Source organism: Phaenicophaeus curvirostris, chromosome 5 (assembly GCF_032191515.1).
Source record: "Phaenicophaeus curvirostris isolate KB17595 chromosome 5, BPBGC_Pcur_1.0, whole genome shotgun sequence".
Classification (NCBI taxonomy): Eukaryota; Metazoa; Chordata; class Aves; order Cuculiformes; family Cuculidae; genus Phaenicophaeus; species Phaenicophaeus curvirostris.
The window spans coordinates 26,288,701-26,432,879 of record NC_091396.1 but is presented as its reverse complement, the minus strand read 5'-3'; the positions used below and the strand labels follow the sequence as shown (position 1 = coordinate 26,432,879).

Below are 144,179 nucleotides of genomic sequence, written 5' to 3'. Positions count from 1 at the left end.
GCCACTGGATTTCTTCCAGCATACTCCTGAGTATTCACATAATAGCTTCAGGGTTAGAGTGTCCTGTGTCAACCAACAGTTGGCCTGTCCAAAGCCTGCAGGTCAAAGAAGAATGTTGCACACTCATGTAACAGTTTATTCTGGCAAGATCACTCCATCTGTCCCTAGAACCAACATTCAATTGTATTACAGGAATTGCTGCCCATCAGAGTTCACATGTGATGTTTTGCTTATCAAATACCAATGTCCTCGGGTCACCATTTGCATTGTGTATCTTCCTTTCTTGGGCTGACAGTGTTGCAGTATGAAAACACTGAGGCTAATTGTTCTGCTATTACAAAGGCCTCTTGAAACAAAGCACATTTGGAAGATAATTCAGAACAGGTGCTCAGTACACAAGAAGTTCAGTTGTCTGAATAACAGAAACCACACAAGGTTACAGGCTCTGGTGTTGGTTATGTTAGTCTCTAGACATTTCAAACCTTCATAAATAGAGAGGGAGCTTATTCAAGATTCATGAATATCTTCTATATCTAATGCTAAGAGCAGATAATTAATTTCTGTTTTTCCTGCCTATTCATGGTTTATTGGAAAGGGAGCCTGCTTTTATTCTACTGTTTTAAAAGTAGTATATTTAGAGACATAGAATCAAAACTGTGTTAATGTACTATGTCAACAAAATGAAGGGAGGAAATCCTACAAAGTCCAGCAGAAGTCTTTTCAAGTCATACATAAATACTTTTGGTTTTGTATGATGTTGTGATACATGCTATTGAATTTTTAAAGAATAATATTGCTGTAGCAGAGCTTCATAAATATTTAAAGTTTTTACAGAAAGTTTAGCCATGCAATACTACAGAATTTCCAGGAGGAAAATCAGGATATATGCCTTTAATATGAGTATTTATCCCCAGGCTGCAGTAAGAGAAACAAAAATAGTGAAAGGAGAGAAAGCTGAACATCCCATAGCAAAATCTTTTTACTTTTAGCTGCAAATGTTAATTAGAAGTGGAGAAGAGTAAGCAGGACTGCAGTGGAATCAGAGATTTTGTGCCACTGCATTACCTAATGTAACTTCTATGTTCATATGAAATAGAGGATTTTTAAATATAATCTTTGACTTGTTCTAGGAAACTTGGCAGTTGCAATCAAAATGGATCAAATCTAGGAATGTCAGAAATATTAATACATGAAATAGTAATGATAGAAATATTATTCATGAAATAGTTAAGCAAAACAAGATGGAAAATAAGAGTAGAAATCATTTTAAAGGAAGTTTAGAGAGGGTGTATTTACTTACATACACTAAAAATATCTTTTTCTTCTTCAATAAAATGTTAGTAATATAGGACAAAGGAAAACCTAACTACTATGTAGCAATTTCAAAACAGATCCTGCAGAAGTTGCACCATGAGCTTATCCTAGAAGAAAAGACGGAATATCTGTGTCTACAACAGTTCTGGAAATTTAATATCTGATTAAGATGAAAATTCCAGGAAAATTACTTCCATGCAATACCTGAATAGTTCACCTACAAATGCACTGGCAGTACCCAGTTAGAGCATTCGATAGTCAAGCAACACCATTTTGTGATAATAGCCTTTGATAGCAATCCCTTTGTGTTTGTTTTATGTTTACTTTAAAGCAGTAAAAAATATATAATAAATAAAAAATGCTTATAATCATATGCCTTTTTATATTTATATATATACCTGGGGGTGTTGGTTGACAGCCGACCGAACATGAGCCAGCAGTGTGCCCAGGTGGCCAAGAAGGCCAATGGCATCTTGGCTTGTATCAGAAATGGCGTGGCCAGCAGGTCCAGGGAGGTTATTCTCCCTCTGTACTCAGCACTGGTGAGACCGCTCCTCGAATACTGTGTTCAATTCTGGGCCCCTCACCCCAAGTAGGATGTTGAGGCTCTGGAACGAGTCCAGAGAAGAGCAACAAAGCTGGTGAAGGGGCTGGAGAACAGGCCTTATGAGGAACGGCTGAGAGAGCTGGGGTTGTTTAGCCTGGAGAAGAGGAGGCTGAGGGGAGACCTCATTGCTCTCTACAACTACGTGAAAGGAGGTCGTAGAGAGGAGGGTGCTGGCCTCTTCTCCCAAGTGACAGGGGACAGGACAAGAGGAAATGGCCTCAAGCTCCACCAGGGGAGGTTTAGGCTGGACATTAGGAAAAAGTTTTTCACAGAAAGGGTCACTGGGCACTGGAACAGGCTGCCCAGGGAGGTGGTTGAGTCACCTTCCCTGGAGGTGTTTAAGGCACGGGTGGACGAGGTGCTGAGGGGCATGGTTTAGTGTTTGATAGGAATGGTTGGACTCGATGATCCAGTGGGTCTCTTCCAACCTGGTTATTCTACGATTCTATGATTCTATATATTTACATGTTGTACCTACAATGCAAAAAACCTCATCCCAACAAACCATGAGAAATACAACAGTATGTGTTGGGGAATTTCTAAAAAAAGAGGAAAAGATTTAACAAAAGCCTCAAATCACTCTTCCTGCTGTGATGCCTACACAAATAAACAAAAATTATATTTAGCTTTTTTTTGTTAAAAGAGTGTTCTGCTAAATTACATATGTTTGATTCATTACTGAAATGTGAGCTTAAATTAAGGATTTCCTAGGTGTTGTGCAATGACCTGGTAATTCCTAGTGTTGTAGTGACTCTCACATTAACACCACCCCCCCGCCCCCCATATATACGCTGGCAGTACAGTAGCTAACTGATGGAGTAAACGAGCTACAATTACTGCATGTGAAGAGTTAATGAAGACTTGCCAATACACTCTACAGTCATAATTTAGTGTACTGCTCAATAATGTACCTTCAAAGAGCAGCTTGCAGCGTGCTCAGAGGATAATTTTGTGGATCATTTATTTTTTAAAGGCTTGCTCATTTAGCATTCCTTAGTTGATAGAGTTGATCTCCATAAAAATACATGGCAAGAATTTGGTAGAAATGACAACTAATTGCATAATGCTTTTGGAAGATGCATTTATGTTGCATACATTGGTGCCTATTTTCTGTCTGCCAGTTAAGCAATATATGTGTGTGTGTGTATACATAAGCATTATGCGAATGGATGTATTTATTCACATTTTTATGAAAGTTTTATAAAGGAATTCAAATATTTATGCTAATTTTAGAAGCAGTATAAAATTAGGTTTCTTAATAAGTAGCTTGTTTTCTTTCTGGAGGTTATGACCACATTTTATGTTTCTAACTGCCTAGACGTAGTTCATGAATAATCAGTCATGCAAAGCTGTCACACTCTGTTAAATAGCTCAGTCCTGGGCTTACTGCTTCAGTCCTTTATATCTTTAATTCCCTGTATCTAGCTGATATAAATCATCCTAGAACACTTGCAACCTAAGCAGCCCTATTTCTGCATGTTTTCTGCAAAGTACTGATTGCACTGCTGGCTGGATTGCAAAACACAACAATTGCATCTCTTTTACTTTGGCATGGAAATGTTTTCCATACTTCTTATTCCTTTCACTAAGAAAGAACTTTCTTTTCCTCCGGCTCTTTCTTAGAAATATTTCACTGCATTGATATTCTTGCTTAGCTGCCTTCTCACATAGGTAAGAATATGTCATCTTTTCCAGCATATTCCCTACTGGTACAAACCGGAACAAACTTCCTTGGATACAAAGCCCAAAAAGCATTAATGAATTCTTCTCCCCTGTTTGCAATTGGATCTGCACTCCTCTTTGCCTGAAGAGCTTTGACTCCAGAACTGTCCCACACAGATGGTTTCTAGCTGACAGGAATATACTCTATATCGAAGAAAGCACTTCACTCAAAAGGGATTTGATAACTTCAGACATAAACAACATTACTGTCATAATAAATGCCTGGAAAAGTTACTCGGCAAACTAACCTACTCAATTGGATAATTGTAATGAAAGAGTGATGACAGATTAAAGTCAGGGTAACTGGAAAAGCCAATTGATTGCTGCCAGAACCACTCTCAGGCTAATGCAAATGCCACTTTCCATGTATTTTCTCATAATCTATCACAGTGGACAGACAAATTTGCTATAATGGCTAGTGTCTGCAGATTAAATGTGATTAGTTCTCCAAAATGAAAGGAATGCTTCTTCATGTAAAAAGTTAATTAAGCTCTAAAAATTGTCTTGCAAACCTCCAAAGGAAAGACAGACAAAACCCTAAAGAAGATAAACTAGCCAGATTATTTAAGGATGATAGTCAGATCTATTATTTCAAATTTTCTCTTCTTTTTTTGAATATGTTTTAACTTCTGTTCAAGGACTACAGATGATTTTATACATGAATATAAACAAATGACTGTAGCTGAGAAGATGAAGTCAGGTTTCCTATATTTCAGATTCTGTAACAGGCTTGTGACCAAGGACAAGTTGTTTCACATTTCTGTGTTTTGTACTAAGTATGTGTGAGGATCCAGACAAGTTTTCTCTCTCACTTCTTCCCTGTCCCCTCAAGAGTTCATCTTGTTTTCCAAATTTTCCCTTGAAATTTCCAGCTTGTGAGTAATACGGCAACATCTATAAAAACAATACCTACTATGAAAATATCTGCTAAGGCATAGCTGCATCATTTCAAACATATCAACAAGTCGTTAGCACCCTAAGCTTCTGATACACCATCTGACACCTGACATCATCAGTAATGTCTGCAACCAGACTGGCAGAGGCTGCTGTTCTGGCTGGTCTTGCTTTCTGAAATTCCTCTTTGCATGTTCACTGCCAGCTTTACATCACTGAAACAACTTTTTGATGAAACAAAGGAAAGACTATTGGACAAGCTACTGATAATATGTTGTTATTTGCATATCTAAATGCTGGCTTGTGAGCAGGGGCTGTAGGCCTGTGAATGGGTGGGTTTCTGTTAAGAGTGACTCAGACTGTACAGGAGCTGCAGTGAATAATACTAGAGTATCCTCCCATTGTGTGTACACAGAAAGGTGGGAGCCACTCTTTCCAGTCCAGTGAAACCTTTGCTACTCAGTATATATAGGAAAAAGCAAGCTTTTGTTCTGAAATGATTTCTTCTTTGTGTTCCATGAAAACATTGGCAAATTTCATCACAGAAAGTTCCATGAAATTTTCACAAAAGTTTTTGACCAAGTTTGGAGTTGCTGATACTCAAAATTTTAAAGACTTATGTCTGCTTAAGTCACTTAAGTCTGCTTCTTTGATTTTCTAATGCAAACATAACAACTTTTCCAGGCCTCAGACAAGGCAACTAACAAGATCATTTGTGTCCCAATCTGAATACATTACCACGTTAATTGGTAACTAGTTCCAACATTTCCCCCTTCTTTCACTTCTCTGACTAACTACTTTCCGCGCATGCCTTTTATAGCATTGCTTCACTACCCTTTAATTTGTAGATAACAACGTCCTCTGTAGCTCCCCCCTTCCAGTTCCCATTTTGCTTCCAATATTCGAGCAATTTCCTAAAAAGTTGATAAAGCTGCTGTCTGCTGTCATGCACATTACACTTTTACTGTGCTAATAGTGCATGGCAGGAATGCTAATACACCTACTGCTTATTTATTCCCTCCAAACTAAAGCACACACTTGGGAGTCAGGCTGGATAGAGCAGCTCAAGGTACCCATCTTTTGAAGGGTAAACCTGTAGAGTCGGACTGTGTGTGTCTCTTTGCCTTAAACATTTTGTCTGGGGACCACCCATTCATGGCACCAGGTTGTCTGTAGTGTTGGGGTCAGCAGAAAGGCAGTGCAGGAGCAGGCACGGCTCTCCCTCGCTTTGCTGAAGATTGGGACCCAGAGCTGACTTTGGGTTTTGATGAAACAAAGGAAAGACTATTGGACAAGCTACTGATAATATGTTGTTATTTGCATATCTAAATGCTGGCTTGTGAGTAGGGGCTGTAGGCCTGTGGATGGGTGGGTTGCTGTTAAGAGTGACTCAGACTGTACAGGAGCTGCAGTGAATAATACTAGAGAATTATACTCTCGACCCGCCAGACGGCCCAGGCCGGGCCCGCCAAAATAGACACGTGCAGGTGGGGCTCGGACAGGCTTTATAAAAGGACTTTCAAGGAACCAGGCGGAGTGCAGTCTCACTCACACACTTTGATCAGATCTGCCTGGACCACACGGCCTGGAAGAAGCTGCTGCTGTCACCACGTGTTCCCGAGAACTGCTGCTGCCGTTGATGTGGTGATTTCTTTCCTTCCCTCTCTCTCTCTTTTTCTTTGTGCCCCCCTGGAGCTTGAAGCACCATCACCTGCACCAAGACTGAGCCAACTGCACATCGCTGTATTCGTGGTGGTGGTAATTAGCTGTGCCTCTACTGTTTTCTTACTTAGGGATTCTGACTTTTCTTTCCTTTTCTCTCTGTCCTATTGCTGTTATCAATTGTTCTAGAAAATAAAGCTCACAAGATTGTACGGCATCTGACCTCTTTTGTGTCTTACTCTCGCTCTTGGGATTGTTTAAGAACCCTCCCCGATATTGGATTGGGACAAAAGCCCAGGTAAAAATCAGTGTCACAAACTTCGTGAACTGTAGACCTGTTCCTTGTTAAACATGTGTTTCTGTCACCAGAATGTCATTTGCTTTTTGCTCTGCTACAGGTTTTGGAGATGGTCCAAAGCTACTCTTGGAAGACCCTGGTGAGAAAGGGGTGTACTTGTCATGCAATGAGCCATTATGTCACTTGTCCACTGTCTCTCTGAACTCTATAATTTCCTGAAAATAGAGGTGCTTCCTGCCAAGTCCTCTGATGAATGAAGACTTTTCTCAAGATATTACTGCTCTCTGCCCACAGAAGAAATTAATTTGGAAAACGTAGGCAGCGAGGCATGAAAGAAAATTCTCCTGCCCTGACCTGAGGAGCAGGTGCTCCCTGTGCTGTGCCTGGGCACAGGCAGGGGAACACAAACCCCATGGCCCCATCACAACCACACTGCTCCTGGGTGGAGTGGGAGTCCCTGCTTGTGTGACTGGAACATGGTGGTGATATGTAGGGGATAGCATGTACCTGGGTTTCACCCTAGTGAGAATTTGTATGTGTGTAGGAGTGTCTATAATCCAATCTGAGGGCTCAGAAGCCCCCTGACTCTCAACCATACGTGCATGCTTTACCTTCAGTACAGCTGTCCAAGTAACGATGTTATTAAGGAACCGTGAGACTGTGGGAGTTGTGTTCATGGTTTAGAATTCTAAGCCATGGAGATGAGTTTGAAGAGGAAGAAGCAAGGGAGAAAAGGATAAATAAAGAATTGGGGTAAAGAAGCTGTATGCAAATACAATACTCAAGTCAGCAGCTGGACCCTCTCCTCTATGTTTGTAGTTAACACAACACCCAGCCCTTTCCACTGGCATGCTTGCTGTAAGAGTGCTAGTGTGAAAGTGGGACCTGGGTTGTTGTATGATTGTTGCATAGTAGACATATTTATGATGAATCTGTGGCAGATGAATCTTACCCTCAGTCTAACAAAAATAATCATCTTCTCACACTCTACTCAGTGCTTTGTCTTCCCAAATTACCCTGGCGATTTGGAAAAGTCACTATGTGAGCACTTTTACAGATAACCCTATAAAGAAGTGAGAGGATTAGGCAGTTGATGGACATCTCTGTTTAGCATTGACATTTTTAAGAGGCAGCTGTTGCGCAGAGCTGGTTGCAAAGCAGATGATAGCTCTGACCAGGAGGTGAATGCTTCATGTTCCTCTGGTGTGCGTGTTGAATGCTAAACAGTGCTGAAAGCCAAGTGCTCCTGAATTCTCTCTGCTGTGATCCGAAGTAGGCCATTTTCATGTGCCTTGCAGGTCCCCCTTTGCTAGCACAATGGGATCAACTGGAAAACTGAGTTTTCAGAGTTCTACAGAGCACAATCCTACAAGCAGCCGTGTAGGTGTAGCCATCCTGTTCCCTGGTAAGCTTCTTGGGGAGTAGGGTGTAAACGCTCTGACCTGGTCTGCAGACAAAATTGAGTAGGTGATTATGCCCTCTAGTGACTTTGCATAGACAAAATAGGCGCAGCTTACAAGGGAATGCTTTTTTTTGGAGGTATAAGACTTTGATAATAAGGAATTTAGGTCCTCAGTCTTCATCTTTTCTGTCCAACTGAACACTATTATTGTATTTATTGCCAGCACCGCGTTAAATAATTCCAACATAACAAGAACTTTGTGATATATTTGGCTTGGTGCAGTTTTGAGCTTTATCTCTAAACCCTTTTTGTTAAGAATTCTTCTCTACAGGAGTAGGGCTTGCATGAAAGGAAATACACAGCTATACTAGCCTTCTTTAAATAAAGTAAGAGCTTTTTATAATACAAGGACTACGTTTTCATACAAACCTGCTGAATCATGCTACAACTGTTTCCTTACTATGGGAATATGAGAAATTCAGCTTAAAATATATAGCTACCAGATTTATTCCCTGCACTCACTTAGTGGACCTTGCTTAAGTCCTCAGGTTGCCTTCACAATTTCTTTGTTTATTCCAGTTGAGTTAGGTGGAATTTGAATCAGACATTTTATGATAATGGTGGTAGTTACACAGGCAGTGTTTTATGAATGGAGATGAGTCACTTGTGAGGACTACAGGAATGATGGATATAAAAGTTTGACAGTCACCAGATTTTCATTCAAATGAGCTCTGATCCACTCAACCCCTCCCCTTGCTATGCCCTTATCTTTTTATGAACCCATCCATCCTGTTTGGTCCCACACTCCTGTGTCTGTCCAGCTTTCCTCGTTTCCCCCATAAATGAACAGTGTAATTTTTAAGGCACTGTTTCCATGCATATTCTGCCTCTAAAAGAGTGTCTTCTGTAAGGCTTATCACACATACACATATTAGTTAGCTATCTTTCTTGGATTACAATCAGAGTTTTGCTGTTTAGCATCCCTTCTCTTAGGCAGACAGCACTTTAGCAGAAGAGCATTTTTTCTTTTTCTGTGTGTGTGTGTTCTTATTACTGAAAATATTTCATGTTCTAGTAGTTTCTCTGGTTGTTAAACCATGGTCACTCATGGCTTTGCTTCAGCCTCAGTCTGAGGCAAAGGAGTAAAATGATGAGGGGTAGATACATCCCCCTTGTAGCAAATGAGCCATCACCCTACCTCTTCAATGCCTCTTAATTGTTCCCAGAACACATGGAAATGGACAAACATATAGTAAATGAAAATATTTAAATTTGTACAGATCTCCATCCTTCTTTCTTGCTTCACTACTTGTGTCTTGAATTACTTAGTCTGCAAGATCTCTAGGTGAGGACTGTTCTCTTGCTCTGTGGGTTATACCCAGCCCGGTGTGGCTGTAGCCTCTAGATCGCACAAAACCTGTAGGAGGTGAACAGGTTTTTGAGGGCTGTGTTTAATATTGAGGAGCAGGTAGTATTGGACATGGGAGAGGTGAGAAGTGATGCAAAAGGGAAAGGGATACAGAGAAGAACAGAGGCAATATAAATTAAATTGAAAACCATAGGGAAAAGAGAGAGAGCAAGAGGGGAACAAGAAGTAAGGAGTTATCTCCCTAAGGGGGGAGATAATGGAGGAGAGAAACAGAACTAAGACAAATTCGTTGGAAATAGAGCAGACAAAAACCAGGTACATGTCACGAGATACACTAGCATTTTATCTTTGCTATCCCTTGCCAAGTCACCATCTGAAATAATAATAATAAATAATTAATTAGATTAGCAACAGAATTCAGTGGGTGGAAAAGTAGGACAAGCTGCTTTATATTATGCATATCAGCACATACGACTTCCATGCTAATTCAAGGCATCAGTTTTGCCAGTCATTGATGTTCTTTCAAGCCGAGAGAAAAGTGGTCTAGGCAGAAATAATTGTACTTAATTAAGACCAACACCAATCTGTATTTTCCTATTTAAAGTTCTCAATTGGAAAAAGGCTAAAAAAGTGCTAGACCCCATACTAATAGGTTTATTAAGAACAAGTTACCATGCCTGCAGAGCTGCTCCTCTGTGAGGATGAAATGAGGAATGAAACACAGGGTGGTGTCTCTACTTATTTGGTGTTTCGTTTCTCAAGTAAGACTGTCAATTATCAAAGTTAGTCTTACACTTTGATGATATTTTTTTCTGGTGTAGGGGTTGTCTCTTTGTTATGTACACAAACCCTTTAAAAAATTAAGGCGCTACCTTGTTGGTACTACTATAATTCTTTTTTATCAGTAGTAGCTTTTTGCACACAGGTTATTTTTATATAAAGATAATGTTTTTGAACATTGGATTGAGTTCATGCAGTACTGGAGGAGGAGAAAGTAAACCTCTGCTGATGAGTTTGAACAAGCAGGTCTCTTTAGGACATGCATTGTACAAACTTAGGACTTTATTATATGGTCTTACTGGCCTTTCTTTCTACATATCACTTCAGCAATCACTCTGCCCTCCCCGCTATGGAAGAGTATTCTTCAAGGATGTGCCTTAATATCAACAGAGGGCTGTTTCAATATATTCAGTGTTTTTCCACATACACAGTTATTACAGATGGTACAGGTGCAGGACCTTACACTTGTATGCTCTCATGGCATGAGAAAGAAGAAGAAATAGTTTTTCTTATCAGATAAGGTGATGTAGAAGCAGAAAGTCTTTCCTAGATATAGGGTGAATATTGATCAGAGATTGGTAACAGAACTGGAAAATGCCTCATTGCTATGTTCTTTTTGTCAAGCAGGAAAGAAATGATTGAATGAATATTAATTTACTTCTATTAGGATTTCTTAACAGAAGTGTCATTTTTTTAATTTATCCAGGTATAAGAGTTTGCTGTGGACCTGGAAAAATTTTTTTCTGCATGCTCACAGTCCTTGTGTCTTGATGTGGTGGGGGGGTTGTTTATTTGGGCTTTTTTAGTATCAAGTTGTTATATCTGAAAATCAAGTATTTAAAGTTTCTCAGTGCCTGTACTCAAATCACAGAGCTTCCAAGTAACCTGATTTTCCTTGGTCTGTTTTGGTTCCTGAATGTTGTAGCTCGATAGATCAAAATCAACCCTCAGGTTTTCTTAAAGACCATTATACACTGCCTCAGTTAAGTTTCAACCAAAACTGCTGTTCGTTGCAGTTCTAGTGATCAGCAAGAATCACTCACAGACCTCAGTTAGGAATTACTGTTTTAAAACATCCAACAAAAAAATACTGTAAACATACAAGATACTGCAGAACAGAACTATAGCCTCTGCTGTTCTTGTCATTGGGCTTATCCATAGTTCAGTCCCTGAGTTACCAGCACAGAATTGGGTCAGCTTCTTTTAATAAGGAGCTTTTGTTTTTATTTTTCCCTCCCTTTGTTCCTTTGAATGTCAGGAAAGTAAATATTTTTACATTATAGTGAGTATTTAATTACTAGTTCTTCACAATTTTGTATTTTCCACTATTTTCTATGTAGTGAGCATTTTGACTTGCTTACTTTTTGAGTCTTGTTACTTCCTACACAGGGTAGCTTTGATATAATTATTATTTAACCTTTAGCATTTTATGCTTTTGTTCGTTGAAGTTCCCTTGGTTATATCAGCCAAGAGCTACACTCTGCCAAGGTAAAATAATATACAAAATAAATAAACTCAAAATTTTGGAAGCTAAGAAAAATCTAGCTATAATACTCTACTTCTTCAGGAGGTACTTCACATACCAACTAGTCTTCCAAATCCTTTTGATCTTAAAAAAAAAAAAGTTATTTCTTACTATTCTTGCTCTGGCTATAACAATGGAGTAATACAGAATGATACAGCAGATCTTGAACTACAAAACATATATACAAAGCCTGAGATAAGAAATGTCAGCTGATCACGAAAAAAGAATATCACAATATTCCAGCAATGTAAACATTATTTTCTTCAGTAGGCATTGCAGCTAAGGAAGATAAACGAAGCTTTTGTGAACAAATCCTTTTCTTTTTGTTTTTTATTCATGCTGTATCTGAAAAAGCAGAGTAGATAAGAGGGATTTATCACCTTTCCAAGGAAATCAACGCTCAGGAATGGATGGCTTCTACATTTAAGCAAGCTGTTCTTTGCCCATTGTTGATATATCATAGAAAGATTGAAAGGAATAGGTCTGTGCAGGTAGAACTGGGGGCAGAGATTGGCTGCAAAGCCTTGAAACTGCTGAGGGTGCACAGAGGGGCAAAGACATGTGTTGTATTTGCATAACCGACAGTTGAAAAAATAAGACTTTCAATTATAAACTGAAAAGTGCACAAGAAACACTGAGATAGCAATTCCTTTAATCCTACATGTTCAGTCACATGATGGGACAGGAACATACTTTGAGGCAATTTGGTTTTCTTCCCATAGATTTAGGATTCTGCTGCAATTCCCTAATTGCCATGGAATGTTGGTAATAACAAGCAAGGCATTATCACTCCATCTGGGTTGTACAGTGCTAGAATAGTTTGCATTTCTTTAGTATCATTTACCCCAGGGAATTTACATGTAACCTGACTGGTGAACCTACATGACTAATACTCCCTTTCTAGGCGTGCAGAAATTGAGATAAATGGTCTGGTATATTTTTTTCCTCCATGCTGTACAGACTGGGAAAGACTGAGATTGGAACAGGGTCTTCAAATCCTTAAAGAGTTAACTGCTTTAACCTCTAAACCATATGTACAGGTTGCAGAAATATCTTCATTCTCACCTTCTGTGTCTTTGGTGAACTCTGAAGAAATTCATAGTATAAACCTCTTGGTGTATAAGAGAACAATTTTTCTCAGGCTTTCAAAATACATTGCATTTTTAAGAAATATGTAAGAATATGTATGAATACTGAGAACACACAAACTTTCTTATTCCTGAGACCTGCTTTATGAATACTGTTATGGCTAGTATGGTTATTTGTGTGGTCAGTTCATTGTTCTACCTTCCCTTCTAGGGTCTACTTCTGTAACAGAATTCGCATGCTGCTTAGCTGATAGTTTTGACAAAACTGTAAGACACCCTGGAGGTGCCTATATTTTGTATCTCACTCTCCCCTCCTTGTTATTCTGAAGTATATGTACTGAAATAACCAGCTCGTTTTCCACAGTCTATCAGCCATCTGATGACTGCTACTGACCTTGACTAGACTGAAGTGATTATTTAGCCACTCACCTGTGGGAGATAACTTTAATCCAAGTTCATCAGCTATACTTCATCAGTTTCCAGGCTAGTCATATAGGCATGATGAAGCTATCACAGCTGTGGTTTAATAGGTGTCAAAAATTAAGTAGTTATAAATCAATGAGCTCTGTAACTCTGATATTACAATAACTACATTTTAAAAGGCACTACTTAGTTACAACTCAGGGATTATTTACAGGCAATAATTAAGGTCAAATTGACTTCCTCCTGTTACACAGTATTTGTATGAGTAGTAGGTCAAACAATAATTAATTTAAGGAAAACATAATTGCCTAGTGTACTGAAGTGTGTCATCAGACTAGAGAATATGCTGTTGTGTCTACCACTATTTATATTTCAAAGAGAAAAGATGTCTTTTTAAAAAAAATGTAAATTGTCTTAATATATTAATTTTCAGTTAGAATAGTATCATTTTCTTCAGGTTGTTTTTAGTAAGACCGCAGGAAAGATAATAAAGAAACAGCAAAAAAAGAGTATGGCACATTCCATGTGTCCTATGAAGAAAGAATAGATGGGAAAAATAGTGCGATCATTTTACAGGATTATTCCCCACAATGTATTTCCCAGTGCTTTGTCTGGTCTAGTTTGCAAAAATGCAAATGTTGTAGTTTTTATTGCTTCCCTTAGGGGAGATTATTTCAGCCTAATAACACTCACTGTGAATAAATATTACTGATGTTCAAACTGTTTTTCTTAACCTGACTTTACCCCATTGCTCCTGGTCATAAACTCCTGCAGGCAATTAGGAGTAATCCCTCTCCTTCCTGGGTGTTCTAAGCTAAGCAATATGCAAGTTATTTCTTTTAATCTTTCATTGAAGTCTATATAAATCATAGATGTTTGGGCCATTTGAACACAGCCTCTGATCACTGCCCTATGTACACATATGTGTCAGTACATGGATACATTCATTTGCAGAGATGTGTACTCACAAAATGATTGAGGCAAAGTGAATGCATAGTGTCAACGCAGAGTCATAAAGGTGGCAAGGAACACCAAGAGGTCTCTGATCTGACTCCCATTGCAAAGAAGGATGAACGATGAACACAGAACACGTTATACAGGAGTTTGCCCAGTTGGGCTTCAAAAGCCCTCGAGGGCAAAGGTTATCTAGCCTGTAAAGTCATCTGTTGTCATCTGTAAAGTCATTTGTAAGTTACCTGTTCAAACAGTTCCTTTTCTCATTGAAATATTTTTTTCTTTATACCCAGTCAGAAAATAATCTTGTACTTGATAATCTTCTGGAATTCATTTTATAATTGATGTGCACTTTTTAGCAGAAACAGCAGCTGAGAAAGGTGGCAGCACAAAACGTTTCTCATGAACTTTGAAAGGCAGCACAGACTTCTCCAGTTTTGGGGCAGATAAACATCAAGTTACATTTCCTCTTTGGGTTTTGCTTTCCTGTCCACTGTTAATTTGTTGAAATGATAAAGCTGAAAGCCATAGTCTCTGGAGTAACCTCTTGAGAAGGCATGCTTTAAATGGGCTTGTGTTAAAATATTTTAGAATTTAGTTGTGTTATGAGAGCAATTTCATAGAATGTTGAAAAGCTTCTGCTGTTTGATGAAATATCTAACATTACATGGCCATTGGTAGTAACAGTGTGCAATCTTTCTGCTTTATCTGTATGAAAAGCGGAATCTTCCACTGGAAATACCTTTCCTACTGGGCATGGTCATTATATCACCTCAGTGACATCTTCTAAGGGGAATCACTTTCAGACGCTGGTGGCACAACTAACTCTATCTCTTTGACCCTATGCTTCGTTACTACTCAGTGATTCTCTGTTTTCTCTGCACTCCTACTGCTGAATAGGCACCAAGCTTTCCCCAGATCCATCTCCCTAGCACACTCCCTCTTTTTCTTCTCTGTTGATATAGCCAGTCACTTTGCTGAAATTTATCAAGAGTTCTGGAAGATTGGTTATCACTTTGGAATTGCACTCCTTCCAGCCAGAGGTGTCACTGAAAGAGATAGTACCTATCGGTTTTGCAACAGTAAGGGTAGTAAACATTTATTATATTTTATTTTATTTTTAGATAACAAGCTCTAGTTCTTGCAGTCTTTTGAAAACCCCAACCCCTTCTTCCAGAAGCCATATTTGTTGAAGTCCAGTTTCCAGTCCTACGCTCAGTATTCCAGCTAAAGTCTTACTAACATTGAAATGATATTTTGTGTGTGTCTGTCAGGCACAATTTACACATCCAAGGGTGATATTAGCCTCCCTTATTTTTCTATTATGGCAGTATAATGTTTACTCAAGAACAGCCTCTGCTCAGATATATCCCCTGCCTCAATTTACTCAAAACTATTTTCTGGAAAATGGTTCTACATTCTGGTTTTCTACTGTTCAACATACCCGTGTAAGTGTAGTAACTTCCACTTGACCTTGTAATTAAATGCATGCTATTTTTTTGTCCAGTTTATTGAATATTCTTTTTAATACAACAGTCAGCACTGTTTTATGAGGCCATTCTCTGTATTATATTCTATATAAGGGTTTAGTAAAAAATGTAGTTGCAGTTTTCCAAATACCAACAGAACTAATTAATTACCACAACATATATAATTCTGTTTTGTAAATGTCACAGAGACAGGGAACCTGTGAAGAGTATAGGGATGCTACCTGGTTGTGTAGGGGTGGCTTCAGGAAGGCCAAGGAGCAGCTGGAGCTGAACTTCACAAAGCAAATGAAGACTAACAAGAAGGGCTCCTACAGGTATGACAATCAGAAAAGAAAGGTTAAAGAGAGTGTGCCTCCACTGATGGATGAAAATCATGACCTTCTAGTAACAGATGAGGAGAAGGCTGAGGTACTCAACAACTATTTTTGCCTCAGTCTCCATTGACAGCTGCCCTCCTTGCCCCTCATAAGTCAGTGGACCACAGTATGGGGACCTTGGCGGTAAAGCACCTCCCAGTATAGGGGAGGATCAGGTTCGTGACCACCTGAGGAACCTGAACATGTATAAGTCTATGAGACCTAATGAGATGCATCGCAGAGTCCTGAGGGAATTGCCAGGTGTGGTTGCCAAGCCACTCTCCATGGTATTTGAAAAGTTGTGGCAGTCAGATGAAGTCCTCAGTGACTGGAAGAAGGATAACATTGTCCCCATTTTTAGAAAAGGAACTATGGGCCTGTCAGCCTTGCCTCTGTGCCTGAGAAGATCATGGATGCACATGGGGGAGAGGAGATGATTAGTGGCAGCCAACATGGCTTCACCAAGGGTAAGTCCTGTATGACCAACCCAGTGGCTTTCTTTGATAGGGTAATCACAGCAGTGGACTCTAGAAACCAACAGATCTGGGCTTCTGTAAAGCCTTTGACATGGTTCCCCACAACATCTTTCACTCTAAATTGGAGAGATACAGATTTGATGGGGGAACTGTTTGGCAGATAAGAAACTGGTTGGATGGTCGCATTCAGAGAGTAGTGGTCAATGGCTCAGTTTCAAGATGGAGATCCATGACAAGTGGTGGCCCTCAGGGGTCCATACTGGGACTAGTGCTGCTTAATATCTTCATCAATGATATTGACAGCAAGATTGAGTGCACCCTCAGAAAATCTGTAGATAACACCAAGCTGAGTCATGTAGTTGCCACACCAGAAAGATGTCATCCAGAGGGAACAGGACAGGTTGGAGAAGTGGGCCTGTGTGAATCTCATGAGGATCAACAAGGCCAAGTGCAAGGCCCTGCACCCGAGTTGGGGCAATCTGAGGTTTCAATACATAATAGTGGACCATGTGATTGAGAGCAGCCCTGCAGAGAAGGACTTGGGGGTGCTAGTTGGGGAGAAGCTTGACATGAGCCAGCAGTGCATGCTTGCAGCCCAGAAGGCCAACCATATCCTGGGCTGCATCAAAAGAAGCATGGCTAGCAGGTCGAGGGAGGGGATTCTGCCCCTCTATCCCTCTCTTGTTAGACCTCGTCTGGAGTATTGTGTCCAGTTCTGGAGGCCTCAACATAAAAAGGATATGGAGCTGTTGGAACTGGTCCAGAGGAGGGCTACAAGGACAATCAGAGAGCACCTCCCATATGAGGACAGGCTGAGAGAATTGGGCTTGTTTAGCCTGGAGAAGAGAAGGCTCAGAGGAGACCTTATACCAACTTCCAGTAGCTGAAGGGGGCCTACAAGAAAGCTGGGGAGGGACTGTTCACAAAGGCTTGTAGTGATAGGACAAGGGGGAATGGGTATAAACTGGAGAGGGGCAGATTTAGGCTAGACATAAGGAAGAATTTCTTCACCATGAGAGTAGTGAGGCACTGAAACAGGTTGCCTTGAACACCCCCTCCCTGGAGGTGTTCAAGGCCAGGTTGGATAGGGCCTTGAACAGCCTGGTCTAGTGGGAGATGTCCCTGCCCGTGGCAGGGGTGTTGGAATTAGATGATCTTTAAGGTCCCTTGCAACTCAAACCATTCTGTGGTTCTATGATTCTATTTGCAGTGGGAAAAAAAAAGGCATTAGTTTAGGAAGAGATATGTATGAAAACAGAACAAAATAGAATGCTTGCTTTGTAAATAGATGGAATAAAAAAGTGGCACGTCCTTATGATATAAAGTTTCAGAAAAACAACCATGAAGTATTTAATACAATGGCTGCCTAGGAACCCATTTCAAAAATAACAAAATGCAAGACTTATGTTCCAAAGTGACTGTGTTTGTTTTTCATTTAAAAAAAAAATCTGGTTTAGAATAAGATTGTTTTGTAGAGATTTACAGATATGTGTAGAACCCAGAACAAAAACCTGAATGATACTGTAGTATCCCTTAGCAGAAATGTTTCAAAGGGGACAGGCTTTTCAAAACTCCTGGCTTCTTTTTAAGAACCTAAAAAACTAGCAGCATTTTCAGAGGCTGTTAGCATGCATAGCTTCAACCACTTCTGAAAATTTGCCTGTAGTGGTGGATGCTGAGCACTTAAAAAAATTATCCTGGAGCTGTTTGGAAAATATGGTTACATTTTAGACAAACGCTTGTTCTATGATCTCTTACCCTTTAATATATAAAAGCTTCACGTTGATATTTGATGAACTGCTTGTTGACCGATAATCATCAGTTTCAGCTGATAATTCAAGGGAATCTTGCATTTCGTAGTGCTGCAACTAAGCTTTATATTTAGAGGGTAAGTCAAACAGTCAGCTGAGCAATCAATCAAATCTCTCAGTACCTTGAAAGGACATGGAGCATACAGTCCAGGTGTAGGCCTGGAGAATTTCTCACACTTCTATCCTTAGTTACATAAAAGCTTCATGGTTTTACTAATATTTTAATAATAACTTATGTTTCCATCACCAAATGGGAAGAAAATCCAGCAACTTTTTATGCTTAGAAAGATTAGTCAGTTTGGAAATTACATTACAGTTAAGTACCATCACTAATCCCCCTGCAGAATAAATTGTTATTAATAAAAGAAATAATAATATGCATATTTGGATGAATCCAATATTTAACAAGGAGCGGATTTTTAAATATCACAGGCGGTTTAGTGCAGTATTGATTTACCAAGGTTTCTGGATTACATTAATGTTTTTCAGATATACAATACATCACTCCTGTTTTCAATTCTGCTAGTGCTAATGTTAACTGGGGAGTTCTTTTCAAGTCTCCAGCCTTCTGAAGAGCATCTAAAGCGAATATACAGAATACGAGTTCCTGGAAAACTTGTGTATTTAACAGACAATTAAAATCTTGTCATGGCTTTCTTGCATTTCCGAACTTATAACAGCCAAACCACAACCTGATGCAAATCTAGATTAGATCAGCAGGAATTTTTTGAGTGGCCTGTAAGTATCCTAGGTGAAACTGTAAGGCCATCTGTTGAATTACACTCCAAGTTGTTACATAGGCTATAGCCAGTGCCTGAAAATGGACCCTTTTTTAAAAATATATACCTCTCTTGGATGTTAGATTTCCGAGAGCAGTAATTATCTATAGTACTAGTTGGTTAACTTGCTCTTGTATCAACTACCAGTCCTATCCTGAGTAATCAGTTTTTAATTCAGCATTCCACATCTCTACTGACCTTTAAAAATTTTTGTCGCTGCCTCTCAGAAAACTGTGTAAAGTAGACATTATTTTAGATCTTATTGGGATGACAATATCTTTGTTTTTCCACTTGGTGGGAAGGGTAGACTTGTTCAAGGTATTTCTCAAAATTACATGAAAATAGTTGCTAGGCAATGGAAGTGGCAGAACTATGTCATGGGTGCAGTAATCTCAGCTTCATGACAGAAGAAGACATATGCCTTTTTTTGGAAGTTATTTTGGTTTTTAATTCCACATAGCCTCTTTCCAATGATTCTACAAGATACGATTAGCTATAGCAACAAGGTAAAGATATGATTATGTAATAGGTATGGTTTAGGATGAGCTTTAAAGCCTACTGAATCTTCTCACTAAATAGTTAATGATGTGTGGCTGATGGAAGAGATACGGAAGAGAAAGAGCAGCTGGTATTTTGACTGATTCAGTGATCCTGTGATTATGCTCATAAACCTGCGCCAGGTGCTTTAACAACTCCAGCTAGGTTTTATTTTATGTGGATGTAAATAAATACAGATTGTGGTTAATTTTCCTGTTGCTTTATGGGTATCAGTGAAAACAATGTAACTGAGGCTTAGAAAAAAATAGGAATCTTAATTATTGGAACTGTGCCACTGAAGAAATGGGGTGCTTGGAAGGTGGACTGAGTAGCTAAGGAGGAGGTAATTTAGCAGGATTTTTATAGTCCATCAGAGGATCTGCATTTGCCTTATATTAAGACCATGTAAGCCAGGAAAAGACCAAATATAGTCTTCAAACACTTGTAGTATGAGCACATGGTGCAGACAATGACTGGAGCTACCGCAGGTGCCTGTTGTATGGGTAAGTCAGCCAATGGAAAAATGTTATACAGGTTAATGACAGACACTAAGCAGTAGGAAACATATGGCAAAATGTAAAAGGAACAGATTAGATGTAAATAAAGGAGGTAGGATGAAGAGACTTGCACACAAATTTTATCCTCAGCTTCTTGAAAGCTTGACCATCATCATGCTTCATTACTTACTGTGCTACATCAGTAAAGGGAACTTGAGCAACAAATCTGGTCTTGATTTAAATAGGTGGTTAAATGTGGGTCTCTTGACTGGTGGGAGATGGAGGCTCCTGACACACATATGGAGCTACTTGGGTGAACAGTCATACCTGAAAGAAGTAGTGGGAGTGGGACATGGAGAGGGAAAAAGGATTTGCAACTGACAATGGCACACATATCAATTTTAGGAGAGATTAATTATTGTATTCTTAAGAGTTTAACTTAATTTAAATCTAGCTGTTTATTTTAGTGCAATATAAATCAGATAATATTAATAATAATATGGGATTGCTGGCTCCCAAATAACTATATTTAACACAGACTGCAATTGCCTCCACTGCAATCATAAAAGTAAGTGGGAAAGAAACAATCTTGTTCAGTTGACAACAGAAAATATTTGAGATTTTTGTGAAATGCAGTTATATTTTCTATTTCACAAAACATTTTTTGTATATCTTGCTTTAAAATGTCCTGTAAAGCTGTGTTTTTCCTTTAAGTCTATTGTGCAATTTGCATTTCGACATACAGTTATGCTTTCTGGACTCTGGCCTTACTGGAGCACAATCAACTTCAGGATAAATAACAAGGAGAGGCTATAATTATATGTACTCAAACAAGATGAAAATTAAAACTGTTTTCCTGTTTATAGATGTTAAATGGTCTTGAGTCAATCACAAAAATCATCTTTCATCACAAGTTATAGCATTTAACTTATTAAAATGAGGAGTGAACACCTAGTACAATTTTTAAGCAGTTGTGCCTCTTTCAGTGATAGGCAGAAATCTTAAATCTTTTTTCTTCTGTGGTGGAATGTGGTCCTTGCCAAAATCCATAAAGCTGATCCCTTATCCTCCTCTAAGTCTCTCTTCAGAACCTTTTTCTGCTGTGATGTTTGTGAACCACTCCCATTGGTTAGGCAAGTAGTGAGCTGTAGTGAAGTCTGTTTGCTTTACAATTATTCAGTCTTTCCAATCCACTCCCAGCTTGTGGTTTATCTGTTCCTTCCATCTCTTTTATTCTGGCCAATAAGAACACTGTTAGATCTCCAATGCAGGAAATCTTATTATTGTTCGCAAAACACCTAATTAAATGAAATATTTTCATTTGGGATTTCTAGGTGCAACTATAATATAAATAGTAAACAATAACTTTGTAAGATTAACATTATCTCTAACCCCATAATCTGAAAAATAAGACTTCAGTAATAGTGATCTACAGTGCACTGGGAGGAACTGAGCAGCAGAGAGGGTACTAGGGTGCCACAACAGAATCTTATCACCAGACAAATCCTGCCAGTAGTATGGAGGAGCATTAATGGATCTAGGGAACTGTACATGTGTAAATATACATGGCTTACTTTCAAAACACCATCCAGATGAGGAAGTTACAATGAAAAGAATTTCTGTTGTAACATATTTTTTAGTAAATAGCAAGTTAATTTTTTCCTGTTTAAGTTCTGACTAACATCTGGACGACTACCACAAAAAGCTTCTCACATTAATGGAGCTTAGGAATAAAATGTAACCTGGGTGACCTCATGTTTGAACCACAGTAACAGATCTTGTCCTGTAGAGAAAAGTATTTCATCACAGAAGTGAAGAGATCCCCAGTTAAACCTTACCGGAGAGGTTACAGGTGAAAGTCTTCGGTCATAACCTTAGTGTTACTTGGCTTTTAACATGCTACCTTGGTTGTAATGTGGACAACTGGGTCAACACCAGCAATAAAAATGAATACACAGTAGATCAGTAAGCCAGGAAGAGAACATTATGTCTTTTGAGACCTCTCTGTAACTGGTCATACCTGTTCTCAAATGAATACATTCTTTGAGAAACATTAAAGGAAACTTACCTTACTGTAGTGCCTAATCATAATAAATGACAGGCTAGTTTAATTATTACTTGGTAATGCTGTATTTAAACTTTGTACTAAGATTCATTTGCAGTATATACTTTCATGCAAAACATAAAGACGTAATTGTGTGCAGAGTGGGTGTGGTCTTTCCCTAGATCAAGTAAGAAATAATTTTTTATATACTTGCCGTGTTTGAAAAAAAAAGCCATGCATGCTGTACGTGAACTGTTTACAGCACTGTTTCCATTAGTTTGTTTCCATTAGTTGATTGAGGACAGTCACTTTCTTAATACTTGGAGGTCACTTTTATTCCTATTCTCTACTTCTTGTAGAGAAGTAACTTCATAAAACTTTCCAGACTCAGTCTAGAGTCTAGAGTCTAGTCCTGCCCCACTCCATACATCAGTATTTCCAAATTAGTTGGCCTGATCACTCCATCTTGCAGTCTTCTAGGACTTTTTCAAAAGTCATGGCCCTGACTTTGCTTTTCAGGTTATGCTCAGGGATAAAACAAAGTAATTTGTCCTAAAACTTATTTTAGTCAGCTGACTGAAGCTGGAGTTCTGCCTTGAAGAAATCTGCTATAGAGAGTAAATCACTGGATCACTTTTTTGAACCAAAACATATGTGTATGGGGTTTTATTTTTGTATGTGCTTCACATGTATAGTTCTTGCACCAGGGAGTTTCTGTGAATAAACAGAGGCAAGGGACATGGAATGAGGCATAGGCAGATAATGTAGAAGTCACTTATCAAAACTTCAATATAATTCAATATAATTATTCAATATAATTGAGTAATTCAATATAATTGAATAATTCAATATAATTATTCAATATAATTATTTTTACAAAATAATGCAGTATCCTGAAAAAGACTGAATATTAACTAATCCCCAAGGATTTTCCTTGTTTTTTTGACAAAATAGGGGTTTTTTTAAATTTAATCATAACCTCTCAAAACCAAGAAAAACGCCAATCAAACAAAAACCAAAACCACCAAAACTCTCCTACCCCCTGAAAAATGCCAACACCCTTTGAAAAGGTTCTGAACCTGGCTTCCTTGGGTTGCTGTCAGGTTTCTATCAAAACCAGGATTCTGTTGAAATAACAATTGTTCTGTTGCTCTGAGATAACTCAGTGTCAAAATTACAGCTAATTCCCAGCCAGGCACGAAAGACTTCTTCCAACAGATTGCTTGTCACAGCTGCTGCCCTGTCTCTCCAAAGCTGTTCTGTCTTCCTACAGCTCTCATGGGTTTTTGATCTGGAAGCACTTGGCCAGTTCCTCAAGAACTGATGACAAACTGGTACCATTTCCCTGTGCTTATTTTGGATTTTTTAGAATAGCATTAAGCTCACAGTGCAGGAGGAAGGATGAATAAATGATGAGTCAACACTAACACAAGGATTAAGAATGAAGTCAGAACCAATCAGTTCAGTCATTGCTGATTGATGTTTGTAATATCTGTGCCAGTTCAGGTGAATAACGGAAGACCAACAAAAGCCTACACCCCATTGAACTAGTAACTTCAGAACTTTCAATAGAGAGAAAAAAGGAAGAAAAGTAATTAAGTTTGCTTTGGGGATCAGGAATAATGTGCCAGCTGCATCACCTACCCTAAAACTGTAAAATTAATCTCTAACTATGCAGTGAAAAACTGAAACCACTCTTTTCAAAACTGCTAATCAGCCACCTTAATTAGTGGTAAACTTACTAGCCCTCAAGGCAACTTCCTTTATTAGTAGCAGTTCTCTGCAACTACTTTCAGTTCACAGGCACTTATTCTGCATTTTGGGGATTTCTGCACTGTGAAGCTCTCATTACCTTGGAAGGATCCAGGATGTTTGGTTATTTCACAGGGAAATGCAAGTAATTACAGAGGAAATAAACTTGTTCTTCCAGCATGGGAAAAATGAATGGTCTTCCACAGAGTACTCATTGTTTCATAACATAGCCACTGTATCTTCCTGTTATCAGCCTTATTTTAAAAGTCAGTATTTTTCTAAGCTCTTCTATTTTTCTACCCTTTAGATACACTTAAATCTTGTAGTCCTTCATCCCATATTATTTTCTGCTTTCTTTTTTTTTGTATATGTCTTAATGTCTCCTTGATATTGTTAGGTCTTTATCATGCTTGACTTTTTCAACAGGCTTTCTTTGTCCTTTTTAATTTCCTTTATTCTTTAATTTTCTCCCTCTTTTCCCCAGTGTTACCATAACATAATAGAATTACGGGATGATTTTAGTTGGAAGGGACATCTAGTTCCAACCTCTCTGCCATAGGTAGGGTTGCCTTTCACTAGATCAGGTTGCTCAAAGACTCATCCAGCTTGGCCTTGAACTCCTCCAGGGATGAGGCTTCCATGGTTTCTCTGGACAGCCTGTACCACCCTCACAGTAAAACATTTTTTCCTAATATCTAATCTAACTACCCTCTTTCAGCTTAAAACCATTACACCTCATCCTATCACTACACTCTGACAGGGAGTCCCTCCCAGCTTTTCTGTTAGCCCCCCTTTAAGTACTGAAAATTGAGTACTGGAAAATAAACTATATTTTTTTATTGACTGCACTTAAGCAGTCTCAATTGAGCATGAGGTCTTATTATGTTGGTTGTTATCTACAAATCATAGCAGAAAGGATTTTTATCCTCCATTCAGACATAATAAAAACATGGCTCTGGCCAGTCAGTGTCTTGACCATTTAAGGAAGACAGGTGCTTTCAGACTTGAACCCCAGGATGTGGTTTGACCTCTTGGCTGCCAGAGCACTCTGCTGAGTTATATTGAACCTGCTGTCCCTGGATCTGTTCCTGCAGGGCTAATCTCCAGCCATTCTTCTTCCAATTTATACTTGTGCCCGCAGTTACTCTGCCCCAGATGCAGAATCCATCATTTGGACTTGTTAAACTTAATGCCATTAATCCTTGTCCAGTGCTTCAATCTATCTAGAACCCTCCACAAGGCTTCCTGTCCCTTGAGAGAGTCAATAGCATCAAGACCATTGATAAATATATTGAACAGAACTGGTCCTAGAAATCAAACCTGAGGAACACTGATGGTGACCAGCTGCCAGCCAGATGTAACCACTTTTACCTCAATACTTTGAGACCTGTCATTCAGCCAGTTCTTTACCCAATGCACCATGAAGGTACTCACCTCACAGTTGGACAATTGGTCTAGAAGGATGCTATGAGGGATAGCATAGCCTTTCTAAAAATCCTGGAAAACTGGAGTTTTCACAACTGATACAAGTCTTTTTTTCTTTAAACATACCTTTTCCCGCTGTGTGCTTTCTCTTTTTTTCACTTTTCTCATCTCTCTTTTCTCTTCTCTTTTTACTTTTGCTCTTATCCAGAGAGAACAATTTATTCTTTATGGTTACAAATCCTTGGCTACTTTGCTGAGTGGATATCTTTCCACCCAAATCAGTGGCAATGACCTCAGGTTACAGGATGTTTCATCAGCTCCAGAACACCTGTATTGCGTAACTCAAGTAAGTTGAACAGTACACCCATCTCGAAATAACACTAGGCACACAAGTTAATTGCACAATTTCTGAGAACCACCCCCCCAGATTAATTATTTGGTAACAACTGTTCAGCGACTCTATCAGCAATAGCAGAAACTTGCCTGTTCAACTTAAGATAACACTTTCAGTGCTTGCTGTTTTCCAGTAATCATGTAATTGCCTGGTGTGCAAACAAAATAACATTTTTGGAAAATATTTGCACATAGAATCCCAAGCTAACAAAACAAGAAAACGTTACTCCTACTACTTCCATAAACATCACTAACAACAGTTATCATTGCTTATTGAAAAATAAATGGCAAAAAATAGACTAGATGCCTTCACTGAATTCCATCAATGTTCTGCTGCAGAGCAGCAGAAAGATGCATGACAGGGGGAGAAAGAGGAGGAAAAGAGGTACTTGACTGACAGGTATGAATGAAGATCAAATATTCTTTTTGGTTTTGTTGTCCTTCTGTGTGGTAAATTTTTTGAGTTAGGGAAGGTTATTTGATTTACATGATGAAACGTATTCTAAGCTCTATCTCATTAATAAAGCAAAAGGACTAACGTCCTGTCACTTTGAGTTATTACTACCTCTAACTCTCCAAACCTAAACTTCTAACTCTGGGAGCAAGATAGAATAAGCTTCCATTAGTAGGACTGGAAATTAAATAATCAATGTATCTAATCATTAGATTCTAAGATTTTAACCTGGAAAAGACTATTTGGTCAATGAAAGAGAAAACTGACCTTTAGACTTTCTAAAAATTAAAGAAAGAACCATTTTTTGATCAATTTTCTTGAAAGCAGTTTTGAATTAATAGGTTTCCCCAATGGGAATCAACATCAAACTGAAGTGAGGCATTAATAGGAGGTTGTTTATTCAAGTCCTAAAGTGGATAGTCACTTCAGGATAAAAACTTATCAGTGTTAAGTCATTTTTTAGACTAGAAGGCTCCACCAATTACAATGATAGTTACCTGGGTACAACAAACTCCCTTCCTCTGATATGACATGCTCAAAGGGTTTTTTTCTGCTTTTATTTGAATACAATCCCTTTCTCATCAGAGCAATGTAGTATTTATCACACAAACATTCCTATAGTCACAAGGGCACAATATGCCCATGTTACTGTATTGTCCTGAAATGGCATTGACTGACTTGGACATGTCAACATTTGAATTAGGCCTGTTATAAGTTTTCCTGGTTGTCTGGAAGATTGGGATACAGTGTCTTAAGTGCTATTGTAATACAGTGATCTTGCAGAAATACTAGAAGTTCACAGCAGCTGTGGTTCTGTCTGTATTTTGTTAAGCTGCTTTATTATTAATGGAAATTCTAAGAGAGTTGATATCCCATACTAAAGCATAACAAGAGATTTCAATCATAAGTCATAATACTACTGACATAGTGGTTTTTTGATAGTAACTGGTTGGAGAGCAACCTTTGGACATGTTCCTGCAGCAACACCCACTCTTCTAGGGAAAAGGATTATCAATGCAAATTACAAGCTATGTTTATTAAAGGCTACTAATTTGAAAAATGAAAAATTTGCCGAGATGAATGGCTAGTAAAAACATCTGTCATACATTTCAGGACCAAAAGAAGATTATAACAATCATGGAAAGCAAAACAGGATTTTGTTAAAAGGAAGGCCTGGAAGCTGTAATTAATGATTTCTTTAAATTTATTCTAAAGTGCCTATTCAAATCTACATTTTGACCATCAATGACTACTCTCAAGCTCTTTGTTAGAGGTGTCTAATCCATAGTTCTTTCCCTTGTCATCTAAATTCCTTCTAGAATTTTGTACAGTAACTAAGCACCTACATCAAACCTAAGATTTTTCAGGAACCAGTCTTAATACGTCTTTGGAGAGTGTGAGCACATCTGGGTCAGGCTCTGTATAAAGTATTTCTCACAACTGAGTGACTCATAAAAGTAGATTTTTATACCCAATGTTATATAAATGACACTCATCCAAAAATCTCCAATAGACTTTAATTCCCTCTTCTGCTGTACGGTCATCATATCTGCATCTCCCATGACAAAAGCTTTGCTGAGTGGCAGTACTCTAACTTCCTCCTGTGGACTTATCTTTCTCTAGTTCAAGCTAAAAAAAGTGGGACAGAGATTACAGTACCTAAACACAGATTAGAATTCAAGACTCCCCTTCACCATGTAAATGAGATATTGGTTGCTTGAGGGTTCATAGATGCTCACTGCTACCTCTTTCCTAGCCAGTGAATAGTTTCACAGTATTTTCAGCAAGAAGGCAGGAGTAGTCCCTCCAAATTCAGAATAACTGAAGTTTTAGCACTCTTCATGGAGATGAGAGAAACTTTGTCGCACATTCTTATTACATAAAAGGTACCAAGTTTTCATCATTCTGAATGAGACCATTAACTGGGTACAATTTGAAGGACCCGTTACTTCCGTCTCCTCAAGAATAAAATAATAATCCCCAGTTACACTTTTTTTAGAAAGACAGTGCTTAGGCTTCCACCTATAGGAATGGATTCTAGTCTGAGATTTCTCAGATGGGAGGAGGCTTCTCTGCTGCATTCAGTCTAACACCTAGGTAAGTTTAAAGACCTACTGTTGTTCATGGTGTTCACTCCTGGTTGCTTATTCTATTTCACGTATAGCTTATATTTTAAAAATTTATATCTTCTTACAACTTTGAATACAAGTAAATAAAAGTATTCCTTTTAACAAGGAAGTCCATTAGAAGTATCAGAAACCTACCTCTTTTTTTTTTTTTTGGATAGCACTTCCACTCTATAAGTGGTTCAAAGATGCTGTTCTAGCCTTGTCTAAGTAGCTTCATTTTCTGAAAGTAAACTACATGTTTTTCAGGCAGTGTCTGTCTATAGAATTGATAACTTTAAAATTTATGATTATCACCAAAGAAATAGGACATTGGTATGCAGGCCTTTGCTTACATTTATCCTCATATAAATCAAGTCCATCCTTGAGTTGGTGGAATGCCTTAAGTCAAAGGGGTGAAAAAGGGTAGCACGTGCAGGGAGAAGCAGATAGGATAGGTCACCCAAAACCGACCAACAGAGTATTCTGTTCCATATATGTCATAGTCAGTATAAAACAGGAATCACAAGGGTCAAGCCCTCTTCTTCGATGGCCAGCATCTAGTAAGGGTCTTGTCCTTCCTTCTGCCCCCTGATCCTGAATCTATGTGTTCCTGAATCCCATTCCTGAAAACAGCTCCCATCTGCTGCTGAGTCCAGCCTGGGAACTTTCCCCGTACCTGCTCTGCAGCATCAGTGGTGGCATATAGTCATTGGCAAGGTGTTCAGTTTTACTCTATATTTGTATATATTTTATTATTTTCTTGTTAATATTATTTTCCTTTTCATTATTATTGTTTTATTAAGGCTGTTTCAGTTTTCATTTCTAACCCACAAGTCTCTCTCTATTCCCTTTCACTGGGGAAAGAGTTGGGGGAGGGAAGGATTGGGAGAACAACTGTTCACATTTAGCTGCCAACCAGGCTGGAAGTGGGGCTAAACTGTGACAGATACATAAGGAAGTACAAAACTTTTACAAAGCTTAGCTAGATTATGGATAAGTCAAAGACCTGATATTACTTCTCTGAACAAGAATTTATTTTCACTCAGCTGGGAAATCCCACCTTTATCCTCTGAGAACTCAAGCATGGAAGTCATAGTTTAGGGGAGGATGTGATTTTATACTGCTGTTGTGCTCACTTGAAGCTGAAATGACCAAATAAGATATAGTAGATAGGCCCAAGAGACTGTTTAGGTTACAGAAGCTATTTCCCAAGGACATCTACAAATCCTTAGGAAGTGCTGTACTCTCTCTGTTCCTGAAATCACTGCTATGCTCAGCCTGTAATGGAGAGCTTGCAAAAGTTCTGCAAGGAAGGCTTCAGTTTTTTACATTATTCTGCATCCTGATGAGATCATCTCTGGCCTGATCTTAGGCTTTTTGACATTTTAAGTCTTCCTACCCATGTAAGCATCATAGAAGACAGTGAGAATTTCGTCTATACACATTAGTAATACCAAAAAAATTCAAATTTCAGTGCACAGTGACAATGTATGAACATACAACTCATGAAAACATCCTGAGTTTAACATCTTGTGGCTAACAGCAGATCAGTGATCCCTGCTGCACTTCAGCAGTCTGTCTTTTGTTTATTTCTTTGAAAACAAATGTCTTCTCTTATTTGCAGAATTTAAGCTCTGTCATTTCCACTGGACTGATATTTCAGGAGGAACCAGGAGGAAAACTTTCTCTAACAAAAATACAGGAAAATAAACTGTCTCAGTCAACTGTAATTCAAAACAGTAGCTTAAGATTTCTAACAAAATACACAAATGAGAAATATCCTGAATGAATTTTTAATATCTTTTTTAAAATGATAGGACAATTACAACTGTAAGTAGGTTGATGTTTGTGGGATGAACCATGAAGTTCTTGATCTCTCTATTAGCTTCTGAGCACATTACATTTGTGTCTACGTCTTGGGGCTTATTGTGTGATAAACGTAATCCTGTAGTGGCAAATCTTTTGACCTAGCTGACGTCTGTAGCACAACACTAATCCTGGCCACTTAACTATTTAACTTTGTCAACTTCAAGACACTTTTCCTGAGATCTCTGTGGCTGCTTTTGTCTAACTTGTGTTATTTTAATGTTACTTTCCTTACTGTGTTACTTTGAATTTCTGGGATTTTAACACCCATTCCCTATGGTTTTCAGCTTTTCCGTTCCTGTTCATCTGCGCCATATCTCCCTGTTCAGGAATCCTGTGCTCATTCCTAGTGCTCACAATGGAAACTTGTTACTGCATATGAATATTCCAGGACTTCAACCACCCTGGCATATGCTGGAAAAGTAGCACAGCAAGCTGTAGGCAATCCAGGAGACTCCTGGAGTGCATTAAAGATAATTTCTTAGTCCTGCTGATAGAGACTTCCACCTGAGGGCATGCAATACTGGACCTGATGGTCACTAAAACAAGTGAACTCATCAGTGACATTAGGATTGGAGGCAGCCTGGGCTGCAGTGATCACACACTGGTGGAGTTCAAGGTCCAGAGGGATATGGGACAGGCGAAGAGTATAGTCAGGATCCTAAATTATAGGAAAGCGGACTTCCAGCTCTTCAAGGAGTTACTCAGTAGGATCCCGTGGGACATGGTCCTCAGGGCCAAGGGACCAGAACAGAGCTGGCAAATATTTGAGGATGCTTTCCATAAAAAGCAAGAGCACTCAGTCCTCATATGTAGAAAATCAGGCAGGAAAGGGAAGAGACCAGTCGAGGGAAGAAGCTCGGTTGAGGCCTACTGGTCAAACTAAAGAAGAAGAGGGAACTGCACAGGCAGTGCAAGCAAGGACAGGGAACCTGGGAAGCGTACAGGGACGATGCCCGATTGTGTAGTGATGAAGTCAGGAAGGCCAAGGTGTAGCTGGAGAAGCTTGACATGAGCCAGCAATGCATGCTTGCAGCCCAGAAGGCCAACTATATCCTGGGCTGCATTGAAAGAAGCATGGCCAGCAGGTTGAGGGAGGGGATTCTGCCCCTCTATCCCTCCTTGTTAGACCTCGTCTGGAGTATCGTGTCCAGTTCTGGAGGCCTCAACATAAAAAGGATATGGAGCTGTTGGAACTGGTCCAGAGGAGGGCTACAAGGACAATCAGAGAGCACCTCCCATATGAGGACAGGCTGAGAGAGTTGGGCTTGTTTAGCCTGGAGAAGAGAAGACTCAGAGGAGACCTTATACCAACTTCCAGTAGCTGAAGGGGGTGTACAAGAAAGCTGGGGAGGGACTTTTTACAAAGGCTTGTAGTGATAGGATGAGGGGGAATGGGTATAAACTGGAGAGGGGCAGATTTAGGCTAGACATAAGGAAGAATTTCTTCACCATGAGAGTGGTGAGGCACTGAAACATGTTGCTCAGGAAAGTTGTGGATGCCCCATCCCTGGAGGTGCTCCAAGGCCAGTTTGGATGGGGTCTTGGGCATCCTGGTCTAGTGGGAGGTGTCCCTGACCATGGCAGGGGTGTTGGAATTAGATGATCTTTAAGGTCCCTTCCAATCCAAACTATTCTATGATTCTATGATTCTGTATTCCTTCTTTTAGCCTGAACAAGTTCTCATATATGGACATTTCTTCTATGAAGAAATCTTTGTAAAACTATCCCCTGTGCAGTTAGGACCAATTTTTAATATGGTATGAGTTAAAAAAAAATCAGATGCCAGTAAATATAGGCAAGGCAGACAGGAATGTTGCAGAGATTTAGAGCTTCAGAGGATTTCTGGAGGTGAAGCTGTGAATAGCTTATCATTAATAATGAAGGAAGTAAGCAAAATAGTTTCGGGTAATATATTATTTTTCCCAGAGGTTAAGCCTACTGATAAATTTCTTCATGTAGATTTCTGCATAGATTTCCACATACATAGAAACATGATTAGAAAAGCTCATGACTTGCACAATGCTCTTATATGGCATAATGCCACCACCCTGGTCCCAGTGATGCAGCCTGGGAACCTTTATCATGTTAAACATAGACTACATATTACGGAGAGACGTTAAACTTAAATATAGCTGGGATGACTGTCTCCCATCCTCTATCTTCCTATAGAAACAGGTTGCAATATATTTTCATTTCATTTTATTTGGTAATAATTTTGTGCAATATGAGTTTCAGGTTACTCTAAGTTATCAAATATTGTCTACTTGATTGGCCGTTGTTCTTTTGTGATCTAATTAAAATGAGTTCCTCTTGTTCAGTGTGATAGTTTTGGTTTTAACATTTCCAGAATTTAGGAGACCCATCTTGCCTTTACTACAACTAGATAATTTTTTATCATAATGTTTGCCCTTCCATCACTTGAAACATTATTTGCCTCTTATGTTACGGCTTGAAGCTTGATGGACTGAGCTGTCACCAAAATACTTTTGAATGGGTTCCCTCTATTGCTTTTCAGAAACAGCAGCTGCCTTCTTCCTACTCCTACACCTCTTTGTATCCTCATTCATTTTAATCACAGCAAACAAGCATGACTGTAGCCTTGGAGTTTTGTTGGTTTGGGTTTTTTTTCTGGCAACTGGCCTTCAGGTTCAAATAACTTGCTCATTCAAGTTGAGTAAAAAATAAATGACCTTTCAAACACCTCTACAGCACCTCAGCACCCCACCCCATCTCTAAGCATGTTTACATGGGGGAAGTATCTGGTGACAAGCGTGACAAATTCTTTACTTTGGCAATGGGATTCTCCAAATAAAATAAAAATGTAAAGAATGCAGCGGGATTTAAAATGTAAGTCAGGGACCACCAACCCTGACTAAGTACTAATCTGCTCAGAAACATTTAAATGCCTTCATTTTTAATTGCTAATATACTTTCTCTTGAGGGCCTTTGGCTAAACTCCTGTGTGGACATTCTTTTCTTTATCTTATGTATTTATATACAAGTTGAAAAAACTACCTTCATCATGAAATCTCACTGGTTTTGGCTGTTTTTCATATGTGTAGTCCCAAACCCTTGTTTTTGTGGTGCATGTAATACTTCAGAGGTTATCATAACCAGTGATGTGAGGGCATTGAAGATGACCCAAGAGGATGTGTTAGCTTGGTTTTGAACATATGACACAGGTCATGAAAGGTGGAATTTTTTTTTTTATGAATTAAATTGCAGGGACTGTTAAGTTAAACTTAAAATAACCCTTTTAAAAGTTGTTGAGGATAATGAATTAGCCAGAAGGAATTACAGTCTGCTGCTGCAAACTGAAGTGCTTGGGGACTTGAGATAGAAGTGAATGATAAGAAGCAGCTTTCATGCATTCAAATAAATTACATGTTGGGCTTGGCTTAATCCTGGCATCAGAATGATGTCTGGGGTTTCCCCTACATTATCTCAGTCTATGATTATGCAAATATCCTTTTAATGTAGCGACTCCTTAACAGGAAATTAGTCTCATACTTGCTCATATGCTCTTGCAACGACAGATACGTGCTTGCAAAATCCTACTGTCTGAGGTACAAAAGGCACATTAACGCTTTAAGTACCAAAGTTTTACAAACATGCAAATAATAGGACATGCTTGGATATGTCAAGGATGTAGCAGATGAATCAGGAAAGAGCTAAGTTTCCTAACATAAAAATCTTCCTGGGTTTGAAAGTTCAACCAGAATGAAAATGGTATTAAATTTACATTTGGTTTCAAAGACACAAAAACAGGGGAGGGAAAAGAATGTTACAGAAAAGCAGTATTAAAACCAATAAAACATGGAAATGAGACAAACCATAAAGACAAAAGAAATGTAATCATTAGTGTTAAATGCACAGCAACCTGCCGAGCCCAGGTAGTCTGCAATCAACATTCACGCATATAGAAGTACTTAAATTCATTGCAGTGATGTTGTTTTCAAGAACTGCAACAAATTGCGGACTGGGAGGGTAACCTGCATTCTCTGGAGAACAGGAAATTAAGAATGGGGATCAGATTGTTCATCTGGATAGACAGATGTCTGGTATTCTTTGGAAGGGGCATGATCGAAGTCACAAAAATTGTGTTGTACTACTTGTGTTAGTATTAATGTGCATATCTGAGTAAGCAGGAAAGCTCAGTTTTTTATTTCTTAGTTTTGTACATCTCTGTTAGGTGAAACCTTTTTCTTAAACTAAGAGTTTCTAGCCTAAGAGGTTATCTTTCTTTTTAGGAAAAAAAATAAGCATTTTATGTCAGTCTGGCATACATATAATAGGTTGGCAGCTAATACTCAAGGTGCCCCTCACCCCCTTTTTCTTTTTTTATCCCCATTTGAAACACAAACAGGTAGATCCTTGGAGTTACAGGGAAGCCTAACGAAATTAAGCACCTAACTTTCCAAAGGGATTTAAGGGTAGTATCTGATCCATTCATGCTCTTTTGAAACTCCCATCAAAGTGAACGGTTCAAGGCATGATCTTAAGGTAACAACTCAACCAGCCACAAAAGCTATACTACCTCTTTGCTTTAAATGTAAAACTTATTATTTTTCTATATCTATTCTGTTTGTAATTAGCAGAAATTATGATTAGAGAAGTTGGAGCTAATCTGAGGCTCATTAAGGAGCAAGAATTTGTTCTTCACTATTCAAATAAATTCTTGTTGATCTGGTTTCTGGAGATTAAAGGCTGTAATTTTATCCATTACAGATGGGAGAAAATTTCTAGTACAATAGCACAGTATCTTAAAGTACAAAAACTCAATACACATATGAAAGTACAAACAGAGTGTGTTTGCAAATGCTCTTTGGGCAACATGAACTTCCATAATTCCCCATCAAATCCAATCTAGTTGAACATGCTTAGTCTATTTAGGTATTGTACATTAGCCAGTCACTAGTTTTTACTGACTTTTCTAAGTGAAATCTAGCAGATGCCAGATTAAGTCTAGACACATAGAAAAATTTTTTAAAAAGTATGGTTTGGAATTGACTCTGTTTTCAATAGATTAAAACCATAAGAAGCAGCTAACTGTTATGGTTTCACTACGTTTCACCTCCAACATAATTTTGCAATGGGGCACTCAATATGCTGAACCACTAGCACTGACATTTACCAGAAACAGGTCCCTGTGCAAATAATATCAACCGAAAAATAGTGAGGTTTATGTATTAAACCTTGAGGCAATACCAAGATAAATATCTGAGAGCTCTTTTTCAGACTCAGAGACTTAAAAAATCCACTTTTTAAAAAATCACGTCAGGTAGCATTCTTCCAGAGTAACACTAAACACTAAACTTTTAAAATTAAGTTGACTTAAAATTAAACCAAATGCAGATTCACTGACTTCTATGAAAGATTTGATTAGCTGATAGCATAGTACAGTCACAGCCACCTCTCTATTCTCTGTTACAAAACTCTCCCTCAGCTCAGAGAGCTGTCCTTGGACACAACGCTGGTCTGTAACACATAACTTTTATTTCACTTAACATGCAGGGAAAAAAAACAAACAAAAAAAAGCCTGCAAGGGTTCACCTTCGCTTATATATATATATATGTAAGAAACTACAAATCCAAAATGGCGTAAAAAAGAAAGCATTTTCCTAATTTCTTTATTGCTTAGGAATCTGTAGAGCATGGCAGATAACTAACTGCCTTCAGAAGGGGTATCTTCTATCAGCACAGAGATTTGGAAGCAAGAAGCATTAATACCAAACTATATGTTTCCTTCTGTTCCTTGATATAGCAGCCATCTGAAATGCTCCAGGTTTGGGTTTTTTTTTTTATTTTGCCAATTTGCCAGCTTCTCTAAAACAGCAAAAAAAATGTTACAGATATTTTTGCCGAAAAGTTTGAAAAAAAAAAGAATTTACAGGAAGGCAACTCACTTAACTGTATTGTTCTACTAGCCAGTTGGCTTTTTTAGATGTTCATTGTTAAATGACAATGACAATTTCAGAGTTAAAGGAAATAAGATGCCAGTTGTTCAGGCATTACAGCATTCACTACAGGACCAATATTTGCATCATAGCTGTTTACTGTGAGTTACTCTTAACCCCTTAATGTAATGTTTCAAGATGCTGTATTCTGCAGTTCTGTTTCCTTCCTGGAAAACAAGTAGGATGTTTGCTAAGAAATTACTCTTATTGGGAAACACTAGAACTTAATTAGTGTCTTGGATGACCCACTTGAGATGGGAATTGTGTCATTTTTTACGTAAGCCTATCTGGTAATACTAAACCTAGCTAATCGGCTTCAATGGAGATCAAGTCTTTACGGCAAATGTATAAAAATATCTAGCTGACTTATTAGCCCACAATTCACATCAGAAAATGATCTAGAATGATGTGAGTTCAGAAGCTTTAAATCATATGAGAAATTTTCATATTTTTGTTGTGTATAATTGGAGCTGAACTCTAAGAGCTTTCTGAACACTTTGGGAAACAGTAACCATTTCAGAAGTTTATAAAGCCATCAAAGTAGTTGATTTCTTTATTGAGAGTTCATATGCAAACAGATGTGAGAAGTGCATATTTAGCTAATTTCCATTCAACCGAATGGGTCTCCAAGCATCTCAGAATCCTATATGAAAGAATTCAACTATTATTATACAAATTTGATATTTCTAACAGATTTAAAAAGGCTACGGGGTGGCACATTGTGGCTGGATGAGGAAGTGAATATTTGTAATTAACATGAACCCACAGGAGTACATTTGGCAAACAGTACTTTTCTTTGTGAGTGTTCTTCTGTAGTTTGTCATTATACATGCAGAATAAAACACCATCAAGGGTAAAATCACCTTTATCCTTACAAAACTTCAGTATTAAGGAATGATACAGTTATGTCTTATTCTGATAGCATCATCAGAATACTACAGGAATTTACTTTTTTTAAGAAATCTAGCATTTTAAATAAAGAATTAATGGTCATAATCAAGAGATGGACACTAGATTTCAAGACTAAGAGACTGTCAAAACAAGAAGTATTTTTGTTAGCGTGGCCATAGGGAAGACAACCTAAGGGAAATACAGTCTGCTTTCCCTTCATGTCAGTTGCACTAACAAACTCTTGAAAATACTTAAGAGACATGTTTTGTGTTTAAGTGGAGTAGGAGTAGGCAGCCTGTCCAAAATCACTCTTTGATCTAAAAACTAACGTTTTTCACCCAAGTTCTTACTGCAATGTGCAGTAACTTAGTGATAACCCTTGTTTCACAATAATTAACTCCATACTCCCTAAGGTTTAAAGGTTGCACACTGCATGTACAGCACTATGTCCAGCAGGAAGGACAAACATGCATAATGGTCACAAAGCACTGATCTTGATGCCAGTCTGTCTGCATAGCACCACTACTTTACAAATGTTAACTATCAGACAGCACAGATATTTGGGAAGGGAGTTCAGAAATAAAGTCAGTGGCATAAACCACAAAACAGCCAATGTTATTCTCATGTTCCTAAAGTGTGTAAGGAAACATAGAAAATAACTAAATATGGTTATTCCTTTAATGTAAGAATAGAATGGCAAAGATTTTGTTCAATTAAACTCACTGTAATCAATGCTGGCAAGTCTTGCATTCGACTCACTAGGGGGAAAAAAGAGGCCTAACTGAACTATGTAGCGGTTCCTTTAAGAACGCTTCAGTTGATATCTGACTGACAGTGACAGGAAAACGTGAGAGCAAAGGTTCAGTGTTTTCAGTTGAGAAAAGTTAAAGCATCCCAGACAGGTGGGGGTATGTTATCTTGACAGATGAGTACTCAGTAAGTTTCTGATAGCAGATCATTCTAAAACGCATCATTCCTGTAGAGTGGTAACTTCACCAGTTGAGATCTGGATGTCATCCTTGACAGCTGCTGTTGGAATGGTAGACGCAGATGCTGAACATACTCTTGCATAGCATAGAAAGCCAGGCTGTAGCTGCTGTGCAGATACGGAGGATCTGGTTGCTGACAACTGGCAGCATAGCACGACCAACTCTAGTGTCTTGGCACAGGTGACCACATCTTACCACACAGAAACAGCTGGTGCCCAGTAGGCTAGATCAGGTTAGCAGCTGCTTGGCTTATGCCACGCTGCTTTGCTGCAAATGAGTTTTGTCAGAAGCCAGTGGTAGATTGTTACATGGGGACATGAATAACAACCAAGCCTAAGCAAGAAGGCTTTTGTGCAAGTTCAGCACAATGTAATTACCTGTAACTACAGAGACTAACAGCATATGCTGTGCTGTAATCAGTAGTCTGACATACATAGCTAAAAATTCAATGCTTATTAATGGCTGAAAAATATCAGAAGTTTCTTCCTGACTTCGTGGTTTAGCAGAATATTTTTCACAGATTTCAGTTCTTTCTGAACTATTCAGAACATCCACAGTGAAAGCCTGTCCACAAGTAGCTGAGTAAGTCTGAATGAAAAGAAATCAATTCACCCATGAAATGGGGGAAGCGTTGTCTGCCATCTCTGCCTTCAGCCATCTCCACTTCTGGCCCTGCTCCGGTTCTCTTTGGATACACTTCTGAGTTGATTCAATGTTTTACCAGTCAACTCTTATTAGGAAACATTATAATTTTCTTCCCCCACCTCCTGCAGTAGTTTTCTCTTAGACTGAAGACTTCAATCGCCTCACAGAAGCTCAAAAAAGCACCAGAAATGATGCAAGGGGAAGTGATGGGAATGCATGGGTCCTAGCACAAAACAAGGCAAATCAGCACTTACCCTGTCTCAATTCACCCTTGGGACTAGAGCCTCAATACCCAATCAGAAAACTGGTCAATCAAGGCTTAGACTGATGCCACTGGGGGCCCTGCCAGGAGATTCTGAAAGAAGACACTAAGATACAAAAATATGGGAGACTATATTTTAATGAGCAGTTTGATTAAATCTACCTTAGCATGACTACTTATAGGTTATAAAAAGCTGTTTTAAAAGTTGTAATAAAATCTTATCAAAAGTGAGTGAACTGAAAGAGGTGAAAAGTAGACAAGACCCAGCGCAATCTCTCAGTAACAACTTCCAAATGCACACCATATGTTTCCTATTCATTATAATAACAGCTAAGAGAATTGAAAAATACATATGCTAGAGACTTATTTAAAAAAAAAAAACTATTGACAAAGTATGAAAGAATTAACAGTTCAAACAATGCTTTAAACTTTATACCTAACTTCTAATTAAAGGGTTGCCTTCACTTTCATTCCCAAGAAAATACTATGAGCTTCAGAAATGGAGACCTAGAACAAGTTAAATGATGCAGCAGTAGAGCAGGATCAACAAATGCATATTGTTGAAATATGAATTCTTAAAAAGCACAAACAAAAGATTTTTCAAAATCTTTTTTTGGCATCTGAATTTTCTTACTGTAACATTTGATAAGATTTATAAATAATAATGTCAGTTCACTATTGTTTTTGTTTTAACCCTCCTTTTCTTCTTGGATGTGTTTAACAGTCAAAATTAACATCTGCCAATCAATGAGTATAATAGCACCCCCTTCTGGTTTTAACACGGTGAGGTGGAATCTGGAACTCGCATTGTCATGTAAGAAACCTGTATAGGAGAAACAAGATAAAAGTTAAAATATTCTAAACCTAGGTATTTAGTCATAAGAAATAGGCAAAGGAACATTAACACCACTAAGTTAGCCTAAGCTACCTAATTGCAGGGACTGAGGAGCAATTTTAGAACGGTTTTCATGGGACATGAGGTAGCTCTGTGCAGGTGAGGTAGCCAACACGTCTTCATCACTGTATACAGCGGCAGCACTTCAAATAACTGTTCACACGGAGACTCACTTACCAGCAAGCCTCCTATCCCACTGCTTCCTCATCTGGTATGGGCATAAAAGTTAACGATCCAAGCACCTGTCTGTTCCGGTCTCATGCTGGGTCAGCAGCCATTCGTCATCTCTTCCGATGCAAATGTGGTGAGTGGAGAGGATTATCTGATGGGCCAACTCTGTGCAACAAGTTTGCCTATCCTGTTTAATTAGACCACCACTTTGGCCTAGCAGCTCCTTTATAATCTCAGCTGTGGTATCTTTAAACTTCCTTAGATCTTCAGGAAGAAGCGTCCCAGACTCTGAAAAGTTCTGCTACCATTGGTTTTGCCATAACATGCTGCACACTGTTTATGTGAGAATTTTTTCAAGGATCCTTTATGTAAATTACTGCCTGATCATATGACTTTAAAATGTTTGTTACGAACATTTTCAAAACATTGATCATTTCTACACTAGAAAAACAAAAGTCATGGTAATTTGCTATATGAGGTAAATGGGTGACCTTAATCAATGAAACTTAATCAAATTGTAACCAGCAATTTCTGCTGAAAGAAAAAAACCAATCCACCATGCAAGTAATATCACTGAGATGGATTGGAATCAAGCCTGATCTTGCAAGCTGAAGAACAAAAGAAGGTGTTCAGGCATTTCTGTATAAATTAGCTTATGAGTCTGGGGTCTTTCTTCTCCATCGGCTTTTTCTGGTAATACTTGATACAATTTAGTTTTGAAAAAAGCAATTACACTCCATGCTGTACCTCAGTGCTCAAATAAACAAAGGACATACTGAACTACTAATACATTTCTTTTTTTCTGCATTATGTGGTAAAGAAGAATTACTTTAGGCTTAGCTATAATTGCAGTGGTAATGGAGTAGAGTGATTCCCTGAGTGGGAAAGCAGAATGAAGTAATAGTGTCATCTGTAGTCTCTCTCTTTCCAAACAGATTCTCTCTACAGATAAATACACACCTGAATATAAATGTTGTTGTCATTTATGAGATCCCATTTTCTCCTGCTGGATATTTTGAAGGATCTAGCCCATGCTGCTTCATCTGCACTGCGATATCAAACAAGTAATCATAACATTCACACCTAAAATTAAAGAGAAAAAAGTGAAATGTAAGTTGAGGCTCAAGTCTTACCATGTTTTACGAAAATTAATAATTTCCTTCCTTGAGTTTTAGATCACAATGTGATGGTCTGCCTGGACATCTCTCTTAGGACAGCTCTATTATTATTTATTTCCACTACTGTGGCAGGGAAAGTACTCTGCATTTTTCCTACATGATCCTGATTTGCTGCATTTCCATCAGCAAATGAAGAAGTAAATTCCAAAAATGAGAGAAGGGAAGACTACACAAGCAGTATTAGGAGATGTCACATAAAGCAGAGATTGCCTGCAGGTTTCATAAGAGGAGGAACTTGTCCATATAAAAGTAAAATGTAGGCAACCCTATCAGCCAGCATTGATATGAAAGGAAAATGAAGCTGTGGAATGATGGACAAACCCGTTGCCAAAGGCTCCCTATGCATTCAGTGAAGCCAAAAATTAATGTTCTGAATCATTGTCCATGGGTTGGAAATACACATTAAGGTTAATAAGATTAACACATTAAGGTTAATAAGATTTTCAAGTATAATGGCAAAAGATACCATATTCCTGAATTGTACTTACATCGTTTTGGCTTTTTCCCATGTTTCTCCCCATACATAAACTCCATGACGCCTGACCAATACAGCACAAGAGTCTGGGTATTCTTCCATTGCACATGCCATTCTTTCCTTAAGATCCTTCTCTTCTGGTGTATTCTCAATAATGGGAACCACTAGTGTATCATCATACCTAAAAGAAAAGACAATGTTCATGTATTTTAAAAAATGCTGTGCTTGGATGTATGAAGCTTTTCCCTAAGAAAGATAGTCCCCTCTGACTGTGTAAAGACATTAACAATTTCTCAACAGTAGTGATTTTACACTAATGAGTCATGCTATAACGTAAGAGCTCTCAGGAACATCTCTCACTCCCAAACACATGCTATGCTTGCAATACCAGAGCTACACCTGAGGCACACAAAAAAACCCCCAACACTTTAATGTATTAGGTGTAGCTGTTTGTTCACGTATCACTTTGTAGTTGGGTCCCTTTATAATTTTTTCAGACTCTCTTCATCCTGTATTTGCATTACCTGTAAGCTTTATGTCAGCTTAAATTATTTAAAAGAATCACATCATGAGGAAGGAAGTGAAGCTGTCTGCTGAGGAGCAGAAGAAAATATTTTAGGTAATCCAAAAAGCCCCTGGAAATAAGGTTGTCCTGCTAAGGCATTTAAATAGAAAGCAGAGTCAACACATGAAAAATAAATTCTATGTGATAAAATCATTGGTGGGCTACATGTGATCTTAAGAGAGCCTGAGAACCCCAGCTTCAAAAATAAGATGATACATGTTACTCAGTGGAACTTGCCTAAGAGTTTCTTTCAAAGGAGTACTACGATATCTGGCATTGTTTGAGCCTTAATTATCACTAGCAGAAACTTGTTTAAATAGTAAGTCTCCAGTTCAGGTTCAGATTCATCATTGAGATCACACAGATATTTCACGAGTGAATGCTAGTAGTATCTACTTTTATAAAACACAGGGAGAAAAGCAATGGTAAAAATAATAGAGCTTGTACTTCAAATCAGATGCTCTGAAACTTAAAGTCTCGTCCCTTACAGTCTTCAATATTGATGCTTTCCCAGGGAAATCTACACAAATAGCGAATCAAGAAAATTAAGTGGGTTTTGCAGGTTCACTTTGACTCTTACATATTCCTCTCATTAAAATTAGATTTGGAGTGTTTGCTACTAGTGAGGCCAAATGAATGAAGGGATTGATTACCTTTCTTCTGCTTTCTACTTGGACATGAGTTTGGAAGCAGGTATAAATACCAAAACTGATGCCTAATCAAGAACTAACTAAAGGGCAAGAAGCCCAGACTAAAGGGCAAGAAGGAAATGCACAGGCACTGGAAGCAGGGACAGGTATCCTGGGAAGAGTATAGAGACGCTGCCCAGTTGTGTAGGATCAGGAAGGTGAAGGCACAGCTGGAGATGAACTTGGCAAGGGATGCAAAGAATAGCAAGAAGGGCTTCTACAGGTATGTAAACCAGAAAAGAAAGATCAAAGAGAGTGCACCTGCCCTGATAAGTGAGACTGCAAAGCTGGCAACAACAGATGAGGAGAAGGCTGACACACTCAACAACCTTTTTGCCTCAGTTTTCACTTGCAACCTACTTCCCACACCTCTTGAGAGGATGGGCTGCAAGACTTGGAAAGCAAAGTCCCTCACGCTGTAAGAGAAGATCATGTTCATGACCACCTGAGGAACCTGGATGTACGTAAGTCCAAGGGACTAGATAAGATGCACCCAAGAGTTCTGAGGGAATTGGCTGATGTAGTTGCCAAGCCATTTTTCATATTTGAAAACTCAGAGCAGTCAGGTGAAGCCCCTGGTGACTGGAAAAAGTGTAATATTGCACCCATTTTTAAAAAGAGTAGAAAGGAGGACTCTGGGAACTACTGACCTGCAAGCCTCACCTTTGTGCCTGGGACGATCATGGAACAGATTCTCCTGGAAGCTACACTAAGGCACAGAGGACAGGTAGGTGATTCCACACAGCCAGTACAGCTTCACCAAGGGGAAGTCCTGCCTCACCAACCTAGTGGCCTTCTATGATGGAATGACTACATCAGTGGACAAAGGAAGACCCATGGATGTAATCTATTTGGACTTCTCTAACACCTTTGATGTGGTCAACGACATCCTTCTCTCAAAATTGGATAGATACAGATTTGATAGATGGACTATTTGGTGGATAAGAAATTGGTTAGATAGTCGCACACAGAGGGCAGTGATCAATGGCTCAATATCCAGATAGAGACTGGTGTCGTTTAAGATCTTCATCAATGACATAAACGATGGGATTGAGTACACTCTCAGCAAGTTTGTGGATAACACCAAGCTGAGTAGTGAGGCTGACAGCCCTGAGGGACAGGATGCCATCCAGAGGGACCTTGACAAGTTTGAGAAGTGGGCTTATGAAAACCTCATCAGGTTAAACAACGCCAAATGCAAGGTCCTGCACCTGGGCTGGTGCATCCCTCAGTATCAACACAGGCTGGAAGATGAAGAGATTGAGTGCAGCCCTCCGGAGAAGGGCCTTGGGGGGCCATGGTGGGTGAGAAGTTGGACATGAATCGGCAACGTGCCCTCGCAGACCAGAAGGACAACCATGTCCTGGGCTGTATCAAAAGATGCATGGGCAGCAGGTCGAGGTAGGTGATTCTGCGCCTCTACTCTGTTCTGCTGAGACCACACCTGGGGAAAAACTCTGTGGGTGAAGCCCTCAAAACAAGCCATCATACATAATTTGGAATAACTTAGCACTTTCCTTCAGAGGTCATCCTTGAAAAGTAATAACATTATCTTTAATGAGCTGTTGATACTGATTTTTCTTGTGAAGTCTGTGAAGTAAAATCTGAAATCTTCCACTCACTTAACATGCCCTATCTAGCACGGGCAGTAACATGTGAAGTCAAATGTAGTTTGTACATTTTTCAAACCAACCTAATGTTGGTTGGCTCCAGTTTGAGTTAAACATTATGTTAAACTGATTGTGTTAACATCTCTGTTCTTGAGATATTTGTCAGGACAAAGCTCTTTATTTGGTTTGTCTTTGTAGCTTAGCAGAACACAGTAGCCTTGACATTACAAGATTTTATCTCAGATCTCTTCCATATGCTCAAGACCTTCCTGGGGAAAGCCAATGACTGATTTATTCCAGAGGTCTTTTTACTTCTTATTCCTAGTACTTTATATTACACACTACAATGCACATAGCTCAAGTCAGCAGTCATCTATTTATATTGCTAAAAACAAATGAGCATGCCTCTTTTCTTAAATACAGAGAAGTACCGGTAATAGCCTCCTGAAGTACACTTCTGGATTCCTTTTATCATCTCCTGATGTGTAATGCTGAACTCTCTCCCTGGGTAAAGAAGGGTAGCCATAACAGCAGCCTTGGAATGAGTATGGATCACTGCACCTGCCCCTAAGAACAGAAAAAGAAGAAAAGAAAAAAATTAATAATTAATTTTAGAATGTATATATTAAGAAAATTTTATTCATATACTTAATTCCTTTCTTTTGGCTAGGCATCTTAGCAAATGGTGACCTACTGTATTAGAGGAAAAAGTATACGGCAACCTAAATGAAGGCATGAGATAATTACTCACCTATAAAGGATAATTACGGGCTGTCTGAGGACACTGCTGTTAACTTTTAGTTAGTGACAATTTCCAGGACAGAAACTACTTACATAAATTCAAGGAAATCACTACTTGTACATTTATTTACATGCTGCAATGAATGAAATTACTATTAATTTTATCAGAGTTCTGAAGATTCTGAAGAATTCCCGAAATTATTAGGAAGATGAAAGTTTGAATACTTTTACTTTCTTTTTATGCTAGTACTCTTCTTTGATTATCCATTGATTCTCTGAAAAGATATTTACTGTTATCTTATTGTGTCATGATGGAAAGACAGGTAGACAATAATTACAATTTGCTTATGAAGTTCCAATGACGCCAAAAGTACGAAATGAGTTTTCCTCAGGTACGCATGTAATCTTCTTGTGCAGGAAGATCAGAAAAGACTCTCTAAAACCTTTCTAAAGTAACAGATGTAAATCTCACACAACAGCAAAAGCTCTCTATTACTGCTTATATGCAAAAGTTTCATACTTTTTACACCTATTTGCAATTTTGAACCTTTGATCACTGTTGTTATAAAAGGATCTAAAACATGGCTGAGAAGATGAAAAGGCAAACAACACTCACAGGATGTTACCACAGATTACCTTCCATTGCCACACATTCCTTTGCAAATCAATTTATTTTATAGTTTCATGTTTATGTTACTCTAACTTCCAGGTATAAAGAATATGGTATTGAATTTAAATTTTGTGGATGTGTATATACAGTGTTTCAGTCATCACTGAAATAAAAGCATTTGCTACACACCTTTCATAGTGTAGGCTTTCATAAAAAGAGGTGTGCACTGGCTTTTCTTTAGTTTCTTGTATGGTGGAGGACCACTGATGTCCTGTTCATTTATGTCACAAACAAACATATCTTCTGGCTGTAAGAAAGAAGAAATTGTCTTGATCTGTGATGACCCGAATAGTTTTGTTTTCCTTCCAGGGAGACAAATACATACACCATATAGAATGTGATTTTAACTTTGTAAAAATGCTGTAACATACTGGATTTATTCTAGCTTCTAGGACTATTTACTGACATTGTATGATGTGAATTAATATTTGGTACTGTTTTTATTCAGACAGCTGCCAGGCAGGTATCTGTAGAACTAACATTTTCTCAGAAAGGAGATTGCGTGTACCTAAATAGCAGACAATACATCAAAGGGAAAAGTAGTAACTGAGTCAAAAAAAGAAATACAGATCTACTTTTTCTCCCCCCCGTTAAAAAACGAACAAAAGGACATGAATTAAACATACATGTAATATATGCAACTTACAGAACTATTTTTTAAAACCTTGCTTTTAGTAGCTTTAAGTGAATGTCACCCTTGCATCAATTGGCTACCCATAGTAGTACAAGGATCTGTTCACAGCAGCAATAGAATTTTATTCTTTAGCGTTATTTTAAAAATCAGTAGGAAACAGAGTTGCAAGACATTTCCTAACTCACTGCACTCAATCCACTGTCACTGCCAGCAAAGAAAAGATCATTATGGTCTTGCCATGTTATGCTTTTGTCTGCCTTACTTGCTAACAACCCTAGCGAGCACCACTGCAAAACCGCGAGTTTCTATTGGCGAAGAGTTTTCTTTCATATCTCATTGTGTTTACACACAGATCTATAAAGAAACAGCCTCTTTCCACATATTATTCTATTATGTCCTGCTGTCATAAAATAGTTATCATTTACCATTGTCCCTTCCACTTACATTCTGGAGGTTTTTTGAAAGGAAACAGAGAAGATCACCTTTTCATGGGGAGAGCCCACCTATTTACTAAGAATATCAAGACACACATTTTTTATCACTCAAATGAAAATACATAGAGATGTGGCATTAATGCTTAAATACCTATGCGCCACAGTAATTTGGAACTGTAGCCAGACAGCTATAAAACTATTAGAGCTTGACAAATTAAGCTGGACTTGAATAATGTTCAAATCTCACACTCTTCTTGTATTAATTTAAAGCACTAATCTGCACTGGCCACTGAAACAGACATTGGTTTACTATGCTACTGGAGTACTGGGTGAAATCCTCAGTTGTTCCAATAAAGCAGTCAAGAGTATAACAAGTTGCTAATTCTACACAAGTTAAAATGAGACTCTAAACAAAGGAACTTTCATCCATCTCAAGATAAGTTCTGAGGTAAAAAAACAGTTCAACATACCTGCATTCTTTCCTTTTGAACTCCTGAAGGAGCGATGTAAATTTCATTTCTAAGAAAAGTTACAGACAGAGAAAAAACAATACACACAGGGTTGTAAACTGCACGGGCATTAGAATTCTTGATCAACTGCAAATGAAATAGCATGTCTAGACCCTCGTAACTTAATAACTTTCTTGCTCCTTCCACAGACTGACATGTCGATGGTTCTCAAAATAGAACCAAATCATACAAGGGCATATGAAATCTCTAATTTGCAGGGGTACAAAACCATGCTTTCAACTTGACAAGAAACATGTAAGAAAAGCAGCCTTATCTTTCCTGCAAGAAAAAATACACAGCCTCCCTGTGAAACAATTCCAAACTCAAATCCCCAGAATTCAGAATAAAACTGGAACAGAAATCGTAAGCAGATACTGATTTATGACAAAACAAGTGACAAAACTATTACTTAAAAATCCAGACTACCTATAAATAATGTTAAAAATCTGCAGTACTCTACGATGTAAATACTTTTGGGGTTTGTTATAACTGTGGAGTTTAGGTTTTTAATGCATTTATATGTTTATTTCTATTGATAAAATAACACTAACTCAATAAAATTAAATTACTGAAATTCAAGTAGAAGGTCATCACTTCTTGCAAGGTTTACATGATCAAATACTATAAAAATTGATTTAAATTAATGATTTTAAGACGGTATCTGAAAATTTTCAATAATAGTAAAAAAATCAGAGTATCTCTGCCAATTGTAATCACCGCTAATTTTCAACAGTAATATACTGAATTTAGGAGCACAGAGACACCTAGTGAATCATTAGTCGAGCTACAGATACATTTCCTAAGGAATATGAGAGGTTTGTATTTCTGGACAAGAGCATTTAGAAGAGCAACGAAGCTGGTACAGTGTAGTGAACAAGTCCTGTGAGGATCACCTGAGGGAACTGGGGCTGTTTATCTGGGTAAAGGAAGCTGAGGGAATACCTTGTCACTCCCTACAACTGCCTGAAAGGAGGCTGTAGTAAGGCGGGTGTTGGTTTCTCCTTTGAAGTAGCAAGTGATAGGATGAGAGGACATAGCCTCAAATTGTGACAGTGGAGGTTTAGACTGGACATTAGGAAACATCCATTCACTGAAAGGGTTATCGAGCACTGGAACAGGCTGCTCAGAGAAGCTGTTGAGTCACCATCCCTGGAGATATTTAAAAGATGCTTAGGCATGGTGTGTAGGAACAGTTTAGTGGCGAATTTGTCAGTGTTAGTTTTATGGTTGGTCTCATTGATCTTAAGGATCTTTTACAACCTAAAAGATTCTATGATGCTATGATTATAACTCTTCAAAAAATCGAACTCTTAAGATGAGGTACTCTTCATAGTGGTAAAATGGCTGCGAAGTACATCAAAACATGGCTTTATCATATTTGTAATTTTTAACATTCCTGAATTAACACTGCCAACATTGCAGTGTTAATTTGGTCTTAATTCTTTTGCATGAGCAAGATGACCGAGAACACAAAATATCAAGAAATCAAGTGGTAATTTGGTTACTAATGAAAAACGTGAATTTTTTCTTATTTTTTTTCTTTTTTAGAAATTAATCGCAAACAGGAAATCTGAAGATGAAATACGGTTTTGAAATACAGGACACCTGACAAAGAATTCTAGACCCATTTTTAATATGCTATTCCACATTCAAATTGGCAATTTTTTTCTGAGTAGTTGATATGAATTGCACAGTAAGTAATGCTGATTAAGATTAGCTGGCAAGACCAGTTGTTACAATTTTAATTTCAACTTTTCTTTCACTGTTTCCTATGTAACAATTCCACAGTTGTCTGATCTCTGCCTCATCGTCATTAATTTTGAGACATAGCTACTGTTACCTTAGGTACAAAACAGTACAGCCATGTAGATTACTATTCCTACATCATGTACAATATTGGTACCAACTCAAATACGTATTTTGGTATAGTCTGAGAAATCAAGTTATAATATTTCTGAGGAAAACAGTACTACTATGTAGTAGTCCGTATTACTATTTAGTCTCTGTTCACACCATTTTTCTTGCCACAACCAACATGAATAGGTCTGAAATGATGAAGAAAATACGCTACATTTAGCTACTAGAAAGATCTTTCCGTAAATGAAGAACTTTAAAAACAAGAATTAACCCTCTTACCACTCCTCTATTATTATTGCTGTTGCATTGCTCGCAAAATCAAACAGGGAAGTGAAATGATCTACACAAAGCCATTAGGACAGCACAAATGTTAGCATTTATACCCTTACTTCATATATATCTCACATATTTGAAGAGCATTAGCTGTTTGTGTCTGCATGCAAGTGTATGTCTGAAAAATGAGAGGTCAGACACTTGCAAGTTAGTTTGTTGTAACACCCTGTGACTGGGGACAGAAATGCAGGCCCTGTGCAAGGTGTTTTGCAGAATGAGGACATCTTTTTTTTCCAGTGACCACTGAGTGGAGCTCTGTCACCATTAAAACGTTGGAAAGGCAGGATGAGCAAACTGAAAAGCAAAGTGGTGCTCCTTAGTAGTGCTTACACATCAAAAATTGTTTTGCCCTTACCTGTCCTGCTTTAATTACATGTTAAGAACATCTCCTTCGAAATTACCTCATTAGAACAGTAGTGGGATTCTCTCATCTAGACAGAGGCATTTGAAAGCCATTTGCCCATTGTAAGCCACTGTAAAAGTCAGTCAATGGAATGAAAATGAGGGAATGCATTGTTTCCTACAGAGAATTTATCTACCTTAAAGAAAGTTAGGAAAAGGACATAAAAAAAAAGTCACTCTCCATTGAAGGGACTGCAGTGATTAATCTAGACTGGCCATCTCCCTTCTAGATGGTTAAATCTGTCATATTGTTCACTTCCCCTCTACTTACTTGCTCACTCAACTTTCATATGTTCTTCATGGAACTGAAATGTTCTCACCAACTACTAAACACAGCCACCCTCTCTCTCTGTAACCATCACATTCTTTCTTCTCCATCTTTACTCACCCATGTTTCAAGCTGATTCCTCCACCAGTTCCTGTTACCCAGCCTAAACCATAAAAAAGTCTACAAAGCTCTGGGATAAGATTTCTTGGATGTAACTTCTCCTAAAAAGAAATGAAAGAAAGAAATTAAAAAACCATCAGAAAGATCACAACCCTAAGAATTTCAGTTCTGAAAATGAGATTAAAGGGTTAGAACTTTGATTCTGCAGTACAACAGTCAGATTTATGTTTAAGAACTTCAGTTACAAAATGACCATGTTTGCACAATTCCCTTTACACTCTGTAGGAGCCATTCATGCCTCAAAATGAACAAACCTCCCAAATAAAATGCATGCCTGATTATGTTTCACAGGAAAGGTCTAACCTCAAATCTATTCCAGAGCACTGGCCCACCAGTGACATTAAGTCATAGACCGCTGCCATAAAAAAAGATAAGTCAATGCATCTAACATTATACCTTTTGAAGATTTCAACAAATAACTTTTCCCGTTGGATCAGTTTTCTCTAGGTTCACTCTGCTTGACTTACAGATTTCAGTAGAACAGACTTTGTTAGTTCTGTTATATAATAGTTCTATATAGCAGTCAAAAATACTGGAGAAATCATAGGCAAATTATGGGATGAACTTCACATTCCTACAATTTTACAATATGATGTTACCTCACATGCAATGTAGTCAGAAAGCAAATTGCATTATTTTAATATTTCTTTCAGAATGGAAAAAGTTGTTATATTTTTCAGTATTCCATTGTTTATTATACCTATATCTATCTATAAATAAAAAGTGACAGCAATTCTTTCACAGTCAATCTAAACCAGAACTAATCATGTACAGTACAAGCCAAAACTACTTATTTGAAATACTACATATTACTTTGCACTGAACATACGCATCTAAGAAAGCTGCATGTAACAGGTAGTAGTCTTTGATAAGTGAGTAGTACATCTCAAAATTAAACATATTGACTATTGGAATCATTTACACGAAAAATACAGTCAGTATACACAGACAAAACTGTGAGATACTACTTTAATTCATTCTGTGTGCTTGAAGTTATGCATTTGTATGTTGTCTTGAGTACTTCTTTTATCTTATCGGAGAGGATAAGAAGCCAAAGTCTTTCCTTTTTTACCCATGTAAAAATAAAAATCGTAAGTCTTCTCAAAAGATCCTGATACAACGGAAACAAGAGAGTAAGGAATTAAACAGTAGTGAAACAGAACAATAATTTTATTTATGTCACTTTGTCTTCCTAGGTTGTGGTAAGATTTCCACCTACACTACCACAGTAATATAGCTGGTTCTGTTTCATATCTGCATTTATATACACATATTATTTCTTATACACGTATATTTTGTTTCTTATATGAGACAGAAATCAGCAATTAAGCACAAGAGATGAGCTCCTTGCCTTGTTTTCAACAGAAAAAAATGGGTTAGTTTTAGGAAGACTAAACCCTTAGGTCACCAAACACAGTTCCCTGCTACTGTAGGCAACTCTTACATAATTCTTTTAATACAAGCATTAAGCCTGATCAGTACTTGAAACTTCAACTTAATAGTGTAGCATCATACTCTAAGAAATACAGAATCATAAATGGTTTGGGTTGAAATGGGCCATAAAGATCATCCAGTTCCAATCCTACTACCGTGGGCAGAGACACCCTCCACTGTATCACACTGCTCAAAGCCCCATCCAACCTGGTCCTGAACACCTCCATGATTTTTTCAGGAAACCTGTTCCAGGCCTCACCACTCTCACAAGAAAAAAATCTCTTAGAATCATAGAATCACTAGGTGATCACAATCATCACTACGTTTGAAAAGACCTTTGAGACCATCAAGCCCAGCTGTACCTGTCCACTGCTAAATCATATCCCTAAGCACTTCATCTACCTGTCTTTTAAATACATCCAGGGATGGTGATTCAACAAACTCCCTAGGCAGCCTGTTCCCGTGCTTGATAACACTTTTGGTGAAGAAATATTTCTGAATGTCCAATATGAATCTCCCCTGGTGCAACTTGAGGCCATTCCCTCTCCTCCTATTACCTAACACTTGGGAGAAGAGATGAACGCCCACCTTGCTAGAACCTCCTTTCAGGTAGTTGTAGACAGTGATAAGGTCTCCCCTCAGCCTTCTCTCCTCTAGGCTTAACAACCCCAGATCCCTAAGCAACTCCTCGTAAGAATTGTTCCTCAGTCCCTTCACCAGCTCCACTGCCCTTCTCTGGACATGCTCTAGCACCTGAATGTCTTCTTTATAGTGAGGGGCCCCAAACTGAACACAGTATTTGAGGTGCAGTCTCACCAGTGCTGAGGGGCAGAATCACTTCCCTGGTCCTGCTGGCCATGCTGTTTCTGATACAGGCCAAGATGCTATTGGCCTTCTTCTGTTCAGATCCCTTTGTAGAGCCTCCCTACCCTCAAGCAGATCAACACTCCCTCCCAGCTTAGTGTCATCTGAAAACTTACTAAGGATACAGTCAATCTGTTCAACCAGATTATTGATAAAGATATTGAACAGAACAGGACCCAGCACTGAGGCCTGGGGAACACCACTTGTGACCGGCCTCCAACTGGATTTAGCTCCATTTATGACAACACTTTTGGTCCAGCCATCCAGCCATTTTTTTTACCCATCAGAGGGTATACATGTCCCCGCCAGTGGTAGCCAGTTTCTCAAAAACAATACCTTGGGAAATGGTGTTGAAGGCTTTACTTCAGGTACATTATATCCACAGCCTTTTTCTCATCCATTAAGTGAGTAACCTTGTCATAGAAGGAGATCAGGTTACTTTGGCAGGACCTGCCATAAACCCATTCTGACTGGTTGACTCCTGTGTGCTGTGTGCTAGCACTCAAGATGACCTGCTCCATGACCTTCCCCAGCACCAAGGTCAGACTGACAGGCCTGTTGTTCCTGGATCCTCCCTCCTGCCCTACTTGCAAATGGGTGTAACATTTGTCAGCCTCCAGTCAAGTAGAACTCCCCAGTCAGCCAGGACTGCTGGTAGATGATGGAAAAGGGTTTGGTGAGCACCTCCACCAGCTCCCTTAATACCCTTGGGTGGATCCCATCTGGCCACATAGACTTGTGAATGTCTAACTGGCCAAGCAGGTCTCTAACCATTTCTTCTTGGATCACCGCACCTTTGTTCCGCTCTCTTTCTCTGTCTTCTGGCTCAGGAAGCTGAGTACTCAGGGAACATCTGATCTTACTATTAAAGACTGAGGCAAAGAAAGCATTAAGTACGTCAGCCTTAGCCTCATCCTTTGTCACATTCCCCATGTCCAGAAAAGGATGGAGATTTTCCTTAGCCCTGCTTTCGTTGTTGATATATTTGTAGAAACATTTTTTATTATCTTTCACAGAATTAGCCGATTTAAGTTCTAATCTTCTGATTTTCTCTCTGCATGATCTCACTTCATCCTTGTAGTTCTTCTGAGATGCTTTCCCTTCTTCCAAAGCTCATAGACTTTCCCATTTTTCCCGAAATCCACACAGATCTCTCTGAGAATTCTATCATCTTGCGATCACTATGCTCCAGCTGTCCTCCAACAGTCACATCTTCCACAAGGTCTTTTCTGTTCACAAGCAACAGGTCCATTTGGGCACCTTCCCTAGTCGGCTCACTCACCAGATGTCAGGAAGCTGTCTTCCACACACTCTAGGAACCTCCTAGACTGTTTCCTATCTGCTGTATTACACTTCCAGCAGATGTCTGGCAGGTTGAGGTCTCTCACAAGGACCAGGGCTAGCAATTGTAAGACTTCTCTCAGTTGCTTGTAGAGTAACTCACCAGCTTCTTCTTCCTGGCTGGGTGATCTAAAGCAGACTCCTATCATGATATCTACTTTGTTAGGTGCTCTGCTAATTTTTACCCAGAAGCACTCACCCCTATCATCACCATCATTAAGCTCAAGGCTATCTAAACACTTTCTAATATAGAGGGCTACACCATCACCTCTCTTTCCTTGTATATCCCACCTGAAGTGTTTATAGCCAATCTTGGCAGCTCTCCATTTATGGAAGTCATCCCACCACATTCCATGATGACAATTACATGATAGTCTTCTTGCCTTAAAATTAGTTCTAGTTCCTCTTGTTTATTGTCCATGCTCCATGCATTGGTGTAGATGCATTTCAGCTGAGTGGTTGAGCCTGCTACACTCTTGAGGAGAGTAGTCTTAATTCCTAAGTGACGACTTGCTGAATTTTCTAACTCATCCATAATCTCTACCTCTGTTGCTGCTACTTGAAGTACCATCTCCCACTTCCTCTGAGATGACAGACCAAAGGTCTTCACCAGTAAACCATTTCCCACTCACTGGAGTGCCATTCCCAGGTTTTTTTCTATTAAGCCTGGGTTTGTCCCCCTCCCCCTTCACATCTGGTTTAAAGCTCTGTTAATGAGTCCTGCTAGCTTCTTGGTAATTATCCTTTTGCCTCTAGGGTACAAGTGCACAAGTGTCCATCCTTGGACAGCAAGCCTGGTGCTGTGTAGGCCAACTCATGGTCAAAGAAAGCAAAGTTTTGCTCCTCACACTGGGTTCAGAGCCAGGTATATATTTCTTGTCTCTAATCCTTCCCTCATCTTTCCCTCTAGTAGGAATGATAGAGAAGAACACTATCTGTGCATCCGACCCCTTCACCACTCATCCCAAGCTCCTGAAGATCCTCTGAACTGCCCTCAGATTCCTTATTGGGCTTTCCTTACTGCCTGCTTAGAAAATCAGTAGAGGATAATGATCCATGGGCCTGACCAGAACACGAAGTTTTCTTTCTACATCTCTAATCGAGGCCCCAGTTAGGCAGGGGCCTTCCCTATGTAATGGGTCCAGTATGTATTTTGAGTCTTCTGTTCCCTTCAGAAGGGAGTCCCCTATGAGAATGACCCATCTTTTCTTCTTAACAGAGGCCTTTTTGATGAAGGGTTTAGGGTGTCTTATCCTAGGGAATGTTTCTAGGCTGTGAGACCCATCATCCTCATTGAGGTTTGGTTCCATTTGCAGAGCTTCATATGTGTTGTGCAAGGGAATCTGCAAGACTGAGGCTGACACAGGAGAGACACACCTGCTGTGCTGGGCAGGAACCTGCTGCCATCTCCTAAATTTCTCTCTTCAGATGAATGGAGAGCGGAAGGGGAATCTGTCACATGAGGCATACCTGCCTGTTGGGTCTGAGACAAGGAGCATAAGGTGTTCCAGTGGCCAATTTCCCTTTCATGCTCCCTGATGGTCCTCAGCCTGCTCACCTCCTCCCTGAGTTCTGTCACCAAGTGAAGGAGTTTCTCCACCCAAGCACAACTCCCACAGGTGAATTCACCACTGCTGTATGATATCAGTGCAAAAGGTGGGGACACCCTGCAGCCCAGCATCTGCATGGCAGCATGCACCCACTGGGCTCTGTCTAGGAGGCTGCATCTGTAACAGCTAGCGCAGAGCTTGGAGAAGCCTTAATTTCGTGCTGAGTGGACACCATAGTTCCTTGGTACTTCTGGACAAGGTTCGGCACCTTCCCAGTGCCCTCCATTCTTGCCCTGCCTGTGAGAACTGCCTATACAAACTGCTGAAACATGCTTTTTTGACAGATCAGATGCCTGTTTGCCCACTCTTGATCTTCCTAACATCTAATCTAAATTTACCTTCTTTCAGCTTAAAACCATTACCCCTCATCCTATCACTATATTTCCTGATAAAGAGTCCCTCCCCAGCTTTCCTCTGGGTTCCCTTTACGTACTAGAAGGCTGCTATAAGGTCTCCCCTGTGCCTTCTATTCTCCAGACTGAACAAACTCAACTCCCTCAGCCTGTCCTCTTATGGGAGGTGCTCCAGCACTCTGGTGATCTCCATAGCCCTCCTCTGGATTTGTTCTAGCAGATCCATGTCCTTCCTGTGCTGAGGACTCCAGAACTGAATGCAGGACTCCAGGTGAGGTCTCATAAGAGCAGAGAAAAGGGGCAGAATCACCTCCCTCAACCTGCTTCGTCACACATTTTCAGACGCAGCCCAGGATGCAGTTGACTTTCTGGGCTGCAAGTGCACATTGCTTGGTTATGTTGAGCATCCACCTGCACCCCCAAGTCCTTCTCTTCAGGGCTGCTTTCAAATCCATTCTCTGCCCAGCCTGTAAATGTGCTTGTGATTACTCCAGCCCAGGTGCAAGACCTTGCACTTGAACATGTTGAACTTCATGAGGTTCACACAGGCCCACCTCTCAAGTCTGTCAAGGTCCTTCTGGATAGCATTCCTTCCCTCCAACAAGACAACTGTGCCACACAGCTTGGTGTCATCCACAAACTTGTTGTAGGTATACTCAATCCCACTGCCCATGTCTCTGACAAAAACAACACCGGTCCCAATACTGAACCCTCAGGAATGCCACTTGTCACTGGTCTTCACTTGGAGGACATTGAGCCATTGACCCACAATTCTTTGAGTGCATCCAGCCAATTCCTTATCAACCAAGTGGTCCATGCATCAAATCCATGCCCCTCTAATTCAGAGACAAGAATGTCACACAGGACAGCACTGAATGCTCTGCACAAGTCCATGATGATGATGTCAGTTCCTCTTCCCTTATCCACCAAAGCTGTAGCCCCATCATAGAAGGCCATTAAATTGGTCAGGTGCAGTTTGCCCTTAATGAAGCCATGTTGGTTGTCAGCAATCACCTCCTTATTTTCCACGTGCCTCAGCAGTTTCCATGAGGATCTGCTCCATGATCTTGCCGGACACAGAGGTGAGAGTGACTGGCCTGTAGCTCCCCAAGTCTTCCTTTATTTCTTTTTTAAAAATGGGAGTTAGGTTTCCCCTTTTCCAGTCAGTGGAAACTTCACTGAACTGCCATGGCTTCTTAAATAAGATAGTTAGCGGCTTAGCAACTTCACAGAATCATAGATCGTTTGAGTTGGAAGTGACCTTAAATATCATCTAGCTCCAATCCCCCTGCCATGGGCAGGGACATGTCCAACCAGACCAGGCCGCCCAAGGCCCCATCCAACCTGGCCTTGAACACCTCCAGGGATGGGGCAGCCACAGCTTCCTTGGACAACCTGTTCCAGTGCTTCACCACTCTTATTGTGAAGAAATTCCTTCTTATGTCTCATCTAAATCTGCCCCTCTCCAGTTTATACCCATTGTCCCTAGTCCTATCACTACAAGCCTTTGTAAACAGTCCTTCTCCAGTTTTCTTGTACGCCCCTTTCAGATACTGGAAGGTTGGTGTAAATTCTCCTCGGAGCCTTCTCTTCTCCAGGCTGAGCAAGCTCAACTCTCTCAGCCTGTCCTTGTATGGGAGGTGCTCCAGCCTTCTGATCATCCTTGTAGCCCTCTCCTGGACCCGTTTCAACAGTTCCATATCCTTCTTACGTTGAGGATTCCAGAAAACCAACAAATAACTGTATGGAAGAGATAGGAAAGCAATGTGGTGAGGGCTCCTACTCTGCTTAAAAGCCTCAGACTGCCAATTTTTATATCAAGTACAGACCTCCAATTGAAATTGACCATATACAGTGTGCAATTTTTATGTTTTCTATTTTTTAACTGCAGCAATTAGAAGCTTTAACAGTTGGGTTTTTTTAAAGACATTTTAAAAATTAAAAAAAAATTAAAAATTAGCTGCTCTACTGGTTTAGCTGAGTAACTTACGCTCATGAAAGGATATTTCCAAGAGAAACATTTGTTTAGCAGCAGAAACCCACACTAAGAGGGGTATTCTGTTAACACCCACAGAATAGAGAGAATAAAAGCTTTTGGCACAAACCAAAACTGGTCAGCAGGTAGTTACTTAGTGCCAACACCTTTGCTGAAACATTAAAAGAGATGCTGTTGTCACTATTCTCTCCCCACATCCTGATATCACAGTGATTCTAAAGTCAAAGACCAAGTGGTCCTTGATGGTCTGACATAAGACCACAAGACTTAAGCAAAAGGAAACTAGGATTTTGTGAGCCACTCAGGATGGTGTCGGAATTACAGCAAGGCTTTGTTCAATGCAGCTCCTCTGAACAGTCAGAGTACTTGCCTCATTGCACTTGCTACAGTGAGCAGCGTGCCAGTGGAAAATGCTTCCAGGTGGTGTTGGACTTGCAGAACCAGGCATGAGGAAGCAGTGGAGGCAGCATGGGAGAAAGAGGCATGAGCACAAGACTGGCTGTGGTTCTGAGGTGGGAGACAAGGGAAGACAAAGGGATGAAGAGAGCAGCCTGGGGCAAATCTGACAAGCTTTGGAAACTCTTTTTTAACCTCCTCTTTAAAACTTGCAGTGACAACGAGTCACAAACTTCTTGGGCAATCTGTCCCATGATACCAATATTTTTCTAACCCCTAACCTAAACCTTGCTTGCTGACACTTAAGCTTGTTATCTATTACTAGTTATGGACACATGGATGACGTTTCCCCCCTTTCTGTAACAAGATTTTACAAATTAAGACAGCAACTCCTTTTACTCCTCTTTTTTTTGACTAAGCAGGTTCTTTCCCTCTTTCCTGGCAAGCCACATTATCTAGGTTCCTGCCAATTCTCATCTTCTTGTTGTCACTCCACACTGTTCTTGACCAGTCCCACATAGAAACAGCATAGATATTCCAAGCCTGGTCCAGGCGATGCCCCTATATGCTCCAGCATGGTGTTTGTTTCATTTGATGAGGTGCAGCACTGCTGACTCATGTTTAAGTTATCATGATGTATAGTAATGAACACTTAACCAAACTAGAAAAAAAAAACCAGTCAATTGATTCAAAGAACAGTTTGCAAACCCCCTTGCTTTCTAACACTTCTCACCAAAGTGGAAGGCTAGGTGCAGCTGGGTAAGGATTCTGACATAATAACTCAGTAACAACTGGATAGTTGTTATTAGACAGGTATTCCTTTATTTGCAGCTCTGGGTGCATGGGGGTTGCTCCTCCAAAAACATGCACACCAAGTGAGAAAACTGTGCATCTTTTATGTTACAGATCTATGCATATTCATTTTATCTCCCGAAAATGTTTCACATACTCATTTTTTCCAAGACATCATTAACACATCTCCACGCCTTGTTCACATTCGCAGTCGATCCTCTGAGTGCTCGTGAGGACCCCTCCTGGGGTCCCAAGATGAAGGCTCTAAGTCTTCCTCACTGGTAAACTTTCGACACTGGGGGGAGAGGGGTGGTGCAGCCCAAACTTTGAATAAAGCGGTTTTGGCACAGCAAAGTGGTTTCCCTGCCTCCTTATCTTACCCTACAGGATGCCTGTTCCTTGCACAATAGGTTCTCTTTCAGAAAAACATTTCTCAAGTCACATACCACTATAAGATACACAAGTTTCAACAACTGCTCTTGATAAATACACAAACTTAAACATTTGCCATTTATCACAATCAAACATGGGGAAAAAATCAAAACAAATCTAAAACACCTGAGTTACCATAAATAAATAAAAAGGGCCTGTTAACGTAGCCAGACTGTCAGCTTGCAACTTTTCCGGAAGCGTAGTAAATATCATAACATCGCTAGAATCACCGCTACTTAGGAACTACGAAGGTTACAAGCTAATTACTAAGGCGACAAGAACAGCCCCGAGGACTGCGCTTGTGAATTGCTGTTCTGGAGCAGCCCCTGACGCAAAACGCCCCCGGGCAGGCGGCGGGCAGAGCGTGAGGCCATCAGCAGTACCAGGGGTGGCACAGACGGCCACAGCAGGGCCCGGGTACGCCGGTAGGATCGTCGCCAGCTCGCTGTCCCGCCTCGGGCCTCTCAGCCGGAGCGCGGACCCCGCGGCGTTCGGCTGCGCCTGCAGACAAACGGTGGCCAACCCCCCACGACCGGCCGCTGCCAAGCCTCACGCCGCCGTAAAGCCAACGTGGCCTCAGGGGCCGACACCGCGAGCGGGGTCAGCTTACGGCCCCTCTTTACCTGCGCGGCGTCTCGGTCGCTGGCGGCGGTCGCCATGGCACCCACTACGCGGCGAACGCGGGGGGTCCTCGCGCGGGGACTTTTTTCAGGGGCTGCGCTCGTAGAGCGCTTGCCGACCCCTGGCGGCGCGGCGCTGGCCCGAGCCGTGCCCTTGAGGTCGCCGAGGGCCCCGCCCCCGGGCGGAGGCGGACGGACCGCGGCGGGATGGAGAATCCAGCGTCCTTCACCAGTCTGGGCGGGCAGGAAAGGACCAGTAGCGGGAGTAGCTGGAGAGGAGATACGGGCGGGCGAGAGGTGCGGGTGCGCCTGTGATAGGCAGCTGCCCTTACCTGGAGCGATAGCGGCAGCCGGGCGCGAGCGGGCGATTGGGTAGACCCGCGGGCGGTCCTGCCGCAGGGCCCCCCGGAGTGGGGCCGCGCCGCTCGCTTTCTGCTCAGGCAGTGAGAGAGACAGCCCCGGCGCTGGGGAGGGCAGGGAGCCCTGGAGGTGCGAAATGGCGGCTTCCTTGTGGCTGATCCACGGCGGCAAGGGAGCGGCGAGGGTGCTGCTGGGGGCTTGGTCAGCTCTGAGCGCTGGCGTGTCTTTCCCCGCTCGAGGAGGCTGCAGGCGTGTGCACGGGACCCGGGAGCTGCTGGGTGAGTGAGGGGCAGGGCTCGGCGCCCTTCGTTGTTGATGGAGTGCTCGTGCCCTTGGCCCGCTGCGGGTGTGGTGGGGCTGCGAAGGGATGAGGGTAGGTGGTGTTACGTGAGAACTCAAGGTGATGCAGGGTGGAGCGGGTAGTGGATGTTACCAGGCAGGTGTGTAGGGTGGCAAGGCCGATCAGGGCTGTAGCATGGGATGAGACTATGGAGATGGGTTACTTTGCGAGGGTGTTGTTTGGTTATGTCTCTGGAGTTACTGAAATTAAGGGTATGCACTGATGGGAGAGAATTTGAAGAATTATTAAAGATCTAGAAAATGTGTTCACTGAGAAAAAAAAATGAGGGAATTGGAGTCTAGAGAGGAAAACAGATTGGTGGGAGATTAGGCCTTCAAATATATAAATATTCTGCTGTGACTGAGGAAAAAAGTGCTTGTAATAGAAAACGCTCAACTATTTTCAAGGTGTAAGTAGTGAAAGTAAAAAAGTACTGTTTGTTTTGGGGTTTGGGTTGACGTGGAAAACAACCAATAGGGTTTTAGCAACAGCTTTCAACATACTTTTTCTCTTCTCAGGAGTATATTGTTACAGATTACCAGGCAAATCTTCTACTTATCTTCTATGTTTTCCTCTGTTTCTGAGAGATGTGGGAAGAGTTTTGGATGCCCAAATGAAGCTGCTCTTCTCTTAGAGCCCTGCTCTTGGTCTGTTTGGTACACAGCGTAAATATGTTTAGTCAGTTCGTGCAGAAGGATGGAAAGAGAAATATCAAGACCAGACTCAACTTGATTCTTAAAATATGTTACCGGGGCAAATTCTCTTGGATACACAGAGTTTTTTTCTTAAGCAATAGCTGCTGTTTTAATGTGAAGGTTTTTATCTGAACAAAGAAGGAGTAAGACTTAATTGCTATGTAATAATACAGTTACTATTGATAGCAGAAGAAATTAAAGGGTGATGATGAGGAATTCAGAAGTTTGATATGCTCATAGCTCTAAATTTTAATGTACCAGTGAACTCTGTCTTTGTAGGAACTGCCTGTACAGTGCAACTGACCTACATGAGTGCATTTACTCCTTTTTTTTTTTAGTATGCTGTTTTAGTTAATAAAGGATAATATTTAGTGAAGGAAATTCTTCATTGTAAGACTGCTTTTTTTTTTTCACAGACATGTTTAAGCCTGTTTTTTTTTGGACGTGCATAGTCACTTTTTGATTAATTACTAGAATAGCTTTGAAAGGAGACTATTGTTTTAGGGTTTTTTCCTGTTACTGAACAAGGCTCTTAATTGCGAAACTACTGAGCATCTCTGAACATAGGTATCTCTATGCATGAACATTAAATGAATGCACAAGGAATGGTTTGGTTGGTGAGCTTGGAGGATGACAAAGGAGCGAGGAAACGAGCTGAAATGCACCTGAATTTATTTTTTTTTCTTTTTTTTTGCGTAAGTGCTTGGATTGTAATTCCACAGTTAACTTTAACTCCACTTAAATTCTATGCTACTTCCCACCGTTCATTTTGGATGTTGATTTTGTTCATATTGTTGTGTGACGTGCCAGATCAGGAAGGTAACCTGATAGAAATGGTGTTTGGTTTTGTGATCAAGTTGACTTCCAGCAAAGTCCCTTCCTCAGGCTGGATAACTGAGCAGCAGCATGAGTATTAATATTACTAGGGGTATGAATAAAGGTATGAACATGACCAACTGAGGGGAAGACTGACCAGCTCCTTTTGGTTGTATCATGGAATGGAATTAAGTTAATGTAAAACAAGAGGTAGTCATACCTGGTTTAAAACTTCTTGCCTAAATTGGACTTTTCAAAATGCAATCAATTTTGCTGCTTTACAAAATTAGAATTCTCATGCATCACAGAGAGCAGAAATGCTTTTCTTGTTTAAAGAGCACTTTGATTTTTTTTTTTTTAGCCATTAAATTACTTAAATGCATCCAAGTAATGTTAAAAATATGAGTTCTCTGGGAAGGTTTTCAATAAATTTGTCTGTATTTAGTCACCAGACAACTGAAAGTAATTAGACATTGAATTTTGAATATAAGTGAGAAGGAAAAAGAAGTTCTATTCCAATTAGAGTTATAGAAGTAATGCAATTTGCTGGTATACTTTGTCTCCTTTATTTTTTCTGCCATGGCCATCTGTTATTGATGTTATTTCTGTATTTCTCTGTACTTGGCACTGGTGAGACTGCTCCTTGAGTACCACGTTCAGTTCTGGGGCCCTCACTACAAGAAGGATGTTGAGGCTCTGGAGCGAGTCCAGAGAAGAGCAACAAAGCTGGTGAGGGGGCTGGAGAACAGGCCTTATGAGGAATGGCTGAGAGAGCTGGGGTTGTTTAGCCTGGAGAAGAGGAGACTGAGGGGTGACCTCATTGCTCTCTACAACTGGGAAAATCCCAGAAAAAAAAAACCCAGGCGGGGGTCCTGACAGCCCCCACACGCTGGTCCCGCGCGGTGCCTGACGGGAGGGGGCGGTCCCGGCAGCTACCGCGAGAGATTTAAACTACGCCCCTGGGAGCGTGGCAAAGAGGAGCGTGGCAGTTTGAGCGGCAGTTCGAGTGGGCAGGGCGCAGAGAGGACCTAGGGAATAGGCAGAAGACACCGAAGACCATGGTGGCCACCCGGCAGAAGGTTAAAGCTGCTCTGTGTGCTGCAGCAGGCAGGGTGGATGCTGCCACCCAGACGGAGCCACAGTGGGTGCATGCAGCTACCCAGACCCTGGGCTGCAGGCAGTGCCCCCCTCCCATACCGGCTCGTGCCTCTGGTACTGGCCCCACTTGTGAAAGCTGCGCTCGAGTGGGGGAACTCCTTCACATGGTGAAGGAGCTAAGAGAGGAGCTGAAGAGGCTGAGGACCATCAGGGAGTGTGAGAGGGAGATTGACCAGTGGAGCAGGGCCCTCTCACTAACTCAGCAGCCTGCTCGAGCTAGTGTGTCCGAACATCATCCACCTGCAAACTGCATGGTTGGGGGAACAAGAGATGGGGAGTGGCAGCAAGTTCCTGCCAGAGGAAGGAAACCTGCTCCCCTCACCCAGACAGCAAAGCCCCAGATCCCCCTGGCGAACAAGTACCAGGTGCTGCAGGTGGAATTCAGCCCTGAGGATGAGGATGGTGGCTCCCACAGCCTAGAATCCTTCCCTAGGCTGCACCATTCTCAGAAAAAGATAAAAACATCCTCCATCAAGAAGAAGAGGAGGGTGATTGTTGTAGGGGACTCCCTCCTAAAAGGAACAGAGGGACCCATTTGCAGACCGGACCCGCTCCACAGAGAGATCTGCTGCTTACCGGGTGAATCAGGGAAGGAGGTAGCTAGAAAACTTCCTTCCCTGGTTCACGAGACAGACTACTATCCTCTGATAGTAGTCCAAACTGGTAATGACGACCTAACAAACAAAAAGGACAAAGCCATCAAGAATGGCTTCAGGGCAATTGGGAGAATGATGGAGGGCTCTAGGGCACAAATAGTATTCTGCTCCATCCCAAGGCTAAATAGAGAGGAGCGGGAAGCCAGGATGAAGAATTCGATTAATACCTGGCTCCGAGACTGGTGCGAGGAGAGGGGCTTTGGCTTTTTTGATCATGGGGGGGCTCACGCACCCCCAGGCTTTCTCGCTAAGGGCGGGACACATGGGTCTCCTAGGGGGGCTAAAGCCCTTGCTAGAAACCTAGCCAAGCTCATAAATCGAGCTTTAAACTAGATGTGAAGGGGGAGGGGGTTGAGCCCAGGCTAGACAGGAACGAGCCTGGACGTGGGGAATTGGTGATTGGGAGAGGGTGCACGGGTGAGGACCACCAGTACCTCACCACACAAAAAGTGGGGGAGAACACACCTCGGGGTGCTAAAGGAGATGCAGGCACTCTGGTGTTAACTACTCCAGTTACCAGGCAGTTGGGAACGAACCCTGTTCCCTGTAGGAGGGCTGAAGGCTCGGCAGCTCAGCTGAAGTGCATTTACACCAATGCACACAGCATGGGAAATAAGAAGGAAGAGCTGGAAGCTGTCGTAGGGCAAGGAGCCTATGATGTCGTTGCCATCATGGAAGCGTGGTGGGACGACTCATATAACTGGAGTACGGCTATGGTGGGGTATAAGCTTTTCAGGCGGGACAGGAAGGGTAGGAGAGGAGGCGGGGTAGCCCTCTTTGTAAGGGAGGACTTGGACTCCATTGAGATGGATTGTGGCCATCAGGAGGTTGAGTGCCTGTGGGTCAAAATCAGAGGAGCCCACCAGAAGGTAGATTTTGTGGTGGGAGTCTGTTACAGACCACCCAACCAAGGAGAAGCAGCTGATGAGCTCTTCTATAAACAGCTGCGGTCAATCTCTAGCTCAATGCCTCTCGTTCTTGTGGAAAACTTCAATCTGCCTGACATCTGTGGATGCCTAGGACTAAGCGACCATGAGATGATAAAATTTTCTGTTCTAGGTGAAGTGAAGAGGGTGGTTAGCAAGACGGTAGCATTAAATTTCCAGAGGGCAGACTTTGATCTCTTCAGAAGGCTGGTTGGTGAAGTCTCATGGGAGACAGTACTCAAGGGTGGACAAGACAGTACGTCTTGGGTGGACTATAGGAGGGAAGTGAGATTGTACAGAGAAAAAATCAGGAGGGCTAAGGCCCGACTAGAAATCAGATTGGCAAAGTCTGTGAAAGATAACAAAAAATCTTTCTATAAATATATAAACAATAAAAGGCGGACTAGGGAGACCATACAGTCCCTATTGGACACAGAAGGAACAACAGTAACAGGGGATGAGGAAAAGGCTGAGGTACTTAATGCCTTCTTTGCCTCAGTCTTTAGTTGTAAGGAGGGTCGTTCCGTCTGTGTACTAACCCAGGAGCTAGAGGAGCATAATGAGGCTCCCATGATCCAAGAGGAGTTGGTCAGAGCCTTGCTAGCCCGACTGGACACCCACAAGTCTATGGGGCCGGACGGGATTCACCCTAGGGTACTGAAGGAGCTGGCGGATGTGCTGGCCAAACCCCTTTCCATCATCTTCCAACAGTCCTGGAAGACTGGGGAAGTTCCTCTGGACTGGAGGCTGGCTGATGTTGTGCCCATCTACAAAAAGGGCCGCAGGGAGGACCCAGGAAACTACAGGCCTGTCAGTCTGACCTCAGTGCCAGGGAAAGTCATGGAGCAGGTGATCTTGAGTGCTATCATGAAGCACATGCAAGAGAACTGGGTGATCAGGCCCAGTCAACATGGGTTCACAAAAGGCAGGTCTTGCCAGACTAACCTGATTGCCTTCTATGACAAAGTGACTCAGCTGCTGGATGAGGGAAAGGCTGTGGATGTGGTCTTCCTGGACTTCAGCAAAGCCTTTGACACAGTTTCTCACAGCATTCTGCTTGAGAAACTGTCAGCCTCTGGCCTGGACAGGCGCACACTCTCCTGGGTGGAAAACTGGTTGGATGGCCGGGCCCAGAGAGTGGTGGTAAATGGTGTGAAATCCAGCTGGAGGCCAGTGACAAGTGGGGTTCCCCAGGGCTCGGTGCTGGGTCCAGCCCTGTTCAATGTCTTCATCAATGATCTGGATGAAGGCATTGAGTGCACCCTTAGCAAGTTTGCGGACGACACTAAGCTGGGTGGAAGTGTCGATCTGCTGGAGGGTAGGGAGGCTCTGCAAAGGGATCTGAACAGGCTGGACCGCTGGGCAGAGTCCAATGGCATGAGGTTTAACAAGGCCAAGTGCCGGGTCCTGCACTTGAGGCACAACAACCCTGTGCAGTGCTACAGACTAGGAGAAGTCTGTCTAGAAAGCTGCCTGGAGGAGAGGGACCTGGGGGTGTTGGTTGACAACCGACTGAATATGAGCCAGCAGTGTGCCCAGGTGGCCAAGAAGGCCAATGGCATCTTGGCTTGTATCAGAAACGGTGTGGCCAGCAGGTCCAGGGAGGTTATCCTCCCTCTGTACTCGGCACTGGTGAGACCGCTCCTCGAATACTGTGTTCAGTTCTGGGCCCGTCACCATAAGAAGGATGTTGAGGCTCTGGAACGAGTCCAGAGAAGAGCAACAAAGCTGGTGAAAGGGCTGGAGAACAGGCCTTATGAGGAGTGGCTGAGAGATCTGGGGTTGTTTAGCCTTGAGAAGAGGAGGCTGAGGGGTGGCCTCATTGCTCTCTACAACTACCTGAAAGGAGGTTGTAGAGAGGAGGGTGCTGGCCTCTTCTCCCAATTGACGGGGGACAGGACAAGAGGGAATGGCCTCAAGCTCCGCCAGGGGAGGTTTAGGCTAGACGTTAGGAAAAAATTCTTTACAGAAAGGGTCATTGGGCACTGGAACAGGCTGCTCAGGGAGGTGGTTGAGTCACCTTCCCTGGAGGTGTTTAAGGCACGGGTGGACGAGGTGCTGAGGGGCATGGTTTAGTGTTTGATAGGAATGGTTGGACTCGATGATCCAGTGGGTCTCTTCCAACCTGGTTGTTCTATGATTCTAAAGATAAAATTCTTCCTTAGTTAGCCCAATTTAAAAATGACTTGCAATAACTTATTACTTTTTTTAGTGTTTTGTTCTCTCAAGTCCAATGCTCCCAAAATTTTCAGTGTCAGGAATATTTTTCTTTCTATGATAGGCTGGCAAAAGCAATTCTAGAAATAGATCTCAAATTTTGCTGGTGAATACAGGAGTTGGGAGAGGGGACACCACCACTCTGATCCATGGTTTCCCAGTGTAGGGATAAAATGTTTTCATCTCTCTGCTGATTGAGTTTTTGTGTGTGTTTTTTTTTCTGAACTTACTTGCTGATGATGACTAGAAGCTTGCAATGATTTTCTAAATAATTCATGTTTGCTTTATGTCATATACCTTAGCTACTAATTTACAATCAATGTTGAGCTATAATTAACACAAAAAAAGGAAATAGATTAAAAATGTATGTGGGAGAATAGGGCAGAATTTCAAAAGCTAACACTTGGCAACAGTGGCAACAGTAACACTTGGCAACAGTAAACAGGTGTTTTCTTTTTCAATTAAGACCTATGCTGTATCTGTTAAATTCTTTTTTTTTAAATCCATTTGGGAAACAAGATGTTTCCATATGCAAATTATTTTGTGATTTAAGCACTATGTGGAACTTTCAGTGAACCATTTAAAGGAAAACTTCTATGACATCAGCGGTCATCTTGCAATATGTTTGAAGTCTGAAGGAATAAGTCACAGAATGCTCTAGCCAGGTATTTCTTTTCCTGAATGAAATTGCCACATGATAGTATAATGTTTGATGTAATTAAGGTTTGAACTAAAATGTTAGCAACTTCCAGGCAGTAGTAGAATTCATTACTTGTAACCTAAAAGGTCTTGTATTTAGCATCTTCAAAGACAGTGGAGCGTAGGGCTAGTTTTCAAACTTCGTATTTGTTTTACTGTTTCTAAATGTACTTGCAGATTGAATTTGTGAGGCTAGCATTACACTGAAGCGTTTCCCCATGTTGAGAAGGGAAAGAAGACTATTTGAGTTACAATACTGTATTTGCAACATAAAGTATAGTATCAGAAGTGGAAAAATGGACATTTTGCTTTGTCGTGCAGAGTGCGCTAGCTCTCGGAGTTATATTTGGAGATAATGTTATCTCACTAAGAGAGTTCATAGTCTCTTGCCTGTTGAAGTGGCTGAGTAGCCCTCAGTTCTCCATGTCTTCACAAATATGAGTCGCAGAACACTGTAGGGTTTTTTTCAGAAAAAAATTTCCTTTGAGCTGTATGTTGTGTTGGTCAGCAGAAAGATTCCTCTGTATAATAATAGCAATCCTTTATTTGTTGCCTGGGCCTTATAAGTGAAATATCCTGTGTATCTGGCAGGAAGCTGCATAAGGATGAAGGAAAGAGGTGTGTTTGTTTTAGTTACCATTGTATTTGTCTGATCTCCCACTTAAAAACTTTGTGAAAACTTCTGTTATCTAATGACAAGGGTTTTTTTTCTGTGTAGTGTTATTTTGGTTTAGTGTGAATGTTAGTAGCAAGTTGTAAGTGCCTGAGAAGACTGTTAGCCTACTGTATTGTCTGTTAAATACGTAGTCATATACCTTCTAAGGTCAGTTTCTCAGTTGCAGTTACTGCTCTTACAGTGGTGCCCAACAGTTGCTCATTTTCAGATTTGGCATGTGCCTTGATTTTTGGATTCTTCCTTCTGGTTTGTATCCTGGGGTTTATTTATTTATTTTACACATTGGTTGTGTATTTGCTTCTGGATCTTCTCTCCTAACTTGATTGAAGGACCAGAATGGTCTGTATGATTTTTTGATAGTTGCTCAAAATACAGAGGAAAATGTTACAGTGGCAAATTTTTTTTTTCGATTTTGTATTTATGCCAAAGTTTGTAGCATATTCTGGGAAACGAATCAAATAATCTTTGCTGAAGTAAAACGCGAACCACCATGTTAAAACCCCTTCTTTCTTATATGTAGTCTGACTCTACTCTCCTTTAGTTTAAAACCACTACACCCTGTCCTATCGCTATAGGCCTTGTTCAGAAGTCTGTTCCCATCTTTCTTATCAACTGTCTTGAAGTACTTACTGAAAGGCCATAGTAAGGTCTTCCCAGAGCCTTCTGTTCTTCAAGCTAAACAGCCCCAACTCTCTCAGCCTTTCCTCACAGGAGGGTTGTTCCATCTTTTTCCATTCTCTTTTCCCAGTCACTGAGGACTTCACCTGACTGCCATGACTTTTCAAATATTATAGAAAGCAACTTGACAACCACATCAGCCAATTCCCTCAGGACTCTGGAGCATATGTCATCAGGTCCCATAGACTTATATATGTTCAGGTTCCTCAGGTGGTCATGAACCTAATCCTGTCTTACAGTGAGAGGGACTTTACTCCCCTGGCCCCTATCCTGAGATCTATCCACTAGAGAGATATGGGAAGATAGATTAAGTAATAATAGAAACAGAAATAATGGAAAAACTATGTAATGTTTTTAACTCTACCTAACCTCTGAAATATTTATGGCTAAATACCTAAGTTTTTTACAAGTGTAGTGACTTTTTTCCCACTCCTGTAGCAATGAGAAAGTCAAGGTCAAATTTATTGGATGTATTAACACTAATGAATTGCAGAACATAGGTGGACACTCTTAATTCCCTTAATTCATCATGTATTAACTGAAGTTTCACTTCTGCCTTTGTCTTGTCTGCGATCTCAGCCATGGTAACTCTTAGGACTTGGAAGTATGAATGAGAAACGTATTTTTCCATGCAAAATTCAAATTCATCTAGGCTTTTTTTTTTTCTTGTTCATTTTCTTCTGGATAATAATAATTTTAAAAGGATTAATTGCTAAGTTTTTAAAGCTCTTCCTGTTTACTTGCTTACTGCAAGTAATGCTGCAACTGGGAGAAATGTGATGTCATTGCCTATTGAATGATAATAAGCCTTAGTCCTGGGTATTAGAGAAAATGGCATATAAAGCCGAGTAGATTCTTGTTATATACATGAACTGTGTATGTGTCTATTTCTGTTCTCTAACTGAAATTCAGTTATAGTAGTTCAAGAAAGCCTCAAAAATCAGTTAGATGCTGGAAAACTACTCTTACAAAATTGCATCTGAAAAGATATATTTATTTGGCCTCATAACTATCCTTGAAAGTTCAGAAAAGAATCTTTTATTACGAGCTGTGTGTCAGAATACAAGTTTGCTATGCTGGATCAAATCATAAGGTGTGTAGCACACTGTGAAACCAATGAGTGTGCTGTATCGTGAGCCATGTCCTCAGAAGAATCCCACTTACGTGGCATGCAGCTTGCTGCTCTGCAGTGCCCCTTCCCTCTGTGTATGGGTTTATTAGGCAGATTCGGTAAACTGGCAGACTGAAGGGATTTGCTATCTAGCCACGCCTAGTACATGGTGTTGGATGGGCAGAGTGGTTGTATTGTTGTGTTGCTTAAATACGTTGGACTTTTCAGTTCTTTTTTATTTGGCTTGTTAAAGGAGAGGAAAGGCTAAGAATTTACCAGTCTCTGTATATAGATTCTTACCCATCTCTGTAATGAAAAACCTTTTGAGCTCTTTAAGAAAGGTGATCCAATCGCTGAAACTTGAAATTAGGCAGTCTCAGTCTGCAAAGTAGGTATAGTTTCCTAGCAGAAAGGATAAATAAACTTTTTCAGTATTTATCAGTGGAACAGGTTGATCATCAGTGTCTGGAATACTAGGATCAGGTGGACACTATTAATTTAAAAGATGTGCTTTCATCTGTTGTCTGGAAAAAATTCCCCAGCCTGTGGCAAAGAGGAGGAGAGGAGAAAGGAGGATGGGTAGGTACTCTAAGACGCAAGATAAGATGCCTGCTTGGCTGTTACCTGGCCATACATTCATAGTCATACTGTTGACACAAAGAAGAAAAACTGTGGTAAATGCCACTGAGGAGGTTGTGGGTGGAGTCCTCTATCGCACATCTCGGTTCATCAGCAGGGAGCATATCAATTCCTCCTACCCAGTTTCTTGTGATGGCAGCAGTTTTGACCTCCCTTGAGGTTTGAGGTGTGTGTACGTGCATGTGTCTGTGTGTGTCTGTTCTCTCCTTTGGGCTTGCTTATACCTGATGAGTCTTATATTCAGACTTCCTGCTAAGCAAGCAGGCATGAGAGGACAAGTCTGAGGCTTGCCTCATTCACTTGTGTCCTGGAGTAAGTGAGAGGCTGTGGCACAGCATTTTAACCAAGGTTTTGCTCAGAGACCCTGACACAGGCAGAACTAAGAACCTGGGCCATATGTGGAAAGCCCCCAAAAATGAAAGTGATGACTTAGTACTTATGCCTTTGATACACAAGAGGCAGGGGGTATTAGTTGGCTCTGCTTTGAAATTTAATATGTTTTGGATGTGAAGAAAAAGAAAAAGTCACAGTTTCATTCTAGCTTTTTCTATTTTATAGCTGCTTTTCATTCTACACTTGATAGCTTGTGTGTAGTTGGAGCTCAGAGCTAATTGCACAATAGAATTTAATTTGCCCAACAGATATGTAACCCTGTTTCACTTGCATTGTTTAGTAGGTCAGGCTGAACTGATGGATGCTTGAAATACTAGCTTGTATATTTTTAATAATGCACTAAGACTTGGTTGTGAAGAAAACTTCCATTAAAAATTAATTTAATCAGATTCTCGCGCTGCTTCGGCTTTAAGGTCATCTTCACCAGATCCAAAGTGTCTGTATCATTTTTTTACTTAAGACAGATTAATATGCTTAATACAAAGTATTATTTATGACTTCATACTCGAGTTGGTCCTTGTTTTGTGTAACACATAGGTTCTATACTTAATGCCTTGTTTTCCTCAGTGCTCTCGAGAGTGCATGCGTGTATGTAAGCTTAAAAGAATGTTAAAGTGAAACTTTCGTCAACTGTCTTTCAAATTCATGCACTTTTATTTGTGTTAAGCAATTAACTGAGAAAATATTTATACGGAAATGGTATTTGTTCTAGATAATCCTATGCTTGTTTTACAGGTACACCTAGTATTAAAGTTTTCATGCCTGCACTTTCTCCTACAATGGAAGAAGGAAACATTGTGAAATGGTTAAAAAAGGAAGGTAAGATAGCAGTTTCTGTGGCATGTTTGTTTTAATTCTTCAGCTATATTAATCTATTCTGTATTAATAAGGTGATATTTTCTGATTGTACCTTAGTATTTTGAAGCAAAATGCTTGGTATATGGGTGCTGTCTTCTTGAACAAGACCAACTTTGAATTGTTGGTTCTTAAAGCATTTTTTCTTTAGGTGTCATCCAAAAGGTTGCATATATTTGAAAGATTACCATTGGGCTGTTCCAGGGTGTATGTGAGGTGGTTGTTTGTTTTTTTATTATTATTTTTTCCAGTGTTGTTGTGCTGATCAGTAACTGTAGAAGTCTGACAGCCTTTGACTTTGTGGAGAGTCTTGCTGTTTCATTATTCTATTGCTTTACAAAATAACATTAGAGATGTCATTTTTATAGTTGCTATTTGGTGTTTCCTTTTTCAATAACTAAATTATAGTCTACAATTAAAGCTGATAGAAAAAAATAAATAATTTAAATTACTGTCATAACCTAAACTATTACTCCAAAAAAAAAAAAAGTCTTAAAATATGTTCAAGCAGCTAGATAAAGTCTGAGTGTATCTATTGTCTTCACTTAGTTTGTATGTAGATGAAAAATGTTCTGCAGAAAAATGGGCAGCCCCTGTTCTGTCAGGAGAGCTTTCTCCCCTCTTCTCCTACTCTTTCCCCTCTCCTATTTAACATTAAAGCTGGATTTTTGACTGTAATTTTGGATTCCAGGTAGCAGTTGTTCATTGTTTGGAGAAAAGAAAACCTCATAAAGCATATTATCCTTGACAGGCACAATGTGGTCAGCTAAATGTGTTTTCAGTATTCTGCATAGATAAGCTGTTTCCCTTGGCTTATTTTCTACATGTTGATACAACCTTTATCATTATGTTACTGGAGTACTTTTCTTTTATACATTTTTATACTTTTTGAATACATCTGACCTTTTGTTTGCAAAACTTCAAGTAAGAATTTCTGCAGAACTTACTAGAAACAATATGGCAACCTGTAACTGTAAGAAGTAATAGCTTCACTTAGTCAAGTATCAAGTCCAGCATTATGCAGAGAAAAGAAACAATCCAAAGTCCTTTTTCTGTTTATTAATTGTCGACAACTGTAAGACATTAGAAATCAACAGTATTATGCTTTACAATAAATAATAGCATTTAAAATTGCAAGGGAAACCAAAGAAAAGACAATGATAGGAATTGAAGTAGGTTTCTAGTTTGCTCTACAACATGAATGAATCAGGTTTCCTCATAAGAAGGTTTTGGGACACAACAGTTTTTTCTCAGTCTTTCCACTACACTCCCACCCCAATGCAAAAAGAAAAAAAGTTCCACGCCTATTTTAACTAAATTAAATTCTTAATTGATGGTTGGACTTTGGGATAGAGCTATTTTAGGATTTTTATTGCTTCATTTTCTATTTAGAGACAAGACCATAACTAAATATATTATATTGTCTTATGTAGCACATCTGTGGCCATAATTATTTTAATTATGGGTTTTTTTCTGTGACAATCTGGAAAATAAATATAATGACAGCATTAAAAAAAAGTGAAGGTAAGTTTGGTGAAAAAAAGCAGAGTGGTTTAATGTTTATTCTCCTTCTGTCTGCAAGGGATGCTTATAGCTACAAACCCCTCCTGTGCTGGCTGTCTAAATGTAGTGGCATTACTGAATATAGGTGTTTGATAATCCCATATCCAAGAAAACAAGCATTTTAGAGCAATTGACAGAAGAAGGTTGAGGATTGTGTATGGAATGTTTTTCTTGCTGTACAACCAGCAGAGGTCAGTAAAATAGTATTTTGATAATTTTTCTGCTCTTTGTGTAAATATCAAATGTTTTCATTTTATGGTTTTGTAGTATGGACAGATGATTTCAGTACTGCAGAAGGAAAAATGCTGAATTCAACAGCCTTACTATTTCGTTCTCATTGTTAACGCAGTTTCGTGTTTATTTCCATGGGTAATAGTCGTTCTCATGAAAATAAGATTGTGTTTCTTAAAACTTGTCTTTATTTTGTGTGAATTTAATGTTGATGAAAGACGATTGACAGCCCAGGAGACCAAAATCCTTGTGTTAATATGGACAGGAAACAGAATAGGCAATAGTGCTAGCAGTTTATTCATGCAGTGTAACTGCTGTCTTCTGAGACATCCCCTCCAGGGACCTCAGTCTATGCTCAGTCAACTTGGATTTGATTTGCAAAAAGTACATCAAGGAATGTAGTTGTATCTTATTATTTGGGTACTTTCCTGTTGGTAATTGAATGGCGCATGTAGGCCATTGAATGCCAATTTGATGTGATATCCTAGATAGAAACTTGGCTTCTGTAGAGATACGAATCATTCAGACTAGCTATAAGAACTTAATCATTTGAAAAAAAAACAAACAAACTACATGCAAGATTTTTCTAGGGCATTATATATAGCATCAAAAAGCTTGCATTCAGGCAAATACTGCTCTCGTTACAAAATATAAATGTGAAGATATGCTCTGCAAAAGTCTTCTTACCACTCCTGCATATTTGGAAAGCAGATTTGTAATTGATGTCGAAGTGGATATTGATGAAATTTTGCAATCTCTAATGAGAATATCTTTTATCGTTTCTGTTGCCCTTGGGTACACATAAGATTTTTGAGTGCTGTTTTGAAATAATGTTCTTAAAATCGCATTTAATCAGATGTCTTCCAGACTTAGGATTACTTCTTGGCCACAACAGTGAAAGGCTACCAAAAAGTGTGCTGGAAAAGTGGTTTGCCTAGTTCTATGAAGACTTTTACTCTTGGATTCCCTGTGCAAGGGAATCGCCAGCTTTCTGTGAACAGCCTTCTTGTACCTGGTTTAAGAGATATATTGTGTGACGAAATTCATGGGTGAAGGCAGAAGAAGAGAGTAATTAGGATATGGAGTTAAGCTCCTTTCTACTTTCCTACCTTAGCTCTGTAGTTCACAGAATTTGCCCAATAATTTGATTTCTTAACTTCTCTGAAGTACTTAACTAATAATCTCATTTATGGGCTACTTTAATGATCCAGTGGAATTGAAACACTGGTATTTACGACACATGGAATTATGATTTCCTGTTATAAACTGTTTATACTCTGGCTATTGCAAAGTGCAGTGTGGCAATTAGATTATTAAATTAAAAAGATCAGGTGCTGTGTTGTGTACTACCCTGCCAAGTCCCATAATTGTAATATTTTCCCCTTCTAATTCAGTTAGTGTCGAAATATGAAAAAAGTGCTTTTTTTTTAGAAAAAAAAAAAATCTCTTGCCTAAATACAAGTGGTAACCTGCACTAGGTTTATTCTCTTGCTTCAGAACATAAGACTGCTATCAGGAATTAAATTAAATGCTTAGACAAGTAATACTGTTGCAGCATTTCTGGTAGTGGAGAGATACTAAAATTTACTTCATATAAAGATTGTAGTCATGTGTTATGCTTGTATGTACAGTTCCTGTTTTCAGTGCTCTGTAAGGAAAAGGTTATCATATATTGCTGGAGGCCAAAGCATGGAACTGCCTCAAACTGTTTTCTGTGTAACTTCAATTTTAACGTTGGCCTTCTAGTCAGTATTGATCTGTTAAAGGAATCTAGATCCATAATATCTTTATCATGCATTGACAGATACAGATATTCTTCAAAAGCAGAGGAAGAGTATATTTCATATTTAAGCTTATACTTGTGTAATGTAGCAAAAGCAATTTCTAACGTTTGTTCATACTTTTATTTCATAAAGTATATGTTTCCAAAAGACCCGCTTTAAGTATGTGGGACGTTGAGGAAACAAGCTTGCAGACATGCTTTCCAAAGAGTTCCTGAGGTTTTTATTTGAATATCTTTAATAATGTAGATACAAACTAGAGAACTGTGATACTTAAAGTTGTTGTTGCTTTTGACCATTGTGTTAAGAAACTGCAGTTTAAATACCTTGCCTTAACTTAACAGCTAGCATCAAATATTGAAAGTTCAGGATGTTATTTGTGGCAGTGTTTCTGAGTGATGGTGTTGTAGAAATAAATGTCACTGTATGTGTACTTGCTCTTGGAAAGCCTACTGTAAACATCAGTATTTGGAATATGTTAATGTTCAGCTTCAGCAGTTTGTGTCTCTGAATCTTAGTTGTTTCATCTGGGAATGAAAGATACAGTATGTCAAATAATGGTGAGGCATCTACTAGCTATAAAGTGTATAAAGGAGTGTAAAATGACTATTATATGGATAAATATCTATTTTCCATGGTTAAATAGATCTGAAAGGAAGCTTAGGCTATTCTTAAGTTCTGTTATATTTTACAGGTGAAACAGTGAATGCTGGAGATGCGTTGTGTGAAATTGAAACAGACAAAGCGGTGATTACCATGGAATCCAGTGATGATGGCGTATTGGCTAAAATAATGGTAGGGATTCTGCCTTTCTGAATAGGATGATGTAGCTTCTCTTCAGACTATCACTTAGTGGATTGCCTCAAAAAGTAGCTTAGCCAGATTTCCTTCTGCTCAGCTTTCAGAATAATACGTTTATTTGCATTCCTACTGAGAAAAAGACTTATTTTGTACATGTACCAGACTACTGGTACACGGTACATGATGCTATATATGTTTAATTGGTTTTCAGTTAACTTGCTTCAATTATGTTGCTTCGTATGTTTTTACCTTACGAGTTATGTCCATGAAATATTGCAGTTTGACGTGACTTACTCTGAGTTACAGAAAAACAAGTTGCAGTCAGTTAGTTGGAATATGGAACTTTAGATGGTACTTTACTTAGAATGCATGATCTCTGTGCTAGATTATCTTTTGCTGGCCATTGAAGACATAACCCTATACAAGAAGGGCTAACCCAGAGGACTATTCTTAGAATTATTAATTTCCTGTATTCTTAAAATTACATTGATTAGGATTCATATAAAGAATGAAAACTGGGATGACTGTGAAGTTCTCTTAACATAATTTTAGAGTTATTGTGTGTATGTGCATAAGATAATGCTCAGTTTGTTGTTGCTCAGGGTTGTTTATATACATTTGGCTTTAAATGACTTGGTTCTAACCCTGTATTGCTTAAGGTCTGCTTGCAGGTCCTTTGCTATAGTCTAAAAATGCTTTGTAATGTTCAAACCATAGGATACTAGAGAAATCTACTTGAATCACTGTGCAGCTTATTACTGTTTTTTGGGGGTTTTTTTGGTTTGTTTTTTTTTGTTGTGTTTTGGTTTTTTTGGCAGTAGACACGTTAAAATGTATATTAGTACTGTTATTTTGCCTCAGTTCTGAGACTGTTTGACAGACACTTCAACTGTCTTGTACGCAATGTGTCAGATTTGGTTGTTCCAGGACTATTAATCTAGCTTGTATTGTTTTTGTCAAAGGATCCTGGGTGTCTGGATGCATTGCTTAGTAACTTGGGTTTCCAGCATTGCAGCATTTGCTTTTGTCTGGCTCCTTAATCTTGCATACCAGACAGCCGCTTGGCCAACCAGTTGCCAAAATGCTGTTGAACCTGCTATGAAATGAACAACATGCAGCAGGCATGTGCCTTTACTTAGGCATGGCCCAGCATGGTATGGTGCAGAGGGGGTACGTGACTGCTGTACTCTTACAGTGACCATAGAGAGCATTTGTCTAAACTGGGCTTTGTTTTTAAGTGTGTTGTAGCTTCAATTGCAAGTTCTCATACTTGTACCTCAGAGTTTCAACTCTTCTGTTCAAGATACAAAGAAAGTATCATTAACATTTGTATGAAAAGTCAGGTTTTATATTACTCTCTTGAGGGGAAGAGTGTTAATTCCTAAGTGACTACTCACTGAATTATCTAACTAATCTATAATCTTTACCTCTTTGCTGCTACTTGAAGTGCCATCCCCCACTTCCTTTGAGGTGGTGGACCAAAGGTCCTCACTAGCACACCTTTCCTCAGACACTGGAATGCCATTCCCAGGATTTTTTCTATCAAGCCTGGTTTCTTCCCCCTCCCCTTTCACATCTAGTCCTGCTCCCAGCCTGGTCAGCAGCTAAACATGAGCAATTGTTATCACAATCCTTCCCCACCCCCATACCCCCCACCTTACCAGGGAAAGGGAAAAGAGAGAGAAAGTAAAGCAGCTTTAATGAAACAATAGTAGTAAAAAGGAAAATTATATTAATTAGAAAGTAATAGACTTTATACAAGTATAAAAATTTAACACTGATGCTGCAGAGCAGGCATGGGGAAAGGTCCCAGACTGGACACAGTGACAGAAACGAGTTGTACTCAGGAACTGAATTCAGGAACACACAGATCCAGGATCAAGGGCAAAAGGATGGATGAGTTCCTTATTAAATACTGGCCATTGAAGAAGTGAGCCGGACACTCACGTTCCCTCAGTTTTATGGTGAATATGATGTATATGGAATGGAATACTCTGTTGGTCAATTTTGTCTGTTCCTCCCTGCAAATGCAACCCTTTTTCACCCCTTTGACTTGCAGCATTCCACCAACTCTAGGATGGTCTTGGTTTCTACAGAAAAAAGTACAAGCAATGGCCTTTCTGCATACCATTGCTCTGTTATTTTGGTGATAGCTATAAATATGAAGCGTTCGCACTTCTAGAGACAGACACTGTCTGAAAAACATGTTCTTACCTTTCAGAAAATGAAGTTGCTAAGAAGAGGCTTAGCAGAAAAGTTAGAAAATTGACTCCACCTTAGTTCAAACAAGAACAGTATGTAAATTGCAGTCTGTGTTCCATGCCCTCACAACGCTCCATTTTTGTGGCTTGCTTGGGAAGACTGAAATTCTGTTTCTTCATTCCTTATGTTTTTCTCTGCCTAGCTCCTCACTTTTTGAAATTTTCAGAACAGTCTTATTTCCATGCTCAAGGAGTAGTGTTGCCATTTCCTCCCTCCCTCCACAATAGTTGGAAGAACTTCGAATAAAATAAAATTATCAGAAATTGTTTTGCCATATGTGTAATACATTATGAAACACTTTGTTCAAAATGTTTAGTTCAAATCGGTAGGTTGGGAGAGAAAGGGGTGGAAAAAATGTAGCTATTGAGAAGTAAAATGTAGCATGATGAGTGGAATAAACTTGAAATGGAAAATTCTTGGCTGAACAGAGGTGGTAGTTTAGTGAAAATACTGCATTTAAAGAATTCTCCCCTAGGAGAACAGATTGAAGACCCCAGTGAAAAGCTGTATTGCACAAAAACTGTTTTGTGAATCTCCTCTTGTGTCAACAGTAAGATGTGACTGAGAGACCCAGCCTTGCAGTTGAAACTGTAATTGACAAAAGTAATTTTTGTGGACCTATACATAGAATTGAATTTACTGCATAGGTTTTTATTAACTGAATGCTCATTAACTTCAACTAGGGAGAATAGACTCTTCTCTTCATGAGCATCCTTTATGTTCTATGGCAGAAATGTTTTTACCATTTTGAACTGGTAATACTCCTTAAGAGCATTATTTTTATTTTGCTTAATCTGTTTTGCAAGTTAAAAGCTCATAATCTGCATACCAATTTTGGTAAAATTCTCTTAAGCAGTTTTTCAGAACCTGTTGATAATTGGTAAGTATGCTTTCAAAATTAAAAGACAGATTCCTTTTAAGCTGTAGAATCTTTGCCCTTCGTAACACATAGGGGTCACATACCAGTTTAGAAATATTTTTTAGACTGCGATGCATCTGATATGCAGAAAGAAGTAATAAAAATTCCACTATGTTTAGTGTGAAATGAAGTTAAATGTCTCGTTTTAATATGCAAAGCTGTTTAAGCACAAATGCTTTCTTGAAACTAAAACTTTCCTAACTCTATTCAGTACTTGAAATCCCTTTACAGAGATGATATCCACTGTTTCAGTCATGCTTCTTAGCATGAAAGCTTATCTTAAAGGCCAGCAGTTCCATGGAGTTATCTAAAAGATGCAACTATTTTTGTAGTTCCACACTAGACAAAGTGCATCAGATGTTACTTTAAATACATCCTTTTGTTAATAATGGGGCTATGTAAAGCTTAATGTCAGCCAGTCAAAAATGAGAAGGGTTTCTGAAGAGATACTGTCATCTGAAAACTGAAATAGGCATGATATTTAAATGTCTGTTTCCTTGGTGTTTGCTATGTTCCATTGTTTGACTGTGTAGAATAAAATCATTTCTTAATCAAATTAAGTTTATGCAGAAAATGGGAAGAAGAATTAAAAATGGGGGGGCTGATTTTCAATGGAAATCTTACGCTGTTTCTGAAAGCTATAGTTACTAAATTTTCATTGTGACCACAAGTTTTGCTAGTAAAATTTCTCCAGAAGATATTACAGTTTTTTGTTTTAACTATATTTGAAGTTCTGAAAAGGGCAGGTATTGACTTAATGAGTTAACTGCAAAAACTAGAAGAGAATAAAGAACATCAGAGTGTGATCAGAATGGACAAAAAGGGATGACATTTAGCAGTGTAAGGTGCAGAGTTGTGGAGCTATAGATGAATAGATAAAAAAGGACAAGTCATTGATCACTGCAGCCTCCTGTGTCGGCAGCAGTTAAAATCTGCCTAGATGATTTGTTGACAGAGACTCTTTACATGTTATACCATATATATTTGCGTTATCAAAAAAGAAAAAATTTTTTTCAAGTCATCAAAAGTAAAGCATTTTACAAAGGTAAACTAACTGTCTTATTCTCTTGATGCACTGGCCACAAATTGCAGTTGATAAATGAAATAGTTACCACAATCGTTTATATACTGGAAGAGTCTTATCATATCTCTCCATGATATTCTTTTCTGCAAGCTTGAAAAGCTTGAATTCTTCAAGGTCCAAGGGATTGGGGTTTTGTTCTGTTACAATCCTTCAAGCTCTCTCTAAGAATTTGTGTTGGATGTATGGTGTTCTTAATGAGATTTAATATTCTGTCTGAAGCCTCCTCAGGACTTTATAGAGTGAAACACTTCTTGAGTATTTAATGGAATATTTCCCAAATGAAATATTCTATGCTTCTCTCTTTTTTGCTGCTGTGTTTGTATTGACTCATGTTTAGCTAGTAATGTGTAATCTTGAAGCCTTTTCTGTTTAACTAAACTAGTATTATAGTACTAGCAGTCCTAGAATTATTATAAACTAAGATTGTACTCTGAAAGAAAATGCTGTTGAAGGCAAACTTTTATAGTAAATATTATGTAAATTCATAAGTGAGATCTCAGCTAGGAGGTATCTGTATTGGAGATAGAAAATTACATCTGTAGAGGTAAAGCAGTGTATTATATTCTTGTAAGTTTAAGCAAGAACCTGGGAAACCTGTGAACTGTAGCAAATTTAAGCAAACACCCACCAGCAATTGATACATCATCAGAGAAAGACTGTTAAAAGTAATGAGGAACTGTAGGAAGTGCTTACTTGACTATGTTTCCCATCTGAGTTATGAAACTTGCTGTTGCAAGTGACCTTCAATGAGAGGGAAAACAGCCAAAGGTGGCCAAATTACAAGTGAGGAAGGCAAAGGAAGATGAAGTAATGATCCCTAGGAGGAGGAAAGACCCTTGACTGGGGTTTGTGCATGAGCAATAACGACCAGTGATTATATAACTTAAGGGTGGAGTTAAGCCTGCCTCCTGGTACATACTGGCACAAGGTGGCAGGATGCAGACCTGTATAAATAATCCTGAAACTTGTGGCAAGGTGCAGCAACAAACCACGACCTGTGTTGTCGTTGCAGGAATGCCTGCTAAGCTTTTTTCCTAAATGTCCTACAACAAAGGGACATCAAGGCTGCTTAGTTATCATCCCTGATGGTTATGATTACTGAACTGTCCTGCTGTTTGTAAGTAAATAATTTTTGACTAATTTTTACTAATAAATTGTTTGCTTCTAGTAGCTTTTGTGTGTGTTTGTAACTATTTTGAGGGTATCCCACAAGAACCCTTACCTAACTGTAACAGTATCCACACAAGATGTGTGGACTGCATGATTATATATAGTCGTAGTACTAGTTGCAATCTAGCTACTTAGGATACACAGAATGGGCACAGGTACAAACTAGTTCCTGGACCCTTCAGTGTGCCAGGGAAGATTCTAAGCTACACACAGAGACACACATTTCTGCTGCTATTAAAAAAGCTATTTGGGTTGATATATTGTATTGCCCATCTCTGCTACAGTTGTATTTTCTCACAACAGCATGTATCTTGCACAGTTATTCTTTAAAAAAAAAAAAAAAGGAGAATAGAGTCCTGTGTGGCAGCATTTAAGAAGTGACAGTCTGTTTAGTATCTTACCTTTTTGTGTAAGCAAAGGGAACATCCTTTGCAAAAATGAAAGCATCAAAATAGTTTGGGGGTTGGATGGAGATGTGATGTAAGATGGAACTCAGATGCAAGTGGAGTCTATCAGGACTTACAAGAGATTGTTGTCAGTGTTTAGTTTCTACAGGATAACTTGCATTTTAAACACTAGTTTTATGTAAACGATTAAGAGTTCAGTAAATGTTTTCCATCTTCTAATTTACATTGCTAAGTAGTAATTTTTCCCAGAGGTTTTGTGTTCAGCTATGGAGCAACACATCTAATAAGTTTCAGAGAATCTATTTTGCTATCCCAGAGCAAAACCTCACATCAGACATTTTAGTTAAATGTTCTTTTAGTCTCCATATAGTTATTTTAATAATTGCTAGGTGAATAGTGCTTTCGCTACTTTTAATTCTCTCTTCTTCAATTTTGAACGTTTCTGACAATTATTTTGCATCTAATAGCACTGAGAAAAAACCTCTACCTTTTTTGTTTTTTAATGTGAAGTACCTACTCACTTACATACCTGTATATATATATGTTCACTTATATACTTATACCTTTTACAGATACTGGTTCTTTTTAGATTACGTGAAGAAGACATGTGGGCTTTGTCTCTGTTGAAAGGATTAAAGAATGATTCCTAGGTAGACATTAAGAAAAGAACAGCAGACTCCAATATTGATTTTTTCAAGTTTCTCTAATAGTAATTCATGATGACTACAACTACCTTTAGTATCTCAGAAGCTGTGTTTTTCCTGTTTCCTGTCTTGTATTCTGAATGCATTCTCGATTCCAAAATTTCTTTCTGTTTATTGCTGTTGTGGCATGTTTTTTGATAGATCAAAACCAGACTTTCCAGCAGCTAAGTGCTGTCAGTGTTGTGGACTAGTTACACTCAGCCTTAGCTGGGATATCCACATCATAGAATAACAATCATACACCAAGAGCTGAGTCTGAGAAGGAGATGCCAGAAGGTGGAAAACAGCTATTGTGTCTTTCAGATTAAGGGAAGAGAGGCAGCTTTATTTGAGTAACATGAACAAATTATTATGCAGACCCAGTCTTTTATGGATTCTTCTAGTCCCTCTTCTTTGGAATCTAGAAATGGTGGGCTTAGCTATTAGAGTACAGAACGCATACAGAATAGGCTTTTATTCTAGTCTCCTTAAAGTACAGAAGAAACCTCATGGAAACCTCATTGGAAACTGAAATAATAGGGGAGCAATAGGATCAGAAATTGTGGGGGGTTTTCCCTAGCTCAAATACATTCTTTAGTAGTCTTTCTGCAGTATCCTTTGCATATTTCTGCACTATATTGTATGTTCAGCAGACACTTATGCAAGGTTTGTAACTTTAAACTGTCTCAGGTTTGTGGATGGGGAGACAACCGTTTAAAAGGCACTCAAAATTTTCACATTCTGTGTACCTGAAGGGAAATTGAATGTTTGATGCATCTGAGTTGTCAGCATCTGGTTGAAATTTCCTCATTTCCTAAAAGAAATGAGGCAACAATTTATGTTCTTTGATGCCAACTATAATACAAATTTGTACTATCTTGACTGAGTTCGGTGTGGAAAACTGAGTAAATAAATACTATCTGCCTAATGCTTTGGGGCTTTCCTTTAAAGATAGAAGCTTCATTAGAGTAAATAAATTCAACTTTTGTAACCCTTTTTGTTTTTTCTTGGCTATGTAATATAAGTATGTATGGTTTAAGAAAGAGCAGGCTAGCGGAAAAATAGATACTCATGTATGTATTCCTTTTCTGTCTGAGTAGTTCTTCTTCTGTTCATTTGTGATTCAGTGTAAAATGCCAGAAAAGATTAAATAACTGAATGCAAGTGTTAGAAGGGTAATTTCAGAATGGTGATTATTCTTTCAGTAGAGTTTCTTTTTAAATGAACACTGACTTTTTTGCTCAGAATAGTTAGTAGTTCAGTTTGGACCAAAACCAGATGATGAATGATTGTTTAAGAACTGGTTTTAAATCCACTACCATTTTCTCTTTCATGATCTGAATGAGAATTAAGTTTGAACTGAAACCACTTTCTACAAAATTTCCACTGCAAAGTTGAGCCAGCATAAGTTCCTCCCAACTTTCTTCCCAGTGTAGGAAGTTAAAGTCTGCTTCAGTGTATGTGTTAGTGACTAAAGCACTATGCTGCAATGGCAACAACTCTGAAGGAACTTTATTTTATTCCCTTGTGCACTTATATCCTCCAGTTTTTTCTTCTCACTGTCGTGGCTCACCTGTGCTTGGTTGATTTGTCAGCCAAGTTAGGGTCTCCTTGATACACAAGTATTAGAAGTATCGTGAAGCTACCTATGTCAGCTCTTCCTCTACGTCTGAGATTTTGGGATTCATTTATACTTATGCAGAGTTTTTCTGATTTTGTGAATTATGAAAATGTACAAGTGACTCAAAATCCAGGAGATGAAAAGTTAAGCAAAATAATAATTGTTCTTTGTCTATTCTAGTTCTGAGCTGCAAAGGCTGTGTGTTTAAAAACATGGGTTTTTTAAAAAAAAAATATGCACGCTATATACTCTTCAGTCATCTGGGCTGGAAACTTTTATCGAAAAACTAAGGAATGCTGGAAATATCACATAACTGTCTTAGGGTGGCGAACCTGAGAAAAAACAGAATTGGCTTGCTCTGAAGAATGAGAGTTGACAGCAGTGATGGCTTTGAATGCTCATATGATGCTGGATTATAAGCAAAACAACTAGTGTAAGTTGTTATATTATTTTTCTGAAGGCTTAATCATCCTTGTTGGATTTCTGCATTGTCATAGCACCATTAAAGCACTCTGACACCAAAATTGTGGTAAGGGCTTGACACCACGAGCATGTTGCAGTGCATCTTGATCTGTTTGGCTACAATATGTAGACCACTTATAAAAATAAGTGTTCTCTGTTGTATGTGCAAGCCTTTGTAAGGGAAAGAGAATACATGCAAAAAAAACTTGTTTATTCTTATACTGGAAAACAAAATGTTAATTGCTGCATATTATTATGTTATGGGGACATGTTTTGAACTTGGGGGACATATCTGTTTTGTGTTATCATTGGCATGGATCAAACATCTGACTATTATGCTGATAAAAACAGTTGAGTATTTTGTATGTTTATAGATTTTTTTTCCTTTGTTTTTCCCACTTTTTGTGTTTCAGTGTCCAGGTTAAGTAGGTTGTGTTTGTACTGGCTTCAAGCTGCTATTGTATTTGACTGAGTGGTAGTAACATGACAGTTTTACGTAATTTTACAATTCTGTGTATCAATGGGCCTTTCTGTGATAGGATCTTTCAGCCCTAGAGAAATCAATTCAATACATTAGGGTGTCAATCTGTCATCCCCAAGTACTTTAAAGTCATCTCAATAAAAGTAAAATATGATAGATTCTTTATGGACTCTTTAGACTTTCTATTCTCAAATGAACCTTTTAGGAATAGTAATGGAGAAAAATACATGAAGAGATCAGAACAAGAAATACTGAAATAGTTCTTAAATTACTTTTTCCTGTAGTAAATGGTCTCAAAGAGTATTATACTAGGATTTAACTGTTGTTCGTGAGGGAGGGTGAATTGAAGTGAATTGACAGAACTGTAAATGTGAGAGGTTTTATGAGAATATACCAAGAACAAATTGTCTTTCCTGTTCCTTCTTCGGTCTAGTTTTGGTCTTCCGGCAAAGGAGATGGGTAATCCTGTGAAATCAGATCTATTCTGTCAGTGGAATTAACAACGTACAGACACCAATCTTATATGAATCATATATTGCATTCTAGTATTTGCATCTGTGTAGTGTACAGTCTTTAAAGCATTCTGTTTTATTTGTATTTAAGTGCCTAGAAAACCCAATGAATGTAGCTAGAACAGTGTGATACTGCATTTTCTGTATATTTTTGTGTCTGTCTGAGGATAGTCATTTGCATTTTCTTTGGTAAAATATCAGCATTGCGGATATATACCAGCTCCATTTAAGACAAATGTACGTGCAGTAAGGCTTTATGATGGAAATACAATGTCCGTTTCATTTGTTAGGAAATGAATATTATTTTGATTGGTACATTTTAAGTTGTATTTCACTACCTGTGGTCCTGAAGGGCTGTATTTCATAGAATCCTGGAATGGTTTGGATTGGAAGGGACCTTAAAGATCATCTAGTTCCAACCCCCTGCCATGGGCAAGGACACCTTCCACTAGATCAGCTTGCTCAAAGCCCTGTCCAACCTGGACTTGAACACCTCTACAGAGGGGGCATCCACAGCATGACAGTCTTGGGGGAGAGTGGCTGGAAAGCTGCCTGCCAGTGGAAGACCTGGGGGTGTTTGTATGTTGACAGCCGACTGAACGTGAGCCAGCAGCCTGCCCAGGTGGCCAAGAAGGCCAATAGCATTTAGACTTGTATCGGAAACCGTGTGGCCAGCAGTACCAGGGAAGCGATTGTGCCCCTGTACTCAGCACTGGTGAGGCCACACCTTGAATACTGTGTTCAGTTTTGGGCCCCTCAAGAAAGGCATTGAGATACTGGAGTGTGTCTGGTGAAGGGCAATGAAGCTGGTGAATGGGCTGGAGAACAAAGTCTTATGAGGAGTGGCTGAGGGAACTGTGGTTGTTTAGCCTAGAGAAAAGGATGCCCAGCCTGTAAATGTACTTGGGATTACCCCAGCCCAGGTGCAGGACCTTGCACTTGAACATGTTGAACTTCATGAGGTTCACACTGGCCTGTCTGTCAAGGTCCCTCTGGATGCCATCCCTTCCCTCCAGCATGATGACTGTCCCACAGACCTTTGTGTCATCTGCAAACTTGTTGAGGGTGCACTTAATCCCATTGTCCATGTCTGCAGCAAAGATGTTAAACAACATCAGTCCCAATACCAACCCCTGAGGAATGCCACTTGTCATTGATAACTTGTAACTTGGACATTGAGCTGTCGAAAGACTCAGATCTTGAGAACCTGAAGAGCTCTAATTCTGCAACAGTTTCAGAGACTGTAGGGGGAGCCCTTCATTGGGTTGCTAACTTAAACATGACTGCCATGTTTTTATCTGCCAGTGCATTAAGGATATATTTTGACTGAGATATATTTTAATCTTTGGTTTCAAGGAAACAGCTAGAATAGATTTGCCCTGTCAAATCTAATTAGATTAAATTAGATAAGATTTGTCTTTCTGTAAGTTTTCTGTTCAGATCTTCTTTGAAACAGTGATTTATGAACCACATTAATGTTATCACTTTCTTAGTGGACGGACTTGTTTGGCATTTGTTATGTTCAAAAAAGGCAAACTTAGCAGTGGAAGATAGCAGGATGCAAATTATATCTTTTTCAAAAAGAAGTAGTGGGTCACTGTTGGGGGGGGTGGGGGGGATAGTCTCTTTTTGTTTTCTTAGCTTCTGAATTTACAAGCTTGTATTTTTGAAAAGGAACACTGCTTCCACTGGGGCATCTATGACTTCTCTGGGAAACTCATTCCTGTGCCTCACCAGCTTCACAGTAAAAAACGTCTTCCTAATATTTAATCTAAATCCACCCTCTTTCAGCTTAAAATTGTTACCCCCTCATCCTATCACTGTGCTCCCTGATAAAGAGTCCTGATAAAGGTGCAGAGAAGATACCTCAAAGTACATCTGTGCAATGTTCCAGCAAATTTTGGGGCAATAATTAGGCATCCACATTTGTTTTCAGTAGCTAATATGACTTTATTCTTGGTGGCAATCAGTGATCTGTGACTTGCTTACTTTGATTTCTGCATGCTAACTTTAGATATATGGGATTTTGGTTCATAAGTTAATATTTCTGAGCTTATAATAGCAACTCTAATTAATTTCAGTCTTGAGTCATCTTATTAATAGTAAATAAAATGGGATATATTTTCTTGATGAAGTATCATCAACGTGCTTGAAATTTTCACAGTAGTCATATTAGTCTGGACAGCTCAATATGTAACTACGTACTCATTGCCTCAATTTCAGGTGGGAGAAGGAAGCAAAAATGTGCGTTTGGGCTCACTAATCTGCCTGCTGGTAGAGGAAGGGCAGGACTGGATGAAAGTTGAAGTACCAGCTGATGGTGGTGATCTGTCTTCTCTGGCTCCACCAGCACCTGCACTTACCTCAACTCCTGCAGGTCCTTCAGTTTCAACTCCTTCTAAACTGCAACATCATCCTGGAAAACTGCAGTAAGTTTATGTGTTTGTTATGAAATGGAACTCTTATTTAGCTCAGTAGAGGTGAACCAAGAAGAATGCTTTGTTCCTTTTTATGTGGTATTAAGCTGCTAGTTTAGGGAGAGTGTTTTGGTATGTGTTAGGTAGCCAAACTTGCCTGCCCAGAGCATTTCGTTTCTTTGAACAACATAGTTTTAATAAAACACTTTCTGCGGATGAGCTTTTTTTCTGACATACAATTGCTTTATGAAGGAGTATAAGCTTAGATTAGGAAGAATTTGTGTTTATATATGGTGGGCATTAATGCTTATGTGTCAGGTGCTCAGGTCACCTGTAACTTGTCCTCCATTTCTTTTTTAGGAGAAAAGTAAACTAGCAAGTGGCACACTCTGAAAATCTCCCAAGCTCTTACACTTTTGATATGAGGAAAAAAAAAAAACACTGAATATAGACAACTCAGAAATGTGGGTTGATGTGTTCCTTGTTAGTTTTTTTTGTTTTGATTTGTCAGGGTACTGTAAACATTGCAGACATCTTAAAAAAAGGTGACGGGGTGGGGGGTGGGAGGTGCATGTAAACTCACCCTAAAGTGTTAGGTAACTGTAATCTATAAATCTGCTTTGTGTCGCGGGATGTATCTTATTTGGAGGTATCACTCCGTATTTGGAGTGAATTGTGATAACACAAAAGCTGTAAAATTTACAGCCTAATTAATAAAAGAATAGAAAACTAATTTTTGTAGCATGTGCTACACAAACTGGTTTTGGTTTTTTGGGGATTTTTTTGGTTTTCTGGTCTTCTCCCCCACCCCCCAACCCTCATAATCTTTTCTTTCTGGTTTCCTATGTTTACTTTTGCTGTCAGCGTTTAAGCTTTTGTCATGTTAGTAGAAGACAACTGATCGATGTCAATGCCTAAATATTACCTGTAGTAGGAGGATGATCCAAGGAAAGGATCCTTGAAAAGATTAAGTCTTGTATTTTAGTACCAAAGAACATGAGAAGTGCATCTGTTTCACTGCAGGATGTTTCAGCATCTTTGAAATCCGGTGATCATTTATGATACATTTCTTTTGGTCTTATGGACTGTTAAACCTCAATGTGGTGCAAATGTTATCTCCTTTAGGAAATAATGAATTGGAGATTTTGTGGAAAGACTTGAAACCAAGTATTTCCTTTTTTATTAAGATGTTGCTACTTTTATATCCAAGAACTCTAAAATCTTTTCTGCATGTATTTTTTCCTTATTTCAGAAAGTAAATCATGTTAAGGTGCACTGGGTGCTCTGTAGCTATACGCTATGCTTTGTAGTTTGTGACTGTTTCTGTCTCCAGCAGAAAGGTTACTATTGAGCATACCTCATCTAGGCCAAGATTGCAGGTACAGGTTTACTACTATTACAGTATTTCTTAGATATTTGCTGACTAAAATGTTTCAGTGTGGAAGGGCTTAATATTTAGACTTCTAAGACAGATACTGAATTATGCAACTACCTCTGTATGGCTTTTGCTGTCTGAAAAACTAGCCTTTTCCTTAAATCAATCCTATAAAATAAAATTGAAGTTACGGCAAAGGTAATGTTGTAGTTAGAATTAAGCTGCATTAATAACTCAACTACAGCTAGCCAAGCAAATAATAGAGGTGAGCAACTCTCTTGTCTGAGCATCTCAAACTTTTTTTTTGTAATGGTAGAGTAATAAGCTGGTGTTAAAAAATTTATTTGGTTCTTCACTGATGACAGTTTTCCAGCAGAATATACAAATATTTTGCATGGCTACTGTAAGAGGAAAATTTGGAGATGAGTTTTCCACCCTTTATTTTGATCTCTTTAAGGTCATTATTGTGTTTTTAAGTTCTACTTTGCATTAAAGCTTAGTCGAGGGGCACAGTCTGACTTCAGTGTTAGGATCACAGCCTTTTGTTTTCTTCCCCAGCTGTTTCTTATCTGAAATAGAGTTTATATCATGTAGTTTCTCTTGATATATAGTAGATTAATTAAGTTAATCTTATCGTTTTTATTTTTCTCCTCTTTTCTTTAGGGTTCGCTTAAGTCCTGCAGCTCGCAACATTCTAGAGACGCATGGACTAGATCCAAGCAATATTACACCTTCTGGGCCTCGAGGAATTTTCACTAAAGAGTATGTAGATATTTCAGTAGGGCTGCAACCACATATTCCCTTATTTCTTCCTTTGAACCTAGAGCAATTTCCATGAACTTGAGAAGTCTGTTTACTTGAAAACACAGCTTTTTGTTCCAGTTTTTACTCTGGGGGAATGGTTTGATTGAATTTGAGAAGCCTGTTAAGAAGATCTGGAGAATATGTTAGGAAATATTGTAAGAAGCCTTTAATTACAAAAAACCCACTTTATTTTTGTATCCCATCTGAGGTGTGTGGTACTCCTGTCACGTTTCCTGCTGGTCAACATAATGGTGGCTATCAACTTATAGGCACCACTGTTAGCTGCCATTGTAGATCTCAAGAATTTTGCTCCTCAGAGATGTCAGAATTTTTTTTTTCCCTGTTTTATTTGGCTGGGGAGAACAATGAAGTGGAATGGTAAGAAATTCAGATTTCTGTTTTTCTCTGCGTTTTTTTTCCCATCTTTGTTTACAAACTTGTAGGTTTTTATGATCAAACTTCTAGAAGTGTACTATACCTTTTGAATATTCTTATATGATTGACACTCAAGCTTTGAAGTGGAGAACATGTATATAAAACTATATTGTGGTAGATCCAGAGCCCTTAGTCTTCAAATGTTGCATTATCTTCAGATTAGTGTGTATGTTATTGGAGATGAGGATTTTGGCAGGAGTACTTTCTGTTGCTCTCAGTAAAGTTATTCCTTTTGACAAATGTCATCGTTCACCTACACAGACATTTTTAGCTGCTGTAATTTTAGTTCTATTCAGGGACAACCATGTGAGCATAACTTTTAATTGAATCTAGAGAAACAAACTGGAATTCTGCTGTGTTTTCAGAACACTTCTTTCTGAAGTCTTTGGCTGAGTTGAGATAAAATAAGGATAGAGACCCACTACCCCCTGTACCAGCAAATTCTCAGAGATAATATAGGTTTTCTTTCTTGAGTGTATAAGTGTAATCATAATTTGTGGTGTGTTACTGGTCTATGGCAAGTGGAAACCCTCTAGGACTTTGAGCTACCTAATTAATATTCCCTAGTTGTCAAGGTGATGTAGTAGACTTTTCTGTAGCTATGAGAATTATTTAACAAAATATTTTTTTCAAAACTGCTTTCTTCTGTACAAAACATTTGATTCTGAAATGTCATTTTAAGATACAGATTGTCTGGGGTTTTTTTAGGCATTCTTTCTAAATAGTTTAATTTTCAGTTGCTTACTGACATGCCTACTGTTGTGTTTAATTTGAAATAAAATATTTGCAGAATTTTGAAGAGAGTTGCCACAGAATAGTCATAATCTATTTCTTTTGCTAACCTGAAATTGCTGTTATAATATGCTGTATAGCAGAGTGACTGATGTTTTCTTTTCCAAGTAGACTAGTGATTAATTCTTTGAGGGAGAGTTGCAAGATCACTTTCACTTTTAAAGTCTGAATTTCCTTATTGAATAGGTCTCATGCTTACCAGATTGCAAGACAAAGAAAGATAGTGTGTTATGTACACAAGCAAGAGTCTTTCCCTCCTATTTCTGTCTTTAAATTCAATTCACTGTAAAACTTCTAATGTAAATAGGAGCTTTCACTTAATAGCTGTCTCTGTCATAATCAGCCTACTGATTAGCTGATTCTTCATTTCTCTTATGTATCCGTGCAAGGCTGAGTTACTGTTTTCTTCTACCTGCTTGCTTTTGTTTTATGGAGTGGCAGCTTGTTTTTGTTTTTAAGCAATGTCAGAACAGGCTGGACTGCTGGGCAGAGTCCAATGGGATGAGGTTTAACAAGGCCAAGTGCCGGGTCCTGCACTTGGGGCACAACAACCGTATGCAGTGCTACAGACTAGGAGAAGTCTTTCTAGAAAGCTGCCTGGAGGAGAGGGACCTGGGGGGGTGTTGGTTGACAGCCGACTGAACATGAGCCAGCAGTGTGCCCAGGTGGCCAAGAAGGCCAATGGCATCTTGGCTTGTATCAGAAATGGTGTGGCCAGCAGGTCCAGGGAGGTTATTCCCCCTCTGTACTCGGCGCTGGTGAGAACGCTCCTCGAATCCTGTGTTCAGTTCTGGGCCCGTCACCACAAGAAGGATGTTGAGGCTCTGGAATGAGTCCAGAGAAGAGCAACAAAGCTGGTGAGGGGGCTGGAGAACAAGTCTTAAGAGGTGCAGCTGAGAGAGCTGGGGTTGTTTAGCCTTGAGAAGAGGAGGCTGAGGGGAGACCTCATTGCTCTCTACAACTACCTGAAAGGAGGTTGTAGAGAGGAGGGTGCTGGCCTCTTCTCCCAAGAGACGGGGGACAGGACAAGAGGGAATGGCTTCAAGCTCCGCCAGGGGAGGTTTAGGCTGGACATTAGGAAAAAGTTTTTCACAGAAAGGGTCATTGGGCACTGGAACAGGCTGCCCAGGGAGGTGGTTGATTCACCTTCCCTGGAGGTGTTTAAGGCATGGGTGGACGAGGTGCTGAGGGATATGGTTTAGTGTTTGATAGGAATGGTTGGACTTGATGATCCGGTGGGTCTCTTCCGACCTGGTTATTCTATGATTCTATGAAATACGCTAGAAAAATGATGTGCCTGTACAAAGTAACTCAAAACTACTGTCAGTTTGCACTGTGTTCCTAGTCATTATCTCACATACTGTGTTTGGGAGAGCTATGTTAAAATTGTTGATTGTTTCAGACTACTTCTGCCCTTTTCCATCCTATTTACTAGTGATCTAAGGATTTACGAGTTTATTTTAAAAGGGGGGTGGGTGGAGAGGGAGCTAGTCACCAATAATAATTGTGATAGTTATGTTTTTTGAGGCCGTGTTCCTCTCATCTGTACCTTCCTAATAGCTGTCACTAAGTTACTGTAACTTGGGATCTCAGAGCTGCTCAGTTATTTGCATTTTCAGCTTGCAAATAAGTCACAACCTGTTTTATAGAGAGTCATTTTTGTGTAGGTATTGAGTGCAGACTTAGTGCTGCATGGGATTTGTCAGCTGCACTCAGATGGCCTGTCTTATGACTGCCAATTTAAAACCCTTAAGTAATTTTTGATAGCTTCTAGTATGTTAACTAGGAATGTTGCAGTGTGTCATGCAGTTACCTTTTTTGTCTCAAATTGTAATCGTAGGGGATTGTTTTCATTCAATGAAATCTTACTTTTTTCCCCGATACAATAGTTAGGTTAAATAATGAACTCTTATTTATAAAAGAGATTTCGGCTAACATGCTGCTTTGGGAAAATAATTAACAACTTTAATAATGGCAACTTTACATCCTGAGCTCAGCCTTTTTTTTTTAAATAGAATTTTAATATAATTTTCTGAAATATGTATTGAAGCTAAAGATAAATTAAAGCAAGTCAGCAATCAGTAAAAGGTATTATAGAACATACAGAAGTTTTCAGTTTTCAGTTTTTCATTCTGAAGTGCTACTTTGTTAGGAAGAAATTAGAATGCAAAGTGTTCTGAGATTTTGTCCTTTGTACACAAATTTAATAACACAAACTTTTGACTGTCACTGGAGAATAGACTCGTTCAAGTAGTAATCTAATGAAATTAGATAGCTTTGTTTAGTATTTATGGGTTATATTTCAAAGCCATGGTATGGTTGTTAGTGATTTTTGCATTTATTTTTATTTCCTCTGCCAGCTTCTGCACATGAAGTTCTATTGCATAAACTTACAAAACTCTTCTAACATGTTGTTGGTATAGGAGTGTCTACAAATGCAAACCAGAAATTTTACTGTATCTTCCCTTGCAACTAACAGTGGTGGCATAAATGCAGTCTGTTCTGTTTAGCCTTGTAGGTGCTAACCTTTAGCGTGTCGCTTTATAAATAAAATGCATCTAGGGTAGATGTAGTAGTATAGCTTAAAGATGGGAGTTTACTTGTGTCTGTTGTAGTATGCCTGCAAAAGAGAAGTTTTGTGTTGGTAGCTATGTCAGTATAAAGTCCGTGGGAGAATGCTTACAGAGTAGAAAAGGTTCAGCTACACCTGTGACTGCTACATGTTACTCGTTTTTTGGTTTTGGTTCTTCAGTGTGGTGCTTCAAATTGCTTATGAAGTATGGATTTGTACACTATCTAGACCTGTTTGTGCATATATATGTCAAAGGTAGAGAGAAATTAATGATGAATGTGCTACTCAATTTTTCTGTAAACACTAATTAAATACACTAAATTCAAATGATTACAAATATAACAGGTGAAACAATTTTAATTGAAACTTTATAGCCTGAGTAAGTGCAGTCTATCTTATTCAGAAGAGTTGTTAGTGCAACTCAAAATTACTTTGTACGCCGTGATGAATGTTATGCTTCTCTGAAATAAATGTTTTCTGCTACTGCGTATTCAACCCCTTTTATTCATAGAAGTTAATGAGAACTTACTAAAAATATACGAGAGAGATGCAAAAATCATCCAGTTAATAATAACTGCCTTCTTAATTTTTGGTTGGACAAGAGAAATTTAGATGACAGAAGTGGCTAATTAATTAAAATAAATGATGCAATAATAATAATATGGGGTTTTTTTAATACTTTCTGTTGTTAATATTTCACTGTTTTTAATCACCAGGGATGCTCTCAAACTTCTGCAAGAGAAGGAGAAGGGCAAGCCCGGTGAACTGAAACCGGTGGCTTCTCCAGCTCCTCCTCATCCTACTGCAGTGCCTTCTGCTTTAGAAACAACAGCTATGACTTTTGCTTATCCAAGGCCAGCAGTTCCACCAGTTTCTATACCAGGACAACCTCCTGCACTGGTAATGTCTCTGTTAAGTCCTCAATGTTACTACAGTTAAACACTGCCATGGCTACTTAAGTAGCTTTATGAGATTTTCAGAACTGGAGAGATGAAGGAACTAAGGCCACTCAGATGCCAAGCCCAGTCACATACAGTTTTTAGTATGTATGAGTGATTCTAAAGCAGTGTTGTTCAAACTACAGAGCTCTCAAAATTATGCTGTGTACATTACCTGCCAAATTGAAGCCATGAAAAAATTTACATTGCAGACCTTGGGAAGTAGAAAGTCAGAGAGGCAGCAGATTTATTTCAGTCTCCAAACAGGATAATGCCACTTGTTTGCAAATCAAAAATACAAGTCCTTCAATCCCTGCAGGATCAGTATGTTATGGTGTATTTCCAAACTTGAAGAAACTTGCATGCTCATTTATTTTTACTGTACTTCATTTATTTGCTTTCCTGAAATATAACTATATTGGAATGTCCATTAATAAGTTGTCAAGAAATGAGGAAGGAATAGGTTTACTGGTTTCTTTGAAGAGTAATTTTGCAAACTAGCACCTAAATTCAGTTTCTATGTGGATTTGAAATGTTAAAAAACAGAAGTTAGTTTTTTAAAGAATAAATGGCTATGCCAAAATGCACATTAGGAGAAACTGAAAATCTTTTTTTTGTGAAAAACAGGGAGAAACACCTTTCTAGAACTAAATTTTAAGTATCTTCACAAGCTGATGCTTACAATGTAGCTACAATTCAAATAATGCTACTGCTTTTGCACTATGAAAAGCACCAAACAAAGCACAGAAAGTGCAAACTTTAAGTATTTTTCCATTACAGAAAAAAAATGTTTCCATGATTACAATAGAACATACATATTGCAGTTTGTTTTGTGTTGAGTATAACTCAGTATGTAATACACATGCTAGAGATTAGATATACAAAATGGTCTATAGAATCACTGTTTTCTTGCCTTCTATAGTCATTGATATTTCAAAAAATTTCTTGAAAGCTGACTTGCTTCTACGAAAAAGTTGGGGGAAAAAGATAGCAGTAAAGCCTGTCTTAAGAAACCACTCAGGGAACTGAAAAAGCAGTAGCTGACTTATTATAATGGCTATTAGAATTTAAATGGAACAAAGTATACTCTGAGCAATACGCCACATCTGGCAGATGGAACAGCGCTTGTATACTGAGCTGAGAATTAATACCTGGCTATTTGGGATTTTTTTTTAAGCAGTCTGCTAGAATTGTGGGATTAATTCTGTACTGTAAAGTGAAACCACCTTCTACAAAATCTCTTGTGTTGATCCAGGTTAAGTGGAATAGACTAGAACACTCAATGGACTTAATTGTATTCATTTCAGTAGTTGGAATGTATCGCTTTTTGATATCTGGGGGATGTTTGAAGTGAGCAGGAGTCACTGATGATAACACATCAATGCTGGAGTCCTGTTTCAGCAAAGGAGGGGTATGTTTGCACTACTGATATTTAATATGTAGCAAATGATTTCTTTCAGGGCACATTCACAGAAATCCCAGCCAGCAACATCCGAAGAGTTATTGCTAAGAGATTAACAGAGTCTAAAACTACTATACCTCATGCATATGTTGCTGCTGACTGTGACATTGATGCTATTTTGAAATTAAGAAAAGAATTGGCCAAAGGTTAGTGAATGAATTGATTTACTATTACATGTGGTTGTTTATATAAAATCTTGCCCAGGAGGAGTAGATTTGCATTTAGACAGAACACTATGCATTCAATTAATCTGTTTTGATATTCTGTATGTTGGACTCAAGCTGTAGTTACCTGTGAATTATTGAATTGGACAAGTTGCACCTCTGTCTTCCTGTGTCTTGATATTTTGCCAACGAACACAACACTCTATAGACAACTGCTGGTTAATGCAGTGCTGTTCGTTTTTTTTTCCTTCCATCCAGATGCTGCAATATTTAGCTTTTTGATGGTTAAAATCTCAGATTATTCATGTGAAAGATATTAGAGGAAGTTTCAAATTAAAATGCATTCAAGTGCTCTCATTCTAGGTAAAATGTTAAAATTTGGTTTTGTGGTAAAAATTTAGAGAGTGGTAACTTTTTGAATTTACTGAAAAAGGAAAGCTAACGAGCCTTTCAAATTCTGGGTTAGAATAGCTTTATCCATGGTGAGTAAAGAAGGTGAGTTTTTTAGCAAATACTAGCCAGTGCATAGTAGATGCTTCTTGAAGGCAAAGTAATGATATTAATGTGAAGGAGGCTGGATTCTTTCAATGAAACTTACATGTGTGCTTAAAGCTGTATTAAGTTGTTGGAATAGAAATCTGTCCCAAAGAAAACTGGATTATTTCAAAGTATATGTTGAGAATTGGATTAAAAAAAGTAAAACTCAATATATGACATCCAACACAAGAAAACCCTGAGAGTGACCCCATAGTACTGGCATTTTTCCTTCTTTTTCTTTCTTTGGTTTTTTTTGTTTTATTAGCCGGCTTACTCTTCCGCAAAGAAGACACCTACACAGTGCTATCTATTTGTAAATGTCAATGTCAGAAATACTGAAAAAAAAAATTCATAAAGCTTTGACACCTGTAAGTTAATTTGGTCCAGCCTGATTTACAGCTGAATAAGTTAGAGTCATATTAATGTAGGCCATCTTGCTCTTCAGTAACTCACCTTAAGTTAGAGGATTTCTTAAAAATTGTATCTTTTGACTAGGTACTATTTATGCGTCAGGAAAACTTTGGTTTGTAATGTTTATTTTTAATGTCACACTTATATGACTGCTTTCCGTTAAATACGTATCTTGAATAACAATCTAAAGGACTGTCATGAAATAAGATCCGAGAGAGAATTGTAGAGCACTTGCACTATACAACTACTTTTCTCAGTGAGGTCATATATTTGTCATCAGTCTGGTAAGCTGTGAAAAAAATTTAATGAATTCACTGTCCTTTTTCAGTCACAGCCTTCATCTTCACTTATCTGCTATTTGTAGAGGTTATAAATGTTCTTCTTCACAGAAAAGATGGATAAAACATTTGAAAATCTGTGCTGCATGTTTCCGCATCTTGGTTCCCTCTGATGCCAAAACATGAGTTACTTTATGCTGTTCCAATCCACTGATATGTTTTGACATCAAACCTATAAAACAGTTATAAAAGCACAATTGAGGTGATGTTGCAAGGTAGTGGAGCAGTAGTTGAGGGGAAGGGAGACAAGCCTTGGGTAGGGGCGATGCCTGCCTTAAAATTTCCTGCTTGTTTGTGGGTCTCTATCTAATTCTAATACATTGCAAATAAATTGTCTGTGGCTGTACAGGAAGACTAGCCTTCTCAGAACGTGTCTGGTTTAAGGCAGAACTTGATAATTTACTCAAAGTCATGTAGTATGATTGACCACAGTATCTGTAAGTGATTCTTCTGCTCTTAAATTTCTATAAAACGTGGAATATTCTTCACAAAGAATAATATTTATTTCTAGTGTCTGAGGTTAGCAGTATTGTTTATTGAGTTGACAATATGTTATCTCCGTCTAAACTGACATGACATCTGTTGTGGTTTATCTGTTAGAAATTGGTTGAGATTGGTTGATGTCTGCTTTACCAGTTGCAGCCAAACGAATTAGGCATAGCTTTTAAAATTAATTTTCATTCTTTTAGGTGAGAGATACTTTTTCAAATCAAATTGGGAAAATACTGATTACTTTTCCTTTTGATGGACTTGGCTAATTATGCTGATGAAAGAATAATTTCTTTGTTTACAAAACCTTACTTTTCAAACCAATGAAGCCTGTACATTATTCGAGGCACACAGATTAGTATCTGCCACTTTATATATTTAATTTTCATTCATCATTCACTGCATTTTATGAAATCTCATTTTCCACGCTGTCCAGGCTGCACAAGCAAATAGTGGAGTTGTTTTTGCTGAATGAGATATGCACATATATATAGCCTGACACTAAGTCTGTTACTTGGGTAAAAAAAATCTGAAGGCCCATTATTGTATAATAAGGAGAAATGGTACTTGCTTTTTCCCTACCATGCTTTTTTTTTTTTTTAAAGACCAAAGATTGTTTCTAAAGACGTTCATGGGAGAATTCTTCTTGTGTAGAAAGCTGTAGGTACATAAACATTCTCACGTGGATTCTGTTTGGTTTTGTTCAGTTAGTACTTTTTTCTGTTTTAGTTTCCAATCCACAAGTCTCTCTTATTTCCCTTTTCCCTTCCCTGGGGAACGGAATTGGGACTACCACCACTGCTCACATTTAGTGGCCAATCAAACCAGGCTAGGCCTAAGGTGTGTGACATGCTGACAGTGCAGTGACTTTAACCTGCACAAATTAGGTCCAATTCTAAAACTGCTGCATGTTCTAAGGTTTAACTGAAGTCTGTGAAACCTAGCGTCTTGCTTACAGAATCAGGCCACAACTATTGCCAGACTTGTACAAGCCAGTTAGAGGGGTCTGAGCACTAGCCAAGAAAACTGCTCTAAATCACAGGGATCATTAGGCTGTAAAAAGCATTACAGTATTAATCATCAGTTATTGTGCATTCGTTCAACTTGAGTCATAACTTTTTACTGAACAGCTTTTTCAGATGCTGCATATGATAATAATACTAAGGAAAGCTCTATCATTTAGAATTCTAAGTTACCTTCAGTGCGTCAGTCAGCTTTGAGACTTTAGTTATTATCAGTCAGTTACTACTTTCAAAGCAAACAATAGTAATGACTTTGAAAAATCACAGTCATGGAACCAAGAATCACGGACTATTGGAGATGGAACAACAAGTATTAACAGTTTATTACAAAACCAGGGTGTCTGTGCAGTTCAAAGGTTGGTGTGTCGCAGGAGCTGGCCCATACTTAGTTACAAAATGGTTAAAAATCTCTTAAGTGGTGAGAGCATTACTAGAAGGGTCGCCTAAAAGCTTTTATGGTTTCAGGGAGAAGATTTTGTAGTACCTTAACTCACATGTGATGTCACTCAGCCTTGAGGAGATGACTGTGCTAGGGTTCCCTACTGTGGGGAGGATGTCATGTCCCAGGCCCACTGCTTCAGGAGGACTCAGAATGGTCTCTGGTGGTGGGGAAGCTCCATCTGTGCCCAAGCTGGATTGAGGCTCATGGTCATATGTGGTCACAATGACACTTATTGGCTGAAGTAGTCTCTGAGGCTGCATCAAGGTGGAGTATGTTACTCAAGTCACATATCACTCGCACCATGCCTGAGGTGGAAGTCCTCTTGGGGACAGGTGTAGCTGCCACAGTCATGAAAGAGTAAGACTTCTTTTAAGTTAAAGTTTTCTAGGCAATAAGTAGGGCTATATTTAACAAATCTTCTGAAAGCATGGAGAACCTGATCCAAGCTGACAAGGAAGAAAATTTGGAAGATTGACAGTGGAGGAAGTATGTGCTGTTAAAACATATTGCTGTAAATTGAAGGGTTATGTTTCTTGAAAATAAGAATGAGGAGGAAATAATACTTAAGGAAGAAAAATATGTCAGTTCGGGGATCTTTCAATGGAAGTAGTTCTGGAGCTGAGAGTGTGAATTTTTTGGGTCCCATGATCAGTTTTTGAGGTTTCTTCCAGAGCGTGGTCCCACTGAAGTGTAGTTCTGTCAAATTGCAGTAGCTACGCAATGTCTTAGAGAAACCTTAAATGACAGCCTAGTTAAAAAAGCATAATGCATTTTTAAAATATTGTGGGGGTTTTATGTTATGATAATTATTTATACATAATTGAAACAGTATTTTAATCAATATGACTTGTAAATATAAAGCTTGTTTTTCATTTGAAGCTTTACTGGTAATTGAAATGAATTAGAGTGAATCTGAAAGAAAACCTGTTGGTCTTATGGAAATGATGAGCCCAAACTGTGTTTCACATGGCTTTTTCAGGATATCTGCAACTTGAAATGTATTTGAGCATCCTAAAATAAGAAGAATTAGTTGGACTGATATTCTACATAGACAGTAAATATGTAAAGTATAGAACACATATGGGCTTCTACTTGTAAGAATGACTAGTAAAACTCAAGTTTGCGGTTTTTGACATTCTAGTAACAGGTAGCAAGAATGTTCTCTGCACAGGAGACTTTTCCTTGATGATACTCCTTTTGTCCCAAGAGGGAGAAAAGTTTTCTTGCTATTATAATGGTAGTTTGAAGATGAGTTGCTTTAAGGCAGTGTTTCAGAGAAGCAAATCTCCTGAATCACTGGAATCTTGCATCACACGAATGCTGATAAACAAATCTTATGAGGAGTTATTGTTGTCTTTTTTTTTTGTCTTTTTTGTTTTTTTGCAGATGACATTAAAGTATCTGTGAATGATTTTATTATCAAGGCAACTGCAGTTACTCTGAAGGTAAGTGAATAATTGACTTTAAAAATTATGTTCTATAGTAATCTGCCAAAGAGACACGAGAAGTATTTTGTGAGCCTGTGTGGAGATATGAATGCAATCATAGCAAAGCTTTCAATTATTTATCATCGGTTGTTTTTAAGCTCACCAGGTAAAATTCTTTACACACTGTGCTGTGGACTGTAAAAATGATAACTTTTGCTTACTACAGTTATGATCTGCACATAACAGTAGATTAGTCAGCAGACTAAAGCAATTGGCAAGTGTTTGATTCTGTGCTGTTGCATCTTTTTTTTCCCCGTGCAGTTATAAACAAATGTTTATCCAAGTCTTACACCAATCTTTATTACCTCAGGTGTATTCTGATGGTATATTCTGTGACCTCTGCTTTAAATTAAATAATTCTTCAGGCAACCAATATTTGCTCATTGCTTAGAATTGTCATTGTTTCTTTTGTCAGTGTGTAAGGGTCAATTGCTTTGTTTAGAAAACATTCCCAGTGCCACTTAATTTTTTGAAACTGAAAAGTTTCAGAGATCCTTATTCAGGAGAACTCCCACAGTTTGGATCTGTCTACTCTCAGTCCATAGTGTCTGAAATATAGACATTTAGAAAACATAATGTGAAACTAATCATATTTCCAAACTTGTGAAGAGAAAAAAATGTGATGGTTTCACCTAGATGTGGAGTGGTTTTTTTAGTTTAAATTCCTTTTGCACTTAATTTTAGAGTAAGTCATAGGAGGGGGCTCTGACCAGCCTGAAGGCCAGTGTTTTTAAGGTCTATTTTAGTGATCACTAACAGCTGGAAAACTCTGTCATATAGAATCATAGAATAGTTAGGGTTGGAAGGGACCTTAAGGATCATCTAGTTCCAATCCCTCTGCCATGAGCAGGGACACGTTCCACTAGATCAGGGTGCCCAAGGCCCGATCCAACCTGGCCTTGAACACCTCCAGGGATAGGGCATCCATAACTTCCTTTCGCAAACTGTTCTACTCTCATGATGAAGAAATTCCTCTGTATGTCTAGTCTAAATCTGCCCCACTCCAGTTTATACCTGTTCTCCCTCATCCTATCACCACAAGACTTTATGAACAGTCATTCTCCAGCTTCCCTGTAGGCCCCTTTCAGGTACTGGGAGGGAGATCTCCTTGGAGCCTTCTCTTCTCCAGGCCAAACAAACCCAACTCTCTCAGCCTGTCCTTGTATGGGAGGTGCTCCAGCCCTCTGATCATCTTTGTAGCCCTCCTCTGGACCCACTCCTGCACTGAGGATTCCAGAACTGGACACAGTACTCCAGATAAGGTCTCACAAGAGATGAATAGAGGGGCAGAATCCCCTCCCTTGACCTGCTAGCCATGCTTCTTTTGATGCAGCCCAGGTTACGACTGGCCTTCTGGGCTGCAAGTGCACGTTGCCAGCTCGTGTCAAGCACCAGCACCTTCAAATCCTTCTCTGCAAGGCAGCATTCATTCATGTCATCCCCCATCATGTACTGAAATGGGTGATTGCCCCAAGCCAGTTGTAGGACCTTGCACTTCGCTTTGTTGAACCTCATGAGGTTCTCACAGGCCCACTTCTCAGGTTTTCCAGGTCCCTCTGGATGGCATCCTGTCTTTCTGGTGTGGCAAGTGCATCACTCAGATTGGTGTTATCTGCAAACTTGCTGAGGGTGCACTCAATCTCGCTGTCAGTATCATTGATACTAAACAGCGCTATTCCCAGTACAGACCCCTGAGGTACACCACTTGTCATGGATCTCCATCTGGACTTTGAGCCATTGACCACTACTTTTTGAATACGACTATCCAACCAGTTACTTATCCACTGTTCCATCCACCCATCAAATCCGTACCTCCCCCATTTAGAGAAAAATGTTGTGGAGGACTGTGTCAGAGGCTATACAGAAGTCTAGACAGATCACATCTGTTGGTTTATACTTGTCTGCTGCTGCAGTTACCCCATCATAGAATGCTACTAGGTTGGTCATACAGGATTTGCCCCTGGTGAAGCTGTGCTGGCTGCCATTAATCACCTCCCTGTCCTCCATATGCTTTAGTATAGCTTCTAGGAGGATCTGTTCCATGATCTTCCCAGGCACAGAGGTGAGGCTGACATGTTGGTAGTTCCCAGGGGCATCTTTTCAACCCTTTTTTAAAATATTTCTGTATTTTTTCAAGATACATGTAGAAAGGGGGACACGCATGTGATCCTCAGAATATCCTTTGGAGTTTGTTGTCATCATCAATGAAATATACTTACATGTAACAATGAATTAATGCAGATATTGAAGTAGCTTGGTATTAGCATGGCTTTGTTACCTATTCCTTCTTCTTTGTACAGTGATCACGCCTTCTAGCTATGATAAATGCCTAGAAAAACTAAACTTTTCTGATATTTCATCATTTAAGCTGTGGGTTCTAAAAGCTACAAACAGACAAAATGAAGCAAGCAGAACAGGAACCAGGGTAGTTACATTACTTCACAATAATGTAAAACATCAGAAAAGGAGTGAGAGCCACTTTTCTGATTTGTAAGTACTTTTTTAACTATTCAAAAGCCAAAGGAAGAAGTTAATGTGAGTAATGTGAAAGTGTGGATTTAAAAGAGAGCACTGCACTGAAATGGACTTCAGAAGATTATAGCCAAATATGATGTAAATATTAAATTAAATACTATTGTTGCAAGAGCTTTAGATTTGGATGGAAAATAAATAGGATTCTAGGTATTTTCATAAGCAAGTGCATTGGATAGAATGGAAAAAACTTCCTGAATTATTCTGTACTAGAAACAGAAGGAGGAGCTGGATATGTTTGCTATGAATTTACTAGATGTGAATGTAGATTCTTTTTGTGGCCGTGTAAGACTTTATGCAAGGACATGGTGACATACAAAAATGGCTGTGAACTGCTATCTGCAGCATGGGATAACAAATCTCTGCACCAGAGAGCAGGCAAAAGGAACAGAGGGGACAAGCAGAGGAATGAAAGATTGTGTAGTGTTTTTCTCTTTGTCAGGTCCCTTTATAAGGTTCTAATAGGTTCGCAATTTCCATTTGGTTCAAGTTAAGGTGATAAGGACACCAGCAATCCTCAGTCCTTTTCAGTAATTGATTTTATTTGATGTTTCTACTATTTTGGGCTGTGACTGTGACTATTGGAATTTAAGAGTTTGCTTGTGAAGGCCCATGAGGGGCTTTTGTATTATTTACCCCCAAAATGCTAGGCAACAGTATTCATGAATTGGTCAAGTACAGCTTCTTCTCTGCTCTGATTGGCTGATTTTTGGGAACTCAGTGCCAACTTTGTTCATACTTCATTCTCAGGTGCAGTTCCCATTGCCACAGCAACCAAACTATGGAAGGTAATATTTAGAACACTCTAGCTGATCCAGATGAAAGTATCTGGGTCATTCTAAGCGAAACAGTGTGTCACACTCTTGTACACAAAAAAGACCAGTCAGGAGAGACAATGGGATGTGTAAAACAATGCATGGATATAGTAGGATCTCAATTTCCATGCTTTTTAAGTCAATATCCTACAATTTACTTTGGCAGAGAAATGACACTGCTTTGTAGCTTTACGTGCTGGGCATCTGTGAAATGGTATCGGTGACTCCTGAAGGAATTTGTAGACTTCTGTTAATTTTTTTTCAGCAGCACCACAAAACCTTGTGACTACCTTGCATTTTCGTTTCCTGGAGCATATTTTCATGCTTTTTGACAAACAAAATAAATGCAAGCTAATCATGTACATGTACTCTTAGTCCCCGCACAGTGTTGGTTTTTTTGTTGTTGTTTTCTTGCTTGTAGCAGTCCTAATGAAAGATGTTACCTATTCTTTGCCTTCATTTACAGACAGCAGTCTGTAATGTACTAATTAATTTGATGAATGTATGTAGATAACTGTGTCTTAAAGGATTTCCTTTTTCTTGGTAATTGATTGCACCATTGTTCTTTTAACAGCTGTCTTTTTTAACTATGTCTCTGTCTCTAGCAAATGCCAGATGTGAATGTAACCTGGGATGGAGAAGTCTGCAGGCAGCTACAGTCCATTGACATTTCTGTTGCTGTGGCAACAGACCGAGGTCTCATCACACCAATCATAAAAGATGTTGCTGTCAAGGGAATAAAGGAAATTGCTGCCTCTGCAAAGGTAGGTCTTTAAACATAGTAGGCTGAGGAATATAGTAGTTACATATTTTTTTTATAATGGAAAATGTAACATGACCCAAATACACATCAGCAATAACAAAGGCAGTTTCAAAATGGAGCTAAAGCAGTTTCAGCATTCCTTAGACTTCAGAATTACTATTAATTTTGCAACTCTGTTAATTAACAACAACTTTGCCATCATGCTGTTTGGTTGAATGCTGGCTAGTCTGTTTGAAAAATAAACCTGTACAGGCTTCTGTGGTTTGATAGGACTATATTTCTATAATCCTCATAAGAAAGCTAGATAATGTTAATTTATACAGTATTTCTTGTCTTTGGGATTGAGATTTTGGGTTTAGAGGAGGGTTTCTTGCCCCCTTTGCCAAAAATTGGGTGGTGGCTGCTTGTGTGCAGTTGTATTGTGGCACTTATTTCTGTCTGCATTTTTTAATGTGGCGTTCAGCTGAGAATGTCACCCAAAAGGTAATATTAAACTCCTCAGACTAATGAGCAGTGTTTTGCATAGACCATATGCGCAATAGAGTGACTTGAATCTGTGGCAGTTGCCAGCCACAGAAGTAGTATTTTTAGCAGGTAAAAATATGATGAGTGATGAAATGCCCCAACACAAGCTTTTTTTTGTCATTTAATGAATACTAATTAAAAGCCTACAGTATCTGAGGTATGCAGTGGAAGTAGCATAAAACTGTCCCAGAACTAGACACAAGTTGCGCGATGTAAATTTTTGTATTTTCTCAAAAAATACAGAAATCATAGTAGTCTGTGTTGTCATAGGGCAAAAGACAACATAGTTGTTACAGAAAAAGAATGTCATGCCACAAAACATTCATAATTGGATGTTTATAAGATCTTTCTGAGTCTATCTTGCTTAGTGCACGTTGAACGTATTGTGAGAACAAATCCTTTCACTAATATAATAGCTAGCCAAGGAGGAAGGTCAGCTGAGATTATGTTATTCTGTGACTAGTGACAGAATGACAAGAAAAGCTCTCTTTCTGTAGATTGCTTGTATGTCCCTTTCTGCTGCATATTAATTCTAACTTCTTTCCAGGACACATTCATCCTAGGACCATATTTTTGTCATTCAAATAATGAAATGGCATGTATGCATTATGCTCATGTCGACCTATTTTGTGAACGCTGTTCCCATGGCTTCTGGTTCATTAATTGTTCAGAGATGAATAAAAGCCTAAAACTAAATTAATCGTATCCTTTTGACACTCTTATGAAATTAAAAGTTAAAGTTTTAGAACTCGTTGTAAGCTTGAATTACGTAGTGTGAAATTAATTAGAATGAGATTATCTATAGCTTTTTGGTGTTTATTTCTAAGCTGAAATTATTGCAGTTGTTAAACTACCATGACCTTTCAGAAGCCTTGCCTGAAAGATATTTAGAAATGTTTACAGGGAGGGCAGTTGTTTATCCAACACAAAGCAAACAAACAAACGAGACTGTGACTGTAACTATTTTTTATTTAACAAATCAGCTAATATCACCTTCAAAATGGTTCCCTTCTGAGTTGACACAGCTTTGTATGGCGCTGGCAACATTCAAAGCAATTCCGTAGATTGTTTTCTGAAAGGCTGTTGAGGATCTCCATTGGTTTTGCTTTCACATCTTCCAGTGACAAAGATTGGGTTCCTTTGGGTGCTGACTTATCTTTGGGATTTCTTTACCATAAGCCTCAGTCAATAATTGATAGGTTTTTGTTGCAAGAAACTTGTTAACTCACTATTCACTCTTGCATGCCAGTGAGGGGTAAGAAAACATCCATATTTGAACCCACATCCTCTCATACTCAGTGAAGTAGTCAAGCTGAGCCTTTCTCTCAGTCTGACAGGTTCTATAGAACGGCATGTTCTATAACCACCTCTATAATTCTCCCCTCCCACTCTTGGTACCTGAGCTATAGGGTTAGTCTCAGGTTTGGGCCTAGTATATTCCCACTTCAGTCTCTGCTGTTATTTGAAGAAATCCTAATTATGAAAAGGTTGCTAATAATGAAGAAGTCATCTGTCATGATTCCAGTCCACTCCTTTTCTGTTGGATTCTCACAGGGTGTTGGCAACAGATTGGTAGCTGAATAACTGTCTGTTAACCCACCAGTGAATGCCATTTCTCTTGAGGTCCACCCAGTCTTTTTTTTATGTGACAATTACTGTAGGAATTACTCAGCCTGATTCCCATGGATTCCATCTAAGGAACCTCTGAGCTAGAAACATCATAGGTGTGGATCATCAGGAGATTCGTTTCATCAGCTAGATTTTTTTATCTAAAAGCACCAGGGAGAACGGTGGTTCCATTGTGAAAACTGGAGCAAAGTTTGTAAGATGAGAGAAGAGCTTTTATTGAACAGCCAATATTGCTGTGAAGGTGAAGTTTTGTGTCCTAGTCTCTTTTCCAAATCATCGCAGCTGCAACAGTTGCTGATGTGCTTCCCTAAATCCAAAAGCAGATGACTTTTTAATGTCTGTGTGGTACTGAGAATGTCTTACTAAAGTAAAAAATTGTCTATTACAACACTTTTATTTCATTCATTTCTCCTTTTTCTTCTTGCATTTTCTTTAGGCTCTAGCAAAGAAAGCAAGAGATGGAAAACTGTTACCGGAAGAGTACCAGGGAGGATCTTTTAGGTAAAACTCTAGCAGTGTTTAATATTTGCAGTGTGGGTTCAAACTATTTTATCCTCAGCTATTCCACTGTGTGTTAATGCACTACTTTTTAAAATCTTGCTCCCTTTAGGATGAAACTCCATATGATGACTCTGATTGCCAGACATAGACTATGTCCTTTATTGGGGGAAATAATTATCTTAGTACAGCTCTATTTCATCTGAGACTGCTGTGAAATTCATGTTTTTCATACTAAGAGTGATCTGACTTTTATTTTTGTGAAAAAAAAAGATTTAAAAAAAGGAAAAATCAAACCCTTGAGAGTCTGAGTGTGCCCAACGGAAATGCAGTTCAGGTTAAGTTAGTGGATTTGGCCTTGGGAGAGAATGAGGTCATAGTAGTCATTGAATAGAGATTATTTCTTCTAGGGGATATATAATTTTTGACATTACAGACAACTCTTTTCTGTTTCATTTAGTATCTCCAATCTGGGCATGTTTGGCATCAATGATTTCACTGCAGTCATAAACCCTCCGCAGGCCTGCATTCTAGCTGTGGGCCGAGCAAGACCAGAGCTCAAGATTGTGGAAGATGAAGAAGGGAATGAGCAACTTAAGCAGCATCAGCTTATAACAGTGACACTTTCAAGTGATGGTCGAGTGATAGATGGTGAACTGGCTTCAAAGTTTCTGGAGACCTTGAAAGCCAACATAGAGAATCCATTACGACTAGCATTGTGTTAGACTTGATGAAGATTGCTTCTTGTTTTGACAGCAGAGATAACTGTTATGTACTTGGGGTTGTTTTTCTGTATAGAGGAGTAAACTGTCCATCTCACAGTAAATATTAAAATATTTAATTTATTGAGTTAACATGAAAAACTATTCATTTTCATGCACTTAGTATTTTGTAATGGCCAGGTTTTATACTGTAAAGCTAAAAGACATACTACGTTTCTTCAAACACTTCATAATGATGACATATAACATTTGCCTAGAAAAGTCTGTCTCCTCAGAAAAGAAAAAATACAGAAACCTTTATGAAATTTAAATAGGAATAATAGAGTGGTTTGGTTTGGAAGGGACCTTTAAATGTCATCTAGTCCAATCCCTCTATAGTGAGCTGAGCCATCTGAAACTAGATGAGATTATTCAGAACCCTGTCCAACCTGACCTTGAATGTTTTCAGGGATGGGGTATCTGCAACCCCTCTGGGCAACTCTCTCAGCCTTTCTTCATAGGTGATGTGTTCCATTCCCTCTGATCATTTTTTGTGGCCTTCCTGTGGACCTGCTGGAGCAGGTGATACTAAGGACTCCAGAGCTGGATGCAGTATTCAAATGATTTCTTTCTAGTACTGAGATGGGATGCTTTATGTAAGGGTTAAAGATCTAGCTTATAGAATGACAAAAGCAGAAATCATAATGGAGCAAAGTGCTCAACTGTGTCCTGGTCAATACCGAGATAACCAAGTCGATAAATTTTATTGCTGCAGTATAAAGTTTTTCACTTTTCAGAAGATTTTTCTAATGTTATCATGGCTAAGCCCCACTCCTGGCCTGATTGGCAGCTAAATAGGCAGTTTGGCTCCCAATTACATTCCACACAGGGAAAGGGCAAGGGGAAATGAGAGACTTGTGTGTTGAAAACTAAACCAGCTTTAATGAAACGACAATAAAAAGGAAAATAATAAAAATAAAATTTATACAAAAATACAAAATTGAACTATGTGTCACCACTGATGCTGCCACTCAGACACAGGGAAAAGTCCTGGGCTGGACTCTGCAGCAGAAGGAGCTGGATTTGGGAATGCACAGATCTGGATCAGGGAGCAGAAATAGGCGCATGGTCCTCACTGGAGGCCAGCCATTGAAGAAGAAAGCCTGACTCTCATGATCCCTCAGTTTTATACTAAGTATGACATACATGGAATGGAATACTCTGTTGGTCAGTTTTGTCTGGTCCCCGCTCCAGATGCAAACCTGTTGCGTCCCTTTGACTTGCACCATCCACCAACTCAAGGGCGGCCTTGATTCCTATACAAAAAAGTATAACAAAAAACCACTTCTGCATGTCATTGCCCTGTTACTTCTGTATAGTTATAAATATGAAGTGTTGTCACATCTAGAGACAGACGCTGTCTGAATAACATGTTCTTAACTTTCAGAAAGTGTAGTTGCTAGGAAGAGGCTTAGCAGAAAAGTTATATTGACATAATATCCCTCAAAAGCATTTTTCCTTTCAGTGTTTTTCCAAATGCTGTTCATTCTTTGAAGATGATAATGTCTTGTGTGAAGTATGGTACACTATGAACAAATGTCTCTTCTGAAGCCACCTTTTTTTGTAGCCTTTCCCGGTCTCAAACACAAGCTCAAGTAGAAAGCTAGAGCCAGCTCCAAATCAGCAATACTTCTGACTGTTGTGAAGTTCATAATAACATTTAAATTACACCTTGGAAAGTAATAGAATATGCATAAGATTTCTGAGAAAATGTATACATATGCTTGTGTGTTGGAAATATATTCTGTAACCAGCTTTTGTCTCCTAGCACATGATTGATGGAGATCACTCTCTCATGTTGCCCAGGCTTGATAAAGGGCGCTTGCTTTCTAAAACTACAAATCTCAGAGAATTTATTTGTCAGCATTTTCAATATCATGACAGAAGTATCTAATTTTCTCTTACTAATTATTTATTTTTTAATTTAAAATTAGTTTCTATGCATTGAAAGAATTTTTGGCTTAGTTTATGGACAACAGTTCTGAATACATGGAGGTTTTCACCAAACTGTTCATGTATATCTGTAATTATAAATGTTTTCATTAGAACTGCGATGAACATTTCAAAGATGTTCATTTGCAGAAGTTTTTGTTTAGATATAGATTTATATAAATAATAAAATATATGCGTACAGATTATTTTAGTACTGACCATCACTTTTTAAAATAAGAAATCATTTATGTGTCAGTCATTTAAATCATTTAAAGGATTTCTTTGCTGGCAATGCTTAATGCCTTTTTCCATCAGTCCCTGAAAGCCTTGATTCACTTCACTATGAATTGGTGATACCTTGTATTTTCTCTGAAATCCTTACATGAAAAGACCTTTTTAAGGTCTTTTTTAACTGCTAGTTTAAATAGAATAATTTCAAAAATGTTTTTTATTGCAATGAAACCATATTTGGACTTCAAAGGAAACTTCAACTCTTTTTTTAATTCTGTGAGGACTAAACTTTATCAGAAAGAGTTAAAATGTTTAAGTTTCTGACTATCCTTTCCTCTATACCTGTTTTCTTGCTTATGTGTAAATAAAATCCAAAGTTGTGAAATGAAAATACTGCTGGGAACATCCACTGAGGTTCTAAGCTACTGAAAAGATTAAGAAAGCATCTCCACCTACTGCCTTCAGCTTCCAGTGATTTGATGAAATATGAGTGAGGAAGCATATATCCTTTTTCTTTAAAGTCTCAGATCTCCTGGCACTCAGTCTTATCTCTTTCAAGCAACCAAACTGTAAGAAGTCAAAGAAAACAACTGACCATATAGCAGAAAATTGAATCGCCTTTCAATCATTTATCAGCATTCCTGGTTGTCCAGGGAGATCCCAGGTGACTGGAGGTTATCAAATGTGATGCCTGTTCACAAGAAGGGCTGGAAGGAGGATTTGAGGAACTACAAGCCTGTCAGTCCAACCTCAATGATGAGGAAGTTTGTGAAGTGGATCATCTTGAGTGCCATCACACGACATGTAGAGGACAACCAAGTGTTCAGGCCTAGTTGGCATGGGTTTATGAAACACAGGTTCTGCTCTACTAACGTGATCTCCCTCTGTGACAAGATGACCACTTAGTGGATGAGCAAAAGGATGTGAGTAATGTTTAGCTGGACTTTTGTAAACCTTTTGACACCATTTCCCACAGCATTCTCCTGGAGAAACTTGCTGTTAAGGGCTTGAATAGGTGTACGCTTTGCTGGGTAAAAAAACTGGCTGATGGCCAAGCCCAGAGAGCTGTGGTGAATGGAGTTGAATCCAGATGGCAGCTGGTTACAACATACACATTAGATTTGTTGTTTTAAACGAAGAGCATGACAACACTAAACCAATGCCTTTGATCTCAAAAACCAAGGCAAATAAATTGTTACAAAAGGGCGTACTCTGGATTTTTCCCAGCACTCATACAGGTGGTTATTTGGAATAAGAATTAACAAATAATTAACATGATTGCAATTCATACAAACACTTACATAATTAAATTGTCTAGAGAAGAGAGTACTTGCTTTCAGGTTAGATAGGAGGTTGCAGAAGGAGACCATGCTGAAGAGGGTAGTGGAGTTTCCAAGAAGAGCAACGTATGCCAGAGACTAGAGATGGGAATCAAGAACAGAGGTGTGGTTCAACTGGCTGGCACTGTAGGAAGCAGAGCAAGCCTTTTGAATGGAGGAAGAAGTGTGCTGTCCAGTGACTTACAGCCAATCTAGCCTCTCTGTTTCAGGAACTGTTCAGTGAGGTCCAGAACAGCACTTGCCTTCTGTGGCTTTTTTTGCCACAGTAAAGGTTGCTTTCCTTCCAGCCATTGTAAGTAAATAATGCAATGAGTCTTTGGTATTTATTATGTGAACTCTACTGAGTGTATATGTGATCATCATGTGAGAAACACTCATTCACTGGTAAAATGTTGCAAAGGACAAAGTCTTTGAAGCAAAGATAATAATGTTTTTATTTTGCAATTCAGCGCTGAATTGGATGCCCTTCTAAAAAGGCATGATGCAAAGGCTGGTTACAGGAGTTTTATACTGGTTAAACATACATATTCATACAGATTCCAAGAAACACTGGTTACATATTCAGGGAATATTGGTTAAACATAAAGAGAACTCATATCACCCACTCTCAAATGTACATCACAGTTCCTTTGTGTCTTCAGAATTCTCTTATGCTCTTTATCTTGTCTCCTTCCTCATTGTCTCCTCTTGGTGAGCTCAGGTCTGCCTTTTGTTCCTGCTGGGGGACTGTCCCTGTTTCAACCAGCAAACAAGCTAAACTCCTGTTACAATCACATCCTTTGTTACTGCAAGCTGGCCAAGATTTGCCTTCAGTATATATACTAGTTTTAGACAAAGAACAGTGTAAGTCCTCAAAGAATATTTATTTAGGTTATCCAACTATTTCTGGAGATTATCTGTGTATTATGTCTTTATATGAGACAGATTTATATCACAAAATAATTAAGCATATAAACAAGCTGCAGCAAAACTTATCAATTCTCACAAACAGAATAAGGATGGAGTTATTCAGTGACTTGTCTGGTCTAGTTCAAGTATCCAGCAAAGACAATTGGTGCCTGGAATGCCAGTCAGGTGCTTTTTCAGTTTGTGATGATTAAAAAATGCATCCTTGACTACAGTGTACTTAATGAAAGTAAAACCATTTCAGTTCCATAGAAAATAGCTCTGATTCTGCTCATCTTTTCTGCTCCATAGAGTGGTGCCTCTGTGTGAGTATTGTAGCCCTCTGTTGTCACATTGTAGAGCATTACAAGGGTTTTCTTCAATGTGGCTCAGAGGAAAATGGCAAGTTACTAAGTGCAGATACCCAACCTAGTCTAATCTAGACTTTTTCTGCAAAAAAAATCTAGAGTTTTTCTTTTTTGGCTGGTGATAGACTTTTAGTGCTTGTGTGTAATACATTAGCCATAAATATTCTATTGGGTAAGAGGTAACTTCCTCCAGGAATCAGTGGAGAAATTCCTGAGATCCCTTGTCCTCTGAACAGTGCCATGAACATATGGTATTAATTCCAGCTATTAAGAGCCTGTTTCTGTGGGGAAATGAACAGGGAAATGTTTCCAAAGCATTTTTTAAAATCCCAGAAGAATGAGGCCACATCTTTATGCCTTAGACATTCAGGAGAGAAAAGCAGTTTTCTTTGCCAATATCATTTGGATGAAATGTTTTAGAAAGACATAAGCGATAAGGGTCTATTAAGACTTAGTACATGTGTGATGTGATGAGCAAAGGTACAAGAAACTTCTTCATTTTCTCTCAATCTAAAGGAGTATATTTTACCTTCCATGGCACTTCGAGATGTCTGCAGTATGGAACATCCTTCCACTACATGTGGAGGACAAACCCTCAAAGGCAGATATATTGCACACAATTTTGCATGGTTTAAGAAGCAAAGATTCACCCAAGTAAGCATTTCTTGCATCTGTTTTAATGCATCTGTTTTAACGAATTATAGACTATAGCAATTGAAGCATGGACTCCTTCGAGGTCAGAACAAAATTCCTTTATTATGCACAGGCAAGGCTTTATATACTCTTATCTGTCTCGTTAGCAGCTACTTCAGTGAATTCCACTTCTAAAGATCCCACAGCTACAGTGATTAAGAATAACCCTACTTGCAACAGCTGTGTCTTTTATATCGGTGTTTTTCTCCTCATGCTTATCCTTCTCACCATTTCTTACTTCCTATCCCACAGCTTTTGGCTAGAGAGCACTGCCCCTATTGCCCTGTACTCACTGGTGCCGTGGATGCGCAAGGACATCGGCCGTATTGCCCTGCATATGCACGGCGGTGGAATCTTCTACCCCCACAACAGACAACAAGCTATAGGCAACAAACCTATGGTTTATTTTCATTTCCTTTCCATTTTTAACAGCTACTGAACCAAAATGAGTTTCTTCTCACAGTATCACATGTTGATACCAATGATAAATACTAGCAACCCATCTAACAACAAAAAATATACCAGCCCCAATGGTCTTGATCAAAAGTTGTTTTCTGTAGTTTGCTGTGCATTTGTATAGTCACCATGAGAATTCTGTACTTCAATGATTCTCTTCCTTTAGCTTCTCCAGCAATTTTATTCAATTCTGACATTTCAGGGGGTTAAATCTGTTATCCACACATCAATCTCCTGTATGGCAGATTCTTTGATAAAATTGATACTGCTCTTTACAAATCTGAATTTCATACAGAAGACAATCTTTTCAGCATTATTAGCAGTAAGGTGGGTACTTCAGAAGGAAAGATTTTCTTTATAATAACGTAAATACATGTTATTGTACATCATCCCTGAGGTAGCATGATTAAACTCCAGTGGGGTATCAGTCACTCTTTTGTGGAGCTTTAGAAGCTGTTGTAACTTTCCAGGCTGCATTTCCACAGTATGTTGTTTATATTTTTTATAATTTTTATATTGTTTATAATTTCAAACAGTCACATCCTCAAATTGTGATGTTAAAATATTCCATAGCACCTACTTCACAAAGCAAGTTCAGTTCAATTTATTGTAAAGTAAGCTCTGTTTTCTAGAATGCATTGAAGTGTATAGAAAACTGTCTAAAATTGCCTACACTAGGAACAGAAGGCAGAATGATACAGAGGGAAGAAAAGTGCTGCTGCCAAAGACTGATTTGAAAAATCCACTTATTAACTTATTTTGTCAACTTATAACAGCTGGAGTGATGTAGAAAAGATGGAAAATGAAAGCTAATTGCAACTGAGTATGGGCATAAGGTGTTAGAAACATCACTCATAAGTTTTCAAGTTCAGTGTACTTCTCCCTATAACAGGAATCATAATCTGTAATACAACTTTCTCCTAGATTTAGAAGAACCTTGCTCTTCTTGTGACCTGAATTTTCCATAGGACTTTTTTATCCCCAGCACGTAATATAATAAAACATTTACTAACCTTAAACTTTAAGAGGGTCAGGATTTCCATCTTTGACATTTAGAATCACTGCCAACACACAAAAGTAACTGTTATCTTTAAAGCAGCATATTCAATTCTCTGTTAATGAACAAGCTGAAGAAAAAACAGCAGTGTATTAGAGAGGGAGAAAACACTGCTATTTCTTCTTGAGAAATGCTCCATTGGACCTCATAACATACAGGCATCATCTCTACTGTATACTAGCTACAGTGATAATGCATCTCACTGAATCATTAATTACAGTTTGTTTTTAAGAAAGGGAAGTGCTGCCATTGCTCTTAGGAGCACAATTATTACAGTATGCCAATGTGTTTGGCAGCATGCTAGCAATTTCTGATTTCTAAGAATGCAAATGCAGTACCATAGAATCGTAGAATTGTTTGAGTTGGAAGGGACCTCAAAGTTCATCTAGTTCCAGCTCCCCTGCAATGGGCAGGGACACATCCCACTAGATTGGGTTGCCCAAGGGCTCACCCAACCTGGCCTTGAACACCTTCAGGAATGGGGCAGCCACAGCTTCCCTGCGTAACCTGTTCCAGTGCCTCACCACGCTCATGGCGAAGAAATTCCTCTGCATGTCTAGTCTAAATCTGCCCCTCTCCAGTTTATACCTGTTGCCCCTAGTCCTATCACTACAAGCCTTTGTAAACAGTCCCTCCCCAGCTTTCTTGTAGGCCCCCTTCAGGAACTGGAAGGTTGCTATAAGGTCTCCTCCGAGCCTTCTCTTCTCCAGGCTGAACAGTCCCTACTCTCTCAGCCTGTCCTCATGTGGGAGGTGCTCTAGCCCTCTGATCATCCTTGTAGCCCTCCTCTTGTCCTGTTCCAACAGCTCCATAACCTTCTTATGTTGAGGATTCCAGGAATGGACACAATATTCCAGGTGGGATCTCACAAGAGAGGAATAGAGGGGCAGAATCCCCTCCCTCGACCTGCTGGCCATACTTCTTTTGATGCAGCCTGGGATAAGGTTGGCCTTCTAGGCTGCAAGCGCACATTGCCGGTTCATATAGATCTTCTCATCAATCAGCACCCCCAGGTCCTTCTCTGCAGGTCTGCTCTAAATCACATCATCCCCCATCCTCTATTGAAACTGTGGATTGCCCCACACAAGCTTTTTTAGAAGTTAGGTAATAAATGAGAACACAACAGTGGCTTAAACAATTTGTAGCCCTCACTCTCAGTAGCCTGGGGAATGTCAAGATATCCTGGAAAGCTTTATTGAGTAAAAAAATACCTATGAAACAAAATGAAATGTTACAAACCTTCATTGTGTTCACATGTTTTGAGACGATTGGGGCAGCCTCTGGAAATTTAACTTTGAAAACCTTTTTTATTTCACAAAGCCATTGCTAAATAGGTTCAGATTTAGAGTGACAGTCCATGCCAAAGTGAGGGTAACCCTTGAGAGAGGGTGCACTATGTAGCCATGTATATTCATACATTGTATACAGTACTTATTCTCCAGTCAACAATATACATTATATGAAGTATTTGCAGTAATTTAGTTGGTGGACTGCACAGCTTCTCTTTTGTATAGATTAATGTATTTTACGGTGACAGCCTTTTCATAATGGCAGATTTATTTGATAGTCATCTGGCTAACTAACTAAACTGGGGAAGAAAATGTATACTTAGGTTTTGCACTTTTAGAAGAACTTGCAAGGTTATTACTGTTCACGAAACTTGCTAGTGACCCATTAGGAAGACCAGATTCTCCTAAGCAAGGTTTGCTTTCTTTTATTCAATCCTAATGCTTTGTCTTTCCTTTCACCATGTCCTTCCTTTCATCTCCTGATCTTTCTTTTTTTTTCCTTCCTCCTAATTTTCCCCCTAGTGTGTCTCATTCGTCTTTTTTTTTCTTTCTCTGTTCTCTGTTCTGTCTTCCAACACACTTATTTCCACAGGTTCTTACATTATTCTGCTTTGTGTGCTTCTCTATTTTACATTCTCATTTTCTTCTGTTTTCACTTCTTAAGTCTCTTTCCCACTATTATTTTTGGCCTCAGCTTTACCAGTAGTCGAGTGCAGCCTTATACAAATTTCTATTTGGTATGAAACATGAGAGGATTTGAATGGAAGTGGTCTTTCATTCATATCAACGATAAGTATCCAGGGCTTTTCTGCTATTTAAATGATTTTTCTTTGGTCCAACTGTTTCCATGGGTTATTAGGTTTTTCATACCTGAAAGTTTATTTTAAATCTCTTCCAAACTGAACATCTGACCAAGTTTTTAACTATGCTGTCTCATCTGAAAGGAGAGGCAATGTTCCCTCCCTCTGCACAGTGCAAATAGTAGCAATGAATAGTTTCCAAGCCAGTATAATATACTATAGTGATTGACTTTTAAGACTGTGCTGGAAAGTTAGCAAATATAGTGCAAACAGAACAGAGGAATAAGCAGAGGAATGCAAAGAGCTGTATAGTGAAATGTACCCAGGGGAAATGTTCCAGGTTATCTAATTGCTGCCAGCCTCCCTAGAATGCTTCTTGTACAGCTTCAATTTGGATTGTTTCAAAGTTATTGTGCTATGTTACTGTGTGCTGCTGAGCAGCTGCTGAGATCCATCTTGGAGGCTGCTGCAGTTAAAAAAACGTACCAAAGCAGCTCTTTCCTCTCTACCCCAAATATATATTTTCTTGCATGATATTTATTAGCATGAAAATAAAGTTTTGGATATTTCTTGGTAAAGCAGTGGCTGTGGATTGCAGCAGAGAAACTATACAATTTGAAAACACCCAATGCTATGACAACAAGATAGTAGTATCCAGTCACAGCTGTGATCTCAATATATAGGAAGCATATTATTATCTCTTTTTTTAACACTCATTATTATTACTTTTTTTTTAGACTTGTTCAGGTAAATACAGTTTGTCTATGAAAAGTTAAGAGGCACTGTTGGAGCTGTTATGTACTGCCTTTTTACAGTCTGTCAAAGAGTTGGTTCTCTACTTGTCTTAGCCTGCACAACTCCATTGACTTCATCTGGAAGCTTTCAGTTTTGTTCTAATTATTTATTCTTCAATATGTAGAAAAACATTCTGTTGAACAATCAGTTTAAGCACCATTCCTATAAACTTTGTTTAAACTTTGTTTGTGCATTTTTATGCATTAACTAGTCTGTCACAAGCCTATCTGGTTTATCACCTCTAGATACATTGAATCATAGAATAACCAGGTTGGAAGAGACCCACCGGATCATCGAGTCAAATCATTCCTATCAAACACTAAACCATGCCCCTTAGCACCTCGTCCACCCATGCCTTAAACACCTCCAGGGAAGGTGAAGCAACCATCTCCCTGGGCAGCCTGTTACAGTGCCCAATGACCCTTTCTGTGAAGAATTTTTTCCTAATGTCCAGCCTAAACCTCCCCTGGCGGAGCTTGAGGCCATTCCCTCTTGTCCTGTCCCCTGTCACTTGGGAGAAGAGGCCAGCACCCTCCTCTCTACAACCTCCTTTCAGGTAGTTGTAGAGAGCAATGAGGTCTCCCCTCAGCCTCCTCTTCTCCAGGCTAAACAACCCCAACTCTCTCAGCCGTTCCTCATAAGGCCTGTTCTCCAGCACCCTTCACCAGCTTCGTTGCTCTTCTCTGTACTCATTCCAGAGCCTCAACATCCTTCTTGTGGTGACGGGCCCAGAACTGAACACAGGATTCGAGGAGCGTTCTCACCAGCGCCGAGTACAGAGGGGGAATAACCTCCCTGGACCTGCTGGCCACGCCATTTCTGATACAAGCCAAGATGCCATTGGCCTTCTTGGCCACCTGGGCACACTGCTGGCTCATGTTCAGTCAGCTGTCAACCAACACCCCCAGGTCCTCCTCGTCCAGGCAGCTTTCCAGCCAGTCTTCTCCTAGTCTGTAGCATTGCACAGGGTTTTTCTGCCCCAAGTGGCGGACTCGGCATTTGGCCTTGTTAAACCTCATGCCATTGGACTTTGCCCATTAGTCCAGCCTGTTCAGATCCCTTTGCAGAGCCTCCCTACCCTCCAGCAGATCGACACTTCCACCCAGCTTAGTGTCATCCACAAACTTGCTAAGGGTGCACTCGATGCCTTCATCCAGGTCATTGATAAAGACATTGAACAGGGCTGGACCCAGCACTGAGCCCTGGGGAACCCCACTTGTCACTGGCCTCCAGCTGGATTTAACTCCATTTACCAGCACACTCTGGGCCCGGCCATCCAACCAGTTTTCCACCCAGGAGAGTGTGGCTCCTGGGTGGCTACAGGAGAGTTTGTAGCTTCGTCATTTCTTTTTGTAGCATTCTTTGGGCCTTGTGGTTAATTTTTGAAAGGAACCAACATGTTATGTACTTGGCGTCTTTGAATCATTGGAGTTCAAGGCATTGGGAAAGAGGTACTCCCTAACCACTTTTGCCTGATGACCTAATGGCAAGTGCTGTTAGAAGAAGTACTGTGTTTCCCCAACAAGGAAGTTCCTTTATTGGGTTCTTCTCATTGCTTGATAATCTGAGCTGTTTCACAAAGAACCATCTGTGTCTGAATTTACTTTCCTGCAACTTTCAACATCTGTTATTTCTGGAAACATGTTAGAGACACTGGTGTAGAGAGGCATAAGGAACATGCTTATTGCAGTATAAATAAATGATAAATGACTTACCAGAAATATACTGTAATATTGATTTAAATAATAGAAACAATGTCATGATGTTAAGGATGCTCGCTTTTCCCAGGTAAGTTTTCTTAGAAAATAAATTAGGTTAGTAACCAAATAAGATAAAAATAAGGGGAGCATATCTTTGGATGTGAGTTTCTCAGCTATGAAACTGCAATTTCTAGCTTGTTTTATTAATGCTGAGAGAAGATTTTTTTTTGTTGTTAAAGAGTGTGTGAGAATTGCTCATATGCAACTTATGCCACAGTTGACTGTTTTTCAGATAGCTGCTGGTAATGATCTAATATCTACTATAAATGTGCTTTGAAAAAAATACTTGTAGAAGTGCATCTACTTTACAGACCTTATTGATTTTTTTCCATAGTTATTTCTCAGGATGTATTTAGTCTGGAGTAGGAGGTGTTTTATTTAATGCATTATTATCCAATGCTACAAGCCAGAGCAGGGTTTTCCTTTGTTGTTTTTCTGTTGTTAAGGCATATGTTTATAAAGCTAAATGTTTCAAAGGTTTTTTTTAGTTATGGATTTTCAAATAAAAATATGATAATGGCAAGGTCCTAAAATCTGGACTTGTGTCCTCCTTCACTCAAGCCCAGTAGCAGGTGTGAGTTGAGCAAGTTCTTTCAGCTTGTTGTGGATGCAGCTGCTTTGAAGTTTGCCACAGTAAACCTATAGTATCCTCAGGTGTTTCTCTATCAGAGTCAATCATGAAAATCTGTGGTTATTGTTTCATGGTCTCTCCTTACCTTCTTTTCTGACACCTTTCTTTGGTTCCTGACAACTGGATCAGTTTCTAGAACTGCAAAGCTGTTCTTATGCAAAGCACTGTTTTCCCAGTTCTAATCCACAGCAAACGTTTAGTAGCCTTCCACTGTGTTGCAACTCACTCATGGTCTCAGTTAAAAACCTGATTAAATGATCTGCATGCTGGTCTGCTGGCAGGTCTTCAGACTGATCAAAAACTGTGGGTGACCTTCACCTACATGACACTAGACCATTATTCTATTTTTTTCTGTGTCTCCCAGTCTCGGAACATAGAGTTAAATTAAGTTATCTTTGTAGAGACTTTTTCAGGGTAAGAAAATATTCAGGCACAAAGAGCTTAAGTCCACTGGGACAGGAGAGTCTCTTCTTTACAGTCCAACAATTAAGGCTCAGAGTTAACAATTCATCTCTGCATCCTGTTTTCAGTAGTGTTGTACTATAGGTGAACTACAGTAAAACTGGAGGTTGTAGTGTGGTGGGTGTTGGTCTCTTCTCCCAAGTAACTAGCAATAGCATGAGAGGAAATGGCCTTAAGTTACATAAAGGGAGGTTTCAGCCAGATATAAGGAAAAAAATCTTTACTGAAAGAGTGGTGAAACATTGGAACAGGCTGTCCAGGGAACTGGTGGAGTCACCATCACTGGAGCTTTTAAGAAAATGTGTACACGTGGCAGTTCGGGACATGACTTAGTAAGCATTTTGGTGTTGAGCTGATGGTTGCACTGAATGATTTTAGAAGTCTTTTCCAAGCTTAAAGATTCTATAATTCTGTGAATAAGACACATCTATTCAAAGTTATACACAGACTTCGGGAGAGGGTGGAATTTCCAGTGGTTACACCCTGGCCCATGAGACTTAATTACCCAAAACAGTCTGATAACTAATGACATTTGTTTGCATAGCTAACTCCCCTGGTTAGTTCTGGGGAGGCATGTGGCTTACTTCCCACTTTAGGGATTTTCTTGTCTGATTTTCTTCCAAAGGTGAATAACATCATATTTCTCTAAATGCAGCTGACTGAGAATCAAACTCTGTTCAGCAACAGTTGAATCTGCTACAGCAGTTTCTTTGTCCTTTTCAAGACATACCTTGAAGAAGTTGCTAGCTCATACTTCAGCCTATGCCATAATACCTCTAATGTACACCATTTTCTGAGTAAACACACTCAGATGTGACACCTCATTTCCATAATTTACCTATGTAAATCTCTGTCAGTGTATGAGAAAAGACAGAATCATCATAACCATTATTTTAAATGGTGAAAACTCTTTTGAACACCAGTGTGTTCCTTTTGTCCAGAAATTATTTGGATTGCCATCTAAATTTGGTTTAAGTTTTCAATGGTTCAGCAAGTTGTACTGTTCATGCATGGTGATCTAGCCTTTAAGTTGTTCAATACACAAAATAGGTAATCAGTTGACAACACAAAACTATACTGGTAAATTAGTGTGGAATTTCATCCATAAAGTAATTTTTGGAACCTTCCTTTTTGGTGTTTGTTTTGATCATCTGATCACATTTCTAATGACTTCATTGAAGATGGTTTTTAAAGCAAAGGCCTCATCCTGGCATGACATGAACGTTAGGTAGAAAGGGAAGCTAAGTGAAACCAATAAGTTTTGCCATAAGCAAAGCAAGTAGAACACTGAAAGTAGAACATTGAGAAACTATTATTCCTCTTTATGAATGTCACGTCTTCTTTGAAGGTAACTACTTGAAATGCTGACTGCAGCTCAGTATTACTGTGGGTACAGAACCAGACATGAGTTAGTACTTCCACTGGTTTAATGCTATGCTGGACTAGCTGCATTTAAACAAACAGAACTCTTATCTTGAGATGAGATTGTTGATTATCACATCCTTGAGCTGAGATGCCCTGAAACCCTCAAGGTTTCTCCTTAAGGTATGTATTAGTCTGTGTTTTGATCTGTTTTTTTAATAGGCATATGTTTTGCTGTCTCACAATGAATTAGTGCTCTGCCTTTTCAAGTCTCAGAAAGGAAGGGCAAAAAACTTATCACTGAATGAAGGTGTGACCCTCCTGCAGTATGTTTTGCAGAGGGAAGTGATGTCTCCTGTCTTCTTAGAGAAGTTAATACTTGAAAGTGCCAAGAGAACTGCAGTACACTGGCTTCATTGTCTGTCTTTGTGTGGAACAATCATGGCCAGAGGTGTGATATGTGCTAGTGAAGGAATCTGCAATATACTGTGTGTGATAGTTCATAGGAAGTGAAACCAAGGAAAGTCTTGAATTGTGTAGAGTTAGGCAAAGATAATAGCAAAGCCTGTATGCATGAGTTACGCAAGCATGATTATCCCCATGTCACAAAGTTTTCCATGGTTAGACTACATAGCTATAATGCATTTAAACACTGTCCTGCTATAGCAACATGACTCATTTGTTCTTTTAAAGACATTTTGATTACATTAGGGGGATCATTCTTTGGAAGTTTGATCACTTACACCAAGTCAGTTAACTATCTTTTCTTTTCTGAATATGCCTGGTTATCTTAAGAGTAAGCTTGGAGAATGTGAGTCTGAATGCCTGTTGGTGGGGTCTCCCTGTTTACAGTCAGAAAATACCCCAAATAAAGACATGGCTAGTATGTCATGCCAGCAAACTGGTAAATATTTTTTCTGATAGTAAACTGAAGAATGTAGACTATTGAAGAGATGACTCCTTTTTCTCAAACATCTTCTGATTGTTTGCGCTTGCAAAAATAGTTCTTAAATTGGTACAAAATAGATCCATAAACAAAGCACAAATACTCCTTTGTGTTTTACAAATTATACTTTATGAAAAAGCAGCTTTTATATCAGAATTAATGAATCATAAGTATTAAGATTTTAGAGGACTTCAAATCTCAATATAATTAGAAAATACAGGGTTGTCTATTGTCATATCTATTTGAAAATTATTTTTATTTAGACAAGCTACTTTCACTGAATTTTTGGAAACTTCTAAACTAGAGATTTTTTACTTAAAGTGATGAGGAGAAATCAGGACTTCTATTCATGGATAATTTTATTGGAAAAGTTTATAATAGAATGATGTATCTGTGTGACAGTGTATCGATGTATGTGCTACTTAATAGAAGAGCCAGAATTTCTTATTTATGAAATATTAAGTCTGCAGTAATCATCTGTTATGAACCAGAAGGAAAAAAAACCCCACTATGTAAACTGAAAAAAATCCTACTTGAATACTGTCCATATTATTTTTGTGTAAACGGACACTGATGTACCCTTGTTACTTGAAAATATGAAAATTAGAAAGAGGCAGAGCTAGGTTTAAAAAAAATAAAGTTCTTCTTAAAATGATTGCGAGGAAAACATAGGCATTAGTTTTTAAATACTGTTGTGGCTTTACTGTTTCATTGACATAATTATTCTGCAAAAAATATATCTGTTTACGACAGTCATGGTATGCTCAAGAATAATACAGGCAGTGCTTGTTCTAGCTCAATTTCTGGTAAATCTCAACCAAAGTACTTGTGAAATGGCTCTTGACTCTCTTGAAGCTACTGAGAGTTACTGGATAGAAGCCAAATAGCATGGATTTCCCAGGCTTATTGCTTGGTAACTTAGGAATACAGAATTCCTTCATTAAATTGCTTAAAAATGTCTCCTCCCCTCCTCTCTGGAAAACCACATTATGAAATCTTGAAGGCTAGCAGACCACTGCTGTCTTTACACGTAGTCTGCTTTGCTGCCAGTCCTGTAAACGTTCCTGTGACATGAGTCAAGAGTTAAAAAGTAGAAGGTAGGCTCAGCATTACAGCAGGCAGAAGCAGCCAAATGAATAACTTCTCAGTTATTAATTCTACTCTTATGGGATCACCATAACCAATTTGTATGAAATAACAAGCCTCAGCTCACTGGGTTGCCTATAGTTTTACTCTCCTTCTTGCAAAGTCGACTCTTGGTGCAGCCAATGGAAGCATTCTGGTCCTTGTACTAATCATAAAGTACTCGTAGATATAAAAATTAAATTATTCAGGAGACACTGACATAGAGACTTTCTGTCTTTAAAGTTCTTTGTCTATTCTAGGACACTTCCAAATTTTTATTAACGTTGTTCACCTGTGGAAATGAGAACACAAATTGCAACAGCACACAGTTATATGATATATAACTGGCATTAAACTGCAGGCATGTCAAGATTAAAAATACTAACAGAGGCCGTAATTAATGTGTGCACACTGTTTTGGCAATCAGCAGCTTTTGAAATATGGATTCACCAGATCAAAATTTCTCAAATCTTGTCTCCTCTATGCTCCAACTGTACATGAAAAACACATCAGCAATTTGATTTCTGCACTTATTCACTTAATTTTAAAGTGGATTGTGCCTGTTGTCTCTGGAGACATTTGCATGCAAATCATCATCTAAGATTCTTTTTTCTAAGCACTGATTGATTATTTTTGTCTAGTGTTTGGACGCAGAGTAATTGAAAGAGCAAAGCAAGGGTTACATCACCCAGGGGTTTGTTCTGATGAGGGTACCACATGCTTTAAACCTGCTTATACAAGTGAAAAAACTGAATGTACAAGCTACAGAGAACACAGAAACAGTCTGGAAAAAAAGCATAGCGACTGCTGTTACCAAAATGTCTATGCGTGTATCTGGGTTTGTATTTCTGCAAAGTAAACTTTATTTTAAAACATTCTGCAGTAGAAAAAGACCAGTTAGGATCTTTAGCACTTGAGAAAATAATCATTTACTTCCTGCATGTTTCCTTGATTTTTCCTCTCAGTGGATCACAAACTTGTTGTGGAATTTTTTTCAGCTGGAAAATTATTACGGAAACAGCCAGAAACAAGCAATAATTACAGTAAAACATGACAAAATAAGGTACTGTTGGAACCAGGAAAGCATTGAAGCAACCTGCTTGTGGCTTATCTCCTAGGTGAGAGAAAATGCTCAGGGTGTGACTGGGAAAAGGTTTATGCCATGGAAATGTAGTGATTACCACACATGAATAAGGAGCTGTTGACTAATGGGCGTTTTTGGGTGCAGATGACTAACAGTTTCATTCTGGGAATCCTGTTCATGACTCTAAGAAGGGCTCCCTGTATTTTACCCACCTGGATCTGTGTTTGGCTTTAGGCAAGATTACATTAACTGCATACAAAGTGCTGATGACTACCTTGCTGTAACTATGCACATGAATGTTTCTTTGCAGTTAAGAACAGGACCCAGAATTCCAAGTTACTGAGTTCTACCTCCTTGAATTCTCACGTGTATTAATCTGAAATGAAAAATTGTCAAAACAATATGCTTTCAATTAACTGCTTTATTGGAGTGACAGATGAATATATCCTGCAATTAGAGACAATTGATGATGATGGACTGCTAAATAAAGAGCAATTGTTGCCCATTGTAAGTATCCATATAAAATCATTGACTAGATATTGCTGTGTGAAATTGGCGGATGGAGAAAATGAAATTAATGTGTTTAGTATTTTACTTGGTAGTTTTAAAGATGAGATGTAAGTTGTACAGCCTATATGAAACAGAAGCCAAACAGCATCATAAGATCATTTGTTTCAAGGCAGTCAAAAGATAACAGCAAAATCATGTGAATCATTAATTATCAGATATGAAGGTTACAAAAACAAAGTTCCTGTCTCTTAAAGAGGTAAAACTGGTGGTGATTAGGACATAGTGATCAGGAAATAAATAATATATTGCTAGAATGGAAAGTAAACCTAGTAGAAAAGTGAACTTCTCCATTAGACACCACTATGTTAATTAATTTTTTGTTGAATAATGCTGAATTGGCAGATTGAAATATGAAGGCCTTTTTTAATTAAGAAAAGAAATCACAGTGATTTGAAATGTACTGTAGAAACAGTACTAGATGAGTTGTCCAGAGTTCTTTAAGTAGAACAGATAAATAGCTTGATTACTGGCATTTGAAAGAGTACTGTGTTGCCAGGTTTTCCTCACTTTCCTGTAGGAGTATCACATCTTGCTCACTCGAGAACAGGATGTTACATGGGATGGTTCCATAGTCCCTTTGAACTTCCAATTTTTATACCCCATTTAGGATTTTATTTGAAAGCATATCTGAATCATAGAATTTAATAGTTTGTATTTTGGGTGGGTTGTTACTAATTATGTAACATGATTGCTCCGTCTTTAGTGGATGCTGATTAGGAAAAAAAACATTTAAAACACCTGCAGAAGCTAAGATTTTCCCAGTTTGGCATAACTTCTTGTTCACAGCTTCAGAGAAAGTTGATTACGGTTTGATGTGATAAAGTAACTATTAGCTGGATCTGCACTCAGATTAAATTGTTGTGTTATTAACAGTATACAGAATCTTCCTTAGTTTCTCTCCATTTCTCTTCTGCCTTGTGTGATCTGCTATTTCAGTCTATTCCTGCTAATTGTACCAGGCAATTCTCTAGTTGATATGGGAGGCGGGAACTGGAAAATGTCCTCTGGGGGACAGAAGTGGAAATCTCTCTTAGCAAGCTCCAGAAGTTTTGAAGCATAGTTTTTTTTTACTTTGGCAAGGATTTCCTCATACTGAACAGTGTAGGAGGAATACTTTTACTTTATTTTTATAAGTTTTTATGGTATATATTTTTAATATTTTTACTAAGTTTTTATAAAAATTTTACTGCAATTACATCTTAAAAAGCCCAGAAATTTTCTAAGAAAAACCAAAAAACTGTAGTTGAGAAATTAAAGTTGCATCTTAATTTGAAAGAGTTGTGCTGCTCTGCCCAGCAGTGGTGCCTCAGAGTGAAATTGGTCTTTGGAGTAGAGAATCACAGCAAAATGTTCTACGCTTACTTGGAAATGGTTGAGAGGAGGCAGAGCAGTTTTAGCCCTTTAACAAGAGGCCACACTATACTCCAAGGGGGGAGTTAAGAGGTTTGTTGGTGATAGGTTCTCTGAAGGATGAAAGTAGTGTCCGTTTAATTCTGTCTTGCCAGCACTGAGGTTCTAGAAGATGCAGTCAGTTTGGCTGGTATAGGTTGTTTTCCTTAAATGTGAGTGTGGTAAACAATAAGAAAATTCCAGGGAAATGGAGGATGAGGAGTGGGTGGGTGGAGTGTTTGGGTGGTTTTATTTTATTCTCTCTCCTTACTCTAGGTCATCTGCCAATATGCTCGTCTCAATAGCTTAACACTCAGTGCTCTCTCTATTGCTTATTTTGTGGCTTCCCCACAGAGCCACTGTCTTTATCCTGGTAATAGGTATCCCTAGGTGCCCCACTGGGTATCATAAGAAACAACTAGATTGAACCATTTGAAATTTACTGATAATTATATAGTCATATAGTTGGAAGAGAACAGTATGACAGTTCCAAAGTCAAACATTCAAAAAGTAGGAAATAGCAGAAGCAGATTTGTCTGCACTTCTGTTTGGCTTCTTTATATATCTGATTACAATGCTTTCTTCAATACATGATCACATGCTTCCTCCGTTCTTTATGCTTCCAGGCCCTCAGTCTCACTGCATGACACCAAGTTCTCACTTCCTGAACATCTTGTCACTGTTTTGTTTATGTCTCATTATTCTATGTCTGGCATTTAGCATCTATGCTATCTCTGGCATCTATGTCTGTGTCCGGTGACCAAGAAGACATGTACTTTGAGATAAATTGTGCTTTTCTGTAGTGCATGAAAACTTCAAAAGCAGTAGTTTGTCTTTATAAAATCACCCACCCACCCACCCAATACAAGCAAATATTATGGATTCCATGAGGTTTTACGATTAAAAGAATCAATTAGCTTCATTTGAAAAAGTACCATTCTATTTGTTAACACTATGTGCAATTCTGACAAAACTGATATGTGCAGAAAATCATATTTTAGAACATGTACCGGTAAACTGAACTTCATACCTTCAAAGTGTAGTGCTCTCAAACTTGACTTACGTCTGTGAATCGATGTGATTTCTTTTACTGGAGATGAAGCTTCAGTTTAGACAGCCAGAATCACAGAATCACAGAATAACCAGGTTGGAAGAGACCCACCGGATCACCGAGTCCAACCGTTCCTCCCAAACACTAAACCATATCCCTCAGCACCTCGTCCACCCATGCCTTAAACACCTCCAGGGAAGGTGACTCAACCACCTCCCAGGGCAGCCTGTTCCAGTGCCCAATGACCCTTTCTGTAAAGAATTTTTTCCTAACGTCTAGCCTAAACCTCCCCTGGCGGAGCTTGAGGCCATTCCCTCTTGTCCTGTCCCCTGTCACTTGGAAGAAGAGGCCAGCACCCTCCTCTCTACAACGTCCTTTCAGGTAGTTGTAGAGAGCAATGAGGTCACCCCTCAGCCTCCTCTTCTCCAGGCTAAACAACCCCAACTCTCTCAGCTGCTCCTCATAAGGCCTGTTCTCCAGCCTCCAGAAGTTAACTTGCAACCTTTACTCATTAAATATATATAAAAAATTGTTTGAGTAACTTCTCCAGTTTCAGGTAGAAAATATGTGGCAGAGAGAGGAATTTAGTTTGGCCTTTTACCATCATCATGCCTTCTTCTCCTGCAGTCCACTGTTCTAACTGCTATAGACCCCCCACTCTCTCTGAGGATTATGGATTCTAGCAGCAATAATTACTTATACCTCAGAGCTTTCCTGTCTTCCCAGGGTGTCTGGTAGCATACATGCTGAATAAGGTACTGCAAAGGAAGAAAATACATGATTGTGAAATTGCAAAGGTGGCTTCCTTTTGCATACAACAGGACTAAATTATAATTATACACACATGAAGGCTGGTATTTTGTCATTTTGGAACCTTATCTTTGCGATCAGAAAAAAAAGAGATGTTCTATGCAACATGCTTGGTTTTCAAAAGGCAAAATTAAAAAAAAAAATACAACTCTCCGGAAGTGCTGCCTTGTAGAGAACTCTCTTGACTTTTTATCACAGTCTTTGCGTCACTTAACAGTGATGCTTATTCATGGTTGACTCATGCTTACAGCCAGACCATCACAAGAGGAAAAATATGGAGTGATTGATGATAGCAAGGCTTTAGCATAGAGAGACCATATTCTGGCATGCATTTAATCTACATCCAATGGGACAATGCTTCTGGCAGGAGAAAGGGATATATCTTGATAGAAACAGTATGAGTGTGAATACAGCTGTCATTTTATTTTTTTCAGCACAAAGCTGAGCTTTTCTATTGCTTTTATTCTACGCTGCAATCTCCTTCTTGCTTTCTGACCTGTTTTCTTACTGACTCAGCCCAGGTCTGCTTCTACACCCGCCAGGTCTTTCAACAGCCTTCTTTTTGCAGGCCATTGCATATGGGTCCTCTCCCTGACTCTGACAGCTTCCTTATTGCTCTGGGGTTTGTGTGGCTACATGGAATTTGGTTGTTTCAGGGATTGCTGTGCTTAGCTCCATGCTTAGGCATGCCCTGTTGAAGTGGAATATTCAATAATCACAGCTGCAAAGAGCCACCAGGTGTATATGAGATGCAGTTACTCTTAAAATTTTAGCAGCACTCATATGACTGGAATGCAGCATGCTCCTGATGCAACAACCACTCTCATGTAAAACTGTAACACATGTGGGTGTTATAAGAACTGGAAGAAAAAATGTGTCAGAAGCATGAATATTTAAATTAAAAGATATATTCTTAATTTTCTGTTTTGAAAAGAACAAACTATTCTTCTTGTAATTTTCCAAACCCTAAGTTTACCTTAACACAGCAGACACACAGAAAAAAACTTTTTCAAAGTTTAGCAGACCCTTAAAATGTGATTTTTCAAACAGGTATTTTTATATGGTTTTAATAGCTGAAGCAATCAATAGTAGCTACTAAGCCACCAGCAACTGGAAATATGTCTCCATTTACATAAGACTGACCTGGAACCCAAGCATCAATATAGATGCCTTAAAGTTTATTAATTTAAGGATTTTCTTTCCTCACTAAAAGGAATTTCTCCATATAGCTAGTCTCTTCTGCCTCTCTTCCCCTTTCCTTGCTTCTGATAAAATATTTTTCTTGCTCTACAATATTGAGATGAAATTGGTCTGTATCTGGCATCCTTTCAAAAAAACAGAGATTTTTTTTAAAACAAAATTGTGTACACAATTTTCCTTCCCCTTTTAATAAAGCTTTGGCATATTCTTAGTGCTTTTTATGCTTCATAAAGACGTTACCTAAAAATACTTCATGAAAACCTGAGCTAGATCCTAGAACAGTGGAAGAAAACTAAAAGATTCTTGCAGGCCTCTGGAACACATGAGCAGATTTAATGAGCCAGATTTCATTCTCCTTTAGAGAATTTTTTTTCAAAATGGCTGGCAAAGGAAAAAAATGTTACTTTTCAAGATTTCTCAGGTTTTCTGTGAGCAGCCAATGTGTTCTTTGAATTGGCTGAAGTAATTTCAAAGGGAGCTGTATACCGTTACAAAAAAAAAATCAAAGATACAGTAGTGCTTATAGTGCTAGTGCTCTGATATCTTGTACATGCATGTATTCCAGTACTGGAACTTACTGGAAAGACTTTTTACTCTTTCTCTCTTTAATTTTCCTTTCCCTTTTCTTATTTTCATACATTTCTCCTTTTTGATTTTATCTTTCTTCTGCAACTCTTAACTTCCTCTCTACAACTCATTTTTATTTCTAACATTGAACTAGAGACTAGGTTGCTGAATTTCTATGCAAACCAAAAGACTGCCTTTTTGTTTAAAGGAGAAAAAAAGAAAACACAAAAAAAAGGGAAAACCCCCAAAGTCTCCACCTAGTAAAGATTCCATGTAGGGCTCTTGAAGGATTTATATTGTCCTCCATCACATCACAGAGAGGCACATGCCAAGTCTGTTTTCGTGTCCAAGTCTGTTTTTGTGTCCATGAAGGAAAAGCTGGACTTGTTTGGGGAAAAAAAAAAAACAATCCACATTTGTATTTTCACAGATGACAAAACCACAATTCACAGTGAGTATGTTATAATCTTTCCAAATCTGGGTGCACAGGAATAAAACTGCAAGGAAATTCAGAACATTAAATGCTGTGTGAAAAAAACAACAGAGACCCTTTCTGACACTCTTCCTATTCCAATGTCTCTGCAAAGGAAAATTAATTGCAATCTGTAGTCTGCTTTCTGAGACTAAGAAACTTGGAATAGTTCCTTTTTAAATCAACGCTGCAATTGAAGGTTACTGCAAGCCTATAGGCCCTCTTTTTCTAATTCAAATGGTCTTTGTCAAATACTGCTGAAGGCAACTTCCTTACAACAGTGCTAACACTTATCATTCAGATGCACGGTATTTGTGCTTGAACCTTCATGATGATAATTATTCATAACTTCATTATAAGACCAGGTTTATGGTAAAAATTCTTTGCTTTCTTTTGCAGAAAAGGATTCCTCATCTCCAATAGATGTATTACAGAATAAGACACAAAGCATGACTAAAGCCAGGAGGGAAAAAAAGTAGTAACAAGTTCGTTGTCAGCATGGAGAGTGTTCTAATTCTATGACTTCATTCAGTAATGAGGTTGTAAATCACAGATATGACAGTGGAAAAATATTCAGTGTTATTTTTAGGTAATGCATGTTCAGTAAGGCGGGATGAATATTCTGTGTAAATCAAGCACCCACATAAAGAGATGTTGATAAACTGCAAATATTCTAGAGCAAGGCATGGCAGCAAAATGGTTACAGTATGGAAAGGTTGACTTGAAAGGAAAATGTGAAATGATAACTCAGAGGGAATCACGATAACAGCCTGCAAAAGCTGAAGCATTGTGAATGTCAAAGAGGAATTTTCTGTGATGCAAAGGAAATGCTACAAAACTTAATGAGCTGAAAAAATTGGAGGAACTATAACTATGACACTGAAAAATGCTTTAAAGAAGACTTTAAAAATAAGCTTGGACAAATGCCTAAAAAATGTAGTTCAAGAACCAGCCTGAACATTGGAACTGGATAATCTACAGTTATATATAAGCCTATATATATCTACAGTTATAGCTAAGCCTTATATATTTCTGCCACAATGTTTTCCCTCCTGTAACCTCAACATTTGTGTAGAGCCAGCATGTGGCATTTCTGACTGCTGTATTACTGATTATGAACTGCCCTATGATAGGCCATGTAAAAAGAAGGTGAAGACCTCATAGTTGACCTACTTCAAATTATCTTCTATCTAATTACCTAGAGAAACCACTGCAATGATAATATGACAAAGGAATTTTTAACTAAGGAACAATGCAGGAAGGTGGGAGAGTCTTGTATGTTTTTGAGGCTTAGTATTTACTCACCAAGAGCATAAATCAGATAAATAAATATACCACAAAATGCAAAGGAATACGATCAGTGGACAGAAAGGCAGCAAAAAGAATAATGTAGATGAGAAGAGGGAACGTTTTATGGACTGAAGGAACTACACCTCATCTCAGAGACTGGGTGTGGTCAGTGAAAAAACAAATATTTATGCATTAATTCTGCAGCCTGGTAACACAACGGAGGAAGTTGAGACGGTAGGGGAAATGAAACTAGACATGGTGGGATAAGGTGGCCCACGCACCCCCAGGCTTCCTTACTAGGAATGGGGCATGCTTGTCTGCTAAGGGGACCAAAGTCCTTACTAAAATCTAGCTAGGCTCATAAACAGAGCTTTAAACTAGATGTGAAGGGGGAGGAGAACGAGACCAGGCTAGTCGGGAGTGAGCCTGGAAGTGATACTCAAGTGACTGAGAGATGGTGTGCTGACAAGGACAGCCAGCATGTCACCACAGAGCAAGTGGGGGCGAGTCACTGGTGAAACCGCACCTCGAATACTGTGTTCAGTTCTGGGCCCCTCATCACAAGAAGGATGTTGGGGTTCTGGAGCGAGTCCAGAGGAGAGCAAGGAAGCTGGTGAAGGGGCTGGAGAAAAAAGTCTTACGAGGAGCAGCTGAGAGAGCTGGGGTTGTTTAGCCTGGAGAAGAGGAGGCTGAGGGGAGACCTCATCGCTCTCTACAACTACCTGAAAGGAGGTTGTGGAGAGGAGGGTGCTGGCCTCTTCTCCCAAGTGACAGGGTCAGGACAAGAGGAACTGGCCTCAAGATCCACCAGGGGAGGTTCAGGCTTGACATCAGGAAAAAAATTCTTCACAGAAAGGGTCATTAGGCACTGGAACAGGCTGCCCAGGGAGGTGGTCGAGTCACCTTCCCTGGAGGTGTTTAAGGCACGGGTGGACGAGGTGCTGAGGGGCATGGTTTAGTGATCGATAGGAATAGTTGGACTCGGTGATCCAGTGGGTCCTTTCCAACCTCATGATTCTATGAAGAGGATCATGGTGGAATAAGAATCATGACTGGACTGTCACTGTACGCAGAGGTATGCTGTTTACAAAATCGCTATTTATTTGTTTAGCTGGTGTTAAGAGAGATCGATAATGCAATGCTCTCAGGATATGATCCAGCATAAACAAACAAAAATACAGCAATAAAGAGACAGCATGTCTCAAAGAGAATGAGTTTGGATTGAAAGGATATCTAGTTAAGCGTAGTAAGAAAAATTATCCTAGAACAATACTGAAACCTGTATAGATGTTCTCATTTTTCTCATGGTGTTAGGAAACCAGAGGGCAGACTTTGAACTCTCCAGAAAGCTGGTTGGCAAAGTCTCATGGAAGACAGTACTTAAGGGCAAGGGAGCCCATGAGGGCTGGGAGCTGTTCAAAAAGGAAATCCTAGCAGCTCAGGAGAAAGCCATCCCCACGTTCTGGAAAAAAAGCCGGCAGGGGAAAAGAACAGCTTGGTTGAACAGAGAAATATTGAGAGATATTAAGAAGAAGAGAAATGTTTATGGGCTTTGGAAGAAGGGACAGGCATCTTGGGTGGACTACAGGAGGGAAGTGAGATTGTGCAGAGAAAAAATCAGGAGGGCTAAGGCTCAACGAGAAATCAGATTGGCAAAGTCTGTGAAAGATAACAAAAAATCTTTCTATAAATATATAAACAATAAAAGGAGGACTAGGGAGACCATACAGTCCGTATTGGATGCAGAAGGAACAACAGTGACAGGGGATGAGGAAAAGGCTGAGGTACTTAATGCCTTCTTTGCCTCAGTCTTTAATTGTAAAGAAAGTCGTTCCGTCTGTGTACAAACCCAGGAGTTAGAGGAGCAGAATGAGGCTCCCATGATCCAAGAGGAGGTGGTCAGAGCCTTGCTAGCCCGACTAGATACCCACAAGTCTATGGGGCCAGATGGGATCCACCCAAGGGTATTGAAGGAGCTGGCAGATGTGCTGGCCAAAGCCCTTTCCATCATCTTCCAACAGTCCTGGGAGACTGGGGAAGTTCCACTGGACTGGAGGCTGGCTGATGTTGTGTCCATCTACAAGAAGGGTCGCAGGGAGGATCCAGGGAACTACAGGCCTGTCAGTCTGACCTCAGTGCCAGGGAAAGTCATGGAACAGGTGATCTGGAGTGCTATCATGAAGCACATGCAAGAGAACTGGGTGATCAGGCCCAGTCAACACGGGTTCACAAAAGGCAGGTCTTGCCAAACTAACCTGATCGCCTTCTATGACAAAGTGACTCGGCTGCTGGATGAGGGAGAGGCTGTGGATGTAGTGTTCCTGGACTTCAGTAAAGCCTTTGACACAGTTTCTCACAGCATTCTGCTTGAGAAACTGTCAGCCTCTGGCCTGGACAGGCGCACACTCTCCTGGGTGGAAAACTGGTTGGATGGCCGGGCCCAGAGAGTGGTGGTGAATGGTACCTCTGGTACCTCCGGAGCATTAGTACCATAAGCAGAGACCTTTGAATAGCTAGAGGTGCTGTTACTGTATGGAAATTGAAAAGGAGAACAAGATGGCTCCGGAGGAGCCCTCCATTACAAATAATCCATAGAATTCATGGGACTTCTAAGACAGAGATCAGAATAAAAACAAAAGTAACTTTTGTGACTAGGCGACTGTTTGAACTGGAAATTTCTTTGGGTGATCTTGAAAATCTTTCCAAACTTACAGTTTAAATGTGTATTCAATCTTTGTGAACAGTGAGTCCCTGGCTCCTCTCTCCAGTTCCCTTAATCTACTGTGCAGGAAATATTTCACTCCTCAGTATAAACACACCTCTCAGTAATTGTTTTCCAAGACTCGTCTTACTGAACACCGCAGTGAATTTAGTCACAATTTGAGTAGGTTAAGTAGTATTTGTAATAGTGGCAAAGGAGAAGAAAACACTCTTTTTTACACCTCTATCACTTCTATGGAAGAACCTACAGGTAAAAAAAAAACACTTTAATTTTGATTTATTTAGGTGGTAAGATTGAAAGATTAAAATGGCCTGGCATCATATGAGATTGTTTATATGAGATTTGTATGAGATTGTTTAGCCTGGAGAAGAGGAGGCTGAGGGGAGACCTCATTGCTCTCTACAACTACCTGAAAGGAGGTTGTAGAGAGGAGGGTGCTGGCCTCTTCTCCCAAGTGATGGGGGACAGGACAAGAGGGAATGGCCTCAAGTTCCGCCAGGGGAGATTTAGGCTGGACATTAGGAAAAAATTTTTCACAGAAAGGGTCATTGTGCACTGGAACAGGCTGCCCAGGGAGGTCGTTGATTCACCTTCCCTGGAGGTGTTTAAGGCACAGGTGGACGAGGTGCTAAGGGGCATGGTTTAGTGTTTGATAGGAATGGTTGGACTTGATGATCCGGTGGGTCTCTTCCAACCTGGTTATTCTATGATTCTATGATTCTATGAGATGGAATAAACCATCATGATATAACAAGCAGCTCCTCAAAGAACTGCTGGCCTGGTGTATACTAAGAACTACACAAGTGAAAGTTTGAGAAAAAGGAGGTAGCATGAATATATCAACCTGATCAGCTTGTTTAAATTACGAGCAAAAAATATCCATCCTAGATATTAACTAGTTATATGATTTTCCAGTACTCTGCTCTCCTTTTCCCCACATTTCCCAGCTGGAAATACTATTGTACTCCTACCTGAAGTCACTGTGTGATGCAAGAATTCACCACACGGCACTCAAGCACAAATGACAGAGAGGATGAAATTGCTGAGTTTTCTACGCCAACACAGATGTTCTGAGTGGCTGAAGCCCGCAGAAATTCTACTCAAAACACTTCCCTCCACAGACCAAGGTCTCTATCACCTCTTTGACGTACTTATCTTGCCTAGTGTAGGTGTGTACATCACCACCTGGAGAGAGTTTACCAATGTTAATGTTTAAATTGATTACTTTTTTGGAGTGGCTAAGTCTGTCTGGAATTTTGATGTGTGAAGAGCATGTGCAAAGATGCATCATACAGAAAATATTAACATATATACACAGTTGTTCTAAGAAAGTAACTTCTGTTCATTATTGCCCTGCAGTTTACTTAAGGAAAAAAAAATGCAAGAGAGTCCAGATTATCATTGCATTGCATTGCCAGAAAGGGGACATACGTTATTAACCACAGATGAGTTTTGCTGTGGAGGGTGCTGAATATGGGAGAGAACTGTTTACGACATAAAATGAGAAAATGGTAGGACTGCATAGTAATATCTAATGTCTTCAATATAGGAAAATATAACCAAAGGGAAACAATCTCGCAAGGTTGTGAGAAGGCTTGAAATAAGCAGGATAAACAGGAGGTAGTACACAACACTGTACTCAAGCTCACCTCCTTTGATATTTCACTTAATATATCCTAGTAGATGAAGAAATTGTTCTGATTCATGCCTTCAGCTCAGTGTTCAAAATTCAGTTTAGTCTTTTCTTAAAAAAGGGGGGAAAAAAGGAAGTAGCTTCACTGTCACAAGGTATTGTTTCTGCAAAAGTAATAGCAGAATGTATTTTGCAAGAAGTTTTGCAGCTTCTTGCCTTTTTTTTTCTGTGGAAGAGAAAACCCTGGGATTCCTCAGGTTTCAGTGCAATAAATTTCCTTTTTTCTTGTGACCCTGATTACCATCCTAGTAAGTAGTCTAGTGATAGGACTATATGGTGATTCTGCAGAGGTGTGGCAACAAATTGAGGAATGGAAAATGAAGTGCAATCAGATGTATACATCTGAATCCCTAGGATTTTTGAAGTGGAGAAGATTTGGTGCAAAATGAAAAATTTCCAGTCTGTTCATTAAAAATTTCAGTTCCTTTTCTGGAAAACCTCCTCAATTGGTTGCTTTTAATACTTGTGCAAGTTGATTTCACTGAAAGCAATCAGTTAGACTGCACTGAGTGAGAGGGATGCAAAAATAAATGGCATAATCTTGTGCACAAATAAGTTGTTACAATGGGAACTCAGTGGTTTTACATTCATAAACAATGCTTAAATTCTTTCCATGAATCTGCATACCAGGAGGGCTTGGTCATACTTACAGCTGCTCTATTCACATAAGAAAATGTTGGTTTTCTTTTAGTAGTGATTGCTTTAGTTTTCTGTAGCACAAGTAAAAGGTTGTGTTTTAAAATGGACCTTCTGTCACTTTCTTAGGTCTAGAAGAAGAGCTGATAAAATTTATTATTATGTATTTTTATGGAATTTACCTGTAGCAATTAAGGCATGGGCCCCGTCGATGAGGCAACAAACAAGATCAACTTTATTGAGAGGATGCAAACCTTATATAGTGCCTCTGTATCCAGTAACAGCTATCCCAGTCAATTTCCACCTGTGAGAATCCCGCAGTAGAGCAGCAGAGTTCAATCCCCTCTTTTCCACAGATGTGCCCCTTATCTTCATATTTTCCTCCTAGTGCATTCCTTTCCTATTAACCCACGGGGTATTAATAAAGGCTCCGAGGTCTCAACAAGCTAGCAAGCATGAGAAAATTGGCTGTTAGTTCTGTGCTTGCCGCTACTATTGCAGGTACACCAAGGCATCGGCCGCTTGCCCCAGCATACTCCCAATACAGGAATCTTTATGCCCACATTTACCCATATCCTTTCTGGCCTATTTATGTCATGTGAACCTCTTTCTAAAGAGCAAGGGAGCCCAAAAGGCCTGGATGCTCTTTAAGAAGGCAATTCTGGTGCAGCAAAAGCAGGCCAAGCCCGCATGCTGAAAAATGAAGGTTAAAAAGGAAGGTTAAAAAAACCACTTGGCTGAGCAGAGAGCTCTGGGTGGATCTCGGAAAAAAACCAAGAAAGTCTATGAGCCTTGGAAGAAGGGGCAGACATCTCAGGATGAAGTGAGGATGAAGTGAGATCATGCACAGAGAAAATCAGAACCGTTAAAGCCCATCTAGAACTTAAATTGGCCAATTCTCTGACAGATAATAAAAAATGTTTCTACAAATATATCAACAACAAAAGGAGCCCAAGAAGAACTTGCTCCAAGTTCTGCTCTTGGGACACAACAACCCCATGGTTGTTCCCCTACAGGCTTGGAGAAGAGTGGCTGGAAAACTGCTTGACCTGGGGGTGCTGGTTGACAGCTGGCTGAATATGAGCCAATGATGTGTCCAGTTGGCCAAGAAGCCCAACAGCATCTTGGCCTGTATCAGAAACATTGTGACCAGCAGGACCAGAGGAGTGGTTGTGCCCCTGTACTCAGCATTGGTGAGCCCACACCTGAAATACTGTGTTCAGTGTTGGGCCCCTCATTACAAAAAAGCCATTGAGGTGCTGGAATGTGTCCAGAGAAGGGCAACGAAGCTGGTGAAGGGGCTGAGGAACAATTCTTATGAGGAGCGGCTTAGGGAACTGGGGTTGTTTAGCCTAGAGAAAAGAGGGCTGAGGGGAGACCTTATCACTGTCTACAGCTACCTGGAGGTTCTAGCAAGAGTTCGTCTCTTCTCCCAAGTGATAGGTGATAGGACAAGAGGGGATGGCCTCAAGTTGTGCCAGGGGAGGTTCACACTGGACATTAGAAAAAATGTCTTCACCAAAAGGGTTACTGGGCTCTGGAATAGGCTGCCTGGGGAGGTGGTTGAGTCACCATCCCTTGAGGTATTTAAAAGATGGGTAGATTAAACGCTTAGGGATATGATTTAGTAGTGGACAGGTACAGTTGGGACTGATGATCTCAAAGGTCTTTTCCAACCAAGCAATCCTATGATTTTATGTGAAAACAACTGAGGTAGCATAAATTAATATAAAGAAGAAACATAGAAACCCTGAAATCAAGCATGTAAGCAGAGATTATTTGATCCATATTATTTTTAAATTCAAGTAGATAGATCTTAATATTCCCTTGAGATCTGCTGCTGGAATGACTAAAGAAAACCTTATGCTTTAATTCTTGTTTTATCATTGCTAACATGTTCTTTGAAATTACTTCAGCTCATCTTTCTTGAAGAGAAATGTCATGCAGTTAATGCAATTGGTTAAACTTTAACAATTTTCTGGGAAAATTAATTTTGTCAGTATCGTGCATAAGTACTATACAGTGAAATACAAGAATGCTAAGCAAACATAATAGAAAAGCAAAAATATAGCCATATAGACTATGAAACCTACTTTGAGGCAGTAATTCTGCTGTTCTTGCCCTTCTGGGTAACTTCAGTAGCTTGTGACTGAAAGCATATAAAATTTTGATTTTGAGATTCAAGAGCCCACATGGATGGATGGATTAAAAAGTGGTTCTGAATGGTAACCACTTTACTTCAGAGATCAGGAAAGTGTGATAGAATTGGTGCAAGCATCAGATTTCCCTGTGAAACCTGCTTATTCTGGACTTGAGCAAGTTTTTGTGAACTTGTTAGTTGTTCTTGCTGCAGTGAATGTAAGAAAGGTTATCAAGGGTATCACTGGATAATGCACTGAATTTTTCAATCATTACTGACTCTTGTTATTTAGATACAATACCAGCTAACTCCAAGGACTTCTAAAAAGTGAAATTAACATGTTTGTTTCCTTTTTTCTAAGTAATGGCTACATTCCAGATCACTGAAATAATTTACGGCTTTACCTAACATATGCTGACAAGAATAGTGCATGAAGATTGTCAAAGTGGCCCTGCATTAGCATTTATGTGGACCACAAAATCATTTATTTGCTCCTCTTCAGAAGTGTTGTTGTACAAGAGAAAAGATTTTGCAATCTTGACCTATTTAGTTATTTCTAATTGCATTACAATATAAATTACTTTCTCTGGCCAACATAGTAAGAGAGATCTGATGAACTTTTAACTTCATCTCTTCAAATGAGAAAATGCATTTTGGAGGAATTGTTTTCTTTATGTTACACAGATGAATATGCAGTCTGACACTTTGAAGAAGAAACTATTAGGCTCAATACAAATGTTTCTATACTTATTAGCACTGCTTCACTTTCTAGCTTAATTTAATGATTTCTTCCATTTAGATCAGAATACGTATAAATGAGAACATAAATATAAATACATATAAATGTGCTATCAATTCCATTTCTAAGTCAGAATTGCAAAATTCTTTAAAATAAACAGATTTAACCTGAGAGCTAGGAGGGATGATAACCACTTTGCTTAAAGTGCTGAGGGAAATAGATAGATAATGCTCTAGTGTCATGTTTTAGGCCAGATGGTTTGGCAAAGAAATAAAATAAAAAAAAGAAATGAAAGAACATCATATGCTGTGGAAGAGCAAATTCTTTAATTCTAGTTGTGATCTCATTGGTAGTGGAAAACTGACAGTTGCTGCTGCTTTGGAGGCATGTCTTATAGTCTGTTAAGCATCAGTAACTCCCTCACTGCCCATGTATTCTACAGAAATACATTAAATATGTATGCTCTGAAGTGCAGTGAGAAAGTATAGTGCAGGAAAAAAGTGTCTTTCTGACAGCAGCAGGGTGGAAATGGAGCCTCTTGGGGACTGTAGAAAGGGGATGTTCAAATATTAATCTAATGGAATGTCGGAAGTTGTTTTGGTGTGTTATTAAGAGGAGACACTGCACAAAGATGCAGGTTTTAGATCATGCACAAAAGGAAAAAAAAATGCAAACACATACTTCTATAGTAGTTAGTTTCGTTCCTGTGGCACTACAGATCCTATTGAAACAGAGACAAAACCTTGCAATATCTAGATCTCTTTCACAAATTCAATTCTCTTACTTCCTCGTAGGCTGGCAGGTAAATCTCTCTTTTGAAATATTAATCTGAAATCACATTTTAGGTTGACTTTCCTTATTTACAATTTCTTTTCCTTTTCCCTTTAACTGTGCACTTACTTTGCTCCCTCCCAGCTCAGCTCCCCATCTCTTCATAGCTACAGTCCATCTGTTATTTCCTAAGCAAATCAGGGTTTTTTCCATGCTTCCCAGAGTCCTAAACATTTTCTGACTGCAGGAAAATGCAATAATGTGCTGTTATTTTGCTGTATTCTGAGTCTCTGGCAGAAATAAAGATTTTATTAATTATTAGACTGCACTTTTTGAGCTATACAGATCTGAAATGTGCTGAAAACAAGAAATATTCATTCCATTTATGAGATGTCAGCAGTCAAAGAATATTTTAATGATTTCATCAAATAACTCTGCATTTTGAAACATACTGCAGGTCCCCTATGGATAACTTGGATTACACAAAGCAATTGCCATACACATTAAATATGATACAAGCTTTCATTTTTCCCTGCCTTAAATATGTAGGATTATTGTTTCTTTGCTTGGTGTTCCCTGCAATAAACATTCCTTTCTTTCTTAGATTTTTTTTGAAAAGGTAGAAGATGATCCCACAAAACATCAAAGAAATCTTGTTTTAATTCATAATGTCTTTTTTTGGATATGTCTTCCCTATCTTATTAGTTAAAAGTTCAGTTTTCCTGGTCAGATTTTAGATCACAGAGTTCAGGAAAAAAAACACAGAAAACTTGTTTTACCACTGCCTCAGATCCTAAGTAGCCAATTTGGGGGATTTAAAGCCATGCACAGTGGTAAGCAATCAAGTAGCAGCAGTTCAAATAATTTTGTCTAGTTACAAATAACAGAAACAGAAGAAAACTAGTTTGTATTAATGTCTCTGTGGTAATTAGGGATCAGTTAGTAACATGAGCACTCACATTTAGCAAAATATCTAAACTCACGAATTTAAGCCCAAGAATACTCCCATTCAAACTAGTTAGAATCACCGACATAATTTCAAAGGAATGTACTTTTTTAGATTAGATCCAGTAAAACACTTCAATAACTAATAAGTAGGTTTGTCTGCCCTTTGGCTCCCCAAGTGGAAGCCGGAATCTCATCCAGAGCACCTTATAGAGTGGATAAGCCAAGTAAATATCTATAGCCTATAGCTATGGCAGGAAATGTTGAGAGGAATGAGGATATTTCTAAAACCTCACATTCCTCTCCAATTTAGGTAGATTTCTCAGTTTTCTAAGGAAATAT

The 144,179-nt window shown here is 39.2% G+C and overlaps 2 protein-coding genes across 2 annotated transcripts; one reads left to right on the top strand and one right to left on the bottom strand.

Annotated features, from left to right (window-relative positions):
- Nucleotides 1–35,974: 35,974 nt before the first annotated feature.
- On the bottom strand, nucleotides 35,975–60,386 carry APIP (APAF1 interacting protein). The gene is made up of 8 exons (XM_069858130.1): nucleotides 60,226–60,386; nucleotides 50,325–50,425; nucleotides 47,306–47,354; nucleotides 45,897–46,014; nucleotides 44,788–44,923; nucleotides 41,506–41,673; nucleotides 40,800–40,922; nucleotides 35,975–39,596 (listed from the first exon to the last, which is right to left on the bottom strand). Exons 1-7 carry the CDS (start codon nucleotides 60,259–60,261, stop codon nucleotides 40,823–40,825), a joined length of 708 nt encoding a protein of 235 aa, XP_069714231.1. The 5' UTR covers nucleotides 60,262–60,386; the 3' UTR covers nucleotides 35,975–39,596; nucleotides 40,800–40,822.
- Nucleotides 60,387–60,657: 271 nt separating this feature from the next.
- On the top strand, nucleotides 60,658–111,764 carry PDHX (pyruvate dehydrogenase complex component X). Its single transcript, XM_069858124.1, has 11 exons — nucleotides 60,658–60,860; nucleotides 72,322–72,405; nucleotides 76,711–76,811; nucleotides 88,642–88,847; nucleotides 90,874–90,972; nucleotides 95,530–95,713; nucleotides 97,212–97,359; nucleotides 102,003–102,061; nucleotides 106,056–106,214; nucleotides 108,804–108,868; nucleotides 109,326–111,764. The coding sequence occupies exons 1-11, from the start codon at nucleotides 60,719–60,721 to the stop codon at nucleotides 109,588–109,590; spliced, it is 1,512 nt and encodes a 503-aa protein (XP_069714225.1). The 5' UTR covers nucleotides 60,658–60,718; the 3' UTR covers nucleotides 109,591–111,764.
- The last annotated feature ends 32,415 nt before the right edge of the window (nucleotides 111,765–144,179 follow it).

Bases quoted from the DNA above. Each gene is read 5' to 3' on its own strand.
- APIP (XM_069858130.1), bottom strand. From the start codon at position 60,261: ATGGCGACCGCCGCCAGCGACCGAGACGCCGCGCAG. The intron at 50,426-60,225 runs GTAAAGAGGGGC...ATTTCTTTTTAG, and splicing joins GCGACCGAGACGCCGCGCAG to GAGAAGTTACATCCAAGAAA. The intron at 47,355-50,324 runs GTGAGTAAAGAT...AACTTTTCTTAG, and splicing joins GGAATCAGCTTGAAACATGG to AAATGAAATTTACATCGCTC.
- PDHX (XM_069858124.1), top strand. From the start codon at position 60,719: ATGGCGGCTTCCTTGTGGCTGATCCACGGCGGCAAGGGAGCGGCGAGG. The intron at 95,714-97,211 runs GTAATGTCTCTG...GATTTCTTTCAG, and splicing joins CAGGACAACCTCCTGCACTG to GGCACATTCACAGAAATCCC. The intron at 108,869-109,325 runs GTAAAACTCTAG...TGTTTCATTTAG, and splicing joins TACCAGGGAGGATCTTTTAG to TATCTCCAATCTGGGCATGT.